The sequence below is a fragment of the Scyliorhinus torazame genome, chromosome 2 (genome assembly GCF_047496885.1).
Source record: "Scyliorhinus torazame isolate Kashiwa2021f chromosome 2, sScyTor2.1, whole genome shotgun sequence".
In the NCBI taxonomy this organism is placed as follows: Eukaryota; Metazoa; Chordata; class Chondrichthyes; order Carcharhiniformes; family Scyliorhinidae; genus Scyliorhinus; species Scyliorhinus torazame.
The window spans coordinates 269,004,959-269,149,137 of record NC_092708.1 but is presented as its reverse complement, the minus strand read 5'-3'; the positions used below and the strand labels follow the sequence as shown (position 1 = coordinate 269,149,137).

Here is a 144,179-nt window from a genome sequence, read left to right as displayed (position 1 = left end):
TCATGTTCGATAATGCACAGTGGGGCAAGATTAAGAACGACAAGATCTTGCGGTGGAGGATCGAAATCTCCACCTACGAGACCTTGTACCGTCCGGGGAAGCTGAACGAGCCTCCCGATGCCCTGTCCCGTGGCACTTATGCCACCACACAAGTGGACCGCCTCCAATCCCTCCACGAGGACCTCTGCCACCCGGGGGTCACTCGTTTCTTTCATTTTATCAAGACCCGCAACCTGCCCTACTCCATCGAGGAGGTCAGGACAGTCATCAGGGACTGCCAAATCTGCGCAGAGTGCAAACCGCACTTCTACCAGCCAGAGAGGGCACACCTGATAAAGGCTTCCTGTCCCTTTGAACGCCTCAGCATGGATTTCAAAGGCCCCCTCCCCTCCACCGACCGCAACACGTACTTCCTGAACGTGATTGACGAGTACTCCCGGTTCCCATTCGCCATCCCCTGCCCAGACATGACCACAACCACCGTCATCAAGGCCCTCCAGGGTATCTTTACACTGTTCAGTTTCCCCGTATACATTCACAGTGATAGGGGGTCCTCCTTTATGAGTGACGAACTGCGTCAATTCCTGCTCAGCAAGGGCATCGCCTCGAGCAGGACGACCTACGTAGGGTAAACTCGTCGTCCTCGTGTGCCAGGCTAAGCTTGATACAATTTAAGGTTTTACACAGGGCGCATATGACTGGAGCACGGCTCAGTAAATTTTTCGGGGTAGAGGATAGGTGTGGGAGATGCTCGAGAAGCCCAGCGAATCACACCCACGTGTTCTGGTCATGTCCGGCACTACAGGGGTTCTGGGTGGGGGTGGCGAAGGTGCTTTCAAAGGTGGTGGGGGTCCGGGTCGAGCCAAGCTGGGTGTTGGCTATATTCGGGGTCGCAGAAGAGCCGGGAGTACAGGAGGCGAGAGAGGCTGATGTTTTGGCCTATGCGTCCCTAGTAGCCCGGCGAAGGATATTGCTTATGTGGAAGGAAGCCAAACCCCCGGGCGTGGAGACCTGGATAAATGACATGGCAGGGTTTATTAAGCTAGAACGGATCAAGTTCGTATTAAGGGGTTCGGCTCAGGGGTTCACCAGGTGGTGGCAACCGTTCGTCAACTACCTCACAGAACGATAGAGGGAATGGAAAAGAAAGAAGGCAACAGCAGCAACCCAGGGGGGAGGGGGGGGAGGGGGGCGGGGGGGGGGGGGGGGAGAACCTGGGCGGGCTCTCAGGGATGTCATTGTATATGTATAGGCATTTGTTTTAGGTAATGTATATTGGACTGTTAGATTGTACTTTTGGAGAGTAACTATTTTTGATAAGGCAGTTGCCATTTAGTTTTTGTTTATATATTAATAATTTATTTGTTTAAAACTGGCCACTGTTATTTATATTGTTTTATTGTTGTTAAAAAGAAAAACTATGTACTGTTATGTTTGGCCAAAAAATCTTGAATAAAATATATTTTTTTTAAAAAGAAGAGTCGAAATGGTGCCTCCGATTGTGGCAGAACGTCCTTCTCAGTTTCCGAGTTGGAGCTAGGTGGCTCTTCGTCTGGCATCTCGGTGTACTCAAAAATGGCCTCTGTATCCTTGACAACCGGTGGTAACAGGGGTGGCAGGGGCAGCTGTGAAGATGTTAGAGCTGGGACGCCTGAATCAATGGGCAGTATGGCTGGGGTTTTTGGTATGTGGCTTCGGAAAACTGGACCCGTTTTCACCAACACGACACCCGGTATCCAAGCGGCCCCGTCGCTGAAGTTCCGGACGTGTACCGCGACTCCTGGGTGAACTCGCGCAGTGGTCTGCGGCGACCTGTGTTGCTTCAGTTCAGTCCTGAGCACGACGGACCTTCCCGCCAATATCCAGAAAAATGAGACTCAAACGGGTGCGAAGGAGGTGACCCTCAACATCTCGGCCGGCACGATTCCCAATCGTGGCACGCGGGGTTGTCCGGTAGCAGAATAAGAACCTGGCTAAGTGGGTCTCCCAGAATCCCGATATTTGCTTTATCATTTGGAGCTTAAACGTTTGCACGCAAACACAGGGAGAATGTGCAAATTCCACACGGACAGTGACCCAGGGCCGGGATCCAAGTGCTAACCAATGCGTCACCATGCCGCCCTTACAAAGTCCCACATAAAGAGAAGGTTTACCAGACTGGTTCCTGGGATGGCAGAACGGGATGTATGAGGAGCGATTGAGTCGGTTAGGATTGTATTGGCTGGAGTTCAGAAGAATGAGGGAAGATCTCATAGAAACCTATAAAATTCTAATAGGTCCAGACAGGGTAGATGGAGGAAAGATGTTCCTGATGGTGGTGGTGTCTAGAACCAGGCGTCACAGTCTGAGGATACGCGGTTAACCATTTAGGACAGAGATAAGGAGAAATCTCTGTACCAGAGAGCGATGAGTATGTGGAACTTGTCACCACAAAAGTAGCTTTGGCCAAAACCTTGTGGGCTGGATTCTCCGATTTTACGGCTATGAGGAAGTGTCTGGTCTTACTACCAAAATGTCGGCGCCGCCCCCACACCGATGCTCTGCCCGGTGGGGCACCAGCAGCCGCGCCACGTAAAGCCCCCAGCTTTACCTGCAGGCACGGATGCAGAATGGTCGGGTGGCGTCGACCTGCGGCGGCGGTGCCAAACAAAGAACAAAGAACAAAGAAATGTACAGCACAGGAACAGGCCCTTCGGCCCTCCAAGCCCGTGCCGACCATACTGCCCGACTAAACTACAATCTTCTACACTTCCTGGGTCCGTATACTTCTATTCCCATCCTATTCATATATTTGTCAAGATGCCCCTTAAATGTCCCTATCGTCCCTGCTTCCACTACCTCCTCCGGTAGCGAGTTCCAGGCACCCACTACCCTCTGCGTAAAAAACTTGCCTCGTACATCTACTCTAAACCTTGCCCCTCTCACCTTAAACCTATGCCCCCTAGTAATTGACCCCTCTACCCTGGGGAAAAGCCTCTGACTATCCACTCTGTCTATGCCCCTCATAATTTTGTATACCTCTATCAGGTCGCCCCTCAACCTCCTTCGTTCCAGTGAGAACAAACCGAGTTTATTCAATCGCTCCTCATAGCTTATGCCCTCCATACCAGGCAACATTCTGGTAAATCTCTTCTGCACCCTCTCTAAAGCCTCCACATCCTTCTGGTAGTGTGGCGACCAGAATTGAACACTATACTCCAAGTGTGGCCTAACTAAGGTTCTATACAGCTGCAACATGACTTGCCAATTCTTATACTCAATGCCCCGGCCAATGAAGGCAAGCATGCCGTATGCCTTCTTGACTACCTTCTCCACCTGTGTTGCCCCTTTCAATGACCTGTGGACCTGTACTCCTAGATCTCTTTGACTTTCAATACTCTTGAGGGTTCTACCATTCACTGTATATTCCCTACCTGCATTAGCCCTTCCAAAATGCATTACCTCACATTTGTCCGGATTAAACTCCATCTGCCATCTCTCCGCCCAAGTCTCCAGACAATCTAAATCCTGCTGTATCCTCAGACAGTACTCATCGCTATCCGCAATTCCACCAACCTTTGTGTCGTCTGCAAACTTACTAATCAGACCAGTTACATTTTCCTCCAAATCATTTATATATACTACAAAGAGCAAAGGTCCCAGCACTGATCCCTGTGGAACACCACTGGTCACAGCCCTCCAATTAGAAAAGCATCCCTCCATTGTACAACATGGCGCTGGCCACGCGTGGACCTGGCCTGCCAGAAAGTGTTACCCTCCTCGCCGCCCCTGACCCACCCCCACCAGTTCCTCCAGCCCCTGCCAAAACCCCCCCTGCCAGCGGAAGGGCACCTCCCGGCCCCCCCCCCCCCCCCCCCCCCCGACTGTGGCAGCACTGGATACAGTCCGCAGCCGCCACGCCAGGGTCACGAAAGTTGAGAGGACAGGTGTCCCACGCCGTCGGGAAGTCGGCCCATTGGGGGCAGAGCAATGGGGGAGGGCCTCAGGTGACGTCCTGATGCCGTCCCAACGGACTGTGGCGTACTCCTCGCGTACGCCGTTTTTGAGGGGGCGGAGCATCCAAAAAAGGGCACCGCCCCCGATTTCGGCGTAAAACCGGATTTTCCAGCCGATCGCCGAGCGCGATTTCGGCGTCGGCAATCGGAGAATCCCGCCCTGTATGTTTTCAAAAAGCAATTAGAAAAAGCACTTGGGGCAAAGGAGATCAAAGGATATGGGGGGAAGGTGGGATTAGGCTATTGAGTTGGATGATCAGCCATGATCATGATGAATGGTAGAGCAGGGTCGACGGGCCGAATGGCCTCCTCCTGCTCTTCTATGTTTCAATTTACTTTTATGGTGAAGAGGGCAGAGAATCAGAAGAAGAATTGAATGTTGAACCCGGAATATGAGGGGGGAGGGGGAATGGTTATAATCAGAACTTTTCACTAAATCAAATTTCCCAGGGATCTGGAGTTTCCCTGTCCTTAACCTGGGACTTAGACCTGAAAATACATCCATTTTGCCAATGTCAAGCTATCTCCACACACCCTTCCAATCTCAATACAGCACACCTGCGATAACATTCACGAGGACTACGGAGAATCACTTCTCTCATAGATACATAGAAGATAGGAGCAGCAGGAGGCCTTTTGGCCCTTCATGGCTGATCGTCCAACTCAATAGCCTAATCCTGCTTTCTCCCCATAGCCTTTGATCCCATTCTCCCCAAGTGCTATATTCAGCCGCTTCTTGAATATATTCAATGTTTTAGCATCAACTACTTCCTGTGGTAATGAATTCCACAGGCTCACCACTCTTTGGGTGAAGAAATGTCTCCTTATCTCTGTCCGAAATGGTTTACTCTGAATCCTCAGACAGTGACCCCTGGTTCTGGACACACCCATCATTGGTAACATCTTCCCTGCATCTACCCTGTCTAGTCCTGTTAGAATTTTATAAGCCTCTATAAGATCCCCCCTCATTCTTTTGAACTCCATCAAGAATAATCCTAATCTAGTCAATCTCTGCTCCATATGACAATCCCGCCATCCCTGGAATCAGTCTGGTAAACCTTCGCTGCACTCCCTCGAGAGCAAGGACATCCTTCCTCAGAGAAGGAGACCAAAACTGCACACAATACTCCCAAGTGTGGCCTCACCAAGGCACTGTACAATTCCAGCAACACATCCCTGCTTCTGTACTCAAAACCTCTCGCAATGAAGGCCAACATACCATTAGCATTCTTTACCACCTGCTGCACCTGCATGCTTACCTTCAGCGACTATTGCACAAGGACACCAAGGTCCCGCTGCACAGTCTCCTCTCCCAATTTACAACCATTCAGAACACAGAACATACAGTGCAAAGGAGGCCATCCGGCCCATCGATAGCAGGCGGCACGGTAGCACAGTGGTTAGCACTGTCGCTTCACAGCTCCAGGGTCCCAAGTTTGAATCCCGGTTTAGATCACTGTCTGTGCGGAGTCTGCACGTACTCCTCGTGTCTACATGGGTTTCCTCCGGGAACTCCGGTTTCCTCCCACAGCCCAAAGACGTGCAGGTTAGGTGGATTGGCCATGATAAATTGCCCTTAGTGTCCAAAGGGGTTGGGTGGGGTTGCTGGGTTACGGGTATGGGGCAGAGTTGTGGGGTGCTCTTTCCAAGGGCCGGAGCAGGCTCGATGGGCCGAATGGCCACCTTCTGCACTGTAAATTCTATGTTCTATGAGTCTGCACCGACCCACTTAAGCCCTTACTTGCACCCTATCCCCGTAACCCAATAACCCCTCCTAACCTTTTTGGACACTAAGGGCAATTTAGCTTGGCCAATCCACCTAACCTGCACGTCTTTGGACTGTGGGAAGAAACCGGAGCACCCGGAGGAAACCCACGCAGACCCGGGGAGAACGTGCAGACTCCATTACTTCAGGTAGTAATCTACCTTTGTGTTTTTGCTTCCAAAGTGATTAACTTCACACTTAACCAAATTATACTGCATCTGCCATTGATTTGCCCACTCGCCCAACCTGTCCAGATTATGCTGTAGGATCCCTGCATCCTTGTTACAGTTCACCCTCCCACCCAATCTTGGTATCATATGCAAACTTTGAGATGTTATATTTTGTTCCCTCATCCAAATCATTAATATATATTGTGAATAGCTGGGGTCCCAGCACCAATCCCTGTGGCACCCCACTAGTTACTGCCTGCCAATTTGAAAAGGACCCATTAATTCCTACTCTTTGTTTCCTCTCTGCCAAACAGTTTTCTATCCACCTCAATACATTTCCCCCAATTCAATGCGCTTCAACTTTGCACAATAATCTCTTGTGCGGAACTTTGTCAAAAGCCTTCTGAAAGTCCAAATATACCACATCAACTGGCTCCTCCTTGTTGGCTGTACTGGTTACATCTTCAAAGAATTCCAACAGATTTGCCGAGCATATCATAAATCCATGCTGACTCTGACTGATCCTGCCACTGCTTTCTAAATGTTCCGCTATAAAGTCCTTGATAATGGATTCAAGCATTTTCCCCACTACCGATGTTAAGCTTACTGGTCTATAATTCCCTGTTTTCTCTCTACCTCCCTTTTTGAATATCGGAGTGACGTGAGCTACCCTCCAATCTGCAGGGACAGTTCCAGAGCCTATAGAATCCCGGAAGGTGACCACCAATGCATCCACTATTTCCAGAGCCACCTCCTTAAGCACTCTGGGATGCAGATTCTCAGGCCCTGGGAATTTATCCGCCTTCAATCCCATCAATTTTCCCAGCATCATTTCTCTACTAATGTTGATCTCCCTCAGTTCGTCCCTCTCACTAAATCTTTCATTCTCCAACATTTCTGGGATCTGATTTGTGTCCTCTTTTGTGAAGACAGAACCAAAGTATTGCTCAGCCATTCCTTTGTCATTTATTATGCATTTCCCTATTTCTGTCTGTAGGGGACCTACATTTCTCTTTACCAATCTCTTTCTCTTCACATATCTGTAGAAACTCTTAGTGTCAGTCTTTATGTTCCCTGCAAGCTTCCTTTCGTACTTTACTTTCCCCTTAATCAATCCCTTCTTTGCTGAATTCTAAACTGCTCCCAATCCTCAGACCTATTATTTTTCTTGGCCAATCTGTATGCTTCTTCCTTGGATCGGATAGTATTTCTAATTTCCTTTGTAAGCCATGGATTGGCCCTCTTACCCATTTTGCTTTTGTGCCAGGCAGGAATGAACAGTTGCTGTAGTTCCTCCATGCGTTCCTTGAATGTTTGCCATTGTCTATCCACTGTCATCCCTTTAAGTAACTCTCCCCAATCTATCAAGGCCAACTCTCGCCTCATATCTTCATAATTCCCTTTATTAAGATTCAGCACCCTAGTCTCCGAATCAACTACTTCACTCTCCATCTTGATAAAAAATTCTATCATGTTATGGTCGCTCATCCCCAAGGGGTCTCGTATAGCCAGATTGGCAATAATTTCCTTCTGATTACACAGTACCCAGTTTAAGATGGCCTGCTCTCCAGTTGGTTCCTCCAAATATTGGTCAAGAAAACCATCCCGTATACACTCCAGAAATTCCTCCTCTACGGCATTGTCGCTAATTTGATTTGCCCAATCTATGGGAAGATTAAAATCACCTATGATCACCGATATTCCCTTATTACATGCATCTCTAATTTTGTGTTTAATGCCATTCCCAACCTCACCACTGCAGTTTGGGGGCCTTTATATGACACCCACTAATTTTTTTTGCCCCTTGGTATTTCTCAACTCTACCCATTGTCAGAGCTAATATCCTTTCTCACTATTGTGTTAATTTATTCTTTAACCAGCATTTAACCTTTTATTTTTTGCCTGTCCTTCCTAAATACTGAAAACCCTGGGACATTCAGTTTCCATCCCTGGTCACCCTGCAGCCATGTCTCCATAATCCCAATTATATCAGACCCATTTATACCTTTCTGCACGATTAGTTCATCCAATTTATTACAAATGCTCCGAGCATTAAGGCACAGGGCCTTAAAGTTTGCCTTTTTCACATTGTTTGTCTTGCTCCCAATATTTTTCTCTTTTGCTCTGTTTGAATTTTGCTCTTGGTTTCTCCACCTATCACTTTCCTTATTCACTTTTCTACCTTTTGTTTTTGCCCTTGCTCCCTCTTTCTCTGACTCCTTGCATAGGTTACCATCCCCCTGGGTTTAAACCCTCCCCAACTGCTCTCGATCTCCCCGTGGAGTTCATGGAGTACGAGTTCCCATGGTAACAGGCGGAGGCCCACCCAGGAATTTAACTCAGTTGGCTGGATGGCTGGTTTGTGCTGAGGAGTGCTGCCAACAGTGCGGGTTCAATTCCCATACCAGCTGAGATTATTCATGAAGGCACTGCCTTCTCAACCTTGTCCCTCACCTGAGGTGTGATGATCCTCAGGCTAAATCGCCACCAGTCAGCTCCCTCTTGTCGTGTTATTCACCCTGGGGTAACACGGACTGCAACTGGATGCAGTTGTATGTAAAGTAGACACCAAACTTAGACGTTAGTTCAATACGTTTTATTGAACTTCTGGAGCAGTGCACAAAGCTTGCTGTGGGTTCACACTCTACTCATCTAAGTGTGCTAACTATAACTAACTAGACCAGACTAGCTCTGAGCCACGTGTAGAAGGTGCTAACTGATATATACACCCTGACTGTCACTACAGTTGGCACCAGTGGAAAGAGGCAGAGTGCCTCGTGTGTTTTATAGTGGGAAACCCCGCTCTAGTGTTCTGCCTGGTGATTGGTTGTGTTCTGTCCTGTGTGTTGATTGGCTGTACTGGGTGTCTGTCACTGCCTGTCTGTATCTCATTATGTGCATGAGTGCATATCATGACATCCCCCCTTTTTAAAATAAAAATTTGTTGGTTGCTTAGAACATATGCGATTGTATGTACATGTATAACTATTTACATTAAATGGTGTGTGACTGAATATGTACATGAAAGGTGTCTAGCGTGCAAATACAGAACAATATTTACAAGATAAATGTCTATAAGTCCAATCTTTGGGGCTGGCGTCGGATTCTTGTCGACTGCCTGAGAAGTGGAGGTGGGGACGACGACGCCTTGACAGGCGGGATTGCTGCCAGATTGGTGGCCTCATGGTGCGAGGTATCCGGAGGAGGCACGACAACATATGGCAAAGTAGGATCTGGTGGTGGGCAGGCAAGTTTGCGTAGTGCCCTTCTGTTGCGCCTGACAATGGAGCCATCAGCCATATGAACTACAAACGATCTGGGAGCAGCCTGTCGAACAACAACAGCTGGAGCTGACCAGCCTCCATCAGGTAGCTTGATGCGAACAGCATCTTCCGGAGATAGCACAGGCAAATCGGTAGCATGAGCATCGTACGTCAGCTTTTCCCGGTTCCTGAGTTGCTGCACTGGGGGGTGATCCAGGTCTGGTAAATGAATGGCCGGAACAGTCACCCGCAGTTATCTATTCATAAAAAGATGTGCCGGAGACATACCGGTGGACAGAGGGGTTGCCCTGTATGCCAACAGCACAAGGTTGAAATCAGAAGCAGAGTCCGCAGCCTTGCAGAGCAGTTGCTTCACTATATGGACCCCTTTCTCGACCTTCCCGTTGGACTGCGGGTAGTGTGGGCTTGAGGTGATGTGGTTGAATTGGTACGACTTGGCAAAATTGGACCACTCTTGGTGATGGAAGCAGGGACCATTGTCACTCATGACAGTGAGTGGAATACCATGCCTGGCAAATGTCTCCTTGCAGGCCTTGATGACTGTCCTTGATGTGAGGTCCGACAGCTTCACAACTTCCGGGTAATTTGAGAAGTAATCACATAGTCACGCCCATCGGCGTGAAAAAGGTCGATTCCCACCTTGGACCACGGAGAGGTCACGATCTCGTGTTGCTGGAGTGTTTCTTTCGCCTGAGCAGGCTGGAAGCGCTGGCAGGTCGCACAATTGAGGACCATGTTGGATATGTCCTGGCTGATTCCAGGCCAATAGACAGCCTGCCGGGCCCTGCACCTACACTTTCCGTCACCGAGGTGTCCCTCGTGGATTTGTTTGAGCACTAAGCTCTGCAGGCTGTGAGGAATAACGATACGATCTAGTTTGAGGAGGATCCCCTCGACGACTGTCAGGTCGTCCTTGACATTAAAGAACTGAGGGCATTGCCCTTTTTGCCAACCATTTGCAAGGTGGTGCATTACACGCTGCAGAAGAGGGTCCTTGGCAGTCTCTTCACGAATGTTGATCACTCTTTCATCTGAGGCCGGGAGGTTGCTGGCACACAGTTGCACCTGCGTCCCAATTTGACGGATGAAGTCAACCTGTTCACAGGGCGAGGTGATGGAGCGGGACAGGGCAACCGCAATTATCAGCTCCTTGCCTGGTGTATATACTAACTCAAAATCGTACCTCCGGAGTCGAAGGAGAATGCGCTGAAGTCTGGGCATCATGTCATTCAAGTCCTTATGAATGATATGGACCAAGGGTCTGTGGTCAGTCTCCACTGTGAATGTAGGTAGACCGTAGATGTAGTCATGGAATTTTACAATGCCGGTTAGGAGGCCCAGGCACTCTTTTTCTATTTGGGTATACCTCTGTTCAGTAGGAGTCATGGCCCTTGACGAATAGGCCACTGGAGCCAGGACGAGGAGTCATCCCTCTGGAGGAGCACCGCACCAATGCCGTCCTGGCTGGCGTCCGTGGAGATTTTTGTCTCCCTGTCCGGGTCAAAAAACGCCAGTACCCGAGCAGTGGTGAGCTTTGCCTTTAACTCGAGTCACTCTGCTTGATGTGTGGGTAGCCACTGGAATGCAGTGGACTTCTTCACCAGATGCCTGAGAGACACGGTGTGTGATGCTAGTTTGGGAATGAACATTCCCAAGACGTTTACCATGCCGAGGAAGCGTAGTACCGCCTTTTTGTCTTCCGGGGTCTTCATGGCGTTAATGGCCTTGACTTTGTCCGAATCTGGTTGCACACCCTGCTGGGATATCTGGTCACCCAAGAACTTGATGGATGACATGCCAAAGGAGCACTTGGCCTTGTTCAACTTGAGGCTGTTTGCATGGACACGTCGAAAGACTTGCTTGAGACGAGATATGTGTTCCTCGGGGGTCGTGGACCATATGATTACATCATCTACGGAGATACGCACACCCTCAATGCCCTCCATCATCTGCTCCATGATCCTGTGGAAGATTTTAGACGCTGAAACAATGCCGAACGGCATCCGGTTATAACAGTACCTTCCGAAAGGTGTATTGAACGTGCAGAGGTTCCTGCTGGACTCGTCCAGTTGTATCTGCCAGAAACCACTCGATGCATCTAGCTTCGTGAAGAATTTGGCGTGTGCCATCTCACTGGTCAGTTCCTCCCGCTTCGGGATCGGGTAGCGTTCTCACATTATGTTCTGGTTAAGATCTTTGGGATCTATACATATGCGCAACTCTCCTGAGGGCTTCTTCACACAGACCATCGAGCTGACCCAGTCAGTCAGTTCCGTCACTTTAGAGATGATGCCCTGGTCTTGGAGCTCCTGCAGCTTTAAACGTTCCTTCAGAGGAGCCGGCACCCGGCGTGGTGCATGGATTACAGGCGTGGCATCAGGCCTGAGTAAGATCTTGTAGCAGTATCGTAGCGTACCCATTCCACTAAACATGTCCGGGTATTGCGCCAGGATGTCATCAATGTCAGCCTGAAGATCCACATTGGAAGAAGACATGGCATGGACTCGCTGTACGAGGTTGAGTAGCTTGCATGTATGGGCACCAAGCAGGGATGCCTTATTAGGCTTGACGATTTTGAATCGCAGTTTGGCATTGATGGTCTTGTTGGAGACAAACAGATGACAAGATCCTAATGCGGTATGGCATTGCCATTATAATCAAGGAGCTGGCAGGCTGGCGGAAGAATTTTGGGTTGCTTTTTAATGCGGTCAAAATCAGCTTGAGAGATGAGATTGGCTGAAGCTCCAGTGCCCAGCTTGAACCGGATGCTGCATTGATGAACTTGTATGACAGCACGCTATTCGTCCGCAGAATCCACATTGAGGATAGATAGGCGTCTTGCTGAATTTGAGGAGGCATATTCACATGTAGTGATGATGCCCACACGATAGGGGGACTCCAGGCAGTCGTCCTCTGGATCCGTAGTGCTACCAGGATCAGAATCCAGTAAACCTTGCTGTACACATCGAATGCGTTTGCATTGGAAATGGGATCGCTGGCCCTTGACCAGTGATGCAGACCTGCACAAGGCTGCATAATGTCCAGGCTTCCCACAATTTAAACATCGCCTGCCTTTTGCAGGGCATTGCCGCTTTAAGTGGGCGGTGCTGCAGTTCGGGCACGTCATGACGTTGACGTCGTTACGCTCCATGCGTCGTCGCACATGCGCAGTGCGGTCAGCCGACGTTCGCATTTGGGCAGTTTGGTCTTTGGCCGTTTCATTCTCCCGTTCGTGGTGCGCATGCGTGGGACCCCGGGAAAAGCAGGCAAAATGGCCGTCTTCATCGATACTGAGGCGCCGCATCCGGGTGATGGCCTGTACACTCTCTGCCTCGTGGGAGGCAAGTTGTTCCTGTTCTGCCGATTTGAAACGGGAGTACCGATTTCTCGCCTGTTCATGCACTTTACACGTCTCGATTGCAACTGGCAGGGTCATGTTTTTAATTTTGAGGAGCTGCTCCCGCAAAGTGTCGGAGTGGACCCCAAACACGATCTGATCCCTGATGATGGAATCGGCGGTGTCACCATAGTTGCAGGACTGCGCTAATATGCGGAGATGAGTTATAAAGGATTGGAAAGGTTCATCCTTACCCTGAATGCATTGCTGGAAGACATAGTGCTCAAAGCTCTTGTTCATTTTGACTTCACAGTGACTGTCGAATTTAGCTAAAACGGTCTTGAATTTGGTCTTGTCCTGGCCGTCGGCAAAAGTGAGCGAGTTGAAAATTTGGATGGCTTGGTCCCCCGCAGTTGATAGGAGCAGCGCGATCTTTCTGGCATCGGACACATCCTCGAGGTCAGAGGCCTCAATGTAGAGAAGGAACCTTTGCTTGAAGACCCGCCAGTTGGCGCCGAGATTGCCAGAGATTGGTAGCTGTGGAGGGGCCTGGATATTCTCCGTGCCTCTGGAAGGCACTTGCTAGTCATCACGGAGTCACTCGGGGTAAACCACTTAGATAAAATAGACTACTGGTACCATGCCGTGTTATTCACCCTGGGGTAATACGGACTGCAACTGGATGCAGTTGTACTGGAAAGTAGACACCAAACTTAGACGTTAGTTCAATACGTTTTATTGAACTTCTGGAGCAGTGCACAAAGCTTGCTGTGGGTTGACACTCTACTAATCTAAGTGTGCTAACTATAACTAACTAGACCAGACTAGCTCTGAGCCACGTGTAGAAGGTGCTAACTGATATATACACCTTGACTGTCACTACAGTTGGCACCAGTGGAAAGAGGCGGAGTGCCGTTGCCTCGTGTGTTTTATAGTGGAAAACCCCCCTCTAGTGTTCTGCCTGGTGATTGGTTGTGTTCTGTCCTCTGTGTTGATTGGCTGTACTGGGTGTCTGTCACTGCCTGTCTGTATCTCATTATGTGCATGAGTGCATATCATGACACCTCTCAAAGGGGAGACCAGCCTGCGGTCATCTGGAACTATGGCGACTTTACTTCATAATAGGCACATATTCCAATGTCACTTCTTCTTCATCTATTGGCCAAAATTACTCCCTTCCTCCTTCATGGGACAAACAGAGCATTTCAAGTTAGCAGGCTGTAACTAGTTTGCCCCAGAGACGCTGAGGCCTCAACCACTTAGAATCGATATTAATAACTTTGATGAAGAGATAGATGGCACTTTTAAATGAAAAATCTCAATGTCCGGTATTAGGCGCATTTGGTGGAGTGTTTCCCGGCCCTTGGTGCACAGTGCCAAAAATGAGCCCCCACTTGATTCTCACCAATCCTGGCTCCCTCGCTGCCTGAATCGCCCATCTCGCGCCTCAGCAGCTCGCCACTAACAAGGGGGAGCTGCTTTTGAATGCTCCCTCACCACTCACTCCCAGTCAACACACAAGCGTGGCATCGCGCAGACCTGCTCCTCGCTTTGGGGATGCCGACCTCACAAGGTTTCTCCATGCTGTGGATGAAAGGCGGGGCACCCTGTTCCCCCAAGGGGGTCAGAGAACCAGAGCAGGGTCAGCAATGCCACCTGGGGGGCAGTGGCAGCGGCTGTCAGTGCGGGCAGCATGACCAGGAGGACTGCCGCCCAATGTAGGAAAAAGACCAATTACCTCTACTGAGCTGCAAGGGTAAGTTACCACCTCTCTCCTGGCATCATTTCCACCTACCACCCTTCAAATTCCCAACCCTCCCCCCCACCCTCTAATTCACTGGCTAACACCTCGCACCCCGTCCCCACATCTGACCTTCGTGCTTGTTCCTCAGCACCCGCAGGCACGCACCGGCACAACCCCTTCATGTCCAGGTGCGGTGCCCACACATGCCATCTGCTATAGATGCCGATGTGCCAACCCATCAAGCGGCGCTCTCTTTGTCCCCGCAGAAGATATCCCATAATAAAAGGACCAAGATGTGGGGACAGAGTCCCAGAGATTCGAGTCGTCACCCCCTATGAGGAATGGGCCCTGGAAATTGCGGGGTTGACCAAGGAGAGAGCAGACACAACAGCGAGGGTGGCCTGCACCGCAGAGGTGAGGGTCCACTGCCCCTTCACCCAGATGTCCTGACTCATGAATTGTTCATGTCAGACAAAATGATCCTTTCCTCTCATTGACCACATGTCCATTGTCTCGCAGGATCTCCACCGGATGAGGCCAGGCCATCTGGAGTCATTCCCCCCACCACCACCCCCACCCCCATCCTTCCCGCCCATCACCACCCAAGAGACCATGTCAGAGGAGGGCTCCAACAAGACAACCAGCAAGACATCACAGCTGTCACCTGAAACTTCCACCACTGCAGAGACACACACCTCGGTGGGTGACATGGCCTGTGGTACTCATCACAACCTGGTGAACACCACACAGCTGCTGATGCACATCAGGTGGAGGCAGGAACATCCAAGGGAGGCAGCAGTCGGAGATCTGCTGGATCCAGGACTCAGCTGAGATCCAGTTAGATGCTGAGCCTGTGGACAAGGTTCTCCCAGAGCTGATGCAGATGCTAGGACACAGCCGTGAGATTCAGGAGGGGGTATCAGTGACATTCCAGTGACTGCAAGGCCGATTGGAGGAGCCAGGACCGGTGCTAGGGGCTGATGCCAACTCACCCGTGCGGCCCGGTGGAGGTCGTTGAGCTTCTGGTGGCACTGGGTGGTGGTCTGCCGGGTGACACTCCCTGCACTGCCTCCCAGGCGGCACCGGCTGCCCTGTGGCTGACCCTCCGAGATCCTCGGGGGTACAGGCTATCCCATCTGGACTCCACCGCATCCAACTGTCTGGCCAGGTCAGCATCTCCGAATCATGGGACTGGCCTGCACAGTGGCATGGCTGTGTGCTGTCTGGGTTTAGCTCTCCAGGATCAGTTTAAGTGCTGCTCCCCTAGTTAGCGGGAGGTCCAAGCGAATCAGCTGGCAGGGCGGTCTTTTCTGGCATGAAGCCTGTAGGGCATTATTAAGTGTCGTAATTAACGTTAGATACCGGTGACAGCCTCACCAGGTCGGCCATCAGGAAACACCCGGCTGTTCCCGCTCACTCCCACACTGAGAAACCTTTCCGTTAGATCGCGCCCACTGTTTGCAATTTTGGTCATCATATTTAAGGAAGTTATTGCATTGGAGATATTACAGCAAAGACTCATTAGGTGGTCTCTGGGGTGAGAGGGGATAAGAGGCGGAGTAAATTGAGCTTATACTCTGTCTGGAGTTTAGACAAATGAGAGGCGATCACACTGAAACATACAAGATTCTCAAGGTACTTGACAGGTAGAAACTGAGAGGTTGTTTCACCTGCCTGGGGAATCTCCAACATGAGGGCACAGTTCCAGGATAAGGGGTTGATCATTTAGGACTGAGATGAGGAGCAATTTCTTCACTCAGTGTAATGAATCTTGTGGGTTCTGGATGCACTATTGTTGAATATATTCAAGGCTGAGATACACAGGTTTTCGGTCTCTCGGGAATTAAGGGGAGAGGACAGGAAAGTTGAGCTGAAACCGAAGATAAACCACAATCAATATTAATGGCAGAGCAGGATTGACAGGGCACATACTCCTGTTCTTATTTCTTGTGCTTCTATGGTCGAATGTAATTTGTCCAGAATCAATAATACAAGCCTAAGGATATTTTGAAGCTACTTTTTCCTTTGTTTGACTTTGAAAGGAAGGGTGAACCTTTGCAGAATGGAGATGGTAAGAAAAGTAGGTTTAGTATAGTGTGTGGAACAAAAGGCTGAAATGGCCTTTTGTTTGTGACTGTATTGCCGTCTCGTCTTACAATGGGATATTTCATTAGTCACTGAGGGAACTAAACAGGAACTTAGCTCTCGGCAAACTGTACACAATAGTATGATTAAAACCATCTTGACTTGTAACCTTCCTGGAAGAGCTAACCTTACTCATTTTAACAATGAAGCTAGGCTGTTCAGGAAGGAATTCAGTAAACACTTGTTCACCGTCATAAAGAATAGTGGAAATCTGGAACTTTCTCCTCCAAAAACCTGTGGATTCTGGCAGTCAATTGAAAATTTCAAAGCTGAGAATACGGCCAGGAGAGGAGGAACAAAAACGAGGACGATTGAACGAATCAGCACCTTTGGGAGTGGTGAGGAAACAAGTCCCGTGTGTGCGTGGGTTTCCTCCGGGTGCTCCGGTTTCCTCCCACAGTCCAGAGATGTGGAGGTTAGGTGGATTGGCCATGCAAAATTGCCCTTAGTGTCCAAACATAAAAAAGGTTAGGTGAGGTTGCTGGGTTACAGGGATAGGGTGGAGGCGTGGACTTAAGTAGGGTGCTCTTTCCAAGGGCCGGTGCAAACTCGGGCCGAATGGCCTCCTTCTGCACTGTAAATTCTATGATCGATGAAGACGATCTGGATTTTCTCTGGGTGAAGTTCCGATGCAGAAGTGGGGGATGGGCATAGCAAACTATTTACCCAACCCTTAAATCACTCTCACACGCAGCGATCAATCAGGGAGTGGGAATTTGGGCATGACGCACCACTCTCTCTCTCATGGCAAAAAATGGAGCATAACCTGAAGCGCAGGATCTAACCGGAGGGGGAGATGTTCACCTGAATGTTATAAACCTCAAGGTGAAGACAGTGTTGGCCATTATGAGAAAGACTATTGTTGAGCTTGTGGCCACCACGGGCTGAAACCATTGAAGATGAGACTGTCTCTCCACCTGATCCTCCTCCTGTCATTCCATTTCTCCCTCATCCTACAATGTCCTCTCTCCTGTTGGCATAATCAGCACTTCAGATTTCCTCCTCTTCCCTCACTACAATACAAATCTTGTCCCTTTTTAATTTTAGACATCCAAGAGCTGCAACCTGCCCTGACAGTAGAGGATGAGTACGAAGACAGTGCAGATGAAGACACACAACCACTCGATTTCGCAGTCACAGCCATCAGTTCAGATTCTTGCACTGCCCATAATTTAGAGAACAGGATCGAAGCAGGGTCTGCATGTGATGAGGAGCCAGGTATGGTGGGTTTAATAAGGACTGAGTGGAATAAAGAACAAAGATTTATTTACAATACGGTATTTACACTGCCCGAAAGATCCCTACCGTGTTCCTCTCTTCAGGCCGGTGTCTGCCTAACCAACCTTTTATACAGTGACCTCCTACATTTCTGCATCGGGTCCCCCTTGGGGTAATGCGCTCAAATCTGCTCATGCCAGGGCTTTCTGAGCGGAAGCTGGCACCTCTGGATTAACATTGCTTATGTCTGGTCTCCTGGTGCAGAGATAATCTTTGTTGCTCTTGACTGTGGCTTTTCTTCCCACCAATATCTGGAAAAGCAAGGCTGAGGCGGGTCTGAAGCCTGCGGCCCATCAAAGGTTCTGTCGGTCATGGCATGTGGAGTGGTTCGATAACAAAATAAGAATCTGACGAAGCATGTGTCGAGGGAGCCCGATGTCTGCTGGTTCAAACCTCCCTTGAGCGATTGCACCGCTCTTTCAGCTATACCAATCGAAGCTGGGTGATACGAGGCTGTGCAGATGTGTCACATCCTGTTAGTTATCATGAAAACCCCGAGCTCCTCACTTGTAAATGGAGTGCCGTTGTCGGTGACTAACAATTCCGAAATACTGTGTGCCAAACAAGAGTCGCAATTTCTCAATTGTCGCCTTCAAAGTCGTGGACAATTTGAAATCCAGCCATTTTGATGCGCATCGATTATAATCGGGTATATGGAGCCTTGAAAAGGGCCAAAGTCGGCATGAAGCCGTACCCACAGCTGTCCCGGTCACTCCCAGGGATGAAGAGGTGCAGCGAGCGAGAGCTCCTGCAGTTCCTGACATACACTATCCACAGGCCTGTCCAGGCCCGGCCACCAGACATAGCTGCGGGCAAACATTTTCATTTTGGACACTCCCCGGTGTGCGTTATGAAGGTCCCTTAGTACAAGTCCTGACCCTTGTATGGGACTACGACACAAGTCCCCCAGAGGAGGATGCCGTCTTCCACACTGAACCCTGCTATTTTGGTGGTGAAAGCCTTTAATTCACTGGGCAGTTTCCGATACTGGCTCCCGTATAGTATTATGTGGCAGACTTTGGACAAGCGGAGGTCCGTTTGTGTCCACTCACACATCGGCTCTGGGGGTGTTGGTCATCTCATCAGCAGCGGGAGTCGACTCAATGCATCTGCATTCGCGATCTGAGTCCCCGGCCGATATTCCAACATACACTCGCATGCTACCAGTAGTAGGGCCCATCTCTGGGTTCTGGCCGATGATATGTGCGGAATGGATTTGACCTCTTCAAAGAGGCCCAACAGCAATCTGTGATCCGTCAACACAGTGAAATGACGCGCATACACGTACTGATGGAACCTCTCTACAGCAAAGACCACGGCGAAAGCTTCTTCCTCGATTTGCGTGTAATTGCGCCTAGCCACAACCAGCGTTCTCATGGTGAATGCAATTGGCCGCTCCCGACCGTCGTCCATCCAATGTGATAGAATTGCCCCAATGCTGAAGGCGAGGGATCACATTTGACTAGGAGTGGTTTCATGGGATCGTAGTTCGTCAACAGGCTGGACAAAGTCAGCTGCCATTTCATGTTAGCAAATGGTTCTTCTTGTGGCGGTCTCCACCCCCATCCTGATTTTGTTTGTGCAGAGGGGGGCTAGTACAGCTGCGAGGCCCAGGATGAATTTGTCGTAGCAGCTTACTCGTCCCAGAAATGATCTCAGTCCGGTTGTATTTTCCGGCGTGGGAGCTTGTTTGATGGCATGTACCTTTTCCTTCACTGGGTGTAGACCCCCCCCCCCCCCCCCCCCCCGCCCCCGATGGTCTACCCAAGACCCCAGATAGACGACCTCTTTGGCATGAAAAACGTTCTTCTCTCTCTTGTGGGGTACGCCCATCTCAAAAAAGCGGTGGAGTACCTCATCCAGATTGCTCAGGTGCTCACGTTCCATCGTGCCCATGACCAAAACATCGTCCAAATAGACCGCCACGCGTGGCAAGCCCCACAGAATATTTTCTGGAAACTGGCACAAGTTGATGACACCCCAAAATCCAGTCTACTGTACTCATACAAACCCCTGTGGGTATTTATCGTCACGTATCAGAGAACATAGAATAGAACTGTACAGCACAGTACAGGCCCTTCGGCCCACGATGTTGTGCCGAATTAGTCTGAAACTAAGATGAAATCAACCTACTCCCAATCATTCTAGTGCACTCCATATGCCTATCGAATAACCGCTTGAAAGTTCCTAAAGTGTCATCGTGACTCAGGGTCCAATTCCAATTGGAGGTATGCATGGCTCATAGTGAGTTTTGTGAATGGGGAACCTCCTGCCAATTTTGCACATACGCCCTCGATCTGTGGCATCGGGTATCAGTCCAATTTGGAGGCCTTATTCACAGACAGTTTATAATCACCACAAAGGTGAACAGTTTTGTCAGGCTTCAGGACGGGGACTACCGGTGCTGCCCAGTCTGCAAATTTAACCAGCCTGTTGAACCCTAGGTCTTCTTTTTTTTAAATTTAGAGTGCCCAACTTTTTATTCCAATTAAGGGGCAATTTAGTGTGGCCAATCCACCTAACCTGCACATCTTTGGGTTGTGGGGGCGAAACCCACACAAAAACGGGGAGAATGTGCAAACTCCACATGGACAGAGCCGGGATCGAACCTGGGACCTCAGCGCCGTGAGGCAGCAGTGCTAACCACTGCACCACCGTGCTGCCCTGTCCCCAGGTCTTTCAACCATCCGAGTTCCGCCTCAATCTTTGGTAGTAGCGCATAGGGAACCGGACAAGCCCGGAAATATTTTGATTGTCCATTGGGGTCTACATGAAGTTTCGCCATGACTCCCTTTGTTTTCCCCAAGCTGGCCTGGAAAACTTCGGGGTACTTCACCAATATCTCGGAGAGACCTCCGGAGCCCATCTGGAAAATGCACTGCCAATCAAGCCGCAGATGCTGCAGCCAATCGTGTCCTAGCAAACTGGGGCTATACATATCCTTTTACTATAATGAATGGTAACTGTGCGGACTGTTGTCCGTAGACTACCGGGGTCATCATTGCTCCCACTACGGCCAGTAGGTCTCCTCTATCTGAAATGAAATGAAATGAAAATCGCTTATTGTCACAAGTAGGCTTCAAATGAAGTTACTGTGAAAAGCCCCTAGTCGCCACATTCCAGCGCCTTTGGCCAATCTTGCCTCAGTATCCCGTAACTGTAGGCATTGCATGCTTGGTTTAATTTTTTCGAATGTTTACCTGCCAATGACTGAGATGGTAGCTCCCGTGTCCAATTCCAATGCCAAGGAATGGCTGTTTACTTGAACGGTGATTCTAATGGGGGCAACTTTAGGTGCCGTGATGCATATTAGTTGCATACACTCATCCTCCGGCTGTTCGAAGAGAAAGGTGTGGATTCTGGATTAACATCTACCTCGAGTGGAGCCACCGTTCTGTGGTTTCCACTTCCTGCAGCTTCTCCAGCCAGATGGCCCACATTATCTAGGGTCTTCCTCATTGGTTTCGAGGGATGGGTCCTGCCTAGTCGACTCGGTCCTAGACCTTTGGCCCGGACCTCAGCAGTGTTCCGTCCAGGTTGGGGTTCCGGGGGTTCCCATTTTAGGAGGCGCCATACACTGGGAGGGGGCATGTCCCAAAAATTGACTTCCTTTCTCTGCAACTATTGCATTCCCTCCTCTGCACTTTCTCTCAACAGAGAGATTTCGATGGCCCTCTTTAAATCTGGCAGTGGCTCGACGAACAACGTCCGTTGAGTTGCCATATTATTCACCCCACAGACTAATCTGTCCCATAGCATTTCGCAAAGAGAAGGGCCATACTCGAAAAACTCAGCCGGTTTCCTTAGATGTGTCAAAAACTCAGTTACAGACTCCCCTGGGATTCTTTCAGCCCTGTTAAAACGGCATGTTTACACAATAACCGACAGCTTGTGTCGTAATGGTCTGCCACTAACATTACCAACTCCTCAGTTGCCTTTGAATCTGGAGACACAGGGTATGTTAGATTTTTGATCACACTGAGGGTGGGTGCTCCACAGGCAGTCAAAAGTATCACTGTCTGGCACTGGTCAGCAGTTATACCGTTAGCCCTGAAGAAGTAGCGCATACGTTCTGCATCCAATCTTCTATGCTTGCATCAAATGCATCCAATCTCCCAAAGACCGGCATTTTGAAAGTAGTGCAAACCTTCCCCCAGTGGTACACGTGGAGATGGCCTACTTTCCAGCGACTAGCAGTGCCGTCTGCAGCTTCACTTTAGCCTCGTCGACAATATTGTGTCCACAGAGGAGCCTACATGATAGGCTTAAAGAAACTTTTTGTTTATTGAATCAGAAACTATTTACACGTTGGGACTTTTCTGCTTGGCTCCCACTCAGGCCGAGGTTTTATACATAGTGTCCATGGCTGGGCTGATGGAGCCCCGCCACCCCTCAGCAGGGAAGCTCGTACTCAACAAGACTCACGGGGAGACTAATTGGTCCATGGGCAGCACAGTAGCACAGTGGTTAGCACAGTTGCTTCACAACTCCAGGGTCCCAGGTTCGATTCCCGGCTTGGGTCACTGTCTGTGTGGAATCTGCACGTTCTCCCCGTGTGTGCATGGGTTTCCTCTGGGTGCTCCGGTTTCCTCCCACAGTCCAAAGATGTGCAGGTTAGGTGGATTGGCCATGATAAATTGCCCTTAGTGTCCTAAAAGGTTGGGTGGGGTTACTGGGTTACGGGGATAGGGTGGAGGCGTGGGCTTAAGTAGGGTGCTCTTTCCTGGAGCTGGTGCAGACTTGATGGGCTGAATGGCCTCCTTCTGGTATTTTTAAAAATAAATTTAGAGTACCCAATTCATTTTCTTCCAATTAAGGGGCAATTTAGCGTGGCCAATCCACCTAGCCTGCACATCTTTGGGTTGTGGGGGTAAAACCCACGCAAACATGGGGATTATGTGCAATCTCCACACGGACAGTGACCCAGACCCAGTATCGAACCTGGGACCTCGGTGCTAACCACTGCGCCACCGTGCTGCCCAGAAGAGGTATTAAATACACAGATAAAAATGCCTTTACCAAAATGGTTTCCATCATACTTTGCATCAGAAATGTGCTTGTATACCGCCATTTTAGGAACCTTAAGGGTCTGCAACCTAAACATGTATGCTACTAGCCCCAATTTCAACTCCATTCACTAATCCTTCACAACCACATTTACAGGACTGGATCTGCGACTGCACAGGGCTTTCAACAGCGCTGAACACGACCCAAAATAACTGTAGCTAAATGAGCCATTGCATTGCCAGCCCTCATTGTGCTTTTCCTGCGCCAAGGCTTTGAACTCCTGGATGTCCGTTTGATGTCTCAAAGCATTTTGCCCGAGCATTTTCCACCACTCCTGTTCGCTTTTAAAATTCCTTTTCTTCTGCAGGAATGTCCCTAATTCACTCCGTACTCCTGAAGTCAGCATATCAAAGAGTTATCTGCACATTCTTAGACACAATTGCATGCACAATGTTCTTCAGCTGAGTTCAGAACATGTCAGGACAAAATTGTAATCTTGTGAGCTCAGGATGTTCTGTAAAATTTGTCTATTTCGTGTCATGAATAATTGGGAGTACAAAGTAGCCAACACACAAGGATTTGCCAAAATCATTTCACAACTTGAGACTAATTTTGATATTTGCCTTCCTTTTATCTTGTTGGTGATGCCTCTCGCTGCTTCCACCAGTAAACTGTTTCTCTTGGGCCGGACTCCATACAGATCCATGATTGTTCAGGTGCCAGATGCCCCTTTGGTAACTCACCTATAATACTTTGTGTCTGAGCCTGGACGGTGAATATTCTCTGGCCATTTAAACATGAGGAGGGGCAGAGAGGAATGCCAGGAGCGCCAGTATGTATTCCAGCTAACTTCCGAAAGAGAAAGAAAAGCTTGCACTCCAAAAGCACCTTTCACAACACCAGGATGCCCTAAAGCACCAATGATAAATATTTGAAGTGTAGTGATGGTTTCAATTTTTGGGGGAAAATATTTTTATTCAGCTTTTTACATTTTATACAAGAAACAAAACACAAAACAAAAAAAAAATAACAAAAGCCCCCCCCCCCAATCCTACCAACCAACCCACCTATGTCGCGAGAAGCCCCCCATCCCTACTCCCCGTGCCCCCAAATCCCCCCCCCCCCCATGGCAAGCAACTCTTTAAAGTGCAGAATGAACAGACCCCATCTCTTCTGGAACCCCTCGATTGCGCCTCTCTAGGTGAACTTCACTTTTTCAAGATACAGGAACTCCATCAGGTCCCCCCAGCCACACTGAGGCACAGGATGGAGAAGCTGACCTCCACCCCAACAGGACCTGTCTGCGAGAAATCAGCGAGGTGAAGGTTAAAACATCCAGCCTCGCCGCCATCTGCTACTCCGGCAGGGCCAACCCTGCCCGCAGGAGAAGAGGCTCCAAGTCCACGTGCAAGATCACCAACATGGTGCTGATAGAAGACCTCCAAAATTTCTCCAACTTCGGGCAGGACCAGAACATATGTACATGGTTGGCTGGATCTCTCCCACACTCGTAGGTATCCTCCACCTCTTCAAACAACCGGTCCATCCTTGACCTCATTAGGTGAGCCCTGTGCGCCACCTTTAACTGTATTAACCTTAGTCTCACACACAAAGTTGGGGCATTCACCCTCCGCAACACGTCACTCCACAACTCCTCCTCCAGTGCCACCCCCAGCTCCTCCTCTCACTACACCATATCCTCCTCCAGAATCCTCACATAAATTGCCGAGATGACTCCCCCCGCAAACCCCATCACCAACAACACCCCCTCCAGCAATGAGGAGGGCGGCATCACCAGGAATGACGGAAAAACCTTCCTCGCAAAATCCCGCCACTGCATATACCTAAAGGCCTCGCCCCATGGAATCCCAAAGTTCTCCGTCAACTCCTCCAAACTCCCGCTCCTCCCATCCCCAAAACCTAGCATCCAATCGTGCCGGCTCGGACCAGCATGAGCCTCGACTCCGCCTCTAACTTAATATGTTGCTCGAAATTGCCTCCATATCTTCAGCTTGGCCACCACCACCGGACTACCCGGCTATTTCCCTGCCAGGACCCGCAACCCTGGCCCCTACACAAACCTGCCTCCATCCTCGCCGTCCGGCTCCCTACCCCAACCCCGCACCTTCTCGGCGTTCGCCACCCAATAATAATACATCAGATTCGGAAGAGCCTGACTGTCTCCCTCTCTGAAGTACCATCTTCCGAATCCTCGCTACTGAACCTGCCCAGACAAAAACAAAATCAACCGTTCCAATCCCATAAAAAACGTTTTCGGCAAGAAGACCGGTAAACACTGGAATAAAAATAAAAACTGCGGCAAAACATTCACCTTTACCGCCTGCACCCGGCCTGCCAGGTTTGTAAAATTAAATTTACGGAGTCAGGCCCAATCCCGAGCCACTGAAGTGAGTAGTCGCCACCCGAACCGGCAATCCTCCCAAAACTGCTCCCGCCCAATGGGGGGAGACCAAAAAGCACCCGCTCTTCTCCAAATTCAATTTATATCCCGAAAAAGCCCCAAATCACTTAGCCAGCCCTATTATACTCTCCACAATGGGACCCGGGTTGGAAATATACAACAACAGTCCTCAGCATTCAGGGACACCCTGTGCTCCACTCACCATTCACCCCACCCCCCCAACCCTCGGCCTTCCCCCCCCCCTCCCCCCGCCTCACGATCCCCCTCCACTTATCCGAATTTCTCAGCACAATGGCCAAGGGTTCTATTGCCAGCTGCCAGCACAAACAAAAGGAGGGAAATGGGGCACACCTGCCTCGTTCCCCTATGCATCTGAAAATATCCAAGTTCACCTTATTCATATGAACACTCACCTTTGATTCTTATTTTGTTTTTATTCGTTCATGGGATGTGGGTGTCGCTGGCAGGGCCAGCATTTATTGCGCATCCCTCATTGCCCATGAGGGGGCAGGTAAGAGTCAACCACATTGCTGTGGGTCTGGAGTTACATGTAGGCCAGACCAGGAAAGGATGGCAGAGTTCCTTCCCTAAAGGACGTTAGTGAACCGGATGGATTTTTACGACAATCGAATAAGGTTTCATGGTCACCTTTAGACTTTTAATTTCAGATTTGTTTTTATTGAGTTTAAATTCCATCACCTGTCGTGGTGGGATTCGAACCCGGGTTCCCAGAGCATTACCGTGGGTCTCCAGATTACTAATCCAGTGACAATTCCACTATGTCGCTGCCTCCCCAAACGCAACAATTTGACCCACGCCACAAACCTAAGCCCAATCCCAAACCGCTCCAACACTACAAACAAGTCATTCCACTGTACTCAATCAAACATCTTCTCTGCATCCAGGGTCAACAGCACCTCCTTCTCCCCCCCCCCCCCTCTTCTGACAGGGACAGCACCACAGCAAGCACTGCACATTCGAGGGCAACTTTACAAACCCTGTCTGATCCTCCCCAATCACCTGCGGAGGCATTCCTCTAACCTAAGCGGCACTTTGGCAAGAATCTTGGCATCCACATTTAACAGGGATATTGGCCGATATGAATCACATTGAAATGAAAATGAATGAAAATCGCTTATTGTCACAAGTAGGCTTCAATTAAGTTACTGTGAAAAGCCCCTAGTCACCACATTCCGGCGCCTGTTCGGGGAGGCTGTTACGGGAACTTTATCCCGTATCACTGGGCCTTTATCCTTTTTTAACAACAGTGAAATAGATGCCTGTCCCATCGCCTCCGGAAGTGCCCCCCTAGCTACCACGTACTCAAACATCTCCCTCAACAGCAGCACCAGCCTATCCAAAAGCTTCTTATAAAATTCCACCAGGTACCCATCCAGCTCCAGTGCTTTACCGTTTGCATCTTCTCTACCGCCGGCCGATCTCCTCAATCCACACAGGCTCCTCCAACCCTGCCCTATCTTCCTCTTCCACTGCGAGACACTCCAGCCCCTCCAAAAACTCCCTCGTATCCGAATCATCCCCCGGAGGCTCCGACCGAACCAATCTCTTATAAAACTCCTCAAATGCCCTATTCATCCGCTCCAGCACAGCCACCAGCCCCCTCACCCTGTCCCGAACCCGACAATCTCCAGGGAGGCCACCTGCCGGCAGAGCTGTTTCGCCAGCAAGCGGCTGGTCTTCTCCCCCTACTCTTAAACCACAGGCTTTGCCTGCCTCACCGGGTGTACCGCTTTCGCTGCAGACAATAGGTCAAACTGCGTCTGCAGTTCCTTACTACTGGCCAAAGGTTCCGGACTGGGATCTTCACATACTTCCTATCCACTTCCAAAATTTTGTCTACTAACCACTGCCACTCCTCTCTTGCTTCCTTAAATGAGATGATCTTGCCCCTTACCACTACCTTCAGCACCTCCCATACCACCGACGGTGAGACCTCTCCATTTTTATTGAGCCCCACATAATCGTCAGTCACCTTTGCCATCCTCACACAAAAACCTGGATCCGCGAGCAGCCCCACATCGAACCTCCACACCAGCCTCTGTGCAGGCCCCTTCTCCAAGACCACACCCTATCTCCACACCAGCCTCTGTGTAGGCCCCTTCTCCAAGACCACACCGTACCTCCACACCAGCCTCTGTGTAGGCCCCTTCTCCAAGACTACATCCAACCTCCACACCAGCCTCTGTGTAGGCCCCTTCTCCAAGACCACATCCAACCTCCACACCAGCCTCTGTGCAGATGTTCGCCTCCTCCCCAACAATTTGCCGAACATCCCCAAAAAGTACCCGGCCTTGGGCCCTCCAGCCCCTCAGGCTATCCCACGATCCAAAGATTCTGCCGCCGTGACCTGTTCTCCAGGTCCTCCACTTTGGCTCTCAGCCCCATGTTGCTCTCCTCCACCTTCCGCAGCTCCTCTCCCATTGAGGCGAGCTGGTCACTGTGCCATTACAATGCCTCCTCCACCCTCTTCAACTCCTCTTCCTGCTGCCACACCGTCTCCGATTTCTTTCCAAGAGCCTCCTTTATCGGGGCCAGCATGTCTTCCACCAACTGTTAGAGCATTCCCATCATCTTCTTCCGATCTTCTCCCGATGCCCATCAAAATGCTTGGCAAACTGCCACTCAAACTCCGCTGCCATCACTTCAGCCAGCGTGTCCACCATAATCGACGCAGCCCCGCCCGGCGAGCTTGCTCCCGCCATCTTTCCTCCCACAGCACTCTGCACTGAACTCGATCCCTCAGGTAGACTAGCACTTATTCCTCTTCATTCTGTATTCTTCCTATGGGATTTTCATATCCTCTAATTCCCACAACTTTACAGAGGACAGATCATATAAAAATATGACCATGACCAGGTTATCTGTGTTATTGATGTTAGTTGAGGGATAAATAGGAGACGGCGGAGAATTAATTTCCTCTTCTTCCAATAGTGCCAAGGGATTTTTAACATTCACATAAGACGGCAGATAGGGTCGAACATCTCAACCGAAGGACAACACCTCCAATAGTGCAGAGCCCTCTCAGCATTGTGCTGGACTGTCCACCTGGAGTTTGCATCTACCATCCTCAATGTGCTTAGCCTTCCTAGCTCTACCGCTGCAACTAGGTGGTTCCCCAGGATGCACATCAGAGGTGGAGACAGTCTGCTGCTTACCATGTCCCTTGATGCACCTGGCATGCATCCTCTGGGGCTCTGGGGCCGAAGGGCCCCGGCGCACTTGCCGGTGGCTCATGCACATCTGTGTCGCATTGTACTGGGTGCTGCCTGTGAGGCGCGGCGTTGTCAACTAGGGGGAGTTGGTGGCCACCATTGCCACTCCATAGGATGGGTCCGGGTTGGCAACCAACAAGCCTTCCTCCCAGTCGGTGCACACTGGGCCCTAGGGTTCCGCTCGGGACAGAGGGGCAGCTGGATTGAGCTCTGGCTGCCCCGCCGTCATCTGGCCCCAGCAGCACTGGCTGCTCCCCAATGTCTGCACCATAGTGTCGACGCCCTCGGCGACGCTCCTCAGTGACTGGGACATGCTCTGCAGTACCTTGGCAGGAGAATGGACATGTGATCAGTGGGAGGGATGGTTCAGTCTGTATGGCATTAAGAACTCATGTGGGGAGAAGGCAGGAGAATGGGGTTGAGAAAAATATCAGCCATGATTGAATAGCGGAGCAGACTTGATGGGCCGAATGACCTAATTCTGCTCCTATGTCTTATGGTCTTATGTTTGACAGCCCATCTGGGTGGGCCCGATAGATCCTCACCTCTGCAGCGTGCGTTTACCTCCACTTTGGTGACCGCTCTGTCCTCGGCCACCCCTGTAACCTCCAGAGCTCGGTCCTCGAAGGTAGTGAGGATTCGGATGTCCGACACCAAGCCAATGGCTGGGCCCTCTCCCGACGGATGTGGGACAACGTCTCCTATGGGGTCACAGATAGGGCATTATTAATTAGCCCACGCATGATTCTCCGCATTGGAGGGAGTTTGGAAGGTGGCAAGGGGTGAGGGGGATGGTTCACGTGGGGGGAAGGTCTGTGGGGAAGGCAGTGTGGGCGGCATGGGTGGGCCAGGGCACGACACAGTGCTGGCGGGGGCAGTGGCAGACACATGCCAGTGGGGATGTGATGTGAGGGGGTCCAGTGCTAACTCATCCATGCGGCCCAGTGTAGGTCAATGACGTTCTTATGGAACTGGGTGCCGGTCCTCCCGGTTACGCTGCCCTGGCTGACGGCTGCTGCCATTCCTCCCAGGCGGTACTGGCTGCGCTGTGGCTTACCCTTTGGGACTCCCAGGGAAACAGGACATCCCTTCTGGCCTCGACTGCCTCTAGAAGCCTCACCAGGTCTGCTTCCCCGAATTGTGGGGCCAGTTGTCTCGGCGCCTTGACTGAGGTTGGCTGTGCCAGAGCAGTTTAAGTGCTGCTCGCCCTTGTTAGCAGGGGGCTGACGAGCGCAGCCCCCATGAATCGGTTGGCAAGCTATGATTTGCGTCGTGAAGCCCGTGAGGCCTCCTTAAGTGGACCAATTAACGTTGGATTGCAGTGCTGGCCTTGCCAGGCCGAGCACCGGGAAGCTCGCGGTAGTTCCCGCTCGCTGCCACACTTAGAAACCTTTTAATTGCAACGTGCCCATCGTCTCCCAAACGGAGAATCCAGCCCATCGTTTTAGAATTTTTAAAAAATGTATTTATGGGATGTGGATGTTGCTGGCTAGGCCAGCATTTATTGTCCATCCCTACTTGCCCTTGAGAAGGTGATATGAGCTGCCTTCTTTAACTGCCGCAGTCCATGAGGAATAGATACACGGCACTGTGTTGTTAGGGAGGGAGTTCCAGGATTTTGACCCAGCGACAGTGAAGGAACGGCGATATATTCCAAGTCACGATGTTGAGTAACTTGGAGGGAACCTCCAGGTGGTGGTGTTCCCAGGTATCTGCTGCTCTTGTCCTTCTAGATGGTTCCTGGAGTGGATGAATGTTTGTCGGAGGGGGAGGAATCAAGCGGGCTGGTGTTGAGCTTTGGGGAGTCAGGAGGTGAGTTACTCGCTGCAGGATTCCTAGCCCCTGACCTTCTCCGGTAGCCATTCGGCCCATCGAGTCTGCATCGGCTCTTGGAAAGAGCACCCTACCCAAGGTCAACACCTCCACCCTATCCCCATAACCCAGTAACCCCACCCAACACTAAGGGCAATTTTGGACACTAAGGGCAATTTATCATAGTCAATGCACCTAACCTGCACATCTTTGGAATGTGGGAGGGAACTGGAGCACCCGGAGGAAACCCACGCACACACGGGGCGGATGTGCAGACTCCGCACAGACAGTGACCCAAGCCGGAATCGAACCTGGGACCCTGGAGCTGTGAAGCAATTGTGCTATCCACAATACTGCCCTTCTATAATCTAATTCAGCCAAAAAACGACTCAAAGCACTCTTCCCATATTGGCCTCTTAAACATTCCTGAATTTAATTGTTCTGCCATTGTTGCCGTACCTCCAGCTGCCTGGGCCCCAAACTGAGGAATTCTCTGCGGAAGCCTCTCCACTTCTTTCTTCTACTTTAGGTGCTTTTTAAAATCTATGAGCAGAATCTAACCAGATTTTTTCAAAGTGTCAGTTCCAGTGAGAAAACGGGTCCAAATGCTGCCGATGCCAGTGGTGGGAAATTGCACATAATATTGAGCCATTTAAAAAAAATTCTACCCACGTGAATCACACCATCCTCATGGAGGCTTGCCACTGATTTGCTCGCCCTGGGACAACTTAGTCCCTGCAATCAGTGGGCAGTTCCATGCAATGCTTCCCCAGCACTTGTTCCAGATCCAGTTGGGGAATGGCTGCCAGGAAGCCAGCACCAAGATTCTCCGAGGGAGCCCTGACCAAACTCCTGGGTGGAGTGCAGCAGAGACACGACCTCCTGTACCCACATCCCTGCAGACGTCCTTCCACCAAGGTTACCACCCCGCCTGGGGGGCTGTGGCAGTCTTGCTGAGTGCCAGCTCACGACAGAAGAGGACGGGGCAACAGTGCAGCAAGAAGATGAATGATCTTCTTTGTGCGGCCAGGGTAGGTCTGCCCCCACAAGTCTCCCGCTGTACCCTTTAACACTCCCTTCACACCTCCATGGTGATCTCCCGCCCAACCACCTCAAGGGTTCCCAATACAAATAATGCAGGCCTCTCCCATCCGTCCCTGTCCCCCAACTCCCCCCAGTAGCTAATCTGCTCCTCACATCCCCGCTCACACTCAAGTCCCACGCATGCCAGATTTCATCACTATCTCAACTGGGAGAACTCCTGCCTGCACTCTCTCTGTGGTATTTTTAAAGGATAGGCTTGCAGACCATGAAGGTACAAACAAACAGAAGCTTTATTGGGAAGGTGTTTACTCCACAGACTGTTAGGATAGACTGCCCATTAGTTTGCGCAAACGGCTGATGATCTCATTAATATGTCATGTGGACCCTTAAAGTGGCCTTGTTCCAACTAGGAAAAAATATGAATACACAACATTCCCCTTCTGTCTCATTGCAGGATAAACCCAAGCATGAGCGGACATAGCCAGCCAGAGCCTTGTCCGAGCTCAGATGCTTCACGCCCTTTGAGGAAAGACCCTTGAGTTGGTCAGCGAGGAACAGGACCGTGCCTGTGCAGAAGATGAAGTGGGGGCACAGACAAATGTGAGAACCCTCAAGACACGCAGTTGAAGGCCCACATGAGTAACCTTTCTCTGCTCAGTTACCCCCTATGATGCACTAATGCCATCTCCATTCCCTTGCAGGGCAATCAGTCAATCAGGCCTCGTGCTCTCTGGACACCACTGACCCCAGCAGCTCCGAGCAAGACATCTCGGAGATGAGTACAGAAGAGGCATTGCATCTTATACCCACGCCCTCCACCAGTGCAGATACTCATTCCTCAGTGGGATTCCTGGGGGTCACTATCACCAACAGTCTGTCCTGGTCCACACGTTGATGCAACAGTCAAGAAAGCCTAACAACGTATCTACTTCCTTCGGAAGCTAAAGAAATTTGGCATGTCTGCATCAACTCTTACAAACATCTACATATGTGCGATAGAGAGCATCCTATCCGGCTGCATCACAGCCGGGTATGGCAACTGCTCGGTCCAAGACCGCCAGAAACTGCAGTGTGGTGAACTCAGCCCAACCCATCACACAAACTTGCTCCCCCTACATTGATTCTGTGTACACCTCTCGCTGCCTCAGGAAGGCAGACAGCATTATCAGAGATCCCTCCCACCCAGGCATTGCCTTCTTCCAGACCCTTCCATCCGGCAGAAGGTATAGAAGTCTGAAGACCCGCACATCCAGACATAGGAATAGCTTCTTCCCCACAGCTACAAGACTCCTCAACGACTCCCCCTTGGACTGATCTGTTCCCATTAAGAACACTATTCACGACACCCTATGCTGCTCTTGCTCATGTATTTGCTTTGTTTGGCCCCTTGTTCCGCACTGTAACCAATTATTGTTTGTCGATGTACCATTTGTCAATGTTCTCTGTTGATTATTCTTTTGTCTACTATGTACAAACTGTGTACGTTCCCTTGGCCGCAGAAAAATACTTTTCACTGTACTTCGGTACATTTGACAATAAATCAAATCAATCAATTAATCAATCAATCAATTAACTAATAGTCAGGCTTCTGGGTCATTCACTGGTGAGCACCTCACACTTGATTGTCCGTAGCTACTGAGGCAGGAATGTCCCAGGGAACCAGCACTCGGAGGAATGCTGGAGCCCAGGACTGCTGAGTCCCGGCCTGATGACGTGCCCCTGTGTCTGGTCATCCCAGAGCTGTTGCCGCTGCAAAGGCAGAGTCACGAGCATCAGGAAGGGATGACAGCATCCATCCTTAGACTGCAAGCCCGACTGGAGGAGTCCCTCACCTTCAATCAGAGCAGATGGTGACGTCACTCCAACACAACGAGGCCACAACTGCAGTGGACACCTTGGTGCAGGACATGCACCCTATGGCAGGGGCTGTCTGGCTCATTGTCCTCCATGGCTGAGGGCTTGAACTCCACGGCGCAGGGCTTCAACTGCATGGTGCAGGCACTGGTGGGAATCCATGAGCGTCAGTGCCAGAGGACAGCAGAGCTTCTGAACCTCAGTCCAGCTACCCCTCTATACCATGGAGGAGGTCAGGAGCCCTCAGGCACCCAAAGGGAAGAGAATCACCAGGAGTGCAACCAGAAGACTCTGGGGGTGTCCAGCCCGTCTGATACCTCCCTTCCTGTGAACGACACACCTCCAGAGCGCACAAGAGAAAGGTAGCACTGCAACACCCGTACAGCCTGAAAGTAGGCCCAGGCTCTCAAAGTCCAAGCCCCCCAGCGGACGTCTGCCAGGCATTAGGGCATGGAAGTCAGCAGATTACCTCAACCTCAGCTGTGAATCCTGGGGAAACAGCTGGATGTAGCAGGAGTGGAGGGTTTACCCTTTATTCTCAAACTATTCTAGTTCTGGACTCCCCCACCATCGGGAACATTCTTTCTGAATCCACCCTGTCTAATCCTGTTAGAATTTTATATGTTTCTATGAGATCCCCTCTCACTCTTCTAAACGCAAATGAATATAATCCTAACTGACTGAGGGCGCGATCCTCTGGAAAGATTTCCAAATGTTGTAGCGAGTGGGAATTGCCGGGAGCTTCCCGGCGCTCGGCTCGGCGAGGCCGACAACACTGTTCAACGTTAATTGGTCCACTTAACGAGGCCTCACGGGCTTCCTGTCCCGAATGCTGGATCGCCAGCTGATTCGCCGGGACCGCGCTCACCAGCCCCCCGCGAACAAAGTCGAGCAGCACTTAGGCTCAGCCAACCCCAGCAACAATGGCGCCCAGGAGACCGGCCCCGTGATTTGGGGATGCAGACCTGGGAGGCTCCTGGTCGCGGTGGAGACCAGGAGGAATGTCCTGTTCCCCTGACGGTCCCGGAGAGTGAGCTATAGGGCAGCCAGCGCTGGCTGGGACAAGGTGGCGGCAGCTGTCAGCTCGGGCAGTGTGACCACGAGGACTGGCCTCCAGTGTCTGGAAGGCCAAAGACCTGAGTAGACACCAACGTCCCACTCCCCAAGGGAGCATCCCCCCAGGTGATTCCCAACCTTCCCTCCATCCCCTCCCCCTTCAACCCTCCCTCTATCCCCCTCCCCTTCAGCACTCCCTCCACCCACCCCTTCAACCCTCCCTCTAACCCCTCCCCCTTCAGCACTCCCTCCACCCACCCCTTCAACCCTTCCTTCACACACACCCCCACAACTGTGAACCATGCGTGTGGGTAACGATACTCTCTCTGTGTCTCCTCAGGAAAAACTCTCCCATAATCGGCAGGAGAGGGCCCAGACTGGTGGTGGGGTGCCAGACTTGAGAATCCTCATGTCCTTCGAGGAGCGTGCCCTGGAGGTGACTGGTGAGGCCGTGGACAGGGTGGTCACCAATGCGGAGGTTGGCAGGCACCGCAGACGTGCTGGACCACCAGGCTCCATCCGGAGGACCTGTCAAACATGAGTACTGATTACCTTACTGACTGACCCATCCGTCACACTGACCACATGTCCATTCTCCCACAGGTCCTCCAGCCGACCGCCCCGGCCCATCCCAGGTGGCCCCCTCTCCTGACTCCGAGGAGAGCATCTCGGGGGAGAGCTCCAAGGATGTCACCGTACTAGCTGCATCACAGCTGTCATCCCCACCCTCCACCAGCGCAGATACACGCACCTCGGTGGGAAATGTTAGTGGACAGGCTTCTGGGTCACAATCTGGTGAGCACCACACTGCTGCTGATGTCCATCAGGTGGAGGCAGGAACCCCCAGGCGAGACAGCGGTCGGAGGTCTGCTGGATCCCTGGACTCAGCTGGGTCCCAGCCTGATGTTGAGCCTCTGGAAGTGGGTTACCCGGAGCTGGTGGAGATGTTAAGGAGTTGCTGGGTCATTCAGACAGAGACATCAGAGTCATCCAGCTGATCTATAGCTGATTGGAGGAGTCCCAGAGGCTACAGGCACAGGAGACAGCACCGGCAATGAGTGGCACTGAGGCCAACACTGCTAGGGTGGCGACCACAGTGGAAAGCCTGGTACCATATGTCGGCACCATTAGTAAAGGTGTTCAAGGCATTGCGCAGTCGGGGATTGTCATGGCTGAGGGTCTCGGCAGGATGTCTGCCTCGCTGGAGGATGTTACCCAGTGCCAGGCTGACCTTGATGAGGTTCTGCGGGACATGTCCCGCTCTCGGATGGACATGGCCGAGGTGCTGCGGAGTTTGTCCCAGTCGTAGGTGGGCATGGCTGAGGCTCTGCAGAGCATGTTCCAGTCACTGAGGAGCATCGCCGAACGCATCAACACCATGATGCGGACCAGGGGGAACCACTAGGGCTGGCAGAGCCGGGGCTCAAATCAGCTGCCCCTCTGTCGCAAGGACCCCAGGGCCCTATGGGCACTGATCGGGAGGAGGGGGCATTGGGGCCAACCCCAACTTACATTAACACTGCAATGAAGTTACTGTGAAAAGTCCCTAGTCTGCCCTCTGAGGGAGAATTCAGAATATCCAATTCACCTGACAGCACGTCTTTCGGGACTTGCGGGAGGAAACCGGAGCACCCGGAGGAAACCCACGCAGACAAAGGGAGAATGTGCAGACTCCACACAGACAGTGACCCAGGGATCCTGGAGTTGTGAAGCAACAGTTCTACCCACTGTGCTACCGTGCTGCCCATACTGGGGAAACACCAAGATGTAGCAGTAGTAGTGGTAGTCAGGAAGGCCAGGCACTGGAGATCCATGGGCGTGAGTGCGCTTCCGGCGAAGCGGAGATTCCCGCCGACGGAGAATCCAGCCGTGGTCTGTGTGGTGCCCTGTGTACCATGCCAGGTATATGTGGTGTGCGATGCTCTACACACCTAAGCCGGGATTCTCCAAAATGCCGGTTAAGTGTTGGCGCCGTCGTAAATACCGGAGTGTTTCACGGGCCTCTTGGCCCAGCGTTTCAGTGGCCCAGTATGCCACCGGAGTGCTCCACGCACCTCTGGCACCGACAAGTGGCCCTGCATTGCCGGCGTGGGTCCGCTCATGCACGTGGTGGCCGTTTCCGCGCCGGCACCGCGCAACATGGCGTAATGACACAGCAGGCCCACACGGAAGGAGGTAGGCCCAGTCCAGACCGCACGCGCCCGCCGATCGGTAGCCCTCGATCGCGGGCCTGGCCGTCATGGAGGCCCCCCGGAGTCTGATCCCCCGCTCCCCCCCCACCAGGACGGCCACCACGGCCCCGGGTCCGAGCTCCCGCCAGGTGGTACCATATATGAATCACGCCGGCGGAACTCGGCCGGTCAATCGCGGAGAAACGCTGCAGGGACCTCTTTCAATGGCCCCTGACGGGCACCGGCGTTGGAGTGGCGTGGCGGGAATTTTCGGCATCAACGCCGATTTTCCGACCCGGCGCAGGCTCAGAGAATCAAGGCCGATGTCAGGTATACATGGTGTGCCATGGCTGTGTACCATGTTGGGTACATGTGGTGTGATGCGACCATCAATTCACACGAAACCAGGAGTAAAAATAAACTGTGGCTTTAATCAACTAGAACAGTGCCTGCCTGCGACTGATCTGTTAGTGGGAGCCGCCTACAGGGCGACCGCTCTTATACCTCCCATCAAGGGGAGGAGCCAGCGGCGGAGCCCACACAGGCCCCAACATGCTACATCATAGGTAATACCTTACAATGGTCCATAGGTGGAGCCCACATGGGCAACAGCGTAATACAGATATGTACATGGTGAATTCACCACATTCACCCCCTGTTAAAAAAATGAAGTCTGGCGGGAGTGAAGGGTTCATAAGTTTAGCCTGTCCGGTGCACGGATTGTGCGCTGTGATCGCCAAAGCTCTAGTATCGCAGCTGGCCCGGGTGTCAAACTCAGCGTGTTGGCATCGGTAGTGAAGTCGCCGGTGCGGGCACAGACATGGACTCCGGGAGCGTGTCTTCTGGGGCTTCATTCCTGTGGGTCGGTGAAGGGGGAATGGCGGGCGGGAGGTGGTGCGGGTACCATGTAGGGGCGGGGGCGCTGGTCAGCGTAGGTTGGGCGGGGTAAGATGGGGTGGTGGTGGTAGTGGAACATGCGGGTGCCAGGTCCCGGAGGGAGACCGTATCCTGTCCGCCGTTGAGGTGTTCGATGTATGCGTACTGGGGGTTGGAGTGTAGGAGCCGGACCCCCTTGACCAGGGGGTCGGACTTATGGCTCCTGGCGGGCCCCGGTGTCTTCAGCCAGGGACGGAGCCCACACGGGCCCCAACATGCTACATCATAAGTAATATCTTACAATGGTCCATAGGTTTCCACATGAAATGAAATGAAATGTAAATCGTTTAGTGTCACAAATAGGCTTCAATTAAGTTACTGTGAAAAGCCCCTAGTCGCCACATTCCGGCGCCTGTTCGGGGAGGCTGGTACGGGAATTGAACCGTGCTGCTGGCCTGCCTTGGTCTGCTTTCAAAGCCAGCGATTTAGCCCTGTGCTAAACAGCCATGGCAACAGCGTAATACAGATATGTACATGGTGAATTGTTACAGCAATACATTCACCACATGGTGTGCGGTGCCCTGTGTATCATGTCAGGTATATGTGGTGTGCAGTGCCCTGTGTACCATGTCCGGTATATGTGGGATGCGGTGCCCTGTGTACCATGTCAGGTATATGTGGTGTGCAGTGCCCTGTGTACCATGTCCGGTATACGCAATGTGCTGTGTTCTCTGTGGGCTATTTTATGATGTCTGGTGTATCCGGTGTACCGTATGGGGTATATGTGGTACGTGGGGTTCTATGTCCTGTGACGCGATCACACTGTGTGAGTGCATCAACCGATATAATTTGAAGGAGAGGTGATACCTTTCACATTTAGCCTTGTCCTAAAATATTGTCCAACCAAGCAGAGACATTTGCTAGTTCTGAAAGCTTTAAAGAGTTTCATTAATGTCTTTATCTTCATGCCTTAGGGTTATAGTGAATTGACCCTTCATTTTGAGGTCTGTGCTCCCTGGGCCCTGTAGCTTTATTTTAACAGTTGAATTTCAACTGCCTTAAGCCAGTCCTGTAGCTAATCCAATAATACCCCAGCCCCTGTGTCTGGTTTGCATTCTTCCAACTCTGAGATCAGAACTGCTAATTGAGATCTTTCATTTTTCCTATGAAATGTTGCATTTCCAATATCCTGCACTTCAAAGTGGCTGGATGCTTGTTCCATCCTTGTTCCTTTAAATTAAACTTCAGGGGCGCGATTCTCCGACCCCCCACCAGGTCGGAGAATGGCCGGGGGCCGGCGTGAATCCCGCCCCCGCCGTGTCCTGAATTCTCCGCCACCGGAGATTCGGCGGGGGGGGGGGGAATCGCGCCATGCCGGTCGGCGGAAATCCCCCGGCGATTCTCCGGTCCGCAATGGGCCGAAGTCCCGCCGCTGTCAACCCACGCCAGCCGGCGTGGATTGAACCACCTTTCGAACGATGGGACTAGGCGGCGCGGGCGGGCTCCGGGGGGTGCCCCCACGGTGGCCTGGATCGCGATCGGGGCCCACCGATCCGCGGGCGGGCCTGTGCCGTGGGGGCACTCTTTTCCTTCCGCTTTCGCCATGGTCTCCACTGTGGCGGAGGCAGAAGAGACCCCCTCCACTGCGCATGCGCGGGGATGCCGTGAGCGGCCGCTGACGCTCCCGCGCATGCGCCGCCCGGCAAAGTCATTTCCACGCCAGCTGGCGGGGCACCAAAGGCCTTTCCCGCCAGCTGGCGGGGCGGAAATCACTCCGGCGCGGGCCTAGCCCCTCAAGGTGAGGGCTCGGCCCCTCACCTTAGGGGCGGCGTGATGCCGGACTGATTCGCGCCGTTTCTGGCGCCGGTCGGCGGACATCGCGCCGATTGGGGAGAATCCCGCCCCATCTGCAGAATTGTTCAAAATGTCTGGACTTGCCACAAAGAAAGCATTCAGCGCCCCCTGCTGGGCATTCTCCATGGTGTTGCTGCACTTGATGCTGCATTTGGATCATTTTCAAATACCTGGAAAGGTTCTTCCTTTCCCTTCGGCAGTTTTGGCAGGCTTGCTCATGGGCTCCCTATTTTTGGCCTACATTCTGAATTAACCCCTCCAGAACCTTGATGTCTCCCCAAAGTATCCATGATGTGGAGATGCCGGCGTTGGACTGGGGTGAGCACAGTAAGATGTCTTACAACACCAGGTTAAAGCCCAACAGGTTTGTTTTGAATCACGAGCTTTTGGAGCACTGCTCCTTCCTCAGGTGAATGAAGAGGAATGAAGAGGACCTCTTCATTCATCTGAGGAAGGAGCAGTGCTCCGAAAGCTAGTGATTCAAAACAAACCTGTTGGACTTTAACCTGGTGTTGTAAGACTTCTTACTGTGCTCTCCAAAGTACACCTTGATTCTGCTGTCACAGCACCACTGCCTTGCACACTGTTCCACCTTTTCTAACATTAAAGCCTCCCTGGTTTGCAGGAAGTCTGACCGCACACAGACTGCAATACGGTTGCGAATTAACTCATGCTTTGAAGATCCACAGGAGCAATTATTGCCAGTTGATACAAGTTGTTAATAAATAAATCCTTGGATTCACCCATCTTTGATTCCTATGATTAAATGTCACCTTTTCAATGGCCAGATTCTTCTTAGAGCTGAAGTATTGATCGAAGGCCATCAAATTCTCATGGGACACTGAGGTCTCCTTGACTCCTTGCCTTGCCAGGACATAATCAGCTATGGCCTCGATAGAAGGGTACTGACCTGATGTTTATGTGTTGTTTCTTATAAGCCTGAAACTGGGCGATAACTTTCAAACTGTTGGCTTCAGGGCTCTCACCTTTGCCCTCGCTGTGGACCCTTGGAAGAGCTGTGGATGGGGTCGTGACTGTTCAATGGCTGCTGACATTGTCTCCATAAAGTAAATTGTATCGTAACCATTTAATTCTATTTGTGCTATCAATTCATCCATCTTATTATAAGTACTGTGTACATTCAGATAAATAACTTTTAATTCTGTTCTTTTACCATTTTTGCCTACTCTGAACTTATTTGGTGGTGCATTCTTGTTTGTGTGTTTTCTCCCTTCCTGTTGCACTCTGTTCCCTGTATCGCTACCCTGCACTATTATATTGTCCTTTCTTGTTAAAAGTGGCACAGTGGTTAGCACTGCTGCCTTACAGCTCCAGGGTCCCTGGTTCGATTACAACCTCGGGTGACTGTATGGAGTTTGCACATCCTCCCAGTGTGTGCGCGGGTTTCCTCCGGGTGCTCCGGTTTCCTCCCACAGTCCAAAGTTGTGCAGGTTAGGTGGATTGGCCATGCTAAATTGCCCCTTAGGTCAAAAAGGTTACGTTGGGTTATGGGGAAAAGGGTGGAGGTGTGGGCTTAAGTAGGGTGCTTTTTTTCCAAGGGCCGGTGCAGACTCAATGGGCTGAATGACCTCCTTCTGCACTGTGGATTCTCTGAAACTCTCTTCGCTATTTATCCCGGGTGCTCGCGGGAGTTAGAAACATGCCCACAGACAATTAAACAGACAATTAAGCACACTAAGAAGGCAACTGAACGGAATTTTAAACAAGCACAGAGGATGCTGGGAAACCCCAGGTCCCGCCGATAAGGACCTGGTCTAATTTACGCCAGCGGGACCCGCCGGAAACGGGCGGCCACTCGGCCCATCGCGGGGCGGAGAATTGCCGGGGGGGGCCGCTGCCAACGGCACCCGACTGGCGCGGCACTATTCCCGCCTCTGCCGTAAAACTGGCGCCGGAGAATCCGGCAGCTGGCGTCAGGGCGGGATTCACGCCGCCCCCCGGTGATTTTCCGGCCCGTTGGATGGTCAGAGAATCCCACCTCTTATTTTTCCAACTCTCTTGGAGGACGTCTGGCAAGTGCAGAAATTGGAGTAGAACTGATAGGTCACCGTATTCCCCAATTAAGAACAAAGGACAACGAACAAGGACAGCACAGGAACAGGCCCTTCAGCCCTCCGAGCCTGTACCAGTCATGATATCAACCTTGGCCAAAACCCTCAGCACTTCCTTGTGCCGTATCCCTCTATACCCATCCTATCCATGTGTTTGTCAAGATGCCTTTTGAACACCATTAATGTATCTGCTTCCACAACCTCCCCTGGCAACGTGTTCCAGGCACTCACCACCCTCTGCGTAAAAAGCCTGCCTCGCACATCTCCTCTAAACTTTGCCCCATGGACCTTAAACCTATGCCCCCGGGTGACTGACCCCGCCACCCTGGGAAAGAGTGCCTACCCATCCACTCTATCCATGTTCCTCATAATCTTCAAATACCTGAATGGTTTTGCTTTAGAATCACATGACTTAAACTTTTAGGATGCACATTTGGAACAGCACAAGTTCATTCTAAACCCCTGCGGATTCCTTAATTAACAGCCGACTCAATGATTTGACTCTTGACAGGTATAATACGCCCCGATTCCAAATCCGCTCCCTACCCTGAGGTGCGCACGACTCTTATTCACAGTAGATAATCCAATGCATTTTTATGCTTCTGGGGAAAGACTTATTGGATTCAGTCTGGATTTGGGAAAGTCTGCATCCATCACCCTTGCTTTTTCACAATTTAGCTCTTGCATCAATTTATGGTAGCCATCCAGTGGATGACTGCACCTCTTTTAAACAATGGCTTCACTGGTGCACAGGATAAAACGAGAAACCCTGTTACATATTCTTTATAATCTTTTTATTATTATCACAAGTAGGCTTACATTAACACTGCAATGAAGTTACTGTGAAAAGCCCCTAGTTGCCACACTCCGGCGCCTGTTCGGGTACACAGAGGGAGAATTCAGAATGTCCAATTCACCTAACAGCACGTCTTTCAGGACTTGTGGGAGGAAACCGGAGCGCCCGGAGGAAACCCACACAGACACAGGGTGAACGTGCAAACTCCACACAGACAGTGACCCAAGCCGGGAATCGATCCTGGGACCCTGGTGCTGTGAAGCAACAGAGGTAACCATTGTGCTGCCAGCCATGATTCTCAGTAAAAACGTTGCCGGGTAACCCAACCCCCTTTAAGGAAACTACTAGTTGGGGGAATCCAGTATAGGCCACACAGTAAAGCTAAGTATCGGAATGATAAAATACATTTGTGCTACTCATACATGGCCCATCTGGTGCACATTTTAAATATAGTAGCTGTAAAGAAATTCGAAGGGAAGGATTTTCCCACCTCCCTCTCACGCCTTGTTTCTGGCTCACCATTGGCCGCAGGCAGGACCTTCCAGTCCCACCGAACTTTACGGTGCTTTGTGTGGCTCACCTGTCCTGTCGCCATGGAACCCACCACAGCGTGTCACCTTCGGCAGGACCGGGAAATCCCACTGGCAGGAAAGGCTGGAAAATCCCACCCAAAGGCTTTTTATCGGAACGCATGTAGCCTTCACAACGAAGTAAATGAATTGATAGTACAAATTGAACAAAGTAAATATGATCGGACAGCCATTACAGATACATGGCTGCAGGATGGCAAGGATTCGGTCCTGAATACTGAGTGGGATATGACATTCAAGAAGAATAAGAAGCTAGGTAAAGGTGGAAGGGTAGCACTGTTAATCAAGGATGGCATTGGTGCAATAGTTACAGATGACCTTGGTTCGGGAGATCAGGTTTAGAAACGGTTCGGGTGGAGTTGAGGAACAGTAGGGGAAGGAAGAGTGGGACTGGTCTACAGGCCCCCTGACAATAACCCCCCACATCCCCTCTAAACCTCCTGCCACTTACCGTAAATCTAAGCTCCCTGGTCATTGATCCCTCCACCAAGGGGAAACGTTTCTTCCTGTCCACTCTATCTGTGCCCCTCATAATTTTATACATCTCAATCACGTACCCCTCAGTCTCCTCTGCTCCAAGGAAAACAATCCCAGTCTATCCAATCTCTCTTCATAGCTCAAATTCTCCAGCCCAGGCAACATCCTGACAAATGCTGAGTAGGAAAGATGGCTAACATTGTGCCGTGAGGCATGATGGTAAAATAGAACAACAGATTTATCTGTGTGAAAAACTGCCACACTACAGAATGAATTTTGTTGGAACAGACAGAAATGACAGTTTACAACTGGACATTTTGCTGATAACACTTTGTTTCGGAACGGTGAGAACAAGGCTCTTTCAATAAGGCCTGTGGGTACAGGAGGTGGAGAGAAGTGTGGCTGGTCAAGGTGATGGGTCTGTATTTGGAGGAAGGGTTCACCAGTCTGGAGGAGTTAAGGGAGAGGGTAGAGCTGCCTAGGGGGAGTGAATTCAGGTGTCTACAGGTTAGAGACTTTGTGCAAAAGGTCTGGAGGGGATTCCCTTGGTTGCCGGTTACACCCTGCTGGAGCGACTGCTGCTCCCGGATGTGGAAGGGGAGAGAAGAATTGGGGATATATACAAGTGGCTGGGGGAGCAGGGAGGCGAGCGGGTGGTGACGATCAAGGAGAAATGGGAAGGGGGGTTGGGAGGGGAGATCAATTGGGGAGTATGGAGTGAGACACTGCGTAGGGTAAACGGGACCTCCTCTTGTGCAAGGCTGAGCCTGATACAGTTTAAGGTGGTGCACAGGATGCATATGACTCGGCCGAGAATGAGTTGGTTCTTTCAGGGGGTAGCAGATGAGTGTGAGATGTGTGGGCGGGGGTCAGTGAATCATGCTCACATGTTTTGGGGTTGCGAAAAATTGGGAAGATTCTGGGCGGGAGTGTTCGCGGTCTTAGCCAGGATAGTGGAGGAGGGAGTGGACCCGGATCCTTTGGTGGCGATATTTGGGATTTCAGACAAGCCGGATCATGGAGAGGAGGAAGGCCGATGTCGTGGCCTTCGCCTCTCTGATTGCACGGCGGCGAATTTTACTGGAGTGGTGGTCGGCATTACCACTGGGGGTAGCAGCATGGTTGGGTGACCTGTGCGACTTCCTGCAGTTGGAGAAGATAAAGTATGAGTTAAGGGGTTCTGCAGAGGGGTTTGAGAAAAGGTGGGACATGTTTGCGACCGTGTTTGAGGGGCGGTTTGTCGCGGGGGCAGGGGATGAAAAAGGGGGGAAAAAAATCATACAGACTGTACAGTTGACTGCTGGGAACTATGTTTCCCGGGGTGTTTACGTGTTATAACCTGTTTTGATAAATGTTTGTAATAAAATACATTTTTTTAAAAATAAGGTCTATGGGCCGCCGGATTGTTTATATGAATGAAATATAAACTACGAGCTAAAACATTATAAAATAACAGGTGGTTCCTAAATTTCAGCAGGCAGGAACTCCGGGATCAACATTCGCAAGACAAGACCTGAGTTTGGAAGCTCACAGTGCACACTCTCCAGAGTGAGCCTGGCCAAGGTCTCTAGTGGGGGGTATTTTTGTTCACGTTATGAGTTTTAAAACTTATGTAACTGTTTAAAAAAACGCATAATTGTAGTCTTAAGTGAATTAAATAAAAGTTGAATTAAATCAAGTTGTAATGGAGTATGATTTTTCTGTTCTGTCAGTTGCCACCAGCAGAGGGCAGCAACACAAATCTCCTCTGCACCCTTTCCAGTGCTATCACAACCCTCCTCTAATGTGGATTCCAGAACTGCACACAATTCTCTAGCTGTGGCCTAACAAGGTTTTATACAGTTCCAGCATAACCTCCCTGCTCTTAAACTCTATGCCTCAAATAATAAAGGCAAGTACACCATATGCCATCTTAACCACTGTATCCACCTGCCCCCTTACCTGAAGGGACTGGTACATACACACTGCACCGTCAGGGCAGAAGCCTGCTCAAAAGCAACTGGACTACAAAAGGCAAGGCCCCAAACCCAACCCCTTCCAGCCGCAACGAAAAAGCGAAGAATTAAACATTCTAACGCCGGTCTATCAAGTGGAAACACCGACCAACAATTTTCGGGACATTTTTTAACCTTCCTGGTTTAAACATCTCTTTGATTCTTCTGTTAATAGCTTACTGCTTTTGCATTTCATTCTGCTTAACTACATCTGACTCACAATTCAAATCCACAAGCTTTTCTTCCATTGTGTCCAAGACAATTGTGTTCAATGCTGACTGTTGAGGACAACTTCTCTAGTTTGGGTCGCTGCCTGACAATATGCAGCGATTCCCTTCAAACAGGCTTTTGGGGTTCCCTCACTCTTTCCAATTCTGCACCTCGGCTTCAGTGTGCTGTATCAATGAGTTTCTTCATGTCCCTTCAGCTTCATCTTTCCACCCGTAGACCCTTCTTCCTACGACAGCCCTATGCATGGGTGAGCTTATTCCAGTAGCCAGTTTGTGTGGTTTCTCTGTGGCACTGACATCCAGTGATCTCCTTGAAGAGTTTTCCATTGAATTCCTTGTTGTTTGACAGAGTGGAATGATGGTCACTGATGAAGCTATCTTCTGGGAGTTTCTCAAATTTCCATGGCTGATGGTGTAGTTGGAGTTCAATTACTATGCCCAGAGGGTTGGCTGGGAGTCTCTTACTTTGCTCATAAATGGAGCACAATGTAATGTATCTCCAGGGAACTCACAGAAACTCTGCTGCAGAATTTCCTCCTGCTGGCCACCTTCTTGACCCTTTCAGGTATAGCAAAGGGAAGAAGTCTCTGGTTGGAGTAACCTATAGGTTCCCAAACTGTAGTCCGCGTGGAACACAGTATAAGCCAAAAAATATTGGGAGCTTGTAAGAAAGGTATGGCAATAATCATGGGTGATTTTAGCCCACTCTCCTAACCTATACACATCCATTTGTAAGGTTCTTATTTCCTCATTGCAACTCACTGTCTCACCTATTTTTGTGTCATCTGTGAATTTGGCTATAGAGCCTTCTGTCCCTGTATCCAAATCATTAATATAGCTTGTAAATATCTTTGCGCAAGGACCGAACTCTGTGGCACTCTACTAGTTACATCTTGCCATCCAGAAAAAGACCCATTTATCCCAACTCTGTCTCCTGTCTGTCAGCCAGTCTTCTGTCCAAGCTAATAAGTTACCCCTAATCCCATGTGACCTCACCCTGTGAATCAACCTTCGGTGCGGCACCTTATCCAATGCCTTCCGGAAGTCCAGATATACTACATCTACAGGATCCCCATTGTCCACTTTGCTTGTTACATCTTCGAAGAACCCTAGCAAATTAGTCAAACATGATTTGCCGTTCATAAACCCATGCTGACTCTGATGGATAGCACTTTGGCTTTCCAAATGTCCTGATATTACTTCCTTGATAATTGGATTCTATCAATTTTCCAACAACAGATGTTAAACTAACTGGTCTGTAATTTCTCATATTCTGCCTCCCTCCCTTTTTGAATAAGGGTGTTATATTAGCATTTTCCCAATCCACTGGAACCTTTCCCGTGTCCAGGGAATTTTGGAATATCATAACCAATGGATCCACTTTCTCTGCTGCCACTTCCTTTAACAGCCCAGGATGTAGGCCATCAGGACCTGGGGACTTGTCTGCCCTCAATCCCAAGAGTTTGTTGAGTACCGTTTCCCTATTGATGCTGATTGTTCCAAGTTCCACCCTTTCTATTACCTCTGAATTGCCTGTTCCTATGGGAATTGTACTAGTGTCCTCTACCGTGAAAACTAAGGCGAAGTATTGATTTAGCATCTCTGCCATTTCTGTGTTCCCACTATTAACTCACCGGTTTCATCTTCCAAGGGGCCAACATTCACCTTAGCGACTCTCTTCCAGTTTTGATCCTTTTTGATATTCTGTGCTAGTTTTTTTCATAATTTACCTTAGCTTTTTGAAAATACTTTTTTAGTCTCCCTTTGTTGTTTGAAAGTTTCCCAATCTTCCAGCCTGCCACTAACCTTTGCAATAAATGAGTGGTGACAGATGAGAAGAGAGATTTACCCTGACAAAACGGAGGAAGTCATTCATCTTCTTCCTGCATTGGATGTCTGCCCTCCACTGTAGGGAGCTGGAGCTTACCAGCACTGCCATCGCCTCCCATGCAGGGCGGGTCGCATTGCTGGAGGGTCTTCTCCCCGTCTGAGGGTACAGGATGTCCCATCTCTCCTCCACAGCATCCAGCATTCTGTTCGGGGCTCCTACAAAAAAAACCCGGGGGAGTCCTCCCAGCAGCTATCCTCCTGACTGGACTTGGATCAAGTGATGGGGAGGTGTTTAAATGGAGCGCCCCGCTGATTGAAGTATTTGGGCCAATCAGAGTCGACCCTCCACAGAGGTGGCGTGAAATCCATGTAAAATAAGGGGCGGAATTCTCCACTCCTGAGGTTAATTGCCGGCGCGAACGGAAAATCCGCGTACGTTTCACGACGGGAAAATCGGCACAAACTCCTCACCGATTCCAGCACCGGTGCCGCGTGAAACGCCTGCTTATCATGCGGAAAACGGCCAGAGATTGGCCGGGTCACAGGCCGCGCTGGCGCAGGGTTGATGGCCTACACCGGTCGTGCCGGGAAAAATGGCGCTGACTGTGCTGGAAACTTAACCCGCCCACACTGACCCCACAGCTCACCCTCTGTCCAGCCCCCAGCACTCCTCGCAGCCCCAGCAGAAGCCGCCCCCCCCCGGACAGCGGCTCGGCTCCTGTATGAGTCTGGCGGCACTGGACACTGTCCGCGGCCAACACTCCAGGTTCCCGACCGCTGGGACCACACGTGGCCCGCGCTGTTGGGAACTCGGCACATTGGGGGCGGAGCATCAGGGGTGGGCGACTGATGGCGCGCCAACAGCGTTGTGGCTGTGCGCGCCATGCATCCCGATGACGACGAATTGGAGGGGGCGTGTTGCTACTTTTATTAACAAACCACAAGCAGCGGGTATGTTTCTTGTATTGACCAAATGACCAAACAACCAGTTGTGGTGATGTGCATCAATGTAAATGCATGTAGGCCAGCTAGACACTAGAGGGAGCACCGGAGACATCACACACACACACTCAACCAATAGATCAGGTAGGTAGGACACGACCAATGGACAGTCACGATACACACGGAGGTGACACGACCACAGGGGGGCATTACACCAACCCATATATAAAGGACACCACACACATGATCTGCCTCTTTCCAGTGGAGACAGTCAGTGAGTACAGACACAGGGTTGATTCAATATTACACCCACCACGTTGATTGCAGCAACTGGTTAGTCAGTCTGGGTAGCTATAGTAGGATTAGCAGTAGTGTCGAACCCAAGTAATAGAAGTGTAAATAATTTAATAAACGTGTTGAAATTATCTCCACGTGTGAACCTTCCTTTGTCAAGTGCACCACAAGGAAGCCGCTTATGTTACACCGAGAACATAACAAATCATGGTACCTGCACTGAACTGTTTCAATCCAGATAGCCATACCTCAGCGTACAGTGACAACCAGCAACGATGCCCAGGCAAGATGTTCGAGATCCGGGTTCCGCAGCAGCTCCAGTGCCACGGCGATCTCTGCGAAAACTGGCGGTTATTCCGACAAATGTTTGAAATCTTCCTGGTAGCAGCCAAACTAGAAGAGGTGGCCGATGCTGAAAAAACAGAGCTTCTCCTCACCATCGCCGGTGCCAGTGCAGAAGAAATCTTTTAAAAATTCAAGTTTTCCAAGGGGCAAAACAGGAGCGACTTCCAGGCAGTCCGGGACAAATTTGGCAGATACTGTGAGGAAAACACACTCCAACCAGCAAGAAAAGGTAAGAGAAGCGCCAGTATTCACCACGAGGCCGAGATCCCGGAGCAGAGAACAGTTTTGATCGGCGGCCATCTTTCTAAAGGGACTGCACTGGCACAGTTGCGAGACGCCGCGCACGCGCAATCACGAAAACGGCCCCCGGTAAACGAACCGCGATCTGCGCATGCACAATCACTTCCTACGCAGTACGTCACATACATCATGACGTCAGAGGCCCCGGACCACGCCCATTTAAAGGGGAAACGTCCCAAATCAAAGAAAAAATCTTTTAAAGCCATAAAACAACCTTCCTTCACCTGGAATGACAGCACAATGCCTCAAATTGAACCAGGGAATGAAATTAACCTCCGAAGAACCCTGCAACAAGCAGTTACCTACGCCCAAACCGATGATTCCGACCTTGAATACTTTGAAACCGATCTTTACATTTTCTCTGCCAGCTCCGACACAAACAGTGGTGATATGGTCCTAGAAGACAACGACTCAGGTGAACCTTTCACCTTGGGAGGCTACCCCAGTACCAAATCCGAACCGCAACTAGACGTGTTGCACCTTGGCGCCCCCCGTATTGAATCTAACACAGGCGTGGATTCGTTCTTTGGAGTTGAGGATCTTCAGCCCGGCAGATATGCCATCCCAACTCGTGAGTGCAGGATTATGCTGCGGCCTGAAACCAAGAGACAGACAGCGGTACTAGCCCACAAAGAGCGGCCTGCTGCCACACAGAGCATGGTCCATGCACCGCTCAGGGTTCCCGACTCTACGAAAGAAGACATGCAAGACTGCAGTCCTTGCACGAACAAGAAGTGGCTCCAGTGTCACAAGCCTCCGCAGCGAGCTCATGGGCAGACTCCACAATAGAAGAAATGCAAGACTCCAGAGCGCAGTCCTTGCACACACAAGACGTGACTCCTGTGTCACAAGCCTCCGCAGCGAACTCGTGGACAGCCTCCACGATAGAAGAAACGCAAGACTCCAGAGCGCAGTCCTTGCACACACAAGACGTGACTCCAGTATCACAAGCCTCCGCAGCGAGCTCGTGGACAGCCTCCACGATAGCAGCAACGCAAGACTCCGACGCGGTCCTTGCAGGAACAAGACCATGAGGGTCTAGCAACCTCCTCTGACCAACTAGCGGCAGATGCAAGTCTGCCATGCTCAAGTAAACAGCAGGAAGACTATGACAGTCTACCACACTCCAGTCCACAGCAGGACGACCATGACGGTCCAGTGTACAGCAGGATTTAGATTGTTACAGCAGGATTTAGATTGTGTGGAGACTTGGGCGGAGAGATGGCAGATGGAGTTTAATCCGGACAAATGTGAGGTAATGCATTTTGGAAGGTCTAATGCAGGTAGGGAATATACAGTGAATGGTAGAACCCTCAAGAGTATTGAAAGTCAAAGAGATCTAGGAGTACAGGTCCACAGGTCATTGAAAGGGGCAACACAGGTGGAGAAGGTAGTCAAGAAGGCATACGGCATGCTTGCCTTCATTGGCCGGGGCATTGAGTATAAGAATTGGCAAGTCATGTTGCAGCTGTATAGAACCTTAGTTAGGCCACACTTGGAGTATAGTGTTCAATTCTGGTCGCCACACTACCAGAAGGATGTGGAGGCTTTAGAGAGGGTGCAGAAGAGATTTACCAGAATGTTGCCTGATATGGAGGGCATTAGCTATGAGGAGTGGTTGAATAAGCTCAGTTTGTTCTCACTGGAACGACGGAGGTGGAGGGGCGACCTGCTAGAGGTCTACAAAATTATGAGGGGCATAGACAGTGTGGATAGTCAGAGGCTTTTCCCCAGGGTAGTGGGGTCAATTACTAGGGGGCATAGGTTTAAGGTGCGAGGGGCAAGGTTTAGAGTAGATGTACGAGGCACGTTTTTTACACAGAGGGTAGTGGGTGCCTGGAACTCACTACCGGAGGAGGTGGTGGAAGCAGGGACGATAGTGACATATAAGGGGCATCTTGACAAATACATGAATAGGATGGGAATAGAGTGATACGGACCCAGGAAGTGTAGAAGATTGTAGTTTAGTCGGGCAGCATGGTCGGCACGGGCTTGGAGGGCCGAAGGGCCTGTTCCTGTGCTGTACACTTCATTGTTCTTTGTATCATGCTACAGTGAAGAACAAAGCGACGATGACAGTCCAAGCCCAAATGAAGGACAACAGCAAGACAATGACAGTCCACCCACATTGTTTGCACCACCAGATGAAGACTCTGACAATTTACCCAACCCAAGTGAACAACAAGCAGCTACTGAGGATCTACCCATGGTATGTGAGACGAGTGACGACAGCATCCCACTTCCCATGCAAGATGTGCAAAGTGACAGACCTCAGCTAGTGTGTACAGAGGCACTCGACGATCACTGTGAGACCACTGGTGACTCCGGTGACACCATGATACTTCCACCCTCATTCGCTCGAACCTCTCCACAAGTCAATGCATTCCTGCATGTTCCGACTCCAGACGTGCAGCTTCAAGAAATCTCAGCTGACTCCAGTGAACATGCTAAGACTCCGGACGGGGAGCATCAACAAACCGACACTGACTCAGTTAAAACAGACAAGACTCCAGATGGGGAGCAACCAAACGCCGACTCTGATTCACGTAAGCCGGACTTTACTCCAGACAGGGGGTGCCGCAACCTCAGTGATGGCACGCTCAGGGTGACAGCAGATGCCACAACGACAGGAGATGGAGCACTTAAGAATTACACTGGGTCAGTAATAACAAGCAGCGGCTACAGTCCAAAAGGAATATGCCTCACCACAGCTATATCCACACATTTTTTCCACACCAGCAGTGCATCCAATGACAGCTCATGCTGGACAAACCCAGTATTCAGGCATGCAGTAGCCAGCAGTCTATGCAGCATATTCTCAAACAGGCCAGCACTACGGATTGCCCACTAATGGAATCAAGACCGAAGGAGGACTACCGCAAGCCAATCTGCACTACAGACTGGATGCCTTAGTTACAGCGCAGGATTTGCTGCACCCCAGCCTGGCCAGACGGCATATTCCCATCAGATGCAAGGTTCTAGTTTCACACCATCACCAGGTATTTATGCGAGCAGCAATTCTGTTTCCAATTCGACAAGCTTCAACAGTTCTCAGCAGGATCACCCTTCCTGCACAGCACGTGGCCAGAACCAGTATGTACAGTCTTATCCAACTTCAACATATGGCACATCCATGACCTCGAATGATACTGTTGATGGTACCTCTTCAACGTCAACATCTTATCAGCTGCAAGATGCCATCCGACAGCACCATCACAAACATCGAAAAAAAAAAGACTCCATATCAGACAGTGAAGTGATTTGACCACTTCTTGGTTCCTGTGGCACAGGGATGTTGATGGCGTTCATAACCAAGAGAAACATTTGACCATGATGATTGATGGTTTTTTGGACTCACACGAATGATTTGGACTTATTGTATAATCACCGTTCCCATGACTTGTATATACCTTAACCTATCTACCTGTTTTTTGTTCTATTTTCTCAAAGTGTGCAAAAAATATGTGACATATAAAAAAGGGGGGATGTGGTGATGTGCATCAATGTAAATGCATGTAGGCTAGCTAGACACTAGAGGGAGCACCGGATACATCACACACACACACACACTCAACCAATAGATCAGGTAGATAGGACACGACCAATGGACATTCACGATACACACGGAGGTGACACGACAACAGGGGGCATTACACCAACCCATATATAAAGGACACCACACACATGATCTGCCTCTTTCCAGTGGAGACAGTCAGTGAGTACAGACACAGGGTTGATTCAATATTACACCCACCACATGGATTGCAGCAGCTGGTTAGTCAGTCTGGGTAGCTGTAGTAGGATTAGCAGTAGTGTCGAACCCGAGTAATAGAAGTGTAAACAGTTTAATAAACGTGTTGAAATTATCTCCACGTCTGAACCTTCCTTTGTCAAGTGCACCACAAGGAAGCCGCTTATGTTACACCTAGAACATAACAAATCACCAGTATGTGAGTTCAAAAGACAGTTTATTATTAAACACAAGACTTATCTCTCTGTGCAATGATACACGCGGCTATACATTAAAATACACCTATCAACTAAGATGACCGTTGTTTAACTTCTGGCTGACCGGCTCTGTGCAAGTAGATAAGGCCTTTATCTGAGTCCCCACGTGTGTCGGCTGGAAGTCGTCAGGTTCGTCTCGACTGCGGCTCGTCTCTCTCAGGTAGCGGTCATGGTCTTGAACTTGGCTGGTCGTTATGCTGCAATTGGAGTGGGCTCAGGCCAGTCCCAAAAGAGGCCGATCCCTAATGCGCACGGCTTCTTATCCTTCTCTTTCGTGCCCTTTTGGGCGGGGTTAACTCAGGATCCAATGGATCGATAGGGTCTCGATCACTCTGATCGATAATGGCCAATTAGGGTCGGGTGCCTCGATGGCTGGGCGGGTCCTAGTCGCCATTGTCCCAAGTACGTAGGCCTTTCCAAATAAGGGGAGGCGACGCCGCTGAGTCTGCTACTGTTGCTATTCCTTAATTTGAGTCTATTGTTCTGGTGAAATCGATGATTGACCTTTAACAGGTGCAAGTTGTGGTTCGGTCTGGTTTTCCTTTGCACAATACACAGGGGCTGTGCACTGTCTGTGTCCCAACTCGACCACAATTCCCATTATCGTTTGCAGGCGACCATTTTAGATGGCTACAGGCGGAGCGTCACAAACTGCCGTCAAAGCGGCGCCTGCCCCGGGTCCAGCGTCGGAAGCCACTCTCCACCGGATTGCCGATTTCGGCGACAGGCTACGGAGAGTCCAGCCCAAGATTTTTTCGAAGTGCCAAAAAATACGGACAGCACGGAAACCTGCCGATGGTACCAGCAACCTACTTAGCAATTTTCGCACCCAAAACAACGCTTAGCCAATAAAACAGAAAATCTCAGCCGATACCTGTGTAAAACACGAGTTAGGCTACAGCTGAAGTACTGTGTAGAGTTTGAGTCACTGCATGTAAAGACAGGTATGATCTCACACGAGAGGATACAGAGGAGATTTACAAGACCATTGCCAGGAAAAGAGAACTTTAGCTATGAGGAAAGGTCAGAGAGGCTTGGATTGTTTTCTTTAGAACAAAGGAAGCTGAAGGCAGGTTTAATTGAGGGGTATAAAATTATGAAGTGCCTAGACAGAGTGGATAAGAAACAAAAAGGTCAATAATCTGGGACATAGGTGTGAAGTAATTGCCAGAAGGATCAGGGGAGTGTTGAGTAGAAATTCTATTACCCAAAGAGTGTTGGAGGTCTGGAACTCACTGAAAGGAGCAGGAACACTCATCAGGTGTAAAGTATAAGGGTAAAGTCCAAGAGCTCGAAAGTGGGATTTGGCTGGACAGCTCTCCTTTGGCTGGTACAGACATGATGGACGAAGGGCCTCCTTCTGTGCTAGAAATGTTCAATGTTTCTATGTTTGAATTTAATATTGCCCATTTTATGTCATTGCCCAGAGTTAAAATAGTCCTTTTCTCAGAGGATCATTGAGGACATACTAAGCTGTGACATAGTTACAAGAGCTTTCTATCCTAATGTCAGCACTCTTCAAATCAGAGTGTACACGGGATAGAATATCTGGAAAAGAATTGGGTTACACTGGGACCAAGATGTCTGAACAAAGTGAATATTTTCAGAACAAGGTTATAGATAAAACAAATAGAGATGAGTAACAACAGCAAAGAATAGCAATTAGTCCATTCGAATTGTCAGCAGTTAGAGACAGCTCAAGAAAAATCATTGGAATCAAAGGCGAGGACCAACGAGGAGAGGAACACTGTCAGCACAGGCCACCAGCACAGTGCTGGGACAGGGAGAGTTGTTAGCAAATTATACCAGCACACTGCTGGGACAAGGAGAGTTGTTAGTAAAGGTTAACCAGCACACTGCTGGGACAGGGAGAGCTGTTAGCAAATTATACCAGCACACTGCTGGGACAGGGAGAGTTGTTAGTAAAGGTTAACCAGCACACTGCTGGGACAAGGAGAGTAAAGATTACCCAGCACGCTGCTGGGACAGGAAGAGCTGTTAGCAAGGATACCAGCACACTGCTGGGACAGGAAGAGCTGTTAGCTAAGATTACCAGCACGCTGCTGGGACAGGAAAAGTTATTAGCTAAGATTACCAGCACACTGCTGGGACAGGAAGAGCTGTTAGCTAAGATTACCAGCACGCTGCTGGGACAGGAAGAGTTATTAGCAAGGATAGCAGCACACTGCTGGGACAGGAAGAGCTGTTAGCTAAGACTACCAGCACACTGGTGGGACAGGGAGAACTGGCAACACCAGACTCCAGCACAGTGCAGGGACAGAGATGCTGTCCGCATCGGACACCAGCACAGTGCTTGGACACAGGGAACAGTGTCAGCACGAGACACTGTCACACCACTGGGGCAGGGGCTCTGCCAGGATACGAAACCAGCTGAGGTCCACAGAAACAATTTGATACTTATCTTTGTTTGGCCTCACCTGTCCCATTGCCCATGAAACTGGTTGGAGTGAGCACGATGCAGACTTTGGCCTGTTCCAAACACAAATGGCGATCGAGTCCTATTTATCTCCTGGGGTCCTGAATCTCATATTAAAAGGGGGCCATTACCTGAAAAATGCAAGCATTTTGGGCACCCGACTGGGGTCCCCTTTCAAAATAGCAGCACTTGAAATGCTGGTATTAGCATGGCTGGAATCTTTTACAGGCAGATGGAGCCTGAAAGGCATTGGAAAGACAGCATTCCCTCAGTACTGCTTTGGAGTTTTAGTTTTTATTCTCGAGTCCCAAATGGGGCATTGGACCCAGAACCTTGTAACTCGGAGACAAGAGTGCTACATCTGAGCCACAGCTAACACCCTAACTTGGCTGGAAGGTTACCTACCCCAATCTGAGCCCATTACCAACCCATTAACCCCAGATAAGGGCCAATCAACCTCAACTCCCTGTGACCCTAACTGGTTTCCTGCTCAATATCTTTTGAGGTAATCTTTTTGAGAGGAGTGAGAGTTAACGTAGTATACACTGTTTCACTGCACTGCTTTCCCCACAGCCTTGCAAATTTTCAGTTTCAAGTATTTATGAAATTCTCTTAGTACTCGAATCTAATGTATGTCAAAAACTTCCATAACTGATTACACTTGATCTTACACCCACCAGGAAGTTCATCAACAGAGCTGCAGCATCATATTGTGATACCCAACTCCCCACGCGTGGGTAGTGATTTTTCTATACATATCCCTGCAGCTATCTCAGCATGATTTTTCCCAATGACTTCCATCATCTACAAATCAGGAGGGTGAAGGAAACTTCCTCAGTTGCTTTGATAATTGTAGCTCCAACAACGCTCACAAAGTTCAATACCATTTGGGAGATGGCATCCATTTGATTGCACCCCATCCATCACTTTAAGCATTCTCACCTGGCAGCCACCACCAGCGCTCAGTGACAGCATTGTGCACCATCAACAAGGTGCACTTTCCCCAACTTGAAGGTTCCTTCGACCGCACCTTCCAAGCCCACATGAACCCACATAAAACAAGGTCAGCAGATGCATAAGATATGCCTGAAATTTCCACACCACCCTGTGGTAGTATGTATTAGGGGCCATGTGGGACTGTGAAGCCGTGATGCTATTGGCTGACAGATCCCGGGTCCTGGTTGGCTGTTGACCCCTAGCTCCGCCCTGAAGGCGGAGTATAAGAACCCGGGCTTCTCCCCGCCGCTCCAGTCTGTTGCTGAACTGCGGGGAACAAGTCACGCTTAATAAAGCCTCATCGACTTCATCTCTATTCGTCTCTCTCGTAAGTCATTGTGCACTACACACCCTAACTTGGAGCTATATTGCCGTTCTTCACAATCGTTCAAAATCCTAGAACTCCGTGCCTAACAGCACCGAGGGTGTACCTACATCTGATGGAGTGCAATTTAAGAAGATGGCTCACCACCACAGCGACAGATAGGCAACAAATCCTAGTCTTGCCAGCAATCTTTGCATCCCATGAATGAATTTTTTTTTAAACTCCTGTACTTTGTCATCTGCTGATTCTGGCCAACCAAAATCCAGCGATGTTTGGCACCTTGCCAGATTTTGACCATTTAAAGCGTGACTGGTGACTTAGTTCGCAACACTGGTGAGATCTTGTGAGTGTGGCATGAGCGTTACTAGTCTGTACTGAAGGAAGTTTAAGATCATTCTGGGACATTTAAGTAAGTTTCAAATCATAAATATCGTTGTCTTTGACTTTGAATGATACAGCACTGTTAAATATTTTAAATTTCTTTGTAAATAGTATTGACTTTGCTTTAGCAAGACTTTGTGGCAGACTGCCACATTCTAACAAGCCGCAATGTAAATATTTTTCTAATCTCTTTGTTCTTGTCTCACTGAGCATTGAATTCAGCTGAACAAAATCCTTCATGATTTGATGACATCTGTTTGGTAATTTCAGTAACAGAGGAAGCCAGTGCTGGTGGAACAAAGATTTATTTTAAACCATGTACAATACTCTGTCCATGGCAGTAACTCTCCAGAATCACAGTTCCCGTTGGGACAACCAACAACTCTGGGCCCTGTTTGGGCCGGCTTTTATGTTTAGGTTTAATGAGCTCCAGCTGGGTGGCCTCTGTCTCCTACCTGGGAAGCTCGTACTCCACGGGTCCCACGGAGAGATCAACAATGGTTTTCCCATGGTCCTCGTGGGGGTGATGACACCCCTCACGCCCATTGAAGCTCCCCTTCAGTCACCAACAGTGGGGGCCTTCTGTGCCGCTTTGCCCAAGGTTGTGCTTCGGCTTGCAACGGTTCTGGTGTATATAGGGTCTTCCTGGCCAACCTCACCCCGGACACAACGCTGTCCGTCTGCATAGATGCTTCCATGTCCATTTCCGAGCCGGAGCCATCTTTCTCCTGCTGGTCCGGGCACTGGGCTATAGACGGCTGGGTCCCCTGGCTGAGGGGCGGTTCTCGGCAAGGAGGAGGCATCAATGTCACTGGTTTGGCGCCATGTAGCATGGGCTCCCGGTCCTTGAGGTAGTCCACACTTTTCCACTGAACTCACGCCTGAATTTTAACTCTGCAGGAGGCTGGACTTGTTCTCTCTAGCACGACACCTGGGAGCCAAAGTGCCCCATCTCCAAAGTTTTTTTTAATAAATATTTTTATTCTCCTTTTTTACATTTTCCCCCAAATCTACACCCACCAACAATAAACAGTAATCAGTAGCGAATGTAATGTCAATCCCCATAGCAACAGCAGAAATCCCACCCTCCCACCAAACCCCAAAACAGCAGCCTGCATGTTAACATGAACAAATGACAAAAAGGAATCACGAATCATCCAGTCACCATTAACACATACAGTCAGTCCCCCAAACCCTCCCAACCACCCCGCCTAATGTTCGATGTAATCCAATTCTTGAAAGTGCAGAATGAATAACGCCCATGAATTGTAGAACCCATCCATCCTTCCCCTCAGTTCAAAGTTGACCGTGTCACGAGTCAAGAATTCCAGCAGGTCCCCCCGCCACGCCAGGGCACAGGGTGGAGAGGTTGATCTCCATCCCAACAGGATCCGCCTTCGGGCGAACAACGATCAACGAGGCGAAGGCTACAACATCTGCCTCCGCACCAGCTGGTCCGACATCTGAATATGGCCTCCAGAGGGCCTGGGTCCAGTTTCACATGCACCACTTTAGAGATTACCCTAAAAACCTCCTTCCAGTAATCCTCCAGCTTTGGACAAAACATATGAACGTGGATTGCGCACCCCCCCCCCGGGGCAACATTCACATACATCTTCTACTCCCTCAAAGAATCGGCTCATCCTCACCCTTGTGAGGTGTGCTCTGTATACCACCTTCAGTAGTAGCAGCCCCAACCTTGCGCACGAGGTGAAGGCGTTCACCCTCCGGAACACTTCACACCAGAACCCCTCCTCCATATCCTCTCCCAACTCTTTCTCCCACTTTGCCTTGATCCCTTCCAGCGATGCCTTCTCCTCTTCCAAAATAGCCCCGTAAACTGCTGACACTACCCCCTTCTCCAGTCCCCCTGTCGTCAGCACCTCCTCCAGCAAGGTGGAGGCCGGCTCTACCGGGAAGCTCTGTATCTCCTTTCTGGCAAAGTCTCGAACCTGCATGTATCTAATTATTTCCCCGTGCTCCAGCCCATATTTTGCTCCCAGCTCCTTTAATCCTTCAAACCGACCCCCAAGAAACAAATCTTTTAGTGTCCTAATTCCTTTCTCCTCCCATCTCCGAACATTTCCATCCCACTTCCCTGGCTCAAATCTATGGTTCCCCCGAATCGTCATTTCCCATGCTCTGCCCCCAACCTGAAGTGTTGGTGAAACTGCCTCCAAATTCTCAACAAAGCTATTACTACCAGACTCCCTGACTATTTCCCCGGGGTCGTCAGGAGCGGCGTTGTCGCTAGCACCTTCAATCCCGGCTCCCTACACAAACTCTCCTCCATTCTGACCCACTGGGAGTCAACCTCTCTGACCCAGCTCCGTACCTTCTCCACATTCGCCGCCCAGTAGTAATACATCAGGTTCGGGAGACCCAAACCTCCTGCCTGCCTTCCCCTCTGTAGTAGCACCTTTCGAACTCTGCCCGCCTTCCCTCCCCATATGAACGAGGTAATCCTCCTCTCAATCTCTGTGAAAAATGCCTTTGGCAGGAAAATCAGCAGGCATTGGAAAATAAACAGAAATTGCGGCAACACATTCATTTATTTAAAAAAAATGTTTATTCAAATTTTCCAACAAAGTTTTTAACGAACCCCCACCCAATTACAAAAAGAAAGAAACACAAACACAACAGTCAAAAATTAAACAAAACTTTTACACTGGGTTTCCCCATATACAGTATACCCCCCATATGGCATTCAAAGGTACTCGTAGGGAAGCCCCCCCCAACCACGCGAACCCCCCCCCGAAAGAGACCCCCCTCCCCCCCCCCACCCTTGGGTTGCTGCTGCTGCTGACCTCCTCCTAACGCTCCGCGAGATAGTCGAGGAAATGTTGCCACCGCCTGAAGAACCCCTGCACAGACCCTCGTAAGGCAAACGTTATCCTCTCCAGCTTAATGAACCCTGCCATGTCATTTATCCAGGCTTCCACACTGGGGAGCTTCGCGTCCTTCCATAATAGCAAGATCCTCCGCCGGTCTACCAGGGACGCAAAGGCCAGGATACCGGCCTCTTTCGCCTCCTGCACTCCCGGCTCGTCCGTTACCCCAAATAGTGCCAACCCCCAACTCGGCTTGACCTGGACTTTCACCACCTTGGACATAGTCTTCGCGAAACCTCGGGAGGACCATCATTTTAACCGACTGCACCCTGCCCGCTAGCGAGAGTGGTAGCACATCCCATCTTTTGAAATCCTCCTCCATCTGCTCCACCAACCGAGTCAAATTGAGTTTGTGCAGGGCCCCCCAACTCCCTAAGTACCGAAAGCTCCTTTCCGCCCTCTTCAACGGCAGGTCGTCTATCCCCTTTCCCTGGTCCCCTGGATGCACCACAAAGAGCTCACTTTTCCCTACATTGAACTTATACCCCGAGAAGTCCCCAAACTCCCTTAGGATCCGCATGACCTCCGCCATCCCCTCCACTGGATCTGCCACATACAGCAACAGGTCGTCTGCATACAGCGACACCCGATGTTCCTCTCCCCTTCGGACCAGTCCCCTCCATTTCCTGGACTCCCTTAGTGCCATGGCCAGAGGCTCAATTGCCAATGCAAACAACAGGGGGGACAGGGGGCATCCCTGCCTCGTTCCTCGGTCCAGCCAAAAGTACTCCGACCTCCGCCGATTCGTAGCCACACTCGCCACCGGGGCTCCATATAGCAATCTGACCCAGCTGATGAACCCCTCCCCAAACCCAAACCTCCGCAGCACTTCCCAAAGATACTCCCACTCCACCCGGTCAAAGGCCTACTCCGCGTCCATAGCTGCCACTACCTCCGCTTCTCCCTCCACTGAGGGCATCATAATCACATTAAGGAGCCTCCGCACATTAGTGTTTAGCTGCCTGCCCTTTACAAATCCCGTCTGGTCCTCATGAATCACCCCCGGGACACAGTCCTCAATTCCCGTAGCCAGCACTTTTGCCAGCAATTGAGGAGCGAGATCGGTCTATATGACCCACACTGCAATGGGTCCTTGTCCCGCTTCAGGATCAGAGAGATCAGCGCCCCGGACATTGTCGGGGGCAAGGTCCCCCCCTCCCTTGCCTTATTGAAAGTCCTCACTGGCAACGGGCCTAGCAGGTCCACGTATTTCCTGTAAAACTCGACCGGGAACCCATCTGGCCCCAGGGCCTTCCCCGCCTGCATCCTCCCCAATCCTTTAACCAGCTCCTCCAGCCCAATTGGCGCCCCTAAACCAGCCACCTCCTGCTCCTCCACCCTCGGGAACCTCAGCTGATCCAAAAATCGTTGCATCCCCTCTTCCCCCGCTGGGGGCTCAGATCTGTACAGATCCCCATAGAAGTCCCTAAATACCTTGTTTATTCTCACCGCACTCCGCACCGTATTCCCCCCGCTATCCTTAACTCCACCTGGTCATGGTGCCACTTCTGCACCTCCTGCTGCACCTTGACTTTCCTGCCAGAAAAGTGAGGCTCACCTGGGTTCTCAGCCTGCGGCCCTTCAGCAGTTCTGTAGGTGCTGCCCCCATCATGTGTGGCAGATAAAAATGTTTCGTGCCAGCTTGTGTCCATGGAGCCCATGGTTTGCATATTTATGTTGCTTTTGAAAGTCTGGACCGCCCTTTTTGCCTGGCTGTTAGATGAGCGATGGTACGGGATGGTTCTAATATGCCAGATGCCATTCCGTTTTGCAAATATGGTAAACTCCTCACTCGTAAAGGGCGAACTGTTTTCCGTCATCAGGAGCTCAGGGATCCCATGGATGCTGAACGAGCATCTCAGCTTTTTCGTCGCCGGGCTACCAGGGAAGCAAAGACCAGAACATCGGTCTCCCTCTCTTCCTGGACTCCCGGGTCCTCCAAAACCCCAAAGATTGCCACCTCAGGGCTCATTACCACACCAGTTTTCAATTCCCGGGACACGACATCTGCGAATCCCTGCCAATATCCCCCGAGTATAGAGCACGACCAGAACATGTGTACATGGTTAGCCGGCCCTCCGGTGCATCTAGCACACTTGTCCTCCAGCCCGAAGAATCTGCTCACCCGGGCCACTGTCATGTGGGCCCGGTGCACGACCTTAAACTGGATCAGGCTGAGCCTGGCGCATGTTGCGGTCGTGTTTACTCTGCTCAGGGCTTCCGCCCAGATACCGTCCTTCATCTCCCCCCCGAGCTCCTCTTCCCACTTAAGATTCAGGTCCTCGGTCTGCGTATCCTCAGCTCCCATTAGTTCCTTGTAGACGTCTGAGACTCTCCCCTCTCCCACCTCTCCCCTAGAAACGACCCTGTCCTGCCTCCCCTTCGGCGGGAGACGTGGGAAGGACGGCACCAGTCCGCGTACAAAATCCTGCACCTGTAAGTATCTAAAGTCGTTCCCTCTCACCAGCCCAAACTTCGTCTCCAGCTCCTCATGCTCGGAAAGCTCCCTTCCAGGAACAGATCCCCCATCCTCACAATCCCCGCCGTCCTCCACAGTCGATACCTCCCATCCATGTTCCCCGGGGCAAATCGGTGATTGCCGCAGATTGGGGTCCACACCGATGCTCTTACTTCCTCTATATGCCTCCTCCACTGGCCCCAGATCCGAAGAGCCGCCACCACTATGGGGCTGGTGGAGTACCGTGCCAGCGGAAGCGGCAGAGGCGCCGTGACCAGGGCTGCTAAGCTAGTGCCCCTGCATGCCAGCCCCCCTTCTCCTCTGTTGCTTTCAAGCATCACACTCTTCACCCGTGGGGACTTCCCTGCCCATACAAATCCCAGAATAATTTTATTCAGCCTCTTAAAGAAGGACCGCGGGATAAGAACAAAGAACAAAGAAAATTACAGCACAGCCTGCGCCGATCCAGATCCTTTATCTAAACCTGTCTTCTATTTTCCAAGGATCCACTTCCCTCTGTTCCCCGCCCGTTCATATATCTGTCCAGATGCATCTTAAATGATGCTATCGTGCCCGCCTCTACCACCTCCGCTGGCAAAGCGTTCCAGGCACCCACCACCCTCTGCGTAAAAAGCTTTCCACGCACATCTCCCTTAAACTTTCCCCCTCTCACCTTGAAATCGTGACCCCTTGTAATTGACACTCCCACTCTTGGAAAAAGCTTGTTGCTATCCACCCTGTCCATACCTCTCATAATTTTGTAGACCTCAATCAGGTCCCCCCTCAACCTCCGTCTTTCCAACGAAAACAATCCTAATCTACTCAACCTTTCTTCATAGCTAGCACCGTCCATACCAGGCAACATCCTGGTGAACCTCCTCTGCACCCTCTCTAAAGCATCCACATCCTTCTGGTAATGTGGCGACCAGAACTGCACGCAGTATTCCAAATGTGGCCTAACCAAAGTCCTATACAACTGTAACATGACCTGCCGACTCTTGTACTCAATACCCCGTCCGATGAAGGCAAGCATGCTGTATGCCTTTTTGACCACTCTATCGACCTGCGTTGCCACCTTCAGGGTACAATGGACCTGAACTCCCAGATCTCTGTACATCAATTTTCCACAGGACTCTTCCATTGACCGTATAGTCCGCTCTTGAATTAGATCTTCCAAAATGCATTATCTCGCATTTGCCTGGATTGAACTCCATCTGCCATTTGTCTGCCCAACTCTCCAATCTATCGAAATTTTGCTGTATTCTCTGACAGTCCTCCTCGCTATCTGCAACTCCACCAATCTTAGTATCATCTGCAAACTTGCTAATCAGACCATCTATACCTTCGTCCAGATCGTTTATGTACATCACAAACAACAGTGGTCCGAGCACGGATCCCTGTGGAACACCACTAGTCACCTTTCTCCATTTTGAGACACTCCCTTCCACCACTACTCTCTGTCTCCTGTTGCCCAGCCAGTTCTTTATCCATCTAGCTAGTACACCCTGAACCCCATACGGCTTCACTTTTTCCATCAACCTGCCTTATCAAATGCCTTATTGAAGTCTATGTACATGACATCTGCAGCCCTTCCCTCATCAATTAACTTTGTCACTGCCTCAAAGAATTCTATTAGGTTTGTAAGACATGACCTTCCCTGCACAAAACCATGCTGCCTATCACTGATAAGTCTATTTTCTTCCAAATGTGAATAGATCCTATCCCTCAGTATCTTCTCCAACAGTTTGCCTACCACTGACGTCAAGCTTACAGGTCTATAATTCCCTGGATTATCCCTTCTTAAACAAAGGGATAACATTAGCAATTCTCCAGTCCTCCGGGACCTCACCCGTGCTCAAGGATGCTGCCAAGATATCTGTTAAGGCCCCAGCTATTTCGTCCCTCGCTTCCCTCAGTAACCTGGGATAGATCCCATCCGGACCTGGGGACTTCAGGTAAACCACGCAAAAAAAAAAAGAAGACACATCCCTACCACCCTCCAACCCCCCAAACAAGGTCGAAAAAAGAAACAACAAAAACTGACCCAAACATGCAGGGAGAGACACCACATATACTTAAAAGCTCTAACATGAGTCCAAACGTCCTCAGCTCAGAGCCAGCCCTTGCTTCTTAACGAAGTCCATCGCCTCTTCGGGTTCCTCGAAATAGTGGTGCTGACCTTTATACGTCACCCACAGTCGCGCCGGAAAAAGCAGCCCGAATTTCACCTTGTTTTTATACAGTATCTCCTTCACCTGCCTGTAGCCTCCCCTCCTCCTGGCCACCTCAGCGCTCAAATCCTGGTACACACGGAGGGTGGTATTGTCCCAAATACAACTTTGTGTGCTCTTTGCCCATTGCAGCACCCGATCCTTGTCCAGGTACCCGTGAAAGCGAACCACCATCGCTCGTGGGGGACCCCCTCGTCGCGGCTGCCTCACCTGCACTCTGTGTGCCCTGTCCACCACCGGCGGGCGCGGGGACACCTCGTTCCCCAGCAACTTCTGAAACATACCCTCCACATATGCAGCTGCGTCCAGCCACTCTCCCCCCCTCCGGGAGGCCCACGATTCTCACATTCTGCCGGAGAGATCTGTTGTCCAGATCCTCCAGCCTTTCCAGAAGCACTTTTTGCTGGTCCCTCGGTCTCCGAATCTCCACATCCGCCACCGTTTGAAAGTCAGCCTGCTCCTCCACTGACTTCTCCAACTGCTGGAGCTTCTCAGCCTGATCATCCAGCCTTTTTCCCATCCGGTCAATCGACTTCTGTAGCGGCTCCAAGTTGTCACGCTTCAGAGCCAAAAAGCCCTCCTGCATAGTCTGTAGCAGCTGCTCCATTGTGGGCTGGGCTGTCGGCACCTTGCTCTGAACACCAGCCATGCTGGTCTCGCTCACAACCTCCACTGTGCCCTTACTCGACCACTTCTGCTGTTTCCGGTCCCTCCAGCTTCTTAGGTCCATACAATTCTGTATGGGTCCTGTGCCTGAGTGCTATTGCTTTCCAGTTCTGCGCTCAAAAGCGCAAAAAAGTCAGGGGAAAAGGTCCAAAAGTCTGACCGATGCGGGAGCCACCAAATGTGCGACCTACTCCCTCATAGCCACCACCGGAAGTCCCGAGCACCTCAGCTTTTTGACGGTGGCCCTTGACTTTGTCGAGGTCATCTTGTACACATCAAACCATTTCAAATGGGTGTCTACGATGATGACGAACATGGACCCCATGAAAGGCCCTGAGAAGCCTGCATGCAGTCTCACCCATAGAAGTCCCGGCCATTCCCATGGATGAAAGGAGGCCACCTTCGGGAGCTTCTGATGCTGCTGACACGCCGGGCAGCTGCGTATGACCCTCTCTATGTGCCCATCGAAGCCAGGCCACCAAACATAACTGCAGGCCAGCGTCTTCATCTTAGAGGCGCCCGGGTGACCACTATGTAGGTCCCTCAGAAGGAACACCTGACCCTGAGGGTGAAATGACTACATGAGCTCCCCACAGTATGACACCACACTGAACTCCGGGAGTTTCTGGGCATATGGCTGTAGGACCTTGCAACCCGCTGTTCAAAAGCATATGCAGAGTTTCGCCAATCTAAGATCTGGCTGTGTCCTTACTCACACCTGAGAGCCGTCACTGGCAAGGTACACATAAAACTAAGGGTTGCTATCACTTCATCCACCACTGGTGGGGAATGGGGAACACATGGGCAATGGTAGATGGCTGAGAGTGACAGCATGGGTATTCTGCTACCCGGGCAATGTTGAAATGAATATTCGTACGTGACAAGTAGAAGCTCCCAATGCTGATGCAGTGAGTGGGATCTCCTTGACTTCCCTAAACATGTCAAGCAAGGGCTTGTGATCAGTCAAAATGGGGAAATGCCTCCCATAAACATATTGGTGGTATTTCTTGACTCCAAATATCACCGTCAAGCCCTCCTTCACCATTTGAGCACACTGTCATTTAGCGTCTGTAAGGATCCTTGAGCCGCATGCGATGGGGTGTTCCGTGCCATCGTCCCATCTATGCTCCAATGCTGTAGGGGGAGGCATCGCACACTAGGACCATAGCGAATGAGGAGCTGTGTGGAAGACAGATGCTTTTTTACCCTGGCGAATGCTTCGTCCTGTAAGCACACCAAAAGCACTCCTTTTTCAACAGTATGCGGAGTGGAGCCAATAAGGTGGCAAGGTTGGTGATGAACTTTCCGTAATAATTTACCAGGCCTAGAAAAAGCTGCAGTTCAGTGGTGTTCTTCAGAGTTGGGGCCCCTTTTATGGCCTGAACTTTGGCTTCCACAAGGTGTACACCATCCCTGTCCACCCTGTACCGCAAGTAAATGACCGCTTTTGCATGGAACACACACTTGTTCCTCTTCAGAAGAGTGCCCACTTGGGAAAACCGCCTGAGCATTTCCTGTAGGTTATCCACGTGCTCTTTTATGGTGGCGCCTGTGATGAGCACATTATCTAGATGGATGACCACCTTCTAGGCCCTACAGGCTACTCTCCATTAGTTGCTGGAAAACCACCAGGGCACATGATACCCCAAACGGGAGTGTATCCAAATAACCCTCTCACAGTGGTTAAAACTGCTGCCTTTTGGCACCAGAGACGCAGGTTCAATTCCACCCTTTGGTAACTGTCTTTGTGGAGTTTACACTCTCTTACCGTGTCTGAGTAGGTTTCCTCCGGGTGCTCCGGTTTCCTCCCACAGTCCAAAGATGTGCAGGTTAGCTGGGTTGGCCATGATAAATTGCTCCTTAGTGTCCAAAGATGTGTGGGTTAGGTGGGGTTACTGGGAAAAGGGCTGGAGAATGGGCCTAGGTTCGGTTTTAGCGGCTCGGTGCAGACTCAATGGGCCAAATGGCCTCCTTCTGCACTGCAGGAATTCTATGAATTTATGGCAAATTTCTTGGATGCTGGATCTAGCTCCACATGAAAATAGGCATGGTTCATATCAGGTTTTGTGAAGGAACATCCTCCAGACAGTTTAGCATACAAATATTCCACTCTGGGCATCAGGTCCAGGTCCAGGCATGAAGCTCTGCTTACTGTGAGCTTGTAATCCCCGCAGTCAGACAGATTTGTTTGGCTTTATTACTGGCACCACAGGTGCAGCCCATTCTGCAAATTGTACAGGGGGTATAATCCCCAGACCCTTCAGCTGCTGTAGTTCTGTGTCAACCTTGGCGAGCAATGTGTAGGGGACAGGCTGGGTTGAACATCAGTATCCAGATATGGGCCTTGACCCCTTTTATCCTGCTCAGACCTCCCTGGAACATTTCAGGGTATTTGCCCAGGGCATCCCGGTGTCCATCTGAAAAACTGTTGCCAGTTACAACAGAGGACCCACAACCAGTCATATCTCAGTAGATGTGTAATGAGGCAGACTTGATTAGGGAACTTAAGGGAGCAGTGATCACAATATGTAGAATTTACCCTGCATTACAATTAAATAAGGGTAACTACAAAGACATGAGGGAGGAGCTGACCAGAGTTGATTGGAAAAGGAGCCTAGCAGGGAAGACAGTGGAACAGCAATGGCAGGAGTTTTTGGGGGTTATTCGGGAGGCACAACAGAAATTCATCTCAAGGAGGAGGAAACATGCTAAGGGGAGGACAAGGCATCCATGGCTGATGAGGGAAGTCAAGGACAGCAGAAAAGCAAAAGAAAAAGCATACAAAGTGCAAGGATTAGTGGGAAGCCAGAGGATTGGGAAGCCTTTAAAAGCAAGCAGAGGACAACTAAAAAAGAAATAAGAGGGGGGAAGATGAAGTATGAGTGCAAGCTAGCTAGGAATATAAAGGAAGATAGGAAGAGTTTTTTCAATATATAAAAGGTAAGAGAGATGCAAAAATAGACATTGGAGCAATGGAAAATGAGGCTGGAGAAGTAATAATAGGAAACAAAGAAATGGCAGAGGAACTGAATGGTTACTTTGCATCAGTCTTCACGGTGGAAGACACCAGTGGGATGCCAGAGTTCCAGGAGAATCAGGGGGCAGAGGTGAGTGTAATGTTGCCCATAAGGAGAAGGTTCGGGGGAAACTAAAAGGTCTGAAGGTGGATAAATCACCTGGACCGGACGGACTACACCCTAAGGTTCTAAAAGAAATAGCTGGGAAGATTGTGGAGGCATTGGTGGTGATCTTTCAGGAATCACAGGATTGTGGAGGCAGGGAGGATCCCAGAGGACTGGAAAATGGCTAATGTAACACCGCTGTTAAGAAGGGAAGGAGGCAGAAGATGGGAAATTATAGGCCGGTTAGCCTGACTTTGGTCATTGGTAAAATTTTAGAGCCATTATTAAAGATGAGATCACAGAGTACTTAGAAGTGCATGGTAAAATAGGACTGAGTCAGCACAACTTTGTCAAGGGAAGGTCATGTCTGACAAATCTGTTAGATTTTTTTGAGGAGGTAACAAGGAAGGTAGACAAAGGAGAACCAGTGGACATGATTTATTTAGATTTCCAGAAGGCCTTTGACAAGGTGCCGCATAGGAGACTGTTAAATAAGTTAAGATCCCATGGGGTTAAGGGTAAGATCCTGGCATGGTTAGAGGATTGGCTGACTGGCAGAAGGCAGATAGTGAGGATAAAGGGGTCTTTTTCAGGATGGCAGCCGGTGAATCGTGGTGTGCCTCAGATGTCTGTGCTGGGACCACAACTTTTTACAATATACATTAATGATCTGGAAGAAGGCACTGAAGGCACTGTTGCTAAGTTTGAAGATGATACAAAGATCTGTAGAGGGACAGGTAGTATTGAGGAAGCAGAGGTTGGGAGGGGGGAGGGGGGGTGGGGGGGGGGGGGGGGTTGTTGGGAGGGGGCGGTCGATCTTGGTGTCAGGAACAGGCCAGAGGGAAGGGAGGGCCAGAGTTCCCAGGCACCCGAGGAGAGGGTGCCACAAATCTGAAAAGGCCTTCAGATTTGAGCACCCGCCCCACCCAACTCCTCCTCCCACTATCCACCCAAGATCAAGATTGTTAATTTTTTCTGTTCGGCACCCTGGTCCAGCCAGCACCCACCAGCCAACAAATTGAGGCTGGGAGGGAAAAGGCCCTTAGGTAATAATAATAATAATCTGGCCATTTAAATTCCTGGCCCAAGTATTTCTTCATAACTTTCACCCCAGTAACTGCGGCGATCTATTCGGTCTTCTCCCATTATTTTTATACCCTTACACAATTGTGGTGTAACTAAGGTCTTGTGGAGGTTTTTCAGTTTCTCTGGTTGTGGGCTTTGTTGGCCAGGCTGGTAATTATTGTCCATCCCAAGTTGCACTTGCGAAGGTGATGATGGGCCTTCTTCCATGGGCAGCACGGTAGCACAGTGATTAGCCCAATCCACCTAACCTGCACATCTTTACACTGTGGGAGGAAACTAGAGCACCCGGAAGATACCCACACACACACGGGGAGAAAGTGCAGACTCCACACAGTCACCCAAGGCTGGAATTGAACCCGGGTCCCTGGAGCTGTGATGCAGCAGTGCTAACCACGGTGCCATCGTGCCGTTCTGTAAGTGAACTCCACAGCTTCACAATTCCCTGTATAAATAGCTTTCTTCTGGTCCTAGTTCTAAATTGAATCTTGTATCTGTAGCTTCTTCTTTTTGACCGCTCAACTATATTTTTGTGCTAATTGAGTCCTCACATCCCGGAACCAAATCTTGAACAATATGGAGTGCACTCCTTTATCCTCATAAATGATTTCTTTGTCCACATGGCAACTTTAAGATCTTACTGATCTTCTGTAAAGTAGATTTGTCTATGAAGCCCATATAATTAAAACTAAGAAAAAGGAAACTCTAACCTGTTATTCTGACTGTCTTGACCCAGATTTTGTACAGGCTTACTACGATAAGTTAACTCTCTTACCCAGGATGTATATTTGAACAGCTTTACTCTTTATGTAAAAGGTGAGGGAACGACTGGACACGTGAACTGTCCAAATCTGATCGCTGGGCCGGGAACTATTTGGAGTTGGAGAGAATCCTTTGGAGATCGGAAAATCCAGAGGAAGCAGGATGACAGCCAAGCACATGGAGAAATCCTGCGATGTTCTCCCCAAGGAAGATTCTGAGGGTCTTGGGGAGTATTTACCTTATGTTTTGGTGAAGCACCTACAGTTTTGTGGCTATGACTTAGAGATCAATCAATACATGAATTATAAGATGGGAGTCTCAGCTTTAATCTGGGAATGTGTAAGTTTGAAGAACTCTTGTGTTAATGTAGCTCAGGGAAATGTTTCAAAACCTCAAGTATTTACTCCACTTATTTATATGAGAAAAAAATGTAGCCGCTTTCTGTAATAAAAGCAGAGACTGCTGAAAATACTCAGCGGGCGGGCCAGGCAGCATCTGTGGAGAGAGATTTTCTTCCACTAGTAGTAAAACCTAGAACCCGAGGGCACAGCCTCAGACTGAAGGGACGGTCCTTTAAGGAGGAGGAATTTCTTCAGCCAGAGGGTGGTGAATCTGTGGAACTCTTTGCCACAGAAGGCTGTGGAGGCCAAATCACAGTGTCTTTAAGACGGACATAGATAGGTTCTTGATTAATAAGGGGATCAGGGATTACAGGGAGAAGGCAGGAGAATGGGGATGAGAAACATATCTGCCATGATTGAATGGTGGAGCAGACTCGATGGGCCTAGTGGCCTAATTCTGCTCCTATGTCTTATGATCTTATGGTCTCCAAACAGAGTTAATATTTTAGATCAATGACCCTTCCTCAGAATTTCAAGGAGTTAGAGAAGCAACAGGTTTTAACCAAATGCAGGACAGAGGAGCGGGAGTGGGGGAGGGAAGCTCAAAATGGACTTTTTAATATTTAGGAAAACAAACCCAGTTTCTCCAATAACTGTAGGCCCCTCATTCATAGAACCATAAATGGTAAATCATGTCTGCATTCTCTTTATATCCTTCCAAAAGTGCAGTGCCCAAAATTGGATGCATCCAGTTAAAGCTGAACCAGTGTCTTATATTTTTAATTTATTTTAAATAAATTTAAAGTACACAATTCTTTTTTATTCCAATTAAGGGGCAATTTAGCGTGTCCAATCCACCTACCCTGCACATCTTTGGGTTGTGGGGGTGAGACCCACGCAGACATGGGGAGAATGTGCAAACTCCACACAGATAGTGACCCGGGACTGGGATCGAACCCAGGTCCTCGGCGCGTGAGGCAGCAGTGCTAAGGTCATGGCACGCTTTTATACTGTAATACATTTTGAGGCAAAGCTCCTATTTTCTCCAACTGAACTGCCCTCTCGTAAAAGTTTTTTTTTCTCTCTAACCTCCTAAATACATGTCAAGTTACAATTTAATACAATTTTCATTAGTTCAAGAAGTTTACAATCTATGGCTTAGCTTTCTTAACTTGCGTGTCAAATACAATATTATATGTAGTCTGTTTCTCCTTTTCTTAACGTTGTTGGTTCCCGTTTCTTACCTCTGCCTTCTTCCCTTACTGGGAACATTGTGTTTTTTTACTTTTCCCCTTTTTTTTCAACCTCTCCCTGTCTCCCTCACTTCTCCCAGGCTTTTGTGCTCCTTTTGCATTTTTGTGCAGGCGGGCGGATCCTTTTTCTTCAACTCCGTGATCGGCATCTCCAATTCCCAAAGAATCTGGGATCTCCTGTGCATGCGTCAGCCAGGAAAGGGTTGCATATGCGCGGTTTGGAATGTTCGATGTTGGTAATCTGGACTGTGCATGTGCCGGCTGGAAAAGGCGCAATTCTGATTGTTTTTGAATACATTTGTTAGGCCCATGCGCAAGACCAATGCTAAACATTCCAAACTTCCCATCGTGTCTGCTCTGCCATTTAACCATGACTGATATGTTTCTCATCCCCATTCACCTGCCTTCTCCCCATAACCCATGATCCCCTCTGCTTGTCTAGCTTTCAACTGCCTTAACTACAAGACCCAGAGCCATACCTCAAGTTTGGGAAAGAACAGGAGAGCAGGTAATGAGGTAACTCTTGTAAAGAGCTGATAGGGATACATTGGGCTGAATGGTTTCCTTATATTCTTTGTGTTAACTCTCCCATTATATAGGCCTTAATTACCAAGAGAGTAAAAATGTGTTAACTGGGCCTCGCCACTGGGAGGTGGAGGAAACTAAAGTGCCGTCCTTCTCTACAGTGGGTTGATGTCACCTAGTGTTGTTCAGCGTTTTGTGACAATTAAGAGTCTGGACGAATTCTGACTCAAAAGGTTGGTGCCTTTTTGTTTCCTCAGGCGTTCGTTCTCTGCCAGTACTTCCAGCAAGAGAAGATGAATTTCTCTGGGAAGAAAGTGATTGAGCTAGGATCAGGCACTGGGATTGTGGGGATTCTGGCAGTCTTACTGGGTGAGTAAAGAGTCAATGTCAACCTAATGCCATCGCTTTGTTGATGTGGAAAAGAGAAGAGGATGATAACGGAACAAGGCCCATGTATCGCTGAGAGGTGCATTACCATGCTAACCACTGCTGGCAAATGAAATGCTTTGGGTATTGCAAGGGGTGAAAGCTTCCTCTGGATAGCTAGATTCCTCCCAACAGAATTCAAGCCACTGGAGACCAGGGAGCCATGTGCTGAGCACCAAACTCCATGACCATAGTAGAGGAGGCCTTGATCTCGTCTCTCATTCAGTTTAGCTGCTGGCCCAATATGAGTCGGAACCAGAGTTGCCAACTCTGACTTGCTGTAATCCTGGAGGTTTTGTCACATGACCTACTCAATAAAACTGCCTGCACGACATTCCCTTTATAGCCAATGAGATATTTTTCAAGTACCATTGCTGTTGCAACGTTGGAAACATGGCAGCCAATATACACACAGCAAGGTCTTAGTGGATGGGTCAATAACCAGGGGGCATAGATTTGAGGTAATAGGCAGGAGGTTTAGAGGGGATGTGAGGGAAAACCTTTTCACCCAGAGGGTGGTTGAAATTTAGAACGTACTGCCTAAAAGGATGGTAGAGGTGGGAACCCTCACAACTTTTAAGAAGCATTTAGATGAGCACTTGAAATGCAATAGCATACAAGGCTATGGAACAAGTGCACGAAAATGGGATTAGAATAGGAAGGTGCTTGATGGTCGGCACGGACAGGATGGGCCAAGGGTCCTCTTTCCTTGCTGTAAAACTCTATGACTCTAACATCCCAAAAACAGCAATGTGATAATGATTACGTCATGTTTTAGTTACAATAGCTAAAGTATAATTATTGGCCAGAATACGGGTGAGAAACCCCCGCTCTTCTTCAAAAACCTTCTACATTCATCTATGAGGGCAGGCCTGGTTTCACATCTTAACATGTGGATGATGGCACCTATGGCAATACAGCACTCTCTCACTGCTGAGCTAATCTACCAGTCTAGGGTGCTTGAGTTCATGGAGTAAGATTTTAACCCATAATACTTGGACACACTGGCTTTAGGTTGGTGTCCTTGTCTCCTGCTCAGAAGTGTGTAAACATTAGACAAATTGAAAAGTAACAGAGGGGTGGTGGTGGGGGGTATGGGGGGTTGGGGGGGGGGGGGTTTGAGGCGGAGGATGGTGTGAGGGAGGGAATGCAGAGGGATGGGGGGTGAGGTGGGAGGGGAGGAATGACAGATGAGGCCACGTCCTATGTGAAGCGGACGAGGATGAGGGCTGCCCTGGACCTCCGGGCTTGCCGGACCCTCGCCACTCCTGCCTGTTGTCCATCTCCGACTGGTCCTGTGGGTCTTCCCTGGGCTCGACCTCTGCACCCTCCTGGTCCGGCTCCTCCTGCGAGCTGACCACATATTCCTCCATCTCCCCCGTCGCCCTGCTGCTGTGCCAGGTTGTGGAGAGCACCACCAGAGTGGTCGAGGCATCGGAACCGCATTTTGAGGAGTCCGATGCACCACTCAATGAGGGAGCAGGTGGCCTCAGAGGCCTCGTTGTATCGGGTCTCTGCATCGGTCACTGGCCTCCATACTGGCGTCATTAGCCAGGTCCTCAGCAGTGCCCCTTATTCCCCAAGAGCCAACTGGCCATCCTGGGGTGCTCCGCAAAGAGGCCAGAGATGTCCGAGTGCCCAGGATGTAGCTGTCGTGCACACTCCCTGGGATGCGTGCACACACATGGATGATCTTCATATGGTGGTTGTACACAAGCTGGATGTTCAGGGAGTGGAACCCCTTCCTCTTGATGTACGGCACTCCCAGACTGCCTGGAGAGTGCAAGGCTACATGCATGCTATCCACCAGCCCCTGGACCTGAGGCATCCTGGCGATGGAGGAGAATCCTGCTGCCTGTGCATCTTGTTGGGCTTGGTTCATGTCAAAGTTTACATGGTTCTCTGCCCGGGCAAATGGGGCATCCGTGACTTCACTTGTGGGCGGTAGTTTGTGAGATACCACACAAGTCCCTGCTCGAGTCTTGGAATGACCCTGAGGCGTAGTCGCTCGGGGCTGCGGTGACCTTGACGGCCACCGGGAGGCACGGTGGCACAGTGGTTAGCACTGCTGTCTCACAGCTGCTTCACAGTGCCAGGGTCTCAGTTCAATTCCGGCCTCAGGTCATTGTCTCTGTGGAGTTTGAATTTTCTCCCTGTGTCTGCGTGGGTTTCCTTCGGGTGCTCCGGTTTCCTCCCACAGTCCTAAGATGTGCAGGTTAGGTGGATTGGCCATGATAAATTGCCCTTAGTGTCCAAAATGTTAAGTGGGGTTATGAGGATAGGGTCGAGGTGTAGGGTGCTCTTTCCAAGGGCTGGTGCAGACCCGATGGGCCGAATGCCCTCCTTCTGCACTGTAAATTCTATGATTCTATGATCTCCACGTGGTGCCAAGTCCGCAGGACATGGCACAGGTGCCGCATCCTCTCCTTATGAGGCGAAGCCTCCTGCGGCACATACTGTCCGCCATCTGTTCAAAAGACCAGCGGCGCCGGTACACCGTAGGCCCGCGCAGGTATGCCCCTCTGGTCTGGGCCCGTCCTGGCCTGATGGGCGGCCGGGTCCTCAGTGTGGGGGGGGCTCCTGCACATGGCTCGCCGTCTCAAGTCTCAGTCGAGGTTGCTGCCGCTGCCCTCTCTGGCTTCTGGACGCCTGGCTGGCCAGCAGCACAAAGAGAGCAGCTTCCACAGGGTCCAAAATATTGTCCATCCTGTACAATATCTGTAAGGAATTGGGTTAGGGTATGAGACTGACAACCAGCGGTGTCTTGCACCATGGGACCCTCCATTTCCGCCTTACACTCCCCCCTCCCCCAACACGCTCTGCCGATGCACCCCCGGTTGCATCAGGGGCCCCTGCTCAATGGACCCCACACCTGCACGTTACGTTACCTGGAGCGGGCGCTGGTCCCCTCCCCGGTGCACTCACCATCCTCCGGCAGCGGTAATGTCCCCGCTGCTAGGGACCAGCCCCTGGGTGTTCGGATGTTGGTAGCTGTGTCCTAGGTGTTTCCTCCCACAGTGTTCGGGCACAGTGTCCAGGCAGCACGGTCTGATTGGGATGCCAGGCAATGACCCTCAGATGTTACATGGCCTATCCACGGTGCTCCACTTGGGATGTGTGAAGTGCTTACTTAACTATGACTGCCAATTCCCTATTAGCTATGGCCTTCGGCCGGGCGGCCAGAGGCTTCCGCAATCAGTGGGAGTTAAGAGTGGTTGGTTGGGCAGGCGGGCAGGGGCTGAGGTTGCCCCCGGAACAGAACCACACGGTCCAGGGGTTGGCGTGGCGGAATCGTGGATGCTGAGTCTCCACCCCCACCTGGCACCCGAGCCCAACCCAGGCCATGGGCAGCCACACCCCCGCCCCACAAATCTTGCTCCCTCCGATGGCAGCCCATCCCTGCCGAAGCTGAGCCCCACTCCTCTCTGAGCACCGGGGCAGCAACCCAGGTGTTCCTGGCCCCTTTGCCTGTGATCGAAGATGGCTATTCACCTCCTTGGGTTCCCGCAGGAGCCCTTCTGCCAGATTCATGTTGTTCAAAAGGAAAATTGGTGTCCGCGTGACCACTTTCTGGCCAGGCCGTTAGACCCAGGGGGGGCCGTTAGATCGGGGGTCACTCCCATTAATTACATGGAGATTGGGCTTAAGTGGTGATTATTGGCTTCTCGCCATGCTCAGGCGAGATCCTGATTTCGCCAATGGGGACGGGCCGGTTAGATCGCAAACTGATCAGCACCAGGCACGGTTCTCGATTCTGGCCTCGTCCACAATTTAACGGCCTCGATGCGCTTTCGCTTAAGCGTAATGCGTCCATTAAATCATGCCCAATATCTCTGGTGGCCAGAATACCCCTTTAGAAATGCAAAAGTACTCTGTGCAACTCCAGGAAGCAGCATTAGCAATTTTTAAAAAGATAACAAGATTCTGTCAATTTGTCTGAAGGTTAGAAATTCCTGTAATATGAGTTATGAGTTAGTCAGGGTAAATCCTTATTCAAAAATAAAAATGACAATGTTACAGAGTAGCCCAGTTCACGTAGATATATGTGAGTAGATATACTCACATAGTAGAAGCAAAGTAGATATACTTTGCTTCCCGTCTCAACCGGGACACCATGCTCTGTCTGACAGAATTTGCTTGGCACTGGCTGCAGAAGTCACAGCTGGCCTGGCCAACAGTTCACTTCTCCAATCAGCCTTGGCTCAGAAGGTTGAGGGTCAAAGCCCCACTCCAGAGACTTGAGCACAATCCAAGCAAGTAGTCTAGTTTGCCATCTTTCAGATGAGTCAGTGAATTATGGCCCCATCTTCTCTCTCAGGTGGATATGAAAGATCAAAGAATAAAGAGAAGTACAGCACAGGACAGGCCCTTTGGCCCTTCAAGCCTTCACCGACCATGCTTCCCGTCTAACCTAAAACCTTCTACACTTGCGGGGTCTGGTGGTATGTATTAGGGGTAATACGGTACACCACGTGTCGACAGGCTATTGGTGGAGGGATGCCAGGTCCTGATAGGATCTGCCACCTACTGGACCCACCCAGAAATGCCGGTATAAGAACCCAGTTTTTCCCTCCATTTCCCTCAGCAGCTGCATTCTGTAACCACGCTGCTGAGGATAAAGTTCTGCTTAATAAAGCCTTCAATTGACATTACCTCAACCTGCCTCATGTCATATTGACGGTGCTACAATTTATTAAGCAGAATTTAAATTGAAGAAAACGACGTGGGAACATGGAGCTCTGAATCACCCCGGAGTGCCTGCGCATCGCACCCCAAGCAGCTAACTCAGCCTCTATCTTCAAACACTGGATGGCATGCTTTGAGGGCTACCTCCAAACGGCCCCCGGCACACCGACAGACGAACAAAAGATGCAGGTCCTCTATTCCAGGGTGAGTCCTGACGTCTACTCCCTTATCGAGGACGAGGACGGTTTCACCGGTGCCATCGCCGCGCTGAAGGATATCTACATCCGGCCCGCCAACCAGGTTTTTGCTCGCTACCAGCTCGCCACACGACGGCAATTTCCGGGGGAATCGCGGGACGAGTTTTATAACGCCCTGCAGATCCTGGGTCGAAACTGCAACTGCCCGGTGGTAACAGCGAGTGAACACACAGAGCTCCTGGTCCGCGATGCGTATGTGGCAGGTTTGGCCTCTTCCCAGATCCGCCAGTGGCTTCTGGAGAAAGAATCTCTGGGACTTACAGAAGCTCGGGCCCTGGCGGCATCCCTCGATGTGGCCTCGCGTAACGCCCGCGCCTACGCCCCCGACCGCACTACAGCCCCTTGGGCTCCGTGAACCCCCGCTGCGGTCGACTCTCCGACACACCCCCACCCCCGCAAACCTGCACGGCCAAAACACCAGACCAACCGGGGGGGCCCCGCTGCTATTTTTGCGGCCAGCCGAAACACCCTCGGCAGCGATGCCCGGCCCGCGCGGCTACCTGCAAAAGCTGCGGGAAGAAGGGCCACTACGCGATGGTGTGCAAGTCCCGCGGGGTCGCTGCTATCTCCGGGGAAGAAACGGGACCACAGACCCAGCCCCCCCAGCGATCCACGTGTGACCAACAGACGCCGCCATTTTGGACACCGGACGCCACAAGGGAGAGATGGGCGCCGCCATTTTGTCCACCCCCGACCGCCCTCGATCCGTGGACGCCGCCATCTTGGCTGAAGGACCCCGACACAGACGGCCACATACTGCCTGATTACGATGCTCAACTTCAACAACCACGTCTGGCTTCGACGACCCTCGACCAGTCGCGACCCCGGACGCTCCAGACTGCAACCACTACAGTCCTAGTGAATGGCTACGAGATGCCGTGTCTTATCGACTCTGGGAGCATGGAGAGCTTCATTCATCTGGACACGGTAAGGCGCTGTTCCCTCGTAATTCGGCCAAGCACCCAGAAAATTTTCCTGGTGGCGGGATCCCACTCCGTTCAGATCACGGGGTTCTGCATCGCTAACCTAACGGTGCAGGGGAGGGAGTTCCGAAATTACCGGCTGTATGTCCTCCCCCATCTCTGCGCCCACACTCCTAGGGTTGGACTTCCAATGCAACCTCCAGAGTTTAACATTTAAATTTGGCGGCCCTATACCCCCACTGACTGTCTGCGGCCTCGCGACCCTCAAGGTTGAACTGCCTTCCTGGTTTGCGAACCTCACCCCGGATTGCAAACCCGTCGCCACAAGGAGCAGACGGTACAGCGCCCAGGACCGAGCATTTATCCGGTCCGAAGTCCAGAGACTGCTGAAGGAAGGCATCATCCAGGCTAGCAACAGTCCCTGGAGGGCCCAGGTGGTAGTTGTTAAGACCGGGGAGAAACAGAGGATGGTCATCGACTATAGTCAGACCATCAACAAGTACACTCAGCTAGATGTGTACCCTCTCCCCCGCATATCCGACATGGTCAATCGGATTGCACAGTACAAGGTCTTTTCCACCGCGGACCTCAAGTCCGCCTACCACCAGCTCCCCATCCGTCCCAGTGACCGCAACTATACTGCCTTCGAAGCAGACGGGCGGTTATACCACTTTTTAAGGGTTCCATTCGGCGTCATGAACAGAGTCTCAGTCTTCCAACGAGAGATGGACCGAATGGTTGACCAGCACGGTTTACGGGCCACGTTCCCGTATCTCGACAACGTCACCATCTGTGGCCACGACCAGCAGGACCACGACGCTAATCTCCAAAAATTCCTCCAGACCGCTCGCGCCCTGAACCTCACTTACAACAAAGAAAAATGCGTGTTCCGCACCGATCGTCTAGCCATCCTGGGCTACGTAGTGCGTAATGGAGTGATAGGCTCCGACCCTGAACGCATGCGCCCCCTCATGGAGTTCCCTCTCCCCCACTGTGCCAAAGCCCTGAAACGTTGCCTGGGCTTCTTTTCTTATTACGCCCAGTGGGTCCCCCAGTACGCAGACAAGGCCCGTGCACTAATCCAGTCCACTACTTTTCCCCTGACGACAGAGGCATGCCAGGCCTTTAGCCGCATCAAAACGGATATCGCAAAGGCCACGATGCGCGCCATCGACGAGTCCCTCCCCTTCCAGGTCGAGAGAGCATCGGATGTAGCTCTGGCGGCCACTCTCAACCAAGCAGGCAGACCTGTGGCCTTCTTCTCCCGACCCCTCCACGCTTCAGAAATCCGCCACTCCTCAGTGGAAAAGGAGGCACAAGCAATAGTGGAAGCTGTGCGACACTGGAGGCATTACCTGGCCGGTAGGAAATTCACTCTCCTCACTGACCAACGGTCGGTTGCCTTCATGTTCGATAATGCACAGCGGGGCAAGATCAAGAACGACAAGATCTTGTGGTGGAGGATCGAACTCTCCACCTTCAATTATGAGATCTTGTATCGTCCCGGAAAGCTGAACGAGCCATCCGATGCCCTATCTCGTGGCACATGTGCCAATGTACAAGTGGACCGTCTACAAGCCCTCCACGAGGACCTCTGCAACCCGGGGGTCACTCGTTTCTACCACTTCCTTAAGGCCCGCAACCTCCCCTACTCTGTGGAGGACGTCCGAACAGTCACCAGAAACTGCCAGATCTGCGCTGAGTGCAAACCGCACTTTTTCAGGCCAGATAGAGCGCACCTGGTTAAGGCCTCTCGACCCTTTGAACGCCTCAGTTTGGATTTCAAAGGCTCCCTCCCCTCCACCGATCGCAACACGTACTTCCTGAACGTCGTTGACGAATACTCCCGTTTCCCTTTCGCCATCCCCTGCCCCGACATGACCGCGTCCACGGTCATTAAAGCCCTCGGTACCATTTTTACACTGTTCGGTTTCCCCGACTATATCCATAGCGACAGGGGGTCCTCCTTTACGAGTGACGAACTGCGTCAATTCCTGCTCAGCAGGGGCATAGCCTCGAGCAGGACGACCAGTTACAACCCCCGGGGGAACGGGCAGGTAGAAAGGGAGAATGGAATGGTCTGGAAGGCCGTCCTGCTGGCCCTCCGGTCTAGGAGCCTCCCAATTTCCCGCTGGCAGGAAGTCCTCCCGGATGCCCTTCACTCTATCCGGTCCCTGCTGTGCACCACCACGAATCAAACGCCTCACGAGCGCCTCCTCCTCTTTCCTAGGAAGTCCTCCTCTGGAACGCCACTTCCGACCTGGCTAGCAGCTCCGGGACCCATTCTGCTCCGGAAACATGTGCGGGCGCACAAGTCAGATCCGTTGGTGGAACGGGTGCATCTCCTTCACGCCAACCCGCAATACGCCTATGTGGAGTACCCCGATGGCCGACAGGACACGGTCTCCCTGCGAGATCTGGCGCCCGCCGGAGTTACCCACACCCCCCCCAACGCCAATCACCACCTCCTCACTCCCGCCGGTTCATCCCACAGCCACCCCCTTCCCGGGGGGTTCGGTTCTCCTCCCAGACCCGCCCAGGAGTAAGGACACAGGGGACAGCGCTACGCTCCCAGAGTCGACGGGACTCGAGCCAGCGCCATCACCACCACGCCCGAGACGATCGGAAAGGACGACCAGGGCGCCCATCCGGCTCATCGAATCACTTTAACTCTCAACGTTTTCAGTTATTGTGTCTTGTTATAGTTATGGCATCATGCCGACCCTGTTTGGCCCGTTGGCCCAGTTTTCAGTTATTGTGTCTTGTTATAGTTATGGCATCATGCCGACCCTGTTTGGCCCGTTGGCCCAGTTGAAGCGATAATTTTGTGTTTTGTTCAAAGTTACGGCACAGTACCGACTCTGTAAACCCCTACCACCATGCGAACCACCATCCCGCCGGGTTTTTTTGCAACAAGGAGTGAATGTGGTGGTATGTATTAGGGGTAATACGGTACACCACGTGTCGACAGGCTATTGGTGGAGGGATGCCAGGTCCTGATAGGATCTGCCACCTACTGGACTCCACCCAGAAATGCCGGTATAAGAACCCAGTTTTTCCCTCCATTTCCCTCAGCAGCTGCATTCTGTAACCATGCTGCTGGGGATAAAGTTCTGCTTAATAAAGCCTTCAATTGACATTACCTCAACCTGCCTCGCGTCATATTGACGGTGCTACACGGGGTCCAAATCCCTCTATTCCCATCCAATTCATGTATTTGTCAAGACACCTCTTAAACGTCACTATCGTACCGGCTTCCACCACCTCCTCTGGCAGTTAGTTCCAGGCACCCACTACCCTCTGTGTAAAAAACGTCCTCGCACATCTCCTCTAAACTTTGCCCCTCGCACCTTAAACCTATGTCCTCTAGGAATTGACTCTTCCACCCTATCCACTCTCTCTATGCCCTTCATAATTTTGAAGACCTCTATCAGGTCGCCCATCAACCTCCATCGTTCCAGTGAGAACAGAGTTTATCCAACCTCTCCTCATAGCTAATGCCCTCCATTCCAGGCAACATCCTGATAAACCTCTTCTGTACCCTCTCCAAAGCCTTCTGGTAGTGTGGCAAACAGAATTGAACACTATATTCCAAATGCGGCCTAACTGAGGTTCTATACACTGCAGCACAACTTGCCAATTTTTACACTCAATGCCCCGGCTGATGAAGGCAAGCATGCCTTATGCCTTCTTGACTACCTTCTTCACCTGTGTTGCTACTTTTAGTGACCTGTGGACCTGTACACCCAGATCTCTCTGCCTGCCAATACTCTTAAGGGTTCTGCCATTTGCTGTATATTTCCTGAGGCATCATTTCAAAAAAATACAGGGGCGTTCTCTCTACATCCCAATATTTATCTCTCCTAAAACATCAATATCTGATTTTCATTTAGTTTATTCCTAGTTTACAGCTTGCAAATTGGCTGTCCTCTTTCCTATATTACAACCATAACACAGTCCAAAGTAAGTACTTAGTGTCCTGTAAAGCACTTTGGGATGTTTTGAGGTTGTGAAGGGCTACATATAAATGTATTTCTTGCCTTTTCTATTCCACCTCACCTGTTACTGTAATTAGATTATTAACTAGCAGTGCGATGACTCATTTTGTTTCTGCCCCTTCAGGCGGAGAGGTAACCCTGACTGATGAATCCCATGCTTTGAAGCAAATTGAACACAATGTTTCTGTCAATGTCCCAGAATCCTGCAGACACTTGGCAACAATCAGAACTCTTTCCTGGGGATTTGACCACATGAACTTCTCCAATGACTACGACATAATCCTGGGTTCGGATATTGTGTATTACCCATCAGATTACCCCGTCCTGCTGCAGACACTGCAACATCTCAGCAATCCGAGAACAATAATCTACATCGCGACACGTATTAGGGGCTGCCATGAAACCTGGAAGTTCCATGAGGAGCTTATCCCGCAGTATTTTAATTCCCACACTGTTCAAGGAGACTGGGGTGGTAATATCTACCTGTACAAATTGACACTGAAGAGGCCAGAAACTGGAGAGGAGCAGCCAATGGCGAGAAATCTACTGTCCAATTAATGCCTGTCACTGCGCTCATGGAGGATAATTAGTCTCAGTAACTCATTAAAATATTTATTGTATTTGAAGAATTATAATTCCAATACACAGAAATAAACTGATGGAGGGCTTCTGAAATTATATAATTTTTTGGACAGAACATGCCATTCAGTCCAAGTGGTCAATGCTCGTGTTTATGTTTCGCAGGAGCCTCCTTCCATCCTACTTTACCTCCCACTACCAGTATATTCCATTTTGCCATTCTCCCTTATCTAGATTCCTCTTAAACATACATGCGACAAGCTTCAACTACTCTGGTTTGAAACAAGTTCCACATTCCAAACACTAAGGGTAAAGAAGTTAATCGGATTTTAAAAAAAGAATTGTAATCCCATCCTTGAAGTTACAAAGCCAATGTGCAGAGCAGACAGAGCAAACCCTTCAACCATCTGATTGCTATTTTTTTCTGCTCTTGACGTAGCATAAGCTGCTTCGTTGATGTGCACTCTGAGAAAGGAAGGTTCAGACTTGGAGATAGCTTTAACACGTTTATTAAACTGTTAACAATTCTCCTACTTGGATTTGACTCTCCTGTTAATCCTGCTAAAGCTACTCAGACTGACGAACCAGTCTGCTACAATCCACGTGGTGGGTGTGATGCATAATCAACCCTGTCTGTACTCAATAAGTGTCTCCACTGGAAAGAGAGAGATCATGTGTGCTGTGTCCTTTTATATGCGTAGCCCCCTTGTGGTAGTGTCACCTGTGTGTGTGTCTTGACTGCCCATTGGTTGTGTCCTATCTTACTGACCTATTGGTTGAATGTCTGTGTGTCATGATGTCTCTGGTGCTCCCTCTACTATTTATCTAGTCTTCGTGTACTTGCATTAACCCCTTGTGTATTTACAGTGTCCTAGTGTATCTACATTAACCCCTTATGTATTTACAGTGATGCATATCACCACATCCCCCCTTTTTCCGTGTTACATATTTTCTGTACATGAATAAAGAAAATTGAACAACATAGGTAGATAAATGATGATATGTACAATCATTTTTTTTTTTTAAAATAATATTTTATTGAAAATTTTTGGTCAACCAACACAGTACATTGTGCATCCTTTACACAACATTGTAACAATACAGATAATAATGACCTTTTTTAAATTTAAACAAAAACAACAACAAATAAATAAATATTAAATAACAAAAAATAAAAACTAGCCCTAATTGGCAACTGCCTTGTCTCAGGCCACACCCCCCCCCCCCATCCCCCCCCATCCCTCCCCCCCCCCCCCAAGTCCTGGGCCGCTGCTGCTGCCTTCTTTGTTCTCCCCTATCTATCTTTCCGCAAGATATTCGACGAACGGTTGCCACCGCCTAGTAAACCCTTGAGCCGACCCCCTTAGGATGAACTTAATCCGCTCTAACTTTATGAACCCCGCCATGTCATTTATCCAGGTCTCCATCCCCGGGGGCTTGGCTTCTTTCCACATTAGCAATATTCTGCGCCGGGTTACTAGGGACGCAAAGGCCAAAACATCGGCCTCTTTCGCCTCCTGCACTCCCGGCTCTTGTGCAACCCCAAATATAGCCAACCCCCAGCTTGGTTCGACCCGGGCTCCTACTATTTTCGAAAGCACCTTTGTCACCCCCATCCAAAACCCCTGTAGTGCCGGGCATGACCAAAACATATGGGTATGATTCGCTGGGCTTCTCGAGCACCTCGCACACCTATCCTCTACCCCAAAAAATTTACTGAGCCGTGTTCCAGTCATATGTGCCCTGTGTAATACCTTAAACTGAATCAGGCTTAGCCTGGCGCACGAGGACGACGAGTTTACCCTGTTTAGGGCATCTGCCCACATCCCCTCCTCAATCTCCTCCCCTAGCTCTTCTTCCCATTTCCCTTTTAGTTCGTCCATCATAGTCTCCCCTTCGTCTCTCATTTCCCTATATATATCCGACACCTTACCGTCCCCCACCCATTTCTTTGAGATGACTCTGTCCTGCACCTCTTGTGTCGGGAGCTGCGGGAATTCCCTCACCTGCTGCCTCGCAAAAGCCCTCAATTGCATGTACCTGAATGCATTCCCTTGGGGCAACCCATATTTCTCGGTCAGCGCTCCCAGACTCGCAAACTTCCCATCCACAAATAGATCTTTCAATTGCGTTATACCTGCTCTTTGCCACATTCCATATCCCCCATCCATTCCCCCCGGGGCAAACCTATGGTTGTTTCTTATCGGGGACCCCCCCAGTGCTCCGGTCTTTCCCCTATGTCGTCTCCACTGTCCCCAAATCTTCAGTGTAGCTACCACCACCGGACTCGTGGTATAGTTCCTTGGTGAGAACGGCAATGGGGCTGTCACCATAGCCTGCAGGCTGGTCCCCCTACAGGACGCCCTCTCTAATCTCTTCCACGCCGCTCCTTCCTCCTCTCCCATCCACTTACTCACCATTGAAATATTAGCGGCCCAATAATACTCACTTAGGCTCGGTAGTGCCAGCCCCCCCCTATCCCTACTACGCTGTAAGAATCCCTTCCTCACTCTCGGAGTCTTCCCGGCCCAAACAAAACCCATGATACTCTTTTCTATCCTTTTGAAAAAAGCCTTCGTGATCACCACCGGGAGACACTGAAACACAAAAAGGAATCTCGGGAGGACCACCATCTTAACTGCCTGCACCCTCCCTGCCATTGACAATGCTACCATATCCCATCTCTTGAAATCTTCCTCCATCTGTTCCACCAACCGCGTCAAATTTAGCCTGTGCAATGTGCCCCAATTCTTAGCTATCTGGATCCCCATGTAACAAAAGTCTCTTGTTACCTTCCTCAACGGTAGGTCTTCTATTTCTCTACTCTGCTCCCCTGGATGCACCACAAACAGCTCACTCTTTCCCATGTTCAATTTATACCCTGAAAAATCCCCAAACTCCCCAAGTATCCGCATTATTTCTGGCATCCCCTCCGCTGGATCCGCCACATATAGTAGCAGATCATCCGCATATAAAGATACCCGGTGTTCTTCTCCTCCCCTAAGTATTCCCATCCATCCCTTGGAACCTCTCAGCGCTATCGCCAGGGGCTCAATCGCCAGTGCAAACAGTAATGGGGACAGAGGACATCCCTGCCTTGTCCCTCTATGGAGCCGAAAATATGCCGATCCCCGTCCATTCGTGACCACACTCGCCACTGGGGCCCTATACAACAGCTGCACCCATCTAACATACCCCTCTCCGAGCCCAAATCTCCTCAACACCTCCCACAGATAATCCCACTCCACTCTATCAAATGCTTTCTCGGCATCCATCGCCACTACTATCTCCGTTTCACCCTCTGGTGGGGCCATCATCATTACCCCTAACAACCTCCGTATGTTCGTGTTCAGCTGTCTCCCCTTCACAAACCCAGTTTGGTCCTCATGAACCACCCCCGGGACACATTCCTCTATTCTCATTGCCATTACCTTGGCCAAGACCTTGGCATCTACATTGAGGAGGGAGATTGGTCTGTAGGACCCGCATTGTAGCGGATCCTTTTCCTTCTTTAAAAGAAGCGATATCGTTGCTTCTGACATAGTCGGGGGCAGTTGTCCCCTTTCCTTTGCCTCGTTGAAGGTCCTCGTCAGTAGCGGGGCGAGCAAGTCCAAATATTTTCTGTAAAATTCAACTGGGAATCCGTCCGGTCCCGGGGCCTTTCCCGTCTGCATGTTCCTAATTCCTTTCACCACTTCTTCTACCGTGATCTGTGCTCCCAATCCCATCCTTTCCTGCTCTTCCACCTTGGGAATTTCCAGCCGATCCAAAAACTCCATCATTCTCTCCCTCCCATCCGGGGGTTGAGCTTCATACAATTTTTTATAAAATGTCTTAAACACTTCATTCACTCTCTCCGCTCCCCGCTCCGTCTCTCCATCTTCGTCTCTCACCCCCCCTATTTCCCTCGCTGCTCCCCTTTTCCTCAATTGGTGTGCCAGCAATCTGCTCGCCTTCTCTCCATATTCATACTGTACACCCTGCGCCTTCCTCCATTGTGCCTCTGCAGTGCCTGTGGTCAGCAAGTCAAATTCCACATGCAGCCTTTGCCTTTCCCTATACAGTCCCTCCTCCGGTGCTTCCGCATACTGTCTGTCCACCCTCAAAAGTTCTTGCAACAACCGCTCCCGTTCCTTACTCTCCTGCTTCCCTTTATGTGTCCTTATTGATATCAGCTCCCCCCTAACCACCGCCTTCAACGCCTCCCAGACCACTCCCACCTGAACCTCCCCATTGCCATTGAGTTCCAAGTACTTTTCAATGCATCCCCTCACCCTTAAGCACACCCCCTCATCCGCCATTAGTCCCATATCCATTCTCCAGGGTGGACGCCCTCTTGTTTCCTCCCCTATCTCCAAGTCTACCCAGTGTGGGGCATGATCCGAAATGGCTATAGCCGTATATTCCGTTCCCCTCACCCTCGGGATCAATGCCCTACCCAACACAAAAAAGTCTATGCGTGAATAGACTTTATGGACATAGGAGAAAAACGAGAACTCCTTACTCCTAGGTCTACTGAATCTCCACGGGTCCACCCCTCCCATCTGCTCCATAAAATCCTTAAGCACCTTGGCTGCTGCCGGCCTCCTACCAGTCCTGGACTTCGACCTATCCAGCCTTGGTTCCAACACCGTGTTAAAGTCTCCCCCCATTATCAGCTTTCCGGTCTCTAGGTCTGGGATGCGTCCTAGCATTCGCCTCATAAAATTGGCATCGTCCCAATTCGGGGCATACACGTTTACCAACACCACCATCTCTCCCTGTAATTTGCCACTCACCATCACGTATCTGCCCCCGTTATCCGCCACTATAGTCTTTGCCTCGAACATTACCCGCTTCCCCACTAATATAGCCACCCCCCTGTTTTTCGCATCCAGCCCCGAATGGAACACCTGCCCTACCCATCCTTTGCGCAACCTAACCTGATCTATCAGTTTCAGGTGCGTTTCCTGTAACATGACCACATCTGCTTTAAGTTTCTTAAGGTGTGCGAGTACTCGTGCCCTCTTTATCGGCCCGTTAAGCCCCCTCACGTTCCACGTGATCAGCCGAGTTGGGGGGCTTCCCACCCCCCCCCCCCCCTTGCCGGTTAGCCATCATCTTTTTCCAGCTTCTCGCCCAGTTCCCACGCGGCTGTATTTCTCCCAGACGGTGCCCCCCCGCCCATCCTTTCCCGCACCCACTCCCCCCTTTCCCCAGCAGCAGCAACCCAGTAATTCCCCCCTCCCCCCCCCCCCCGCTAGACCCCCCGCTAGCGTAATTACTCCCCCCATGTTGCTCCCAGAAGTCAGCAAACTCTGGCTGACCTCGGCTTCCCCCCGTGATCACGGCTCGCCCCGTGCGGCGCCCCCTCCTTCCTGCTTCTCTATTCCCGCCATAATTATCATAGCGCGGGAACCAAGCCCGCGCCTCTCCCTCGGCCCCGCCTCCCATGGCCAACGCCCCATCTCCTCTCCCTCCCCACCTCCCCCCATCACCACCTGTGGGAGAAAGAAAAGTTACCATACCGCAGGATTAATCATACAATCCCTCTTCGCCCCCCCCCCCCCACTCGTCCCACCACTTTGTCCAAACGTTCATTTTCGTAGTCCAATCATTCCAATTTTTCTTCTACAATAAAAGTCCACGCTTCATCCGCCGTCTCAAAGTAGTGGTGCCTCCCCTGATATGTGACCCACAGTCTTGCCGGTTGCAGCATTCCAAACTTTATCTTTTTTTTGTGAAGTACCGCTTTGGCCCGATTAAAGCTCGCCCTCCTTCTCGCCACCTCCGCACTCCAATCTTGATAGACGCGGATCACCGCGTTCTCCCATTTACTACACCGAGTTTTCTTCGCCCATCTAAGGACCATTTCTCTATCCTTAAAACGGAGAAATCTCACCACTATGGCTCTGGGAGCTTCTCCTGCTCTCGGTCCTCGCACCATAACTCGGTATGCTCCCTCCACCTCCAACGGACCCGTCGGGGCCTCCACTCCCATTAACGAGTGCAGCATCGTGCTCACATATGCCCCGACGTCCGCCCCCTCCACACCTTCAGGAAGGCCAAGAATCCTCAAGTTGTTCCTCCTTGCGTTATTTTCCAGTGCCTCCAACCTCTCCACAGATCGTTTCTGGTGTGCCTCCTGTATCTCCGACTTCACCACCAGGCCCTGTATGTCGTTTTCATTCTCTGCTGCTTTCGCCTTCACGACCCGAAGCTCCTGCTCCTGGGTCTTTTGTTCCTCTTTCAGCCCTTCAATCGCCTGTAATATCAGGGCCAACAACTCTTTCTTCATTTCCTTTTTTATCTCCTCCACGCAGCGTTTCAAAAACTCTTGTTGTTCAGGGCCCCATATGAAACTGCCACCTTCCGACGCCATCTTGGTTTCTGCTTGCCTTCCTTGCCGTTGTTCCAAAGGATCCGCTGCAATCCGGCCACTTTCCTCTCCTTTTTCCATCCGTGTCCAGGGGGAACACCCTTCTGGTTTACCGCACGGTGTTTTCAGCCGTTAAAATTGCCGTTGGGGCTCCTATCAAGAGCCCAAAAGTCCGTTTCACAGGGAGCTGCCGAAACGTGCGACTCAGCTGGTCATCGCCGCACCCGGAAGTCGATATGTACAATCATGATGACAGTGATTATTAAACAATAAGTCTAAATCATATGTATGAGTCCAAAGTTCATAAATTTACACGGTCGAGTGGCTTTCGTGGGCTGTTATGGAAGTGTCGACGTTGATGTTGTCATTCCCTTGTGAACGCCGTCAGTGTCCTGGAGTAGAAGGCATCAGGAGGTGTCCAAATCACTTCGTCATCTGAGTTGGACTCTTTTTTTTTTCGATGCTTATGGTAGCAATTCTCGATGGCATCTGTCCTGAAAGCCGGGTTGCCTGTTGGTAGTGTAGCAAACGTGAAATGGTAAGATGCATCCTCCTGCCATGGCATGTCATTGTACTGAGCTGAGCACTAACAGTGTCCCTCATGGGCAGAGTTGTACCATGTCGTACCAGTCGTTGTTCCATTGTTGTTGTTTTTGTCATGCTTGCTGTTGACATTGTTGCCTCTGGTACACTTCTTTGATGTTGTTGCGTTGGTTGGTTTTGTTGTCGTGTTTGCTGCGCTCAAGGACCACACTCTGTGGATAATACGAGTCCTTCACACAGTTACTCATGTCAGCGTGCTTTGTGGCATCTGCTGTCTCCTTGAGCGTGCCGTCACTGAGTTCGCGGCGCTCCCCGTCTGGAGTCATGTCCGGCTTACTTGAATCAACTTTGGCTTGTTGATGCTCCCTGTCTGGAGTCTGGTCTGTTTCACCTAAGTCAGTTTTGGCTTGTCGATGCTCCCCGTCTGGAGCCCTTTCTGGTTCACCTGAATCAGCTTTGGTTTCTTGACGCTCCCCGTCCGGAGTCATTGCAGGTTCACTTGCATCTTCTGAGGTTTCTTGATGCCCCACATCCGGAGTCAAAATGTTCAGGAATGCATTTGCTTGTGGAGAGGCTCGAGCAGATGAAGTTTGAATTAACGTGGTGTCACCGGAGTCACCAGTAGTCTCACCATGATTGTCGAGTGTCTCTGTACACACTAGCTGAGGTCTGTCACGTTGCACATCTGGTATGGGAAGTGGGATGCCGTCGTCACTTGTCTCACATACAGTGGGCAGAGCCTCAGTGTCTTCTTGTTGTTCACTTGAGCTGGGTAGACTGTCAGAGTCTTCTTCTGGTGGCTCAAATAATCTGGGTGGACTGTCATAGTCGCTTTGTTGTTCACGTGAGCATTGTAGACTATCATAGTCTTCTTGCTGTTCACTTGAGCGTGGCAGACTGTCATAGTCTTTCTGTTGTTCACTTGAGCGTGGCAGACTGTCATAGTCTTTCTGTTGTTCACTTGAGCATGGCAGACTTGCATCTACTGCTGCTGGTTGCTCAGAGGAGGTTGCTAGACCCTCATGGTATGGTTCATGCAAGGACTGCGCTCTGGAGTCTTGCATTCCTTCCATCGTGGAGTCTGTCCACGAGCTCGCTGTGGAGACTTGTGTCACTCCATCTGTGGAGTCTTGCAGCGTTCCCTGTGTGGAATCGTGCACTGGTCTCGCTGTGGAGACTGTCATCACTTCTTGTTCATGCAAGGGCTGCGCTCTGGAGTTTTGCGTTGCTTCTATCGTGGAGGCTGTCCACGAGCTTGCTGTGGAGGCTTGTGTCACTCCCTTTGTGGAGTCTTGCAGCGTTCCCTGTGTGGAATCGCGCATTTGTCTCGCTGTGGAGTCTTTCATCGCTTTCTGTGTGGAGGCTGGGACCCTTCGTGGTGCATGGACCACTCTCTGTGTGGAGTCGGGGACTCTTCGCGGTGGCAGCAGGCTGCTCTCTGTGGGTTTGTACCGCTCTCTGTCTCTTGGCGTCAGGCCGCAGCATAATCCTGCACTCACGAGTCGGGATGTCATATATGCTGGGCTGAGGATTCCCCAATCCAAAGAACTCATCGTCGAGGTTTTCAATGTACAACACCTCTAGTTGCGGTTCGGATTTGGTACTGGGGTCGCCACGTCCAATGATGAAATCTTCGTCTGAGTCGTAGTCTTCAAGGACCATATCATCTTCTAGGGCGGTGCTAACTGCTTGTTGCAGGGTTCTGCGGAGGTTACTTTCAGCTACTGGACGAAGATCAGGCATTGTGCTGTCGTTCCAGGTGAAAGAATCTTGTTTTGAGGCTTAACATTTTTTTTTTCTTGTTTTGGGACATTTCCCCTTTAAGTGGACGTAGAGCGTAGGCAGCGATTGCGCATGCGCAGATCTCTGTTCTTTTACTTTGCGCCTTAGTCTCAACTGCGCATGTGCGACACCTTTTCCAAGATGGCCGCCAATCAAAATTGTCGTTCGTTGCTCGCCTACCTCGGCCTCGTGGTTAGTATTGGCGCCTCTTCTACCGTTTTCTGTTGTTTTTTTTGTGTTTTCCTCGCAGTATTGTTCGAACTTTTCCAGGACTGTCTGGAAGTCTCTCTTTTCTTGCCCTCTGGAGTACTTGAAGGTTTTGGATATTTGTTCTGCACTTGCACCCGCAATTGTGAGCAAAAGCTCTGTCTTTTCAGCATCGGCCACGTCTTGTAGGTCGGCTGCTACCAGCAAGATCTCAAACCTTTGCCTGAATGCACGCCAGTTTGCACTGAGATTGCCGTGGCACCTGAGCCGCTGTGGAACCGGAATCGCAAACATCTTGCCTGGGTGCTGCTGCTGGTTGTCACGGTTTGCTGAGTAGAAACGATATGGATTTAAACAGTCACTGCCTGGTACCATGTTTTGTTATGCTCTTGACGTAGCATAAGCTGCTTCCTTGATGTGCACTCTGACAAAGGAAAGTTCAGACTTGGAGATAGCTTTAACAAATTTATTAAACTGTTAACGATCCTCCTACTTGGATTTGACTCTCCTGTTAATCCAGCTATAGCTACTCAGACTAACTAACCAGTCTGCTACAATCCATGTGGTGGGTGTGATGTGTTTCAATCAACCCTGTCTGTACTCACTAAGTGTCTCCACTGGAAAGAGAGAGATCATGTGTGCTGTGTCCTTATATATGGGTAGCCCCCTTGTGCTAGTGTCACCTCTGTGTGTGTCTTGACTGCCCATTGGTCGTGTCCTATCATACTGACCTATTGGTTGAATGTCTGTGTGTCATGATGTCTCTGGTGCTCCCTGTAGTGTTTATCTAGTCTTAGAGTATTTGCATTAACCCCTTGTGTATTTACAGTGTCCTAGTGTATTTACATTAACCCGTTGTGTATTTACAGTGATGCATATCACCACAATTCTTTGCTCCAAAAACCAATTCAAATTCAAATTGAAGCCAATTCATGGTCTCCCCAAGAGCATCCAACCTGAAAAGAAAAGGCATTCCACCTCATCTTGGGCTTGATCTGACGCTTTGATCTTAGTCAAGAGACTGAGAAGCGATTGTTGGATTGATTATTGACCATCTTATAATGTCAACACCTAGTTTGGACCCCTCCTCAAGAGGAGGGATAGCCATTGCTATTATTATAATACAGTAACTTCAGGCAAGGGGAAGACAGGGCCTTCTGCACTGTAAATTCTATGAAATATGCGGTTAACAGCTATCCAAAGCTGCTGTCTAAGTGAGGCCACTCTATCATTACCTTTATGAAATCTCATCTGTCTGACTATGAAATATTTGAATGACATGAAGCTCCTGTATTGCATCGTAGATTTGGCCTAAACACGCCTCAGGAAGTTAAATCTTGACCATTCAAATCGAAGCACCCCTTCAATGATGTGATAATTGTGAGTTACCTTTAGCCAACCTTTCTAGTGCTGAAAATTAACTACTACAAATGTGGACGTTCAGTATTCTTGTTTAAATGGGCAGCACGGTAGCACAGTGGTTAGCACAATTGCTTCACAGCTCCAGGGTCCCAGGTTCGATTCCCAGCTTGGGTCACTGTCTGTGTGGAATCTGCACGTTCACCCCGTGTGTGCATGGGTTTCCTCCGGGTGCTCTGGTTTCCTCCCACAGTCCAAAGATGTGCGGGTTAGGTGGATTGGCCATGCTAAATTGCCCATAGTGTCCAAAATTGCCTTTAGTGTTGGGTGGGGTTACTGGGTGAAGGTGTGGACCTTGGGTAGGGTGCTCTTTCCAAGAGCCGGTGCAGACTCGATGGGCCGAATGGCCTCCTTCTGCACTGTAAATTCTATGAAATCATTGGCAATTTCAAATGTCAATTTAAATTTACTGGTACTTCTATTTGTTTTCAATTTCTTTCTCTTAATCCAGTCTTTCTTTCCCTCACATAATTTCTGAAACAAGAACAGAAAATGCTGGACAATCTCAGAGGGTCTGACAGCATCTGTGGAGAGAGAATGGAGCTAATGCCTCATCCAGATTGGAAACATTAGCCCTGTTCGCTCTTCACAGACGCTGTCAGACCTGCTGAGATTGTCCAGCATTTTCTGTTTTTGTTTCAGATTCCAGCATCTGCAGTCATTTGCTTTAATTTCTCTTTCTCTCTGATTTAACAGTTAATTCACCCACTAATCAACCCTCCTTCTCTGTTTGAGCTCTTAATTTCCCAACTCTCAGTCTGATTCTTTAAGTAGATACACAACGTTTCCTGTTCACTCGGGTTCCAGATGCAATATTATCAGCTTGCAACTTCCGCAACTTGCCACACAAAAGATTTGAAAAGCTAAATGTGCTCGGCCAAGTCTAACCAACCAGAGAATACAGATTTAAGATTAATTCGCAAGACCAAAAGGCGGCATTTTTTAACATAGTGAGTTATGATGATTTGGAATACATTGCCTGATAGTGGAAACAGGTTTAAATGTCACTTCCCAAAGGGAATTGGATGAGTAGCTCAAAAGGAAAATATGCCAGGTCATGGGTTTACCACAGGACTTAATTGGATAACTCTTTCAATGAGCCAAATAGCCTTCTTCTATACTGTAAAATTCCAAGATGATTCAAAAAGTAAACTGAACAAAAATGATTTTTTTAAAATAAATTCAGAGTAGCCAATTATTTTTCTTTTCCAATTAAGGGGCAATTTAGTGTGGCCAATCCACCTTACCTGCACATCTTTTGGGTTGTGTGGGTGAAACCCATGCAGACATGGGGGAATGTGCAAATTCCACACGGACAGTGACTCAGGGCCGGGATTCAAACCCCGGTCTCAGCACCGCAGTCCCAGTGCTAACCACTGCCCCACATGCCGCCCCTACAAAAATGATTTTTGATTGAATAATTTAAATCTCTGTTGACTAACAAAAGGAAACCACGTTCGATAACATGAGAAACGTATAGAATGCAGTATTACCTTATGGAAATAAATTGAATGTAGTTTGAATTGATTATTTGAATGATCAATCACAAAATACAAACATCTTGAGATTTTGATGTTTGTTTCATTTGTCAGTTTCACTAGTAGTTGTGAGGTTGATGGAAAGAAAGACTTGCATTCTATCGCATCTCTCACGGCCTCAAGACATCCAAAAGCGTTTTATAGGCAATGAAGTGACTTCTCAAATGGTTGTCACTTTTGCAATGTAGGAAACATGGCAATGAAGGGCAACGCAGTAGCACAGTGGTTAGCACAGCTGCTTCACCGCTCCAGGGTCCCAGATTCGATTCCCGGCTTGGAAACACTGATCTGCACTGTCTGTGCAGAGTCTGTACGTTCTCCCTGCGTCTTCGTGGGTTTCCTCCGGGTGCTCCGGTTTCCTCCCACAGTCCAAAGATGTGCACGTAGGGTGGATTGGCTACGCTATATTGCCCTTAGTGCCCAAAAATAAGGTTAGATAGGGTTACGGGGACAGGCTTAGGTAGGGCGCTCTTTCCAAGGGCCGGTGCAGACTCGATGGGCCAAATGGCCTCCTTCTGCACTGTAAATTCTATGACAATTCTATGAATTGGTACACTGTTCGCAATGAGATAATGGCCAGATAACTTATTTTAGCAATGTAGTTTGAGGGATAAATATTGGTCAGGACACCAGAGAGAATCCCCCTGCTCCTTATATAATTTCATGGAATCTCTTATGCCCACCTGAGAGAACAGGCAAGGTCTTAGTTTTATGTTGCATCTGAAAAAGAGCCAGCGGGGCTTTCCGTCGGCGGGATCCTCCTCTTCGCCAGCAGCGTACCCACACCCGCGGTTTCCCGATGGTGCGGAGGTGGCCACAATGGGAAACTCCATTGGTCGGCCGTGGGGACGGAGAATCCCACTGCCTGCGGGGGCGCATCGCGCCGGACAGCGGGGTATGGCGGGTCGGAGAATCCCACCCAGCACCTCTGACATTTCCATGGAGCACTTCCATGAATTCTGCACTGCAGCGTCAGTCCGGAGGACTAGCTGTTTGGAGCATTCAGCTGCAGTGGTGTGGGGAAATGAATCCTTAAACATGGAAAGAGTAAGTGTTATCAGGTCAGCAGTGATCAGCCATCCCGTAGTCTCCATCTCGCCCACTCCACACATTCTATCTCTCTCTCCCGCCCTCCATGCTCTGTCTCTCTCTCCCATCCCGTAGTCTCCATCTCGCCCACTCCACACATTCTATCTCTCTCTCCCGCCCTCCATGCTCTGTCTCTCTCTCCCATCCCGTAGTCTCCATCTCGCCCACTCCACACATTCTATCTCTCTCTCCCGCCCTCCATGCTCCATCTCTCTCTCCCATCCCGTAGTCTCCATCTCGCCCACTCCACACATTCTATCTCTCCCGCCCTCCATGCTCCGTCTCTCTCTCGTGCACCGCATGCTTCATCTCTTTCTCCCGACCCGCAGGCACCATCCCTCTCTCACACATGCTCCTTCTCTCTCCTACTCCGCATGCTCCATCTCTCCCCCTCCTCACCTCACACTCCATTTCTTCTGTTACGATAGGAAGATGTTAGGAAATTGGATCTGGAAATGGGATCAAAGATGTAATGTGCAATTTAGGGGTTAACAGACTGAGGGTAAAACTGCTAGCATGAATTACATTGTCCCATTCAGACTTTTATTTTTATAAATTTAGAGTACCCAATTCTTTTTTTCCAATTAAGGGGCAATTTAGCATGGCCAATCCACCTATCCTGCACATCTTTGGGTTGTGGGGGTGAAACCCTCGCAGGCACGGGGATAATGTGCAAACTCCACATGGGCGGTGACCCAGGGCCAGGATTCGAACCTGTGTCCTCAGCGCCATAGGTTCCATTCAGACTTAAATTTGTTAATGGGAATAAACAGGATACACCTGTTCAGCCGGGGTCATTCACTCAAGATCCATTGTCCTCCGGGACACTCTGATCTGACCAGCTATTAGCCCATTACAGAGTCTGATGGTCTCTGTTGTCCTTAAATCAGAGGTTAATTGCATATTCATAGCATGGCCCTGTTCTTTTGTGTAAACTGGAGTGGGTAATCAAAAGACCAGATAGCGACGTTGAGTTCAAGTCTGGACACCCCAGGACCGAACCATTGTTTGGGGGTCTGGGCGGAGCTCAAAGAGAGAAAAGAATCCTGTTTGAATAGGTGAGGACAGAAGGATTTGGAAAGCCACCGGGAGAGGTCATAAAAAGCTGCCACATAGTTAGGCTTTTGAAAAGGAGTCTGAAGGAGGTTCACTAGTCTCAGAGAATGTTCTAGAATGCAAGGATCATTGTTGCCTGCCTGCCTAAGTGGAGCATAGAGCTGTATGTTTATTTTATGTGCTGCTTAATGGGAAATCATGTTAAAAGATACATGTAAGCTAATCTTGTTATGTTTGAAGTTTAAATATTGTGTTATTTTTTGTTTCAATAAAGTTCATTTGTAAAAATAACCAAGCTCTACTTCCTAAGCAATCACTCTGGAGCGGATTGTTTTTTCTGCTCAGTCTTAAAATGAAAAAGGTTGCGATTCTGGTCCAGTATCTAAGCCACCGTTGGAATCTGCACAGGTGTCGATAACACTTCCCCTTTGATTTCTATCGCTCCCCTCCCCCACTCCATCTCACTCTGTCTCCAACCCACTGTCCCCTCCATCACCCCCACTATCCCCTCCCCAAACTCCACACACCACTCCAACCCCCCTCCAACTCTCTCTTCCCCCACTAACATCAACCCACCCACCATTCCCACCCCTCACCACAAATTTCACTCTCTCATCCCCTACACCTCACTCTCGCCACTACTCCACCCCTCTCTCCACTTCCCCCCCCCACCCTTCCTCTCCAACCCAGCTCCCACACTCCCATCACTCATCCCTCTGCCCATCACTCTCCCTTCCACCCATTCCCCTCCCACCCTCCACCCCACCCAACACACTAGCCTCCCTCCATACCTCTCACTTCTGACCCTACACCTCTCCCCGCCTCCTCCAGTCTACCTTCCCACCTCCACGCCAACCTGCTCTCCCATCGGCCCTTCACCCTACTGCCCACTGCCCCCAGGCCGTACTCCCGTCCGAATTCGGCCCCGCTCTCCCCTTGCCAACAAACCCGCTCTCCCTTTCCCCACAATCCCATTCTCTTCCTCTCCCCAACCCCGTTCTCCTCTTGTCCCCAATATCACTCTCCCCTTCAGCATGGTGGCACAGTGGTTAGCACTGCTGCCTCGCAGCGCCAGGGACCCGGGTTCAATTTCAAGCTGGGGTGACTGTCTGTGTGGAGTTTGCACTTTCTCCCCGTGTCTGCCTGGGTTTCCTCCCACAGTCCCAAGACGTGCAGGTTAGGTGGATTTGCCAGGCTAAATTGCCCATTCGTGTGCAGGTTAGGTGGGGTTATAAGGATAGGGTGGGGAAATGGGCCACGGTAGGGTGCTCTTTCGGAGGGCTAGTGCAGACTTGATGGGCCGAATGGCCTCCTTCTGCACAGTAAGAAATCTATGTCCATGTAAATTTTGCTCTCCCATCCAAACCAACCAGCCCTGCTTGCCCCTTCCTCCAGCCCTGCTTGCCCCTTCCTCCAGCCCTGCTTGCCCCTTCCTCCAGCCCTGTTTGCCCCTTCCTCCAGCCCTGCTTGCCCCTTCCTCCAGCCCTGCTTGCCCCTTCCTCCAGCCGTTTGCCCCTTCTCCCAACCCCACTCTCCCTTCACCCGCAATTCCGTTCTCCCCTTGCCCACCAATCCCGCTCAACCCCAACCATTCCCCCGTTCTCTCAACCCACTCAACCACCTCCAACACACCTTCCCAGCAATCCTGCTTCCCCCACCCAACCCCACTCTGCCCCTCTGCAACCACCACCACCCTCCCCTCCTTCACACTGTAGAGGCATGACAGCCCTTTTGCTTCACAATGCCAGGGTCCCAGGTTCGATTCCCAACTTGGGTCACTGTCTGTGTGGAGTCTGCACGTTCTCCCAGTGTCTGCGTGGGCTTCCTCCGGGTGCTCCGGTTTCCACCCACAAGTCCCGAAATGCATGCTGTTAGGTGAATTGGACATTCTGAATTCTCCCTCTGTGACCCGAACAGGTGCTGGAATGTGGCGACTAGGGGCTTTTCACAGTAACTTCATGGCAGTGTTAATGTAAGCCTACTTGTGACAATAAAGATTATTATTCAATAGCCAGGCACCCCCCTTCCCCGCTAACAGACCCGTTCCCCCTAAACAGCACCTCCCGGCAAAACAACCCTCGCTCTCCCCTTCCACCCAAACATCACCGCTCCCGCTCCCCCACAACCACCCTCACTCCCCTTTGCAACACCACCCCGCTCTCCTTCCCCGGCAACCACCCTCACTCCCCTCTCCCACACAATCACCCCCGCTCTCCCTCCCCCACACAACCACCCCGCTCTCCCTCCCCCACACAACCACCCCCGCTCTTCCTCCCACAAAACCAACCACGCTCTCCCTCCCCCACAACCACCCCCGCTCTCCCTCCCCCACAAATACCCCCGCTCTCCCTCCCCCACACAACCACCCCCGCTCTCCCTCCCCCACAACCACCCCCGCTCTCCCTCCCCCACACAACCACCCCCGCTCTCCCTCCCCCACACAACCACCCCCGCTCTCCCTCCCCCACAACCGCCCCCGCTCTCCCTCCCCCACAACCACCCCCGCTCTCCCTCCCCCACAACCACCCCCGCTCTCCCTCCCACACACAACCACCCCCGCTCTCCCTCCCCCACAACCACCCCCGCTCTCCCTCCCCCACAATCACCCCCGCTCTCCCTCCCCACAACCACCCCCGCTCTCCCTCCCCCACACAACCACCCCCGCTCTCCCTCCCCCACACAACCACCCCCGCTTTCGCTCCCCCACAACCACCCCCGCTCTCCCTCCCCCACACAACCACCCCCGCTTTCCCTCCCACACATCCACCCCCGCTCTCCCTCCCCCACAACCACCCCCGCTTTCCCTCCCCCACACAACCACCCCCGCTCTCCCTCCCCACACAACCACCCCTGCTCTCCCTCCCCCACAATCACCCCCGCTCTCCCTCCCCCACAACCACCCCCGCTCTCCCTCCCCCACAACCACCCCCGCTCTCCCTCCCACACAACCACCCCCGCTCTCCCTCCCCCACAACCACCCCCGCTCTCCCTCCCCCACAACCACCCCCGCTCTCCCTCCCCCACAACCACCCCCGCTTTCCCTCCCCCACACAACCACCCCCGCTCTCCCTCCCCCACAACCACCCCCGCTCTCCCTCCCCCACAACCACCCCCGCTTTCCCTCCAACACAACCACCCCCGCTCTCCCTCCCCCACACAACCACTCCCGCTCTCCCTCCCCCACAACCACCCCCGCTCTCCCTCCCCCACAACCACCCCCGCTCTCCCTCCCCCACACAACCACCCCCGCTCTCCCTCCCCCACACAACCACCCCCGCTCTCCCTCCCCCACACAACCACCCCCGCTCTCCCTCCCCCACAACCACCCCGCTCTCCCGCCCACATCCACCCCCGCTCTCCCTCCCCCACACAACCACCCCCGCTCTCCCTCCCCACACAACCACCCCCGCTCTCCCTCCCCCACACAACCACCCCCGCTCTCCCTCCCCCACACAACCACCCCCGCTCTCCCTCCCCACACAACCACCCCCGCTCTCCCTCCCCCACAACCACCCCCGCTCTCCCTCGCCCACACAACCACCCCCGCTCTCCCTCCCCACACAACCACCCCCGCTCTCCCTCCCCACACAACCACCCCCGCTCTCCCTCCCACACACAACCACCCCCGCTCTCCCTCCCCACACAACCACCCCCGCTCTCCCTCCCCCACAACCACCCCCGCTCTCCCTCCCACATCCACCCCCGCTCTCCCTCCCCCACACAACCACCCCCGCTCTCCCTCCCCAACACAACCACCCCCGCCCTCCCTCCCCCACACAACCACCCCCGCTCTCCCTCCCCCACACAACCACCCCCGCACTCCCTCCCCCACAATCACCCCCGCTCTCCCTCCCCCACACAACCACCCCCGCTCTCCCTCCCCCACACAACCACCCCCGCTCTCCCTCCCCCACACATCCACCCCCGCTCTCCCTCCCCCACACAACCACCCCCGCTCTCCCTCCCCCACACAACCACCCCCGCTCTCCCTCCCTCACACAACCACCCCCGCTCTCCCTCCCCACACAACCACCCCCGCTCTCCCTCCCCACACAACCACCCCCGCTCTCCCTCCCCCACACAACCACCCCCGCTTTCACTACAACACAACCACCCCCGCTCTCCCTCCCACACACAACCACCCCCGCTCACCCTCCCCCACACAACCACCCCCGCTCTCCCTCCCCCACACAACCACCCCCGCTCTCCCTCCCCCACACAACCACCCCCGCTCTCCCTCCCCCACACAACCACCCCCGCTCTCGCTCCCCCACACAACCACCCCCGCTCTCCCTCCCCCACACAACCACCCCCGCTCTCCCTCCCCCACAGAACCACACCCGCTCTCCCTCCCCACACAACCACCCCCGCTCTCCCTCCCCACACAACCACCCCCGCTCTCCCTCCCCCACACAACCACCCCCGCTTTCCCTACAACACAACCACCCCCGCTCTCCCTCCCACACACAACCACCCCCGCTCTCCCTCCCCCACACAACCACCCCCGCTCTCCCTCCCCCACACAACTACCCCCGCTCTCCCTCCCCCACACAACTACCCCCGCTTTCCCTCCTAGACAACCACCCCCGCTCTCCCTCCCCCACACAACCACCCCCGCTCTCCCTCCCCCACACAACCACCCCCGCTCTCCCTCCCCCACACAACCACCCCCGCTCTCCCTCCCACACACAACCACCCCGCTCTCCCTCCCCCACAACCACCCCCACTGCCCCTCCCCCACAACCACCGCCGCTCTCCCTCCCCCACACAACCACCCCCGCTCTCCCTCCCCCACACAACCACCCCCGCTCTCCCTCCCCCACACAACCACCCCCGCTCTCCCTCCCCACAACCACCCCCGCTCTCCCTCCGCCACACAACCACCCCCGCTCTCCCTCCCCCACACAACCACCCCCGCTTTCCCTCCCCCACAACCACCCCCGCTCTCCCTCCGCCACAACCACCCCCGCTCTCCCTCCGCCACACAACCACCCCCGCTCTCCCTCCCCACACAACCACCCCCGCTCTCCCTCCACCACACAACCACCCCCGCTCTCCCTTCCCCCCACAACCACCACCGCTCTCCCTCCCCCACAACCACCCCCGCTCTCCCTCTCCGGCAACCACCCCCGCTCTCCCTCCCCCACAACCAGCCCCGCTCTCCCTCCCCCACAACCACCCCCGCTCTCCCTCTCCGGCAACCACCACCGCTCTCCCTCCCCCACAACCAGCCCCGCTCTCCCTCCCCCACAACCACCCCCGCTCTCCCTCTCCCGCAACCACCCCCGCTCTCCCTCCCACACAACCACCACCGCTCTTCCTCTCCGGCAACCACCCCCGCTCTCCCTCCCACACAACCACCCCCGCTCTCCCTCTCCCGCAACCACCCCCGCTCTCCCTCCCACACAACCACCCCCGCTCTCCCTCTCCCGCAACCACCCCCGCTCTCCCTCCCCCCCACAACCACCCCCGCTCTTCCTCTCCGGCAACCACCCCCGCTCTCCCTCCCACACAACCACCCCCCGCTCTCCCTCCCACACAACCACCCCGCTCTCCCTCCCACACAACCACCACCGCTCTCCCTCTCCCGCAACCACCCCCGCTCTCCCTCTCCCGCAATCACCCCCGCTCTCCCTCCCCCGCAATCACCCCCGCTCTCCCTCCCCCACAATCACCCCCGCTCTCCCTCCCACACAATCACCCCCGCTCTCCCTCCCCCACAATCACCCCCGCTCTCCCTCCCCATACAACCACCCCCACTCTCCCTCCCCCACAACCACCCCCACTCTCCCTCCCACACAACCACCCCCGCTCTCCCTCCCCCACAACCACCCCCGCTCTCCCTCCCACACAACCACCACCGCTCTCCCTCTCCCGCAACCACCCCGTTCTCCCTCCCCGCAACCACCCCCGCTCTCCCTCCCTGTAACCACCCCCGCTCTCCCCGCAACCACCCCCGCTCTCCCTCCCACACAACCACCCCCGCTCTCCCTCCCCCACAACCACCCCCGCTCTTCCTCACCCGCAACCACCCCCGCTCTCACTCCCCCGCAACCACCCCCACTCTCCCTCCCACACAACCACCCCCGCTCTCCCTCCCCGCAACCACCCCCGCTCTCCCTCCCCCAAACACCCCCACTCTCCCTCTCACACAACCACCCCCGCTTTCACTCCCACTCAACCACCCCCGCTCTCCCTCTCCCGCAACCACCCCCGCTCTCCCTCTCCCGCAACCACCCCCGCATACAACCACCCCCGCTCTCCCTCCCCCGCAACCACCCCCGCTCTCCCTCCCCCACAACCACCCCCGCTCTCCCTCCCCGCAACCACCCCCGCTCTCCCTCCCCACAACCACCCCCGCTCTCCCTCCCCCACAACCACCCCCGCTCTCCCTCCCCCGCAACCACCCCCGCTCTCCCTCCCCCGCAACCACCTCCGCTCTCCCTCCCCACAACCACCCCCGCTCTCCCTCCCCCACAACCACCCCCGCTCTCCCTCCCCCGCAACCACCCCGCTCTCCCTCCCACACAACCAGCCCCGCTCTCCCTCCCCCACAACCAGCCCTGCTCTCCCTCCCCACAACCACCCTTGCTCTCCCTCCCCCACAACCACCTCCGCTCTCCCTCCCACACAACCACCCCCGCTCTCCCACACAACCAGCCCCGCTCTCCCTCCCCATACAAGCACCCCCCTCTCACTCCCCAGCAACCACCCCCGCTCTTCCTCCCCCGCAACCACCCCCACTCTCCCTCCCCGCAACCACCCCCGCTCTCCCTCCCCGCAACCACCCCCTCTCTTCCTCCCCCGCAACCACCTCCGCTCTCCCTCCCACACAACCTCCCCCGCTCTCTCTTCCCCACAACCACCCTTGCTCTCCCTCCCCACAACCACCCCCACTCTCCCTCCCACAGAACCACCCCCACTCTCCCTCCCCCATAATCACCCCCACTCTCCCTCCCACACAACCACCCCCGCTCTCCCTCCCCGCAACCACCCCCGATCTCCCTCCCACACAACCACCCCCGCTCTCCCTCCCCCACACAACCACCCCCGCTCTCCCTCCCCCACACAACCACCCCCACTCTCCCTCCCCACAACCACCCCCACTCTCCCTCCCCCGCAACCATCCCCGCTCTCCCTCCCCCGCAACCACCTCCGCTCTCCCTCCCCACAACCACCCCTGCTCTCCCTCCCCCACAACCACCCCCGCTCTCCCTCCCCGCAACCACTCCGCTCTCCCTCTCACACAACCAGCCCCGCTCTCCCTCCCCCACAACCAGCCCCGCTCTCCCTCCCCCACAACCACTCTTGCTCTCCCTCCCCCACAACCACCCCCGCTCTCCCTCCCCCACAACCAGCCCCGCTATCCCTCCCCACAACCACCCCCGCTCTCCCTCCCCCACAACCACCCCCGCTCTCCCTCCCACACACAAGCACCCCCGCTCTCCCTCCCCCACAACCACCCCCGCTCCCCCTCCCCACACAACCACCCCCGCTCTCCCTCCCCCACACAACCACCCCCGCTCTCCCTCCCCACAACCACCCCCGCTCTCCCTCCCCCACACAATCACCCCCGCTCTCCCTCCCCCACAACCACCCCCGCTCTCCCTCCCACACAACCATCCCCACTCTCCCTCCCACACAGCCACCCCCGCTCTCCCTCCCACACAACCACCCCCACTCTCCCTCCCCCACACAACAACCCCCGCTCTCCCTCCCCACAACCACCCCCGCGCTCCCTCCCCCACACAACCACCCCCGCTCTCCCTCCCACACAATCATCCCCACTCTCCCTCCCCCGCAACCACCCCCGCTCTCCCTCCCCCACACAATCACCCCCGCTCTCCCTCCCACACAACCACCCCCGCTCTCCCTCCCATACAACCACCCCCGCTTTCCCTCCCCCGCAACCACCCCCGCTCTCCCTCCCCCACACAATCACCCCCGCTCTCCCTCCCACACAACCATCCCCACTCTCCCTCCCCGCAACCACCTCCGCTCTCCCTCCCCGTAACCAATCCCGCTCTCCCTCCCCGCAACCACCCCGCTCTCCCTCCCACACAACCACCCCCGCTCTCCCTCCCCCGCAACCACCCCGCTCTCACTCCCACACAACCACTCCCGCTCTCCCTCCCCCACAACCACCCCGGCCCTCACTCCCCATTCAACCACCCCCGCTCTCCCTCCCCCACAACCAGCCCCGCTCTCCCTCCCCCCCACAACCACCCCCGCTCTCCCTCCCCCACAACCAGCCCCGCTCTCCCTCCCCCACACAACCACCCCCCTCTCACTCCCCAGCAAGCACCCCCGTTCTCCCTCCCCGCAACCACCACCTCTCTTCCTCCCCCGCTCTCCCGCCCCCGCAACCACCCCCGCCCTCACTCCCCATTCAACCACCCCCGCTCTCCCTCCCCCACAAACACCCCCGCCCTCACTCCCCCACAACCACCCCCGTTCTCCCACCCCCACAACCAGCCCCCCTCTCACTCCCCAGCAACCACCCCCGTTCTCCCTCCCCCGCAACCACCCCCGTTCTCCCTCCCACACAACCAGCCCCGCTCTCCCTCCCACACAACCACCCCCGCACTCTCACACAACCAGCCCCGCTCTCCCTCCCCATACAAGCACCCCCCTCTCACTCCCCAGCAACCACCCCCGCTCTCCCTCCCCGCAACCACCCCCTCTCTTCCTCCCCCGCAACCACCCCCACTCTCCCTCCCCGCAACCACCCCCGCTCTCCCTCCCCGCAACCACCCCCTCTCTTCCTCCCCCGCAACCACCCCCGCTCTCCCTCCCCGCAACCACCCCCGCTCTCCCTCCCCCACAACCACCCCCGCTCTCCCTCCCCCGCAACCACCCCCGCTCTTCCTCTGACACAACCACCCCCGCTCTCCCTCCCACACAACCTCCCCCGCTCTCTCTTCCCCACAACCACCCTTGCTCTCCCTCCCCCACAACCAACCCCACTTTCCCTCCCACACAACCACCCCCGCTCTCCCTCCCCGCAACCACCCCCGATCTCCCTCCCACACAACCACCCCCGCTCTCCCTCCCCCACACAACCACCCCCGCTCTCCCTCCCCCACACAACCACCCCCGCTCTCCCTCCCCCACACAACCACCCCCGCTCTCCCTCCCCCACACAACCACCCCCGCTCTCCCTCCCCGCAACCACCCCCACTCTCCCTCCCACAGAACCACCCCCACTCTCCCTCCCCCATAATCACCCCCACTCTCCCTCCCCGCAACCACCCCCACTCTCCCTCCCCGCAACCACCCCCGATCTCCGTCCCACACAACCACCCCCGCTCTCCCTCCCACACAACCACCCCCGCTCTCCCTCCCCGCAGCCACCCCCACTCTCCCTCCCCGCAACCACCCCCGCTCTCCCTCCCCCGCAACCACACCCGCTCTCCCTCCCACACAACCACCCCCGCTCTCCCTCCCCGCAACCACCCCCGCTCTCCCTCCCCGCAACCACCCCCGCTCTCCCTCCCCCGCAACCACACCCGCTCTCCCTCCCCCATAATCACACCCGCTCTCCCTCCCCGCAACCACCCCCGCTCTCCCTCCTCCACAACCACCCCCGCTCTCCCTCCCCCGCAATCACACCCGCTCTCCCTCCCCACAACCACCCCCGCTCTCACTCCCCGCAGCCACCCCCACTCTCCCTCCCCGCAACCACCCCCGCTCTCCCTCCCCCGCAACCACACCCGCTCTCCCTCCCCACAACCACCCTCGCTCTCCCTCCCCCGCAACTACTCCCGCTCTCCCTCCCCGCAACCACCCCCACTCTCCCTCCCCACAACCACCCCCGCTCTCCCTCCCACACAACCTCCCCCTCCTCTCCCTCGCCCACAACCACACCCGCTCTCCCTCCCCATACAACCACCCCCGCTCTCCCTCCCACACAACCACCCCCGCTCTCCCTCCCCGTAACCACCCCCGCTCTCCCTCCCCCGCAACCACCCCGCTCTCCCGCCCCATACAACCACCCCTGCTCTCCCTCCCCCACAACCACCCCTGCTCTCCCTCCCGTAACCACCCCCGCTCTCCCTCCCCCGCAACCACCCCCGCTCTCCCTCCCACACAACCACCCCCGCTCTCCCTCCCCGTAACCACCCCCCGCTCTCCCTCCCCCGCAACCACCCCGCTCTCCCGCCCCATACAACCACCCCTGCTCTCCCTCCCCCACAACCACCCCTGCTCTCCCTCCCGTAACCACCCCCGCTCTCCCTCCCCCGCAACCACCCCGCTCTCCCGCCCCATACAACCACCCCTGCTCTCCCTCCCCCACAACCACCCCCGCTCTCCCTCCCCATACAACCACCCCCGCTCTCCCTCCCACACAACCACCCCCGCTCTCTCCTTCCCGTAACCACCCCCGCTCTCCCTCCCCGCTCTCCCTCCCCATACAACCACCATCGCTCTCTCCTTCCCCCGCAAACAGCTTCCCTCCCCCTCCCGCACAACCACCCCTGCTGTCCCCTCCCCACAAAATTCCTCGTTCTCCCCTTGAGGCACGATCAATTGGACAAAGACGATGGTTGAGGCTTTATTGCTATCAGATGTGTGGCCTCCCACAGCAGCTGGCAAAATGGCTGCTGGCTGGAGGTCACGCATATTTATACCCCGCCTCCTGGGCAGAGCCAGCAGGCAGGGACTACCGTCGAACCTGTAGTACAGGTCCTACCGTACATCACCTAATACGGGTGTAACAGTGGTTTACCACATTCACCCCCTGTTAAAAATTGAGTCCGGCGGGGGCTGGTGGATAACTATGTACAACAATGAGTTAATATTTACAAGATTTGAGCAAACAAATGTCCTTTGATGTCCGGTGGACCGGTCAGTGGTTTAGCCGGTCCGGGGCCTTGATGTTCCTCTGGGAGCGACGCAGTGGTGTTGGCGATGTTGGTGCTGATCTGGTCGATGGTGACTCCGGGAGCGTGCTGAAATTCTCTTCATCATCGGGCGTGGGCAGGGGGAGGATGGATGGTCCTTGGGGGGAGGGGAGGGTGGCATCGGGGGCGGAGGGGGTGTGGGCGTGGAACCTGCTGATGCCAGGTCCCTGAGGGAGACAGTATCCTGGCGGCCGTCAGGGAATGCCATGTAGGCGTACTGGGGGTTTGCGTGGAGCAAGTGCACCCTCTCCACCAACGGGTCCGCCTTGTGGAGTCTGACGTGCTTACGGAGAAGCACGGTTCCCGGAGCTGCGAGCCAAGTCGGGAGCGACACCCCGGATGTTGACTTCCTGGGGAAGGCAAAAGGACGTTCATGGGGTGTATTGTTAGTGGCCGAGCACAGTAATCAGCGAATATAATGGAGTGCATCAGGGAGGACCTCCTGCCAGCGGGAGGCCGGGAGGTTCCTGGACCGTAGGGCCAGCTGGACGGCCCTCCATACTGTCCCATTCTCCCTTTCTACCTGTCCGTTTCCCCGAGGGTTGTAGCTTGTCATTCTGCTGGAGGCGATAGCCCTGCTGAGCAGGAACTGACGCTGCTCATCACTCATGAATGAGGATCCCCTGTCACTGTGGATGTAGGCGGGGAAACCAAACAGAGCGAAGATTATGTTGACGGCTTTAATGACGGTGGCGGATGTCATGTCGGGGCATGGGATGGCAAAGGGGAATCTGGAGTATTCGTCGACCACACTGAGAAAATATGTGTGACGGTCGGTGGAGGGGAGGGGGCCTTTGAAATCCACGCTGAGGCGTTCAAAGGGGCGGGAGGCCTTCACCAGGCGCGGGCGGTCCGGCCGGTAGATGTGCGGCATGCACTCCGCACAGACCTGGCAGTCCCTGGTGATTGTCCTTACTTCCTCGACGGAGTAGGGCAGATTTTGTGCCTTAATGAAGTGGTACAACCGAGTGACCCCTGGGTGACAAAGGCTGTCGTGCAGGGCCCGGAGTCGGTCTACCTGTGCGCTGGCACATGTACCTCGTGATTGGGCGTCTGGGGGCTCGTTGAGTTTGCCAGGGAGATACATAATCTCGTAATTGTAGGTGGAGAGCTCGATCCTCAACCTCAAGATTTTATCGTTTTTGATCTTGCCCCGCTGTGTGTTGTTGAACATAAAGGCTACTGACCGTTTGTCAGTGAGGAGAGTAAATCTCCTGCCGGCCAGGTAATGCCTCCAATGCCGCACAGCTTCAACGATAGCTTGGGCCTCCTTTTTGACGGATGAGTGCCGAATTTCTGAGGCATGAAGGGTGCGGGAAAAGAATGCCACGGGCCTGCCTGCCTGATTGAGGGTGGCAGCAAGGGCGACATCTGATGCGTCGCTTTCTACTTGGAAGGGCAGTGTCTCATCTACAGCATGCATTGTGTCCTTGGCAATATCAGCTCTGATCCGGGCCAAGTCCTGTTGGGCCTCGGCCGTCAGGGGACACTGGGTGGATTGTATGAGTGGGCGGGCCTTGTCCGCATAGTTTGGGACCCACTGAGCGTAGTACGAAAAGAACCCCACGCAGCGTTTGAGGGCCTTGGGGCACATGCGGTCGGGATCAGGCCCCAGAACTCCGTTCTGGACCACATAGCCGAGGATGGCTAAGCAGTTCGTGCAGAACATGCACTTCTCCTTGTCGTAAGTGAGGTTTAGGAGAGTAGCGGTGTGGAGAAATTTAGCAAGGTTGGCGTCGTGGTCCTGCTGATCATGGCTGCAGATGGTGACATTGTCTAGGTACGGAAAGGTGGCCCGCAACCCGTACCGGTCGACCATTCAGTCCATCTCCCTTTGGAAGACCGAGACCCCGTTTGTGATGCCAAAGGGGACCCTAAGGAAGTGGTATAGGCGGCCCTCTGCCTCGAAGGCGGTGTATGGACGGTCCGATTTACGGATGGGGAGCTGGTGGTAGGCGGATTTCAGGTCTACTGTTGAGAAGACCCGGTACTGCGCAATCTGGTTAACCATGTCAGATATGCATGGGAGGGAGTACGCGTCGAGCTGCGTGTACCGGTTGATGGTCTGGCTGTAGTCCACGACCATTCGGTGTTTCTCCCCAGTTTTAACTACTACCACTTTAGCTCTCTAGGGGCTGTTACTGGCCTCGATGATGCCTTCCCGAAGCAGCCGCTGGACTTTGGACCTGATGAAGGTCTTGTCCTGGGTGCTGTACTGTCTGCTCCTGGTGGCGACGGGTTTGCAAGCTGGAGTATAAAATTTGAATCTTCTGAGCCTCCAGAACAGGGGTTGGTGCCGCGTTGATATACGCCTCGAAGCAAGCTAGCCAGTGCTGGAAGTCCTTTCTGGCGTCGCTTGAGTGCGGATCCAGCTGCAGGCGATCCGGTTTGATACGGAGGTCCATCCTTAGAAACTGATAGCAATAAATTGAGGCACGATCAATTGGACAAAGACGATAGTTGAATCCAACTGAGGCTTTATTGCTATCAGATGTGTGGCCTCCCACAGCAGCTGGCGAAATGGCTGCTGGCTGGAGGTCACGCATATTTATACCCCGCATCCTGGGCGGAGCCAGCAGGCAGGGACTACCGTACATCACCTAATACAGGTGCAACAGTGGTTTACCACACCCCTCTCCCACAAACAGCCCCACTCTCCCACCCCCGCAAACACCCCCGCTCTCACCTCCACCACGTGTATTGATCTGCTCTATCCTCCTATTCCTATACTCACTGGCACGTGGCACTGGGGAGTACATTCAAGATTGCAACCTTTGAGGTCCTGCTTTTCAATCTGAAAGCTAGCTCCCTATATTTTTGTTGGTCGACCTCATCCCTCTTTCTACATATGTCGTTGGTACTAATATGAACCACAACCTCTGTCTGTTCTCCCTGCCCCTTCAGAATGCCCTGCAGCCGTTCAGTGAATATCACTGACTCTGGCACCAGGGAATCACAGAATCATAGAATCCCTACAGTGCAGAAGCCGCCATTTGGCCCATTGAGTCACACCGACCCTCTGAAAGAGCACCTTACCGTGACCCACTCCCCCGCCCTATCCTATCCTCGTGACCCCACCTAATTTGTTTGGACACTAAGGGGTAATTTGGCATGGCCAATCCACCTAATCTGCACATCTTTAGACAGTAGGAGGAAACCGGAGCATCTGGAGGAATCCACGCAGACATGGAAGCAACATAACATCCTGGAGTCACGTCTGTGGCTGCAGAAACGCCTGTTTGTACCCCTCACTATTGAGTCTCCTACCACTATTGCTCATCTACTCTTACTCCTCCACCTTGTGCAACTGAGCCACCCACAGTGGCATGAAATAGGCTGTGGCTGCACTCCCCAGAGGAACCGTCACCCCCATTGTTTTCCCACACAGAAAAACGATTCTTGAGTGAAATGCATTTGGGGCTTTCCTGACTACCTGCCTGTCCCCCTTCTTCTGACTGGGTATCACCTATTCCCTCTTTGACTGCACTTTCTTAAGCTGCAGGGTGACCACATTTAAAAACATGCTATTCACATAACTCTCAGCCTCGCTGATGTACCCCAGTGTCTCCAGCCGATGCTCAAGCGATCTGGTCATCTAATCCCTTGAGTGCAATGCTCTTGTCTACAGGCCGATCCAGAATTCAGATGAATCACTGCCAGTGCTATTGCCAGTTTTGTGTAAACTGTTCCAGTTCAATGTGGCACCACTCATGAGGACCAGATGGTTCTAGAGGGATTGAAAGCCACTCACAGGCAGTGTTACCTGGAATCACAATAAGCTGAAGAAGACTCCTGACAAGGCGTGCCCCAATGTGTTCTCCTGCCCAGAGGACCACACAACACACGTTCTCAGTTTCAGAACATTGGTGTTCAATCTTTGTCAGAGTCTTGCTTACTGTCACCCAGTGGATGGCATTAAATCAGAAGTTGAACCTCAAATCTGATGTATCAGTTGGTATTTCACAATGTAATGGGGAAGTGTTAGTGTCTGGTATCTGTGTTGATTTCTTCAATACTGGGAACATCCTTTGGCACATCATAGGCTATAGAAATTTCTTCAAATCATCCCAAATTCTGGCTCAACAATAGTGTACAGTTTGAAATTTCAATAGGGCCCTGTCTTGCCCAGAAATTGCCAAATATCTGACATTGCCTTCGGAATTGGAAAAGGATCTCCAGTCATCATCTTTAAGGGTCCAACATGGTGCTTTGAGGAGAGACAGTGGCCTTGATTTTCTCTGGATTTCTGAGAGACTCTTGATGCCTTGGCGACTATTCAGACATTCTCCTGTGAACCTGACAGCTAACAGTGCCTGTAAATGTTCACCCTAGAGAGTAGAATGGCACCTGGGGGCCTCTTCTAGAGGGACAACAGAATAGCATAAGTGAAAGAACCAAACAGCCTTAACATAACACCTTTCCAGCTGCACCAGGGGGTACTTGTAACTCCTACAGATTTTGGGTTATCTAATTTTAGTTGAGAGTGGGAATTGATGTGGCGGCCTGTGAGAACCCTTGGTTGGCTAAGATTCCTTCCCGATCCGCCAAGAGCCTGAAACCTGGGGGATACTGATGCTCATTCCCATGTATGCATGCTCTGATAATAATGTGCTGTCGGAAATTATGTCAGATTTGTGGGGAGTGGGGGGGGGAGGTCACAGTTAGAGGGGTGGAGATCAGGGTGCCATTGCGGATCCATAGAACATAGAGTGCAGAAGGAGGCCATTAAGCCCTCACTTCCACCCTATCCCCGTAACCCAATAACCCTTCCTAACCTTTTTGGTCACTAAGGACAATTTATTATGGGCAATCCACCTAACCTGCACGTCTTTGGACTGTGGGAGGAAACCGGAGCACCCAGAGGAAACCCACGCAGACACGGGGAGAACGTGCAGACTCCACACAGACAGTGACCCAGCGGGGAATCAAACCTGGGACCCAGGTGCTGTGAAGTCACAGTGCTAGCCACTTGTGCTACCGTGCTGTGAGATCCACGTCAATGGTTTTCTCACAAGTTAAGGGTACAGGAGCTGAAGAGGATTCTGACAGGTTATTGAGGAAGATCATGGGGGCACATTGGGCAAACAATGGACAAAATAATTGGTATTCCAACACCCAGTCAGCAGTGCGAGTTATACCCTCCAGCTGTCTGGAGGAGAATCATAGAATCCCTACACCACAGAAGGAGGCCATTTAGCCCATCGGGTCTGCACCAACCCCCCAAAATGGCACCCCACCTAGGCCCATTCCTCCGCCTTATTTCCATAACCCCAGCTAGTGTTTGGACACTAAGAGGCAATTTAACATGGCCAATCCACATCTTTGGACTGTGGGAGGAAACGGGAGCACCCGGAGGAAACCCACGCAGACACAAGGAGAACGTACAAACTCTACGCAGACAATCGCCAAAAATTGGAATTGAACCCGGGTCTCTAGTGCTGTGAGACAGGAGTGCTAACCGCTGTGCTACTGTGCAGCTCCAACAATACGCAAGGAGCTTGACATCGCCTAGGCAGCCCACATGAACATCTCCCCATCCATCATCTTAAGAATTCACTCCCTCCACCACTGGTACACAATGGTAGCAATGTGTATCTTGCACAAGATGGTACTTTATATAGCAATAGCTGTGGGCCCTGGCAACAGGCCAGCATTTGTACTGAAAACTTGTGCTCCAGAACTAGCCACACACCTAGACAAGCTGTTCCAGTAGAGCTACAACAGTGACATCTACCTCACATTGTGCAAAATTGCCCAGCAATGTCATGTTCACAAGTTGGCAAATCCAACCAGTGCAATTGTTGCCCCATCAGTCAATTCTCAATCATCAGTGAAGCGATGGAAGGTGTTATTGACAGTGATATCAACTGGAACTTGCAGAACAATAACCTTCTCGTTGATGCTCAATTTGGGTGCTGCCAGAGCCACAGCTCCTGACCCCATTACAATCTCCAAACATGGGCAAAACAGCTGATCTTAAGATAAAAGCCATGATGTGGAGATGCCGGCATTGGACTGGGGTGAGCACAGTAAGAAGTCTTCCAACACCAGGTTTGTTTCAAATCACTCGCTTTCGGAGCGCTGCTCCTTCCTCAGGTGAATGAAGAGGTATGTTCCAGAAACATATATATAGACAAATTCAAAGATGCAAGACAATGCTTTGAATGCGAGCATTTGCAGGTAATTAAGTCTTTACAGATCCAGAGATAGGGCTAACCCCAGGTTAAAGAGGTGTGAATTGTCTCAAGCCAGGACAGTTGGTAGGATTTCGCACGCCCAGGTCAGATGGTGGGGGATGAATGTAATGCAACATGGATCCAAGGTCCCGATTGAGGCCGTACTCATGTGTGCGAAACTTGGCTATAAGTTTCTGCTCGGCGATTCTGCGTTGTCGCGCGTCCTGAAGGTCGCCTTGGAGAACTTGAATTCGATGTTAAGACCGGAAGGCTGTAGCGTGCCTAACCGAAAGATAAGATGTTGTTCCTCCAGTTTGTGTTGAGCTTCACTGGAACATTGCAGCAGGCCAAGGACAGACATGTGGGCATGGGAGCAGGGTCTTTTGTTAAAATGACAAGCAACAGGAAGGTCAGGGTCCTGAATGCACACAGACCGAAGGTGCTCAGCAAAGCGATCACCCAGCTTGCGTTTGGTCTCTCCGATATAGAAGAGACCACATTGGGAGCAGCGAATGCAATAAACTAGATTGAAAGATGTGCAAGTGAAACGCTGCTTAACCTGGAATGAGTGTTTTGGGCCTGGGATGTTAAGCATGGAAGAGGTAAAGGGGCAGGTGTTACACCTTCTGCAATTGCATGGGAAAGTGCCATGGGTGATGGGAGAGGTGTTGGGTATGGTGGAGGAGTGGACTAGATTATCTCGGGGGGAATGGTCTCTGCAGAATGCTGACGGAGTGAAGGGAATATGTGTTTGGTAGTGGCATCACGCTGGAGTTGGCGAAAATGGCAGAGGATTATGCTTTGCATACGGAGGCTGGTGGGGTGAAATGTGAGAATGAGGGGACTGTATCCTTGTTCTGGGAGGGAAGGGAGGGGGCGAGGGTAGTGGCACGGGAGATGGACCGCACACTGTTGAGGGCCCTGTCAACAGCTGTCGGTGGGAAATCACAGTTGAGGGAGAAGGAACACATTTTCGAAGCACCGTTTTGGAAAGTGGCATCATCGGAACAAATGCGACGGAGACGAAGGAGCTGAGAGAAAGGAATGGAGTCCTTATAGGGTGTAGGGTGCAAATAGCTGTAGTCTAGATAACTGTGGGAGTCAGTGGGATTGTAGTGGATATTAGCAGATAGTCTATTGCCGGAAATGGAGACAGAAAGATCAAGGAAGGGAAGGGAAGTGTCTGAGATGGACCAGGTGAAAGTGATGGAGGGGTGGAAACTGGAAGCGAAGTTGATGAATTTTTCCAGGTCCAGACGAGAGCATGAAGTGGCACCAAAATAGTCATCAATGTACCGGTAAAGGAGTTGTGGGACGGGACCCGGGTAGGCCTGGAACAAGGAATGTTCCACATACCCCATAAAAAGGCAAGCGTAGCTAGGACTCATGCGGGTATCTCTCAACAACTTCTCCTTTAACTCATCCCATTTTCTATAAATCAAAGGTGTAGCAATGGGTACCCGCAATGTTGTGATGCTCCGCACCCTCCAAACCGACGTCATCGAGATGCGCGCAGTTGCAACTCCGTTTGAATATCATTATCGGGCCTACCCATGATGCTCCGCGTCCGACGGGCTGAGTTCCCGACGGCACGGGCTACGTGTGGTTCAATGTTCGTGAGCCTAGTGTGGCAACTGCGGAGAGAGAGGGCGTGCGGACAGTGTCCAGCACCACCATACTCCGCCAAGAGCCGTGTCGCTGGCCGGTGGGCTTCTGCCACTGCTGGGTGTGTAGTGGGGGGTGGCCAGGAGGTGGGCTGTTAGGTTGGGGGATCAGGTATGCGGTCCAGCACGACTGGCGCCATCTTTTCAGATGCGATCAATGTGTGTGAGGGGGCCGTGTACGCACGTCTGCAGCTGGTCAGCCCTGCGCATGTCCAGCACGGACCTGGCGATTCTCCTACCGTTTTTTGCACGTTCCGCAGTTGTTCAATCGGCAGCCCTCACCGGTAGCGGAATCGATGCGGGTGTGGTGTTGATGTTTCCGTCGTGAAATACCACGGATCCTCCGTAGCCGTCAGCACTTCGATGCTGGAACAGTGAATTCAGCCCATTGTATCATAATACTTCATGTGACTGAGGAAGTTATTGCTGCAGACAACCTGGTACCTTCTGTAAGAATGGGTTCAATTTTCAGGTATAAAGACAGGTTTCAAAAATGGATTTGGGGTTGCTGCTTAATGGAAATAAGTTGGAGAGAAGAAAAATGACGTTATTTACATAAATAGTCAGAAAGTAGCTTCAAAATTAAATATTTCACAACATATAAAAATTGACAAGATTGCATGTCTAGGTATCAGATGCAGCTCAAGTTAACTAAAGGCACAATTGAATGCCAAAAATGTATTAGAAAGGAACAACTGATCATGTGGCATTCCCATGGTAAAGCTTTATAACTTATTTTAGTGACCAGAAAAGCCACACAGGTCCTTTGAAAGATTTTGCCTGGTGGTTAGGCTCAAGGAGTAGGATTTGGCTGAAACATAAATGTATATGTTTGTATTTATTTTCACTATTGACTATAATACAATGACAGGTACAAATGTTTTAGATATTGGCTCCTTGAATGTTAATGCATTAATGGCCTTAGCTTGGTTTGAGGTTTTGAAGATTGATGAGGTTGCTGGACATGATAGCAATTAACCTTGAATGCTATAGAACAGGGTTTTTCAATGGGTTGTGACTCAAGGGCGTGTGTCGGGAGGGTCATGGAGCGATCGGTCACACCGTTCCTGTGCTGGTCCCAATAGCAGGAGAAGCACCCAACAGCCGCTGCTGGCTTTTACATTGAGAAGGTGGCCACTGGGGAGGATGGGAGAATGTGTGAGGAGTGCGGAGGGAGGGGGTGAGGAGTGGGGAGGGAAGGAAGAGACAGGATGGGGTGGGAAGAGAAGTACGCGTGAAAGGGAGTGTGCGCAAGGGGTGGGGGCCAGAGAGTGTGAGTGAGGAGTGGAATTCAGCCTTCAGATCCCAAGGATGGGGCAAGGCCCTGAAAATGAAGCTGATCACAGGGCCTCAGGAACTGCGAACCCACCTCTGCTCAACCACCATGGCAGCAATGTGCACCATCTCAAGGCTCCTTTGCGAAAACCCTGCAAACGTATGGCAGTATCATCTAGGACAAGGGCAGTAGACACATGGGAACACCACCACCTCGAGGTACTCCTCCAAGTCACTCACCACCTTGACTTGGAAATATAGGGCAGCACGGTAGCACAGTGGTTAGCACAGTTGCTTCACAGCGCCAGGGACTCAGGTTTGAGTTCCGGCTTGGGTCACTGTCTGTGTGGAGTCTACACATTCTCTCCGTATCTGCGTGAGTTTCCTCTAGGTGCTCCAGTTTCCTCCCACAAGCCCCGACAATAAAGATTATTAAAATTATCACCGTTCCTTCACTGTCGCTGGGTCAAAATCCTGGAACTCCCTTCCGAACAGCACAGTGGGTGTACCTACACCTCAGGGACTGCAGCGATTTCAAGAAGGCAGCTCACCGCCACCTTCTTAAGGGCAATTTGGGATGGGCAATGAATGCTGCCCTAACCAGTGACTGCCACATCCCGTTAAAGAATACAGAAAGTGGGCAGCTGGGGCACCATGTACAAGATGGAGTTTTGTGTTGTTTGGGGGCAATGATGTCCTTTGGGGCAGGCCTTTGTGTACCGGGATGTGATTGGCTCCTCAGTAATGGGCGGGGCTTCGCCAGACGGCGGTTCTTATTGGTTGTTGGTTGACTGGACGGGATTTCCGTGTCCCAGCTGGTTGGATGAGGTGGTAAAGGGGCGGAGCCACTATCTGGGCCAGGATTGGCTGGTTGATGTGTGGGCCGGGCTTCCGCGGCCCCGAGCTGTGATTGGCTGGCGTGCTCAGCTGACATCTGTCTGCTCTCCGGCCCGGCGCTATGAGCTCGATCCTGGACGAATATGAGGATTCGCAGGCCCGGGCCCGCTGCGGGCCCGCCGGACTCCCCTATCAACAGCAGCGCCTCGGCGGCACAGGCATCGGACAGTCAGGTACGGGGAGGAACAGAGCGGCGGCTCACTATCCAGGGCGACCGGAGGGAAGGGGAGGAGCAGCCGCATAAAGATGGGAGGTTGGGGGTGACACAGAATGGAAGAGGTTGGGGGTTGGAGGTGGCGCAGAGAGGAGGAGGAGGTTGGGTGGTGCAGAGTGGAGGAAGTTGGGGGTGGTGCAGAGTGGAGGAGGAGGTTGGGGGTGGTGCAGAGTGGAGGAGGAGGTTGGGGGTGGTGCAGGGTGGAGGAAGTTGGGGGTGGTGCAGGGAGGAGGTTGGGGCTGGTGCAGGGTGGAGGAAGTTGGGGGTGGTGCAGAGTGGAGGGGGAGGAAGTTGGGGTTGGTGCAGGTTGGAGGATGAAAAGATTGGGGTTGGCGCAGGGTGGAGGATGAAAAGATTGGGGTTGGCGCAGGGTGGAAGAGGAGATTGCGGTGGCGCTGGGTGGAGGAGGTGGTTGCGGTTGCCGCAGGGTGGAGGAGGAGGTTGCGGTTGGCGCAGGGTGGAGGAGGAGGTTGCGTTTTATTGGATCTATTGGATTGGCTTTGTGAACTTAAAGACAGCGAGGGGTGAGCATATTGTGGGTGCTTTTCAGGAGTGGTATTTTAGTTTTAAGTAGGGCGTGTGTTGTGGACAATAGCTCTTTCAGAGGCTCAGACGTTTTTGGGGGTGGAGACGATCACACGCAGTACCTTATGGACAGAGACTAAAAGCACTGTTAGATTTGGCAAAAACATTGCAGTTAACATTACCTGACAAAATGTGAAAAGATGAGGTCATTCTGGCGGTGGCTAATTATTTAAAGTTGCCTGAGATGCAGTTTGACTCATTGGAAATGGCAAAAATTCAGTTACATATTACACAAATGGAACATGAGAGAGAATTAATGCAGCTTGAATACAAAGGAGAGAGAGGAATAAGAAAGAGAGAGAGAGGAATAAGAAAGAGAGAGAGAGGAAAAAGAAAGAGAGAGGGAGGAAAAAGAAAGAGAGAGGGAGGAAAAAGAAAGAGAGAGGGAGGAAAAAGAAAGAGAGAGGGAGGAAAAAGAAAGAGAGAGGGAGGAAAAAGAAAGAGAGAGGGAGGAAAAAGAAAGAGAGAGGGAGGAAAAAGAAAGAGAGAGGGAGGAAAAAGAAAGAGAGAGGGAGGAAAAAGAAAGAGAGAGGGAGGAAAAAGAAAGAGAGAGGGAGGAAAAAGAAAGAGAGAGGGAGGAAAAAGAGAGAGGGAGGAAAAAGAAAGAGAGAGGGAGGAAAAAGAAAGAGAGAGGGAGGAAAAAGAAAGAGAGAGGGAGGAAAAAGAAAGAGAGAGGGAGGAAAAAGAAAGAGAGGGAGGAAAAAGAAAGAGAGAGGGAGGAAAAAGAAAGAGAGAGGGAGGAAAAAGAAAGAGAGAGGGAGGAAAAAGAAAGAGAGAGGGAGGAAAAAGAAAGAGAGAGGGAGGAAAAAGAAAGAGAGAGGGAGGAAAAAGAAAGAGAGAGGGAGGAAAAAGAAAGAGAGAGGGAGGAAAAAGAAAGAGAGAGGGAGGAAAAAGAAAGAGAGAGGGAGGAAAAAGAAAGAGAGAGGGAGGAAAAAGAAAGAGAGAGGGAGGAAAAAGAAAGAGAGAGGGAGGAAAAAGAAAGAGAGAGGGAGGAAAAAGAAAGAGAGAGGGAGGAAAAAGAAAGAGAGAGGGAGGAAAAAGAAAGAGAGAGGGAGGAAAAAGAAAGAGAGAGGGAGGAAAAAGAAAGAGAGAGGGAGGAAAAAGAAAGAGAGAGGGAGGAAAAAGAAAGAGAGAGGGAGGAAAAAGAAAGAGAGAGGGAGGAAAAAGAAAGAGAGGGGGGAAAAAGAAAGAGAGGGAGAGGAAAAAGAAAGAGAGGGAGAGGAAAAAGAAAGCGAGAGAGAGGAAAAAGAAAGCGAGAGAGAGGAAAAAGAAAGCGAGAGAGAGGAAAAAGAAAGCGAGAGAGAGGAAAAAGAAAGCGAGAGAGAGGAAAAAGAAAGCGAGAGAGAGGAAAAAGAAAGCGAGAGAGAGGAAAAAGAAAGCGAGAGAGAGGAAAAAGAAAGCGAGAGAGAGGAAAAAGAAAGCGAGAGAGAGGAAAAAGAAAGCGAGAGAGAGGAAAAAGAAAGCGAGAGAGAGGAAAAAGAAAGCGAGAGAGAGGAAAAAGAAAGCGAGAGAGAGGAAAAAGAAAGCGAGAGAGAGGAAAAAGAAAGCGAGAGAGAGGAAAAAGAAAGCGAGAGAGAGGAAAAAGAAAGCGAGAGAGAGGAAAAAGAAAGCGAGAGAGAGGAAAAAGAAAGCGAGAGAGAGGAAAAAGAAAGCGAGAGAGAGGAAAAAGAAAGCGAGAGAGAGGAAAAAGAAAGCGAGAGAGAGGAAAAAGAAAGCGAGAGAGAGGAAAAAGAAAGCGAGAGAGAGGAAAAAGAAAGCGAGAGAGAGGAAAAAGAAAGCGAGAGAGAGGAAAAAGAAAGCGAGAGAGAGGAAAAAGAAAGCGAGAGAGAGGAAAAAGAAAGCGAGAGAGAGGAAAAAGAAAGCGAGAGAGAGGAAAAAGAAAGCGAGAGAGAGGAAAAAGAAAGCGAGAGAGAGGAAAAAGAAAGCGAGAGAGAGGAAAAAGAAAGCGAGAGAGAGGAAAAAGAAAGCGAGAGAGAGGAAAAAGAAAGCGAGAGAGAGGAAAAAGAAAGCGAGAGAGAGGAAAAAGAAAGCGAGAGAGAGGAAAAAGAAAGCGAGAGAGAGGAAAAAGAAAGCGAGAGAGAGGAAAAAGAAAGCGAGAGAGAGGAAAAAGAAAGCGAGAGAGAGGAAAAAGAAAGCGAGAGAGAGGAAAAAGAAAGCGAGAGAGAGGAAAAAGAAAGCGAGAGAGAGGAAAAAGAAAGCGAGAGAGAGGAAAAAGAAAGCGAGAGAGAGGAAAAAGAAAGCGAGAGAGAGGAAAAAGAAAGCGAGAGAGAGGAAAAAGAAAGCGAGAGAGAGGAAAAAGAAAGCGAGAGAGAGGAAAAAGAAAGCGAGAGAGAGGAAAAAGAAAGCGAGAGAGAGGAAAAAGAAAGCGAGAGAGAGGAAAAAGAAAGCGAGAGAGAGGAAAAAGAAAGCGAGAGAGAGGAAAAAGAAAGCGAGAGAGAGGAAAAAGAAAGCGAGAGAGAGGAAAAAGAAAGCGAGAGAGAGGAAAAAGAAAGCGAGAGAGAGGAAAAAGAAAGCGAGAGAGAGGAAAAAGAAAGCGAGAGAGAGGAAAAAGAAAGCGAGAGAGAGGAAAAAGAAAGCGAGAGAGAGGAAAAAGAAAGCGAGAGAGAGGAAAAAGAAAGCGAGAGAGAGGAAAAAGAAAGCGAGAGAGAGGAAAAAGAAAGCGAGAGAGAGGAAAAAGAAAGCGAGAGAGAGGAAAAAGAAAGCGAGAGAGAGGAAAAAGAAAGCGAGAGAGAGGAAAAAGAAAGCGAGAGAGAGGAAAAAGAAAGCGAGAGAGAGGAAAAAGAAAGCGAGAGAGAGGAAAAAGAAAGCGAGAGAGAGGAAAAAGAAAGCGAGAGAGAGGAAAAAGAAAGCGAGAGAGAGGAAAAAGAAAGCGAGAGAGAGGAAAAAGAAAGCGAGAGAGAGGAAAAAGAAAGCGAGAGAGAGGAAAAAGAAAGCGAGAGAGAGGAAAAAGAAAGCGAGAGAGAGGAAAAAGAAAGCGAGAGAGAGGAAAAAGAAAGCGAGAGAGAGGAAAAAGAAAGCGAGAGAGAGGAAAAAGAAAGCGAGAGAGAGGAAAAAGAAAGCGAGAGAGAGGAAAAAGAAAGCGAGAGAGAGGAAAAAGAAAGCGAGAGAGAGGAAAAAGAAAGCGAGAGAGAGGAAAAAGAAAGCGAGAGAGAGGAAAAAGAAAGCGAGAGAGAGGAAAAAGAAAGCGAGAGAGAGGAAAAAGAAAGCGAGAGAGAGGAAAAAGAAAGCGAGAGAGAGGAAAAAGAAAGCGAGAGAGAGGAAAAAGAAAGCGAGAGAGAGGAAAAAGAAAGCGAGAGAGAGGAAAAAGAAAGCGAGAGAGAGGAAAAAGAAAGCGAGAGAGAGGAAAAAGAAAGCGAGAGAGAGGAAAAAGAAAGCGAGAGAGAGGAAAAAGAAAGCGAGAGAGAGGAAAAAGAAAGCGAGAGAGAGGAAAAAGAAAGCGAGAGAGAGGAAAAAGAAAGCGAGAGAGAGGAAAAAGAAAGCGAGAGAGAGGAAAAAGAAAGCGAGAGAGAGGAAAAAGAAAGCGAGAGAGAGGAAAAAGAAAGCGAGGAAAAAGAAAGCGAGGAAAAAGAAAGCGAGGAAAAAGAAAGCGAGGAAAAAGAAAGCGAGGAAAAAGAAAGCGAGGAAAAAGAAAGCGAGGAAAAAGAAAGCGAGGAAAAAGAAAGCGAGGAAAAAGAAAGCGAGGAAAAAGAAAGCGAGGAAAAAGAAAGCGAGGAAAAAGAAAGCGAGGAAAAAGAAAGCGAGGAAAAAGAAAGCGAGGAAAAAGAAAGCGAGGAAAAAGAAAGCGAGGAAAAAGAAAGCGAGGAAAAAGAAAGCGAGGAAAAAGAAAGCGAGGAAAAAGAAAGCGAGGAAAAAGAAAGCGAGGAAAAAGAAAGCGAGGAAAAAGAAAGCGAGGAAAAAGAAAGCGAGGAAAAAGAAAGCGAGGAAAAAGAAAGCGAGGAAAAAGAGAGGGAGGAAAAAGAGAGGGAGGAAAAAGAAAGCGAGAGGGAGGAAAAAGAAAGCGAGAGGGAGGAAAAAGAAAGCGAGAGGGAGGAAAAAGAAAGCGAGAGGGAGGAAAAAGAAAGCGAGAGGGAGGAAAAAGAAAGCGAGAGGGAGGAAAAAGAAAGCGAGAGGGAGGAAAAAGAAAGCGAGAGGGAGGAAAAAGAAAGCGAGAGGGAGGAAAAAGAAAGCGAGAGGGAGGAAAAAGAAAGCGAGAGGGAGGAAAAAGAAAGCGAGAGGGAGGAAAAAGAAAGCGAGAGGGAGGAAAAAGAAAGCGAGAGGGAGGAAAAAGAAAGCGAGAGGGAGGAAAAAGAAAGCGAGAGGGAGGAAAAAGAAAGCGAGAGGGAGGAAAAAGAAAGCGAGAGGGAGGAAAAAGAAAGCGAGAGGGAGGAAAAAGAAAGCGAGAGGGAGGAAAAAGAAAGCGAGAGGGAGGAAAAAGAAAGCGAGAGGGAGGAAAAAGAAAGCGAGAGGGAGGAAAAAGAAAGCGAGAGGGAGGAAAAAGAAAGCGAGAGGGAGGAAAAAGAAAGCGAGAGGGAGGAAAAAGAAAGCGAGAGGGAGGAAAAAGAAAGCGAGAGGGAGGAAAAAGAAAGCGAGAGGGAGGAAAAAGAAAGCGAGAGGGAGGAAAAAGAAAGCGAGAGGGAGGAAAAAGAAAGCGAGAGGGAGGAAAAAGAAAGCGAGAGGGAGGAAAAAGAAAGCGAGAGGGAGGAAAAAGAAAGCGAGAGGGAGGAAAAAGAAAGCGAGAGGGAGGAAAAAGAAAGCGAGAGGGAGGAAAAAGAAAGCGAGAGGGAGGAAAAAGAAAGCGAGAGGGAGGAAAAAGAAAGCGAGAGGGAGGAAAAAGAAAGCGCGAGGGAGGAAAAAGAAAGAGCGAGGGAGGAAAAAGAAAGAGCGAGGGAGGAAAAAGAAAGAGCGAGGGAGGAAAAAGAAAGAGCGAGGGAGGAAAAAGAAAGAGCGAGGGAGGAAAAAGAAAGAGCGAGGGAGGAAAAAGAAAGAGCGAGGGAGGAAAAAGAAGGAGCGAGGGAGGAAAAAGAAGGAGCGAGGGAGGAAAAAGAAGGAGCGAGGGAGGAAAAAGAAGGAGCGAGGGAGGAAAAAGAAGGAGCGAGGGAGGAAAAAGAAAGAGCGAGGGAGGAAAAAGAAAGAGCGAGGGAGGAAAAAGAAAGAGCGAGGGAGGAAAAAGAAAGAGCGAGGGAGGAAAAAGAAAGAGCGAGGGAGGAAAAAGAAAGAGCGAGAGAGGAAAAAGAAAGAGCGAGAGAGGAAAAAGAAAGAGCGAGAGAGGAAAAAGAAAGAGCGAGAGAGGAAAAAGAAAGAGCGAGAGAGGAAAAAGAAAGAGCGAGAGAGGAAAAAGAAAGAGCGAGAGAGGAAAAAGAAAGAGCGAGAGAGGAAAAAGAAAGAGCGAGAGAGGAAAAAGAAAGAGCGAGAGAGGAAAAAGAAAGAGCGAGAGAGGAAAAAGAAAGAGCGAGAGAGGAAAAAGAAAGAGCGAGAGAGGAAAAAGAAAGAGCGAGAGAGGAAAAAGAAAGAGCGAGAGAGGAAAAAGAAAGAGCGAGAGAGGAAAAAGAAAGAGCGAGAGAGGAAAAAGAAAGAGCGAGAGAGGAAAAAGAAAGAGCGAGAGAGGAAAAAGAAAGAGCGAGAGAGGAAAAAGAAAGAGCGAGAGAGGAAAAAGAAAGAGCGAGAGAGGAAAAAGAAAGAGCGAGAGAGGAAAAAGAAAGAGCGAGAGAGGAAAAAGAAAGAGCGAGAGAGGAAAAAGAAAGAGCGAGAGAGGAAAAAGAAAGAGCGAGAGAGGAAAAAGAAAGAGCGAGAGAGGAAAAAGAAAGAGCGAGAGAGGAAAAAGAAAGAGCGAGAGAGGAAAAAGAAAGAGCGAGAGAGGAAAAAGAAAGAGCGAGAGAGGAAAAAGAAAGAGCGAGAGAGGAAAAAGAAAGAGCGAGAGAGGAAAAAGAAAGAGCGAGAGAGGAAAAAGAAAGAGCGAGAGAGGAAAAAGAAAGAGCGAGAGAGGAAAAAGAAAGAGCGAGAGAGGAAAAAGAAAGAGCGAGAGAGGAAAAAGAAAGAGCGAGAGAGGAAAAAGAAAGAGCGAGAGAGGAAAAAGAAAGAGCGAGAGAGGAAAAAGAAAGAGCGAGAGAGGAAAAAGAAAGAGCGAGAGGAAAAAGAGAGCGAGAGGAAAAAGAGAGCGAGAGGAACGAAAGAGAGCGAGAGGAACGAAAGAGAGCGAGAGGAACGAAAGAGAGCGAGAGGAACGAAAGAGAGCGAGAGGAACGAAAGAGAGTGAGAGAGGAACGAGAGAGAGAGAGAGAGAGGAACGAAAGAGAGAGGAACGAAAGAGAGAGAGAGAGAGAGAGGGAGGAACGAAAGAGAGAGAGAGAAACGAGAGAGAGAGAGAGAGAGGAACGAAAGAGAGAGAGAAAGAGAGAGAGAGAGAGAGGAACGAAAGAGAGAGAGAAAGAGAGAGAGAGAGAGAGGAACGAAAGAGAGAGAGAAAGAGAGAGAGAGAGAGAGAGAGAGAGAGGAACGAAAGAGAGAGAGAAAGAGAGAGAGAGAGAGAGGAACGAAAGAGAGAGAGAAAGAGAGAGAGAGAGAGAGGGGAAAGAGAGAGAGAGAGAGAGGAAAGAAAGAGAGAGAGAGAGAGAGAGAGAGAGGAAAGAAAGAGAGAGAGAGAGAGGAGAGAGAGAGAGGAAAGAGAAGAATATCCCTAGCAGAACAAAAAGAAAGAGAAAGGGAGATACAGATCAGGGAAAAAGAGTTTGAACTTCAGAAATGGCCATGAAACATGAGAAGTCAGTTAAAATTGGCAGATGTAAAGGGAAACGTACAATTGGTGGATAGTGATGAGGATAGTGAGAAAGAGCGCCATAGTCGAAGGCTTGGTGAGGATCTATTTAAATATGTCCAAGCATTGCCAAGGTTTGATGAGAAGGAGGTAGAAGCCTTTTTCATTTCATTTGAGAAGGTAGCTAAATAAATGAAATGGCCACAGGACATGTGAGTATTACGGATTCAAACAAAGCTGATAGGGCTAGTGAAATGTTTGCATCACTACCGGTGGAGGTACCTGAGACGTATGAGGAGGTGAAAAAATCCATCTTGGGTGCATATGAACTAGTCCCTGAAGCCTACAGACCAAGGTTTAGAAATTTAAGGAAAGAATTTGGTCAAACATACATGCAGTTTGAAAGGATCAAACAGAGTAATTTTGATAGGTGGATAAGGGCTTTGAAAATAGACCAAATGTATGAAGCTCTCAGAAATTATACTTTTGGAGGAGTTTAAAACTTCAATTCCTGATGTAGTGAGAACTCGTAGAAGAGCAGAGGGTTAAAACTGTGAGGTTAGCAGCAGAAATGGCAGATGATTATGAATTAGTTCATAAATCAAAGCTTGGTTTCCGAACATCAGTTTCAGCCTGTGAGGGATAGAAACTGGGGACATGAGAAATATTCGTAAAGGTGATCTGATGGGAGATAATGAGAGTGTACCTCAGATTAAAAAAGAAATCCAGGAGGGTGGAAAAGAAACAAAAAGTTTCAAATGTTTTCACTGTAATAAACTAGGCCATGTAAAGTCACAGTGTTGGTGGTTGAAGAAAATCACTGGGAAGGCTGATGTGGTAAAACAGGATAAGACAGTGGGGTTTGTTAAAGTGGTAAAGGAAAGCCCAAGGGAAGCGAAGGAGGGGCAAAATTGTTGAGCCTGATCAAGAGGTGATTGATAAGGTGCCAGATCTCTTTAAAGTATTTACTTGTGTGGGTAAAGTTTACTCATGCGCATCAGGAGGAGCAGGTAAAGAAGTCACAATTTTAAGAGATATGGGAGCTAGTCAATCTTTAATGGTAAGATGAGGAGTGATGTCGTTTGGGAAGAATGCTGCCCGAAAAGGTGGTAATATGTGGAATTCAGGGTGAGAAGAGTAGTGTTCCATTATATAAGGTAAGGTTGGAAAGTCCAGTGAAGAGTGGTGAAGTGGTAGCAGAAGTAATAGAGAAACTATCTTGTCCAGGAATACAGTTTATCTTGGGTAATGATATAGCTGGATTTCAGGTGGGAGTGATGCCTACTGTGGCTGATAAGCCAGTGCAAAATCAGACAACTGAAGTGTTGAAGGACGAATATCCTGGGATTTTACCGGATTGTGTAGTAACAAGGTCGCAAAGTCACAGGTTAAAACAAGAGCAGAAATCAAAGAGTGAAGATTACTTTGAAGTGCAATTGTCAGAAACAATTTTTGATCAGATGGTTGAAAAAGAACAAGAACAGGTGGAGGATGAGGCGGATATTTTTAGTTCAGGAAAATTGGCGGAGTTACAGCAAAAAGATATAGGAATAAAACTGATGTCTCCGTATCAGAAAGCATACACGGAAGAGGAATCTGAGTGTATACCAGAGTGTTACCGTAAAAGTGGTGTCTTGATGAAAAAATGGAGACCTTTACATATGCAGGCAGATGAAAAGTGGGCAGAAGTTCATCAAGTAGTATTGCCGGTAGGGTATAAAAAGGAGGTGTTGCGAGTTGCACATGAGGTACCAGTGGGAGGTCATTTGGGAATAAGGAAAACTCAAGCTAAAATCCAGAAACATTTTTTATTGGCCTGGAGAACATAAAGATGTAGTTAAATTTTGTCAATCATGTCACACATGTCAAGTGATAGGGAAACCTCAAGCAGTGACAAAACCAGCGCCCTCAATACCCATTCCAGCATTTAAGGAACCTTTTACAAGAGTCCTAATTGATTGCTTAGGACCGTTTCCTAAAACAAAAAGTGGAAATCAACATGTTTTGACTATAGTGGATATGTCTACTAGGTTTCCAGAGGCCATTCCAGTACGTAATATTACAGCTAAAAAGATTGTGGAGGAATTATTTAAATTCGTTACTAGATATGGACTACCCACAGAAATACAATCGGATCAAGGATCAAATTTTACCTCTAGGTTATTCAAAGAAGTTATGGATAGCTTAGGAATAAAACAATTTAAATCAACTGCATACCATCCAGAATCACAGGGAGCCTTAGAAAGGTGGCATTAGACATTAAAGACAATGTTGAGGGCTTATTGTCAAGATTATCCAGAGGATGTTTGTAGTGCAGGAGAGGGGCCAGGAGAACAGGTTGAACAGGATTCGCCCCTGGGAGAACAGGAGAACTGCCATTTAGGATGGTCGGAGAAAGTTTCCGATTCTTAGGGATACAGGTGGCACGAGACTGGGGCAGGCTGCATAAGCTAAATTTGACTAGAGTGGTGGACCAAATGAAGAGCGAGCTCAGGAGATGGGATGCACTCCCGCTATCACTTGCGGGGAGAGTACAGACGGTAAAGATGACAATCCTCCCAAGATTCCTGTTTATTTTTCAATGCCTCCCGATTTTCATCCCGCGGTTCTTCTTCAAAAGGGTCAACAAGATTATTATGGGCTTTGTCTGGGCGGGGAAGTAACCGCGGGTGAAGAAAGTGATGCTTGAGAGGAACCGTAGCAAAGGGGGGCTGGCGCTGCCGAACCTCAGCAACTACTACTGGGCGGCCAACATAGCCATGGTAAGGAGTTGGCTGGTGGGTACGAGGTCTATTTGGGGGCGAGTGGAGGCGGCTTCGTGCAGGGGCACCAGTTTGGCAGCCCTGGTCACGGCCCCCCTACCACTCCTGCTGGCCAGGTACTCCACAAGCCCGGTAGTGGTGGCAGTCCTGGGGATCTGGGGCCAGCGGAGGAAGCATGTAAGGGTGGTGGGAGCATCGGTCTGGTCTCCAATATGTGACAACCACCGATTCGCCCCTGGGAGTATGGACGGTGGATTCCGAGCGTGGCGGCGGGTGGGGGTGGGAAGGATGGGCGATATGTGGGTGGAGCTTCTCGAGCAAGAGGGCCTTGGAGGAGAAATTCGGACTAGTCAGGGGGAATGACTTTCGATACTTGCAAGCGCGTGACTTCATACGTAGACAGGTCCCATCCTTCCCACGCCTCCCGCCAAATGGGATCCAGGACAGAGTAGTGTCTAGGGGAGAGGGGGAGGTAGGAGAGGGGAGTCTCGGATATTTACCGTGAACTTATGAAAGGGGAGGAGTCCCAGACAGAGGAACTGAAGCTCGAGTGGGAGGAGGGGGCATGGGCGGAAGCCCTGAGTAGGGTAAATTCAACTGCAACATGTGCTAGGCTCAGCCTGATTCAGTTCAAGGTCGTCCACCGGGCCCACATGACGATGGCCCGGATGAGTACATTTTTTGGGGTGGAGGATAAATGCGCAAGGTGTGCGGGAGGGCCAGCGAATCACGTCCACATGTTCTGGGCATGCCCCAAACTTAGGAGATACTGGGAGGGATTTGTGGACGACATGTCCCAGGTACTGAAAACTAGGGTGGTGATGAGTCCAGTGGTGGCAATTTTTGGGGTCTCGGAAGACCCCGGGAGGAGAGGGAGGCCAACGCCTTGGCCTTTGCCCGGCTACGTATATTGCTGGCATGGAGGGACTCAAAGTCCCCGAAGACCGAAGCATGGCTCTCGGACATGGCATGCTTTTTAGGGCTGGAAAAAATTAAGTCCGCCTTAAGAGGATCTGTATTAGGGTTCGCCCGAAGGTGGCAACCATTCATCGACTTCTTTGCGGGGAATTAAATGTCAGCGGGGGGGGGGGGGTGGGGGTGGTATAATAGGAGGGATAAATAGGCGGGTACTGTTTATGAGAGAGGAGTGGTCTTTTGCACTATGTTTCTGCTTTGTGTTGATATTTGCACATTACTGTGCACTATAACTGTTTACAATGCCAAAAATACCTCCATAAAATTGTTTATTAAAAAAAAAGATTATCCAGAGGATTGGGATAAAGGAATTCCATTCGTACTGTTTGCAATTAGGGATACACCTAATGAGTCAACCAAATTCCATCCTTTTGAACTAATTTTTGGTCATGAGGTAAGAGGACCACTTAAATCGATTAAGGAAAAATTGGTGAATGAGAAATCGGAAATTACAATATTCGATTGTGTTAAATTTCAGGGAACGATTAAATAGAGCAGGTGAATTGGCGAGACAACATTTAAAAGTTGCACAAAATGTCATAATGGGTAGCGGACAAGAAATCCAAAGTTCGTAGTTTTGCCAGTGGAGATAGAGTTTTAGTGTTGTTACCAGTGGTAGGTGAACATTTAAAAGCAAAGTTTTGTGGACCGTATCAGATTGAAAGGAAATTAAGCGAGGTGAATTATGTGGTAAAAACGCCGGATAGAAGGAAAACTCACCGAGTGTGTCATGTGAATATGCTTAAAAGGTACTTTGAAAGAGAAGGAGAGAAAAAGGAGGAGGTTTTAATGATTCTAACTCAAAGTGACGAACCAAATCCAGATGACTCTGAATTTGACATATCTCAAATTAAATTGGAAAACGTGGATGTTCTTAAAAATTGGGATAAATTGTTGAGTTACCTTCCAGAGGAAAAACAAACTGACCTGAAAGAGTTATTGATATCACATGGGCAAGTTTGTGGAGATAAATTGGGAAGTACTAAAATGGCTATACATGATGTAGATATGGGAAATGCTGTTCCAATCAAACAACATCCATACAGATTTATAGAAAGGTTAATGCAGTTACAAGAACGGACTCTTATCCTATCCCACGTTTAGAAGATTGCATTGAGAAAATGGGACAATCAGCTTTTATTTCCAAACTGGATTTACTTAAAGGTTACTGGCAGGTACCTTTATCCGAAAGGGCGAAGGAGATTTCAGCTTTTGTGGCTCCAGATGGTAGATACCAATTCAAAGTTATGCCATTTGGCATGAAAAACACCCCAGCCACATTTCAACGGTTAACTAACAAAGTCGTTTCAGGATTTCCCAATTGTGTGGTATACATCGACGATCTGGTAATTTTCAGCCAGACATGGAAAGAACATTTAAAACATCTGATGGAGTTATTCGATCGACTTCAGGAGGCGGGTTTGGTGGTAAACCCAGCCAAAAGTGAATTTGGAAAAGCTCAAGTCACTTTCCTTGGCCATACAATCGGACAGGGTAGAATGGTCACACGGGATGTGAAACCAACAGTTATTGAGGAGTTTCCGATACCCTCAAGACAAAGGGAAATAATGCAAGTTCTTGGCATAAGTGGATTTGATCGAACATTTGTGCAAAAGTTTTGTAGCGTGATTGCTCCACTGATGGACTTGCTGAAGAAGCGTACCAAATTCCAGTGGACAGCGGAGTTTCAACAGGCATTTGACTGCCTGAAAGCTGTGATAACCAATGCTCCTGGAGAAGGGACTTTGTGATCAGATTAAACTAAAGTATCTGACTTTAAAAAGAAATGCCGAGCGTAGAGAAATGGACGGATCATGCAGAGACTTTCTTGTTCAAAGAGACTGTCAATCGAGAAAGATTTCAGTTGGAGGAAGAAAAACAAAAAAAATGGACTATATTATTATACGTGTTTGCGTGTGTTGTTTTTTGAAACGAGAATGTATATTTACTGTGTGCATTTCTTAAAGGATAGTGAAAAAGGAAACCATCTTGAAGTTGATGGTTTTTGGGGGTTTTTTTCTTTGGGGGGGATGTCATGTGAGAGTACCTTTAAGAAATTGGTGTTTATAAATGGGTGTGTATATGAGTATCTGTAGTGACAGTTCCTTTAAGAAATGGGTGTTTATTACTGCAATGATGTCAGAGCAGGTGGAGCTGGGCTGTCTGTCAACTTTTTACTTTCATTTTAGGCTGTTTGCTGCAGGGTGTGTTTTAGTTTCGTTTTCAGAGCTGGATAGCTGCAGTCACAGCCAGAAGGTGTATTAGAGTCTCTCTCTAATCTAAAGACTGTAAATCGATCCTGGTGATTTAAAACTAATAACAGTAGTGACTTTAACCTAATGTGCTTCTGGTAAAAGGTGTTTTAAGTCTTATGGATGTTAAAAGGAAAGCTTAAAGGATTACTTAGTGTTGTAGTCTTTGGTGGTTGTATTTGAATTGATGGTTGCTAAGATGTTCACTATGTTTTAAAAAAACGTTAACTTGAGCTCATAGAATAAACATTATTTTGCTTTAAAAAATACTTTTCCATTTCTGCTGTACCACACCTGTAGAGTGGGCCGTGTGCTCCCCATACTACAATCTATTAAAAGTTATGGGTCAGGTGAACTCCATGATACACTTTGGGGTTCTCTAAACCCTGGCCCATAACAAGAGGTTTGATGGGTGGATTGTAATAGATGTTGCCAAATGGAATTAAAAGATATCTTTGAAATGCCACAAAAAGGTCCGGTTACCAAAATTGAAATTTTCAGACCAGAGGAAGGTCAGTGCCAACTAGGATCAAAAATGTTGGCTTAAGGACAGGAAAGACAACGTTGTGGTAAATGGTTGTTTTTTTCAGACTATAAGATGGAGATGGCAGTGATTGCCAGGGATATAGCTAGAATCACTGTTTTGTTTTGGTCTATGTAAGTGGAATGCAGAGTGAAATTTCAAAGTTTGCTGATGATATCAATTGGTGTAACAAGACATAGACTCGCAGAATGAGCAGACAAGAGACAGATGAAATTTAATACAAGTGTCAGGTGATGCACATTGACGGAAGGGATAGTTAGAAGTAATATAGATCTAATAACACTTTTGTAAAGCGTTTGCAGGGACAGAGGGAACTGGGAGTTCATGTACAGATACCTTTGAAGGTGGTAGCCCATATTGGGAGAGTGGTTTGCAAAGCTATGGATGGGAATCTTGGGCTTCATAAATAGAAAGATTGTGTGCAAAAGCCAGAGGTTAAGCTGAACGTTTTTAAAGTTCTAGTTAGGCCACAACTAAAGTATTAAGTCCAGTTCTGGTCACCATGCTTTAGGAAGGATGTGAAGGTCCTTGAGAGGGTGCAGAGGATATTTACCAGAATGGTTTCAGGGATGGGAGCTTTTAGCTACAAGGTTATGTTGGAGTAGCTGGGGTTGTCCTCTTTGGAGCGAAGTAGGCTGAGATGACATCTGAAATATGCACAGAATTATGACAGATTTAGATAAGATAGACAAAGAAAAGCTGTCCTATTTGCCGATGGTACAAGGATGGTAGGGGTCTATGGTTTTGGGTAAGAGATTCAGGGAGGTATGAACAACCAGGAACTCACTGCCTAACGAGGGGGGAATGATTTCGAAAGGACATTGAGTGGGCACTTCAGGGAAATAAACTTGCATTCTACGGTGATAGAGTGGAAGAATAGGACTGACTGGGTTGCCCTAAAATGTGCAGGTTTAGACTTGATGGGCTGAATGGACTTTTATACAATCACTATGACCAGAGGGCAGGGATTGGAGGTGAGCCATGGAAGGTAGTTGTCACAGAGGATGTCAGGGGTCACAGAGGATTAAGACTAGGACATCAGAGTTTGTGTGGGGCTGATAAAGAGTGTCTGAGGGTGGACTGGCCATGGAGGGTGGTGGGGATAAGGTGGCAGGGGATTGTGGGTAGGGGGGAGCAGGAAATAAATCGGGCTGGCAAAGATTGAGATTGAGGGGCGCTGTGAGTGGGTGTCTGTATGCACTGATGACATGGATGTTTCCAAGCAGGAGCAGATTGTAGTCAGGCTAGGTTGGTGGGGGGGTGGGGGGGAAAGAAGAAGGTAGAACTTCCCTCTGTCTTGACAGATGGACACAGGCGTGACAGCTAGTAGATAACAGGGTCTCAGTTGGCGGGCAGTTCTCCTGCTACCGTGATGCCATCTGTTAGGTCGTGGGGCCTAACTTTAATCTCTGGCTGTTGCAGGTTACGTTAGTGCTCGTCTGGAAGAGGAGAAGCCGATCTTTTCGAAACAGAGAATTGATTTCAGCCCTCCCAGCACCATCAGCCACCTCGTGGTATGCAACAACCAGCTATGTATGAGCTTGGGCAAGGACACTCTGCTCAGGTAGGGGCCCTTCAAGCATCACCATCCTCTTCTCTCTCGCTCTCTTTCCCCCCCCCCCCCCCCCAAATGTGGCTACATTCCTGTTTACCCTGTGTCTTTGTATTGTAGGGTTTGATGTCCGTCATCCAATTTGAATTTTCTGAGCTTAGCATCAGACAGCTGACAAGGAATGGGATGGTGTTGGTGGTTAGGGAACAGACCTTGTGGTGGGACTGGGGAAAGGGCTTCAATTTTCCCATTATTCAATTTTTACCAAGAATGGCAAACTAGCGGTTATGTTACTGGACTGGTAATGAAAGATTTGGACTAATGGCCCGGCAATATGAGTCAAATCCCACTAGTTACCTAAATAAATATCTGGAATTAAAAAGCTCCATTGTTTAATAGCGGCCATCAAACTGTCGGATTGAAGTTTAAAAAAAAAACATCTGAAGCATCAATATCTTTAATGGAGGAAATCTGCGTACCTTACAAGTCTAGCTGACGCCAGACTCCAGACACACAGCAATGTGATTGACTCTTAACTGTCCTGTTAAATGACCTCGAAAGTCATTCATTTTCAAGAAGACGGCTCACCACCTTGAGTGAAATTCGAGATGGACACTAAATGTTGGCTCTGCCAGTGATACCCACATCCCATAAAACATAAAAATAGGAGGGGGCCAAGGCGAGAGGAAATTAATTAAAAACACAAAATGCTGGATAAACTCAGCAAGTCTGGCAGCAAGTGTGGAGAGAGAAACCGAGTTAGTATTTCGAGGCCATATGACTCCTCACTCTATGGAAAATGTGATGTGGGAGTGGAAAAAGAAGGTAATTCATTGGCCATGATTGTATAGGGCAGTCCTGCAAAGCTCTGAATTGATCCATGGATTCTCTGGGCCATGTACCACAGTAGGGTGTATTGCTGATAACTTTTGTCTGTGTTTTTTTTCTCTTTTCCGTACATGGGCAGGATTGACCTTGGAAAACCTGACCAGCCAAACCATATTGAAGTGGGGCGCAAAGATGATGCCAGGATCCACAAGCTGTTTCTGGATCCCTCAGGTGCTTGTAGTTTCTTTCCTTTCGTTGTGGGGTGATGTGCTCACTGACTTGCACTTGCCCCAGCAATGCTTGATTGTTCAAATCTCTCCATGACTTACAATCCCTTTCTTTGTAATCTCCACCTCTATAACTCTTGGAGATGTCTGAGCTCCTCCAATTCTGACCTCATGGCCCCAATTACAATTATTCCACCATTCGCAGCTGCTTAGGACCCGAAGCTCTGTAATTCCCTCCTCAAACCGCTTTTCTTTTCCACCCCTCCCTCCTCAAGATTTACCTCTTTGACCAAACCTGACCACTTATCCTAATATTTCCTTCACAGGTGCTCCTGTGAAGGGCCTTGAGGCTTTCAACTACATTAATATATATGTGTGAATTATTGTGATTACACAAGCTTGTCCACACTGAGAAGCCTCTGCAGAGCAGTCTCAACCCGCCTGATAACTCCCCAGTGAAGGAGCCGATGTGTCAGTCAGCATGGTTTTCTACATCATCATAATAATAATCTTTATTGTCACAAGTAGGCTTACATTAACAGTGCAATGAAGTTACTGTGAAAAGCCCCTATTCGCCACATTCCAGCGCATGTTTGGGTACACTGAGTCAGAATGTCCAAATTACCTAACAGCACGTCTTTCGGGACTTGTGGGAAGAAACCCACGTAGACACAGGGAGAGTGTGCAGACTCCGCACAGACAGTCACCCAAGCCGGGAATCGAACCTGGGACCCTGGAGCTGTGAAGCAACAGTGCTAACCACTGTGCTACCGTGCTGCCCCTGAAATGTGACATTGGCATTTTTCTCCAATATTTCTCCTCTCTTGAGACCCTCGTTCTTGCTGGGGAGACGTTTTTGTGGGTCTCTGCCACACCTCAATGGCAGTGTGAGCTAAGGCAGAGTGGGGACCGACTTTCCGTCTGGAGGGATTATTGAGCAGGGATATGACCTCACTTCAATTTGGCAGCTCACTGGACAGTGCTCTGGAGCAATAGACATGGCTGATTCTTCTTCCTGGGGGCTGGAGACAAATATTTGTGCCACAGCTGCCAGTCCAGCTGAACTAGATGGCTCTCCCTCTTGACTGTTTAATGCGTCTTGTTTTCCCTTCCAGCACCAGTAACAGGTTTTACCTCCAGCGAACTAGACAATGAGATTCAGGATGATGTTCATTGCCCTGGTGCAACTGTTACACTGCATTCAATGTGAACTGACTTTGATTAATTTTCTCTCTGCTGTAGGGTCCCATCTCCTGATCAGCCTCACCTCCAGCGAGTGTCTTTACCTCAACAGAAACTCTCAGAAAGTGAGAAGCCTGTCCCGTTGGAAAGGACATTTGATCGAGAGTGTGGGTTGGAACAAACATCTGGGGAGCGAGAGTAACACTGGCCCCATCCTGGTGGGGACCAGCCAAGGACAGTTGTATGAGGCAGAGGTTGTGGTGTCAGAGGATCGACTGTTTAACTCCAGCCCCGACCAGTACTTCAAGTATGTGTACAGCCTGGAAGAAGACGGGTCCCCAGCCCCTGTCTGCTGCCTGGAGATTGAGCGCAGCATTGACGGGAGGCTCTTTGTCATCGCCACCACCCGCAAACGGTTGTATCAGTTTGTTGGGAGGGTGCCAGAGGGCGGTGAACAGCAGCTGTTCCAGCCCATCTTTAGCCAGTACACTGACAGTTTGCCGAGCTTCCAGGAGTTCCCAGTCAGCCTGGCTTACAGCGAGATCTCCTTCTACACCTCCAAGCTCCGATCCAGTCCCCGCTCCTTCGCCTGGATGATGGGTAATGGAGTGCTGTATGGCACTTTGGACTACAGCAGGCCCGATTCCCTGCTGAGCGATGTGAAGGTCTGGGAATACTCAGCTGATATTGAGCCCCAGCTCGAGCCGCCCTACTCCATCGTCCTCACCCAGTTCCACTTCCTACTGCTGCTTCCTGACCGGGTGAAGGCCATTTGCACGCTGAATGGGCAGCTAGTCTTTGAGGATGTGTTCCCTGACAAATTTGGCCGCCTCCTGCGAATGGTCAAGGATTCTGTGCCCGGGCTGATCTGGATATACACTGAGAAGGCGGTTTTCCGGTACCACATTCAGAAGGAATCACGGGATGTTTGGCAGATGTATATGAACATGGGAAAGTTTGACCTCGCTAAGGAATACTGCAAAGACCGGCCTGAGTGTCTGGACATTGTCCTCGCCAAAGAGGCCGATCACTGTTTTCAAAACAAGAAGTATGTGGAAAGCGCTAAGTACTATGCCCTAACTCAGAGGTACTTTGAGGAGATTGCCCTGAAGTTCATTGAAGCCAAACAAGAGGAGGCACTGAAGGAATTTCTTCTGAAAAAACTGAAAAACTTGAAGTGGGAGGACAAAACTCAGCTGACCCTGTTGGTGACCTGGCTTACCGAGATCTACCTGAACTGGTTAGGCACACTCGAAGGTGACGCGGGCAAGCAAAACCAGTTTGATGAGACCAGGGAGGAGTTCCGGAAATTTCTGAGTGGCTCCAAGATTAAGGACTGCCTGCTGAACAGCCGCTCAACCATCTATGACCTCTTGGCCAGCCACGGCAACGTGGAGGATATGGTATTCTTCTCCGTGATCATGCAGGACTATGAGCGGGTTGTGGCCCACCACTGCCAGCATGATGACTACAGTGCAGCGTTGGACGTCATGTCCAAGTACCAGGACCCCGCTCTGTTCTACAAGTTCTCCCCTGTTCTTATGCAGCACATTCCTCGGCAGGTGGTGGATGCATGGATTGGCATGCAGAAGCGGCTTGATCCCAAGAACCTTATTCCGGCGCTGGTCAATTACAGCCAGATTGGCAGCTCGGAACAGATTGACGAAGCTATTCGCTACCTGGAGTTCTGTGTGCACCAGCTGGATGTCACTGACCAGGCAATTCACAACTACTTGCTGTCGCTATATGCCAAATACAAGCCCAAGGCCTTGCTATGGTACCTGGAACAAGGTGGATCAGATGCAAATCACATTCGCTATGACCTGAAGTATGCACTGCGCCTGTGTGCCGAGAATGGCCACCAGCGGGCCTGTGTGCACATTTATAAGACGATGGAACTGTATGAAGAGGCAGTGGACCTTGCACTCCAGGTATATTGACGTTTATGTTGCTCTCATCCTTCTTGCAACAGTCAGTGAAATGTGATTGGAATTGAGAATTCTTAGCTGATTTTTTTTTCTTGCATATGAAAAAACCTTGAATTTCTATAGCACCTTTCATGACTTCAGGACATCCCATACCATTGAGACACTTTGTATGGAATGTGGCAGCCAATTTGCACAGAGCAAGATTCCACAATCAGCAATGTGTTACTGAGCAGACAATAGTTTTTATTGATCGCTAAGGGATAAATATTGGCCAGCACATTGAAAGCTCCCATGGAACCAGTGGAATGTTACATCCACCTGAGAGAGCAGGCAATGCCTCTGTTTAATGTCTGATCTGAAAGAAGGCACCTCTGACAGTGCAGTACTCCCTCAGTACTGCACTGGTATGTCAGTCTGCATTTTGTGCTTGGTTTTCTGGGAGTGGGGCTTCAACACACACCTACTAATTCAAAGTGCTACCAACTGAACCATAGCTGCCTTCCCTTTCATAGAATAGAATCCCTACAGTGCAGAAGGAGGCCATTCGGCCCATCGGGTCTGCACCGACCCTTCGAAAGAGCACTTTACCTAGGCCCAATCCCCAGCCCTATTTCTGCAACCCCATCCTAAGGGCAATTTAGCATGGTCAATTCATCTAACCTGCACATCTTTGGACTGTGTGAGGAAACAGGAGCACCCGGAGGAAACCCACAGAGACACTGAAGAAACGTGCAAACTCCACACAGACAGTCATCTGAGGTCGTTATTGAACTCGGGTCCCTGGCGAAGTGAGGCAGCAGTGCTAACCACTGTGCCACCATGCCGCCTTTGCTAAGGCCAGATGTGTCCAACTGCTGCTGTTGAGTGAAATTAGCTAGTTCAACATAAACGAGTGACCAGAGCTGGGAACTTAGTACTCTGCCCTACACTGGGCCATTGCATTCATGCACTGCATTTTGACAGCTCAGTGTTGGTGCAGTTGTCACTGGGATTACAATGTCCGTTTGTATTTTCTGGGCCATGTGATATATACTTGTCTTTCCCTTTTTCCTTTTGCTTTCTTTGCCCCCATTAAATTATTCCCATGATTGTGAAAGTATATCTCTACAGTTTATCATGGAGCAGTTTCTTTTATTGCTGAGGAGTTTAAATAAACATCTCAGTTTATCAACCTGTTGTAGGATGAGCGCCCGGTGATGGTACTTCCAAAATATGCCTTTACATTCTGTAAGGTTGTGATACCAACATGCCTACATGAGTCTTGCGGCAGTGCTGTTGCGAATTATGTGGCCACTGGCTAGCTATCTGAGGCACTCTGTACATATGACTGATTTTACTTTAGATAGAGATGAAGAAGAATTTCTTCTGAGGGTCATTAGCCTTAGAATTCTCTTCCCCAGCTACCAGTGGAGGCTAAGTCATTGAATATATCAGTTAGACAGAATTTGATCAACAAAGGAGTCGAGAGTTTGGGGGCAGACAGGAAAGTGAAGTTATGGTCACAATGAGATCCATAAGACATGGGAGCAGAATTAGGCCACTCGGCCCATCGAATCTGCTCCGCCATTCAATCATGGCTGGTATTTTTCTCATCCTCATTCTTCTGCCTTCACCCCATAACCCCTTATTAATCAAGAACCTATCGATCTCTGGCTTAAAGTGATTTGGCCTCCACAGCCTTCTGCAACAAAGAGTTCCACAGATTCACCACCCTCTGGCTGAAGAAATTCCTCCTCATCTCTGTCTAAAAGAATCGTCCCCTTAGTCTGAAATTGTGTCCTATGGTTCTAGTTTTTCCGACATATTGAAACATCCTCTCCGCCTCCACTCTATCGAGGCCTCGCAGTATCAATAAGATCCCCCCATATCCTTCAAAACTCCAATGAGTACAGACACCGAGTCCTCAACCGTTCTCATACGACAAGCTCTTCATTCCAGGGATCATTCTTGTGAACCTCCTCTGGACCCTTTCCAAGGCCCAGCAAACCTTCCTTAGATACGGGGCCCAAAACTGCTCACAATACTCCAAATGGGGTCTGACCAGAGCCTTATACAGCCTCAGCAGGATATCCCTGTTCTTGCATTATAACCCTCCCGACATGAATGCTAACATTGCATTTGCCGCCTTAACTGCTGACTGAACCTGCATGTTAACCTTAAGAGAATTGTGAACAAGGACTTCCGTTCCTTTGTGCTTCTGATTTCCTAAGCATTTCCCCATTTAGAAAATAGTCTATGCCTCCATCCCTCCTTCCAAAGTGCATAGCCTCACACTTTTCCACATTGTATTCCATCTGCCACTTCTTTGCCCACTCTCCTAGCCTGTCCAATTCCTTCTGCAGCGCTCTGTTTCCAAATACTACCTGTCCCGCTACAGATCTTTGTATCATCTGCAAACTTTGCAGCAGTGCCTTCTTCCAGATCATTAATGTATATTGTGAAAATGATCTTATTTAAACAGTGGAGCAGGCTCAAGGGGCCGGAATAGCCTACGCCTGCTCCTATTTCTTATCTACAGCTACAAGGGGTGGCACAGTGGTTAGCACTGCTGCCTCACAGCTCCAGGGTCCTGGGTTCAATTCCAGCCTCTGGTGACTGATGTGTGGAGTTTGCATGTTCCCCATGTCTGCGTGGGTTTCCTCTGGGTGCTCTGGTTTTCTCCCACAGTCCAAAGATGTGCAGGTTAGGTGGATTGGCCACGCTAAATTGCCCTTAGTGTCCAGAAAATTACATTGGGTTATGGGGACACGGTGGAAGCGTGGGCTTAAGTAGGGTGTTCTTTCCAAGGGCCACAGCAGACTACTTGGGCCGAATGGCCTCCTGCCCTGTAAATTCTATGAAACTTCAAATAATTGTTATTTTGTTACCACCCCTACCTGCATTAAACTCTTTCAAACCTTCTAAATCTCCATTAGAGCCCCATTAGCTCTCGCTCTCTCGCAAGCTCCTTTCATTCCAGGCAATTTCAAACCGATGAATGATTTCCACAAACTGGCAGTCCCATTACAAAACGGTGAAATAAATAATATGAAGTACGTTGCTATAATCACTTCTCTCTCATGTAATTTTTTTTCATTAGATTAATTAAATGTGTTAGTCCATTAGTAGGTGGATTATACCCAAGACTTAGTTTTAAAGTGTTGAATAACAGTTGCCATTCAGTGCATTAATGCCTCTTGTTCTTCTCATGTCAGGCTTATTGATGAACGTTTGTTTGTTTTTTTAAAAGATGGATGTAGATCTTGCTAAGTCATGCGCGGACATGCCAGAGGAAGATGAGGAGCTTCGTAAGAAGCTGTGGCTGAAGATTGCCCGCCATGTGGTTCAGGAGGAGAAGGATGTGAAGAAGGCCATGGTCTGCCTCTCCAGCTGCAACCTGCTGAAGATTGAAGACATTCTACCCTTCTTTCCTGATTTTGTGACCATCGACCATTTCAAAGAGGCCATCTGCAGCTCCCTCCAGGAATACAACAAGCACATCGATGAGCTCAAGCAGGAGATGGAAGAGGCAACTGAGAGTGCCAAGCGAATCCGGGAAGACATCCAAGAGATGAGAAACAAGTATGGTGTGGTGGAGTCTCAGGAGAAATGTGCTTCGTGTGACTTCCCACTACTGAACCGACCCTTCTATCTGTTCTTGTGTGGCCACATGTTCCACTCTGACTGCTTGCTGCAGGAAGTGGTCCCTCACCTTTCACCCTATAAGCAGACCAGGCTGGAGGAGCTGCAGAGGAAGCTGGTGAGCAGCAACCAGGCTAAATCCCGGCAGCGCCCTAAAGAAGGAGAGGGTAGTGACAGGGGACAGCAGTCCCGTGATCAGATCAAAGCCGACATTGATGATATCATTGCAGCCGAGTGCATCTACTGCGGAGAACTGACAATTAAATCGATAGACAAACCCTTCATCGACCCACAGAAATGTGAGGAAGAGAACAACAGCTGGTTGTAAGATTTGTTCCCATGGTACTCTGTTCCCACCTCTTAACCCATTCTGTGCTGAATCAGTGCCTCAGATTCCAGGACTGCACAGTGTTATTGCACTTGTAACTGATGCTTCTACACTGCTGAATATCGAAATAGCAAATAAATTGTTAACATATTGTACAGTCAAAAGTTGTACGTTGTCTATTCTCTGCACTGTCTGGAGTTGCAATGTATAATTCAAAAGGCCACCAATATAGTGGTTATTGTTGCTGGCCTAATAACCCAGAAAACGTGAGTTCAGTTTCTCACCGTGGAAGTTCGCAAACTTGAATCCACTTTATATAGTTAGGGAATGAAAAGATGGTATCGGTATAAGTGACAATGACAACAAACTCAAATGGTGTTCTCCTCCCATTCTTGAGTTAGGAGTTTAACCAGATGAATGTCTGCTCCCAACTGGTGCCTTGGAGTGAAATTGCATAGCCAAACTATAATTCAGGGGTTCTCAACTTCTTTGCATCTCTCCTATCATATTCAAAAGATTCCATGGACCCTTGTAACACAAGTATTTGTGAAAATCAGTTATACAATCAAACATATAGTTTTAATTTACTTAATGCACAACTTGCAGCTTGACAGCAATTCAGCCTCATACATTTTTGACCCGGATTTGCTAGCGTGCTTGCCAAATGTTATATTCAATGGAAAAGATTATTTCCGTGCTGCAGATGCAACAATGTGGTAGTCATTGGTGCATTCCTAAGCTGCAGAACCCCAAAGCTGTGCTTACAGCAGTTCTATGGAAACAGCCTCCAGGGCTTCACCCAAGTTCCTAAGTTTCCCCCCAACCAAACAGTTTTTTGACCAACAAACTAATCATTTTATTTCTCTTGTTTGTTTGCCTTTCTGTGTTTAAATAAATGACCAATTTTCTCTAATTCTGTGGGCTTTTGCTGCTCGTTTCCCCCACATATTTCTGTCCGTTCACAGTAACCCTAGTAGCAAGAATATTCTACACCGAATTGTACATTTAGAATTGACGGTAAATTTTCCACTGCCCATCGCTTCCAGCGCCTTGCTTTTCTGACCATCTTTGGGTCCTGCTTTGTTTGGCTATGTTTTTAGTCTCTCAGATCGCTTTTGCAGGACCTCATCATATGATCACCACTTCTTCCCTCAGGATTTCTGCTGCATTTGACTGGAGAAATTAAGTTTCCATTCATACGTTTCATTTGGCTATAAGCTCTGGGTTTGTTGCTTTGTTATTTCAATGTCTATAGGCCTCCAAAGTCTCCCAAACCGAGTTTCCTCAATCTATTGAAAGATAGATTTCTCAATCATATGAGAAAGCTCAGGCTGGCAAAAGTAAGGAAAATCCCAAGATATTCTATGAGTCTATCAATGGGAAGAAGATTACCAGGGAAAGAGTAGGGCCGTTAGGGCCCAACAGGGAAATCTGTGGGTGGAGCCAGAGGACATTGGTCGGGTGTTCAACAAATCTTCATACCTGCCTTCACCCAAGACAATGAGAAGGTAGATATAGAACTACTTGGGGTGGCATGGTGCCACAGTGGTTAGCACTGCTGCCTCACCGCCAAGGACCCAGTTCAATTCCAGCCTTGGGTCACTGTCTGAGTGGAGTTTGCACTTTCTCCCCGTGTCTGCATGGGTTTCCTCTGGATGGTCCGTTTTCCTCCCGCAGTCCAAAGATGTGCAGGTTAGGTGGATTGCCCATGCTAAATTGCCCCTCTTCAAAAAAAGATGAGGGCAGCACGGTGGCGCAGTGGGTTAACCCTGTTGCCTCACGGTGTCAAAGTCCCAGGTTCGATCCCGGCCCTAGGTCACTGTCCGTGTGGAGTTTGCACATTCTCCCCATGTTTGTGTGGGTTCCACCCCCACAACCCAAAGATGTGCAGGCTAGGTGGATTGGCCACGATAAATTGCCCCTTAATTGGAAAAAATTGATTGGGTAGTTTAACATGGATTTCAGCAAAGCCTTTGATAAGGTCCCATATAGGGGCTTATGAAGAAGGCAAATGCATATGGGGTACAGGGAAGTTGGATTTAAAATTTGCTTAGCTGTAGGAGACAGAGGGTGATGAAAGACGGCTGATTTAGGTGACATTTAGGTGTCCACTGACATACCACAGGGATCTGTGCTGGGCCCCTATTTGTCATATAAATGACATGTATGACTAGGTGGGGCGGGGGTAGGGTCCGTATGTTTGCGGATGACAGATTGGCTGGTTGGTTAACTGAGGTCGAGTGTCTTGGGTTACAGGAAGATATAGATGGGATGGCAG

At 50.6% G+C, this 144,179-nt stretch overlaps 2 protein-coding genes across 2 annotated transcripts; both read left to right on the top strand.

Moving 5' to 3' along the window:
* Positions 1–57,003: 57,003 nt before the first annotated feature.
* Positions 57,004–84,247, top strand: LOC140407878 (EEF1A lysine methyltransferase 3-like). Its single transcript, XM_072495099.1, has 4 exons — positions 57,004–57,092; positions 70,332–70,616; positions 72,654–72,765; positions 82,811–84,247. Exons 2-4 carry the CDS (start codon positions 70,440–70,442, stop codon positions 83,242–83,244), a joined length of 723 nt encoding a protein of 240 aa, XP_072351200.1. The 5' UTR covers positions 57,004–57,092; positions 70,332–70,439; the 3' UTR covers positions 83,245–84,247.
* A 33,923-nt stretch (positions 84,248–118,170) lies between these two features.
* On the top strand, positions 118,171–142,065 carry vps18 (VPS18 core subunit of CORVET and HOPS complexes). Its single transcript, XM_072487169.1, has 5 exons — positions 118,171–118,346; positions 133,658–133,799; positions 134,755–134,846; positions 136,085–137,955; positions 141,182–142,065. The coding sequence occupies exons 1-5, from the start codon at positions 118,235–118,237 to the stop codon at positions 141,899–141,901; spliced, it is 2,937 nt and encodes a 978-aa protein (XP_072343270.1). The 5' UTR covers positions 118,171–118,234; the 3' UTR covers positions 141,902–142,065.
* Positions 142,066–144,179: the final 2,114 nt, after the last annotated feature.

Excerpts from the sequence above, each read along its gene's own strand:
- LOC140407878 (XM_072495099.1), top strand. The coding sequence starts at position 70,440 with ATGACAGCCAAGCACATGGAGAAATCCTGCGATGTTCTCCCCAAGGAA. Across the intron at positions 70,617-72,653 it reads CAGCTTTAATCTGGGAATGT|GCGTTCGTTCTCTGCCAGTA; the intron begins GTAAGTTTGAAG and ends TTGTTTCCTCAG. Across the intron at positions 72,766-82,810 it reads GATTCTGGCAGTCTTACTGG|GCGGAGAGGTAACCCTGACT; the intron begins GTGAGTAAAGAG and ends CTGCCCCTTCAG.
- vps18 (XM_072487169.1), top strand. The coding sequence starts at position 118,235 with ATGAGCTCGATCCTGGACGAATATGAGGATTCGCAGGCCCGGGCCCGC. Across the intron at positions 133,800-134,754 it reads GGCAAGGACACTCTGCTCAG|GATTGACCTTGGAAAACCTG; the intron begins GTAGGGGCCCTT and ends GTACATGGGCAG. Across the intron at positions 137,956-141,181 it reads CAGTGGACCTTGCACTCCAG|ATGGATGTAGATCTTGCTAA; the intron begins GTATATTGACGT and ends TTTTTTTAAAAG.